General features: G+C 42.4%; 2 protein-coding genes and 1 non-coding gene across 3 annotated transcripts; 1 reads left to right on the top strand and 2 right to left on the bottom strand.

Annotated features, from left to right (window-relative positions):
- Positions 1-24628: 24628 nt before the first annotated feature.
- On the bottom strand, positions 24629-106198 carry LOC132533385 (uncharacterized). Its single transcript, XM_060174193.1, has 4 exons — positions 106111-106198; positions 43489-43551; positions 27128-28707; positions 24629-27085 (listed from the first exon to the last, which is right to left on the bottom strand). The coding sequence occupies exons 1-4, from the start codon at positions 106196-106198 to the stop codon at positions 24629-24631; spliced, it is 4188 nt and encodes a 1395-aa protein (XP_060030176.1).
- On the top strand, positions 89515-89577 carry LOC132533613 (U7 small nuclear RNA). Its single transcript, XR_009545474.1, has one exon. It is a non-coding gene; the product is annotated as a U7 small nuclear RNA (small nuclear RNA).
- Positions 106199-121775: 15577 nt separating the features above from the next.
- On the bottom strand, positions 121776-141566 carry STXBP6 (syntaxin binding protein 6). Its single transcript, XM_060174192.1, has 3 exons — positions 141495-141566; positions 133155-133319; positions 121776-124947 (listed from the first exon to the last, which is right to left on the bottom strand). Exons 1-3 carry the CDS (start codon positions 141564-141566, stop codon positions 124924-124926), a joined length of 261 nt encoding a protein of 86 aa, XP_060030175.1. The 3' UTR covers positions 121776-124923.
- Positions 141567-144179: the final 2613 nt, after the last annotated feature.

Raw genomic sequence — 144179 nt, 5'->3', positions numbered from 1 at the left:
AGGTGTCTATCTTTCTCTCCCCCTATGTCTCCCCTCCTCTCTCTATTTCTCTCTGTCCTTTCTAACAACAACGACATCAGTAACTACAACAGTAATAACTGCAACAGCAATAAAAAACAAGGGCAACAAAAGGGAAAATAAAATAAATATTACAAAAAGCACATTTGCTTTTTGGCATGTATTCCTTGTATCTCAAGATGGAAGTAAAAACTAAAGGGATCTTCTCATTAATTAATTAATTAATTACCCTGGACTTCCTTCCAGTACAATTGTTTCTCTTATGGAATTCTTCCTGGTAGCCTGTGGACATTTTTCTTCTCTATTTAGCCAAGGTTTGTGATGGAAATTCATTTTCACTTTGTGATGAATTGCTGGAGACAGACAAGAAATGACAGTTGGGAAGGTCTAAGTGCTTTCTGTAGGGTACAATAAAGCCCGCGCTGCTGCAGACTTCTAGAGACTCTTAGCTCCTCTGAGGGAAGCGCATATCTTGCGCCATCTAGAGGGAGAATAAGGGGATCGTATAGGGAAAGTGAAATGGCTACATTGGTAATAATTATTAGTGATCTAATATTGATTTATAGAATTATGGGACAACAGGGTTATAATTCTACACCTTTCCCACCACCAGAGTTCTCTTTCCCCATTATCTCCATTGGAAGTTGGGAATTCTACTTTCTCCATTGGGAGAACCTCAGTAGTTCTCCCAAGGCCACAGATATGGGTTGATTAATGTTTCTATAACTATTTACATTTACATATATGTGCCCATTTTTTCCCTATGGACCTGCCTCCCCTTCCTTTCTAAGTCACACCTACACTTATTGCTACTTCTGAATGCCCTTCCTTCTCCCCTGTCCTCTCTGCAGGTCTTGGGGTCTTGATGGACTTGGATTTCAGAGCCCTCTGGTCATCTTCCCTTAGCACTGCACCCTTCTGGGAGTAGTATTTTGACAACAAAGCAATGTTTGGAGTCTAGTTCTTCAGAGTCACTGAAATTCAAAACAAAAAGCACTCCCCATACCACTGGCTTCAAAAAAGACTGTATTTGCTTTCACTTTTCCATATTCCCCCATGCTTCCTATTCTTCAGGTGTGCAATTACCCTACCAGTGACAGAACCAGCATGGAACTGAGCATGTGCTGTTGTGTGCTGACTGACAGCTTTGGGGGGCAGGGGTGCATATAGAGCTTTTATTTCATGCTCACAGGGAATTTTGGGGAAAGAAAATAGAAAAGATGTAGGGTTTCTTCAAAGCATAGGATGACTAAAGAGTATTAGAGAGTGGGTGGTGTGGAGTGTTCTGATAGTCCATAAATTACTTATTTACTATGCAGAATGCTGGAGAGTCCAGTGCTTTTTAAAAAGTAAATGACTTTTTAAGAAATATTTGCTTATTTATTTCTTGGATAGGTATAGAAATTGATAGGGGAGGGGGATATAGAGAGGAAGAAAGAACAAGAGAAGCCTACAGCCCTGCTTCACTGCTCCTAAAGCTTTCTCCCTGCAGGTGGAGACCAGGGGCTTGGGCCCAGGTCTTTACACATTGTAACATGTGTGTTCTACCACCCGGGGTCCTACAGTGAGTGATTTCACAGGACCTTGTTGGGATCTTTAAGGAGTCTAGCTTGAAAAAAGAAACTTTTATTTATCGTTATTTTAAAACTATTTATTTATTGGGACACAGGGTGGTGCACCTGGTTGAGGGTACATGTGAAAATACACAGGGACCCAGGTTTGAGCCCCCAGTCTCCACCTGCAGGAGGAAAGCTTTGCTAGTGGTGATGCAATGTTGCAGGCGTCTCTCTATCTCTCCCTCTCTATCACCCCCTCCCTTAAGATTTCTGTCTTTATTCAGCAAATAAAATAAAGATAATAAAAATTTTTTTAAACTATTTATTTTAAATTTTATTTGTTTTTTAAAATTTTTATTTATTTTCTCTTTTGTTGCCCTTTTTATTGTTGCTGTAGTTATTGTTGTTGTTATCGGTGTCATCATTGTTAGAAAGGACAGAGAGAAATGGAGAGAGGAAGGAAAGACAGAAGGGGGAGAGAAAGACACCTGCAGACCTGCTTCACCGCCTGTGAAGCGACTTCCCTGCAGGTGGAGAGTGGGGGGCTTGAACCGGGATCCTTATGCCAGTCCTTGTGCTTTGTGCCATGTACGCTTAACCCACTGTGCTACTTGACTCCCACAATTTTGTTTTAATAAGAGCTGTGTGGAAGGGATACCAGCACACTTTTCAGCTCTTGTTCTTGGGGGATGAACCGGGGACTTCTGATCCTCAGGCACGGAAGCCTTTGTACCTCCAGACCCCCCCCCCCCCAGGAATCTTTTAGAACTGCTTTGTTGACTCTGAGTGTGATGCTGCATTTTTTCTCAATGCATGCATACCACAAAAACTTTGTTTTGCTTATTTCTGTGTCTCTGAATAGAATATTTAATTTCCAGCATTTGCTCTTATCCTTTGCCTTGTTCAGATTCCCCTGAAGTGGTGGGAGGCATAGTCCCCTTCCTGCACACTATCATCTGCCACCGTGAAGTTCTCTTCATGGGAGTCTGATGTTCTAAAACTAAAGATCAATTGTTCTGCTTTCTTAAATGAAGAATGCATTTTTATTTTTAGAAATTCCACCAGACTTCCTTAAATACCTTCTACCCTTGTTTTTCCTTCATTGAATAAAATAGCTGTATTATCTGCCCAATATTCCAACCCAAATTCTGACCTGACTGAGTATAGGAGAGTGAGCATGACATATTCAGGGAAACCTTCCCTGGACAGACCATGGGGGCATAAAGGGGATGGGGGGTGAGGGAGGGCATCCAAGTGTCACAACCCCATGCCAATGAAACCAGTTGGAAGGCAGACATTCAACACAGCCCAATCAGACACAGACCCTGTATTTGGCCAAGCTTTAGGATGGAATTATTTAATAAAAGTTTTAAAAAATCCCTTGAAAATGTACCATAGAAAAATGCAAATGCTTGGGGGATGAGTAGTCATTTTGATTAGTCAATACCCACACAATTACAATTAACTGCTGTAACCACGAATTACCTTTCTAGGGTTTATGTGTTGAAAGAGCCGTTGAGCCTTCACAGTTAACATAGCCACAGCAGCAACCCCATAAAGGGATGCTCACTGTGGGTTATAGATGAAAGATAGATGCTACATCCTGCAAACTGAGCCTTTCATTGCTTGAGCTTTTGTGGGGAAAACAAATCATAGGAGCACTGGTCAAACAGTCCTTTAGAGAAGAAGTAGTGAAGATGGAGAATGAACGTGATCCTGAAAAGATTTTAAAAATAAGGGGCCAGGTGGTGGCACACCTGGTTGCGCATACATGTGCAAGGACCTAGGTTCAAATCCCTGTTTCCCACCTGCAGGTAGTGGGAGCCTCCCAAGTGGTGAGGCAGTGCTGCAGGTATCTCTCTTTCTAAAAAGTTTTTTTAAATTATTTATTGAATTGAGTGAAAGAAATTGAGAGAGAAAGGGGAGATAAGGAGAGAGAAAGAGAGAGGCCCACGACATTGCTTCACTGCTTGTGAAGCTATCCCCTCACCAGGGCTTCAGGGTCCTTAAGGACTGTAGTATATGCATTTAACCAGATGTGCCACCACCCAGCCCCTTTCTTTCCCCCTCTTTATCTCCCTAATTTCTTTCAGTCTCTATGCAAAATAAATAAAGTAGTCTTAAAATAGTTTTAAAATATTTAAAATAAAGTTATTTTTTTCTATTATCTTTATTTATTTGTTGGATAAAAGTAGCCAGAAGTCAAGAGGGAATAGGTGATAGAGACGGAATGAGACAGAGAGAGACCTGTAACACTGCTTCATCACTCACAAAGCTTTCCCTCTGCCGGTGGGAAATGAGGGCTCATATCTGGGTCCTCGCACATTGTAACATGTGCTCAACCAGGTGTGCCACCACCTAGCCCCAAATCCTTTACTTTCTGTTTTTGTTATGTTTATCTCATATGAATTAAGTTCTGTTAACTTCTCTGCCTCATATGAATCTCCCCTCTTTCCTCTTCTTCAACCCATTTCTCCTTACATCTAAAGTGAAAGTTTGTGTGTGAAAGTGTGCAGAGTTGGGCCCATCACTTCTTTTAAATTTCTTAAAAGAATTTTTTATGCAACCAATGGCACAGCTATATACAAGATACTGGGTACTATACAACAAACTCTAACAAAAGGACTTTTCAAAGTTAACCCAATTACCAAATAATGTGATGATAACATTAACTATCCATTGTCTTTTTGAACCCTAAGACAGCAGGAACCTGACATCTCCACTATAGAGCCTATATTTCCCCCAGTCCTGGAACCTTAGGATAGGGCCCACTTTCCCACATGCCTCTCCCAATCCAAATCAAATAATATTGCATCTTCCAATCTCAACCTAATCAACGCAACGATTGCCACCTCAACATGCTTCAGCTCAGATTGTGTCCAGAGACTTCAGGTGTGGAATGACAACCCTTCAGCTTCATTACTCAGCCACCAGGTTCCAGATGCCATCAGGATGCCGGCCAGGCTTCCCTGGACTGAAGACCCCACCAATGTGCCCTGGAGCTCCGCTTCCCTAGAGACCCACCCTACTAGGGAAAGAGAGAGACAGACTGGGAATACGGACCGACCAGTCAACATCCATGTTCAGCGGAGAAGCAATTCCAGAAGCCAGACCTTCCACCTTCTGCAACCCACAACGACCCTGGGTCCATGCTCCCAGAGGGATAGAGAATGGGAAAGCTATCAGGGGAGGGGATGGGATATGGAGATTGGGTGGTGGGAATTGTGTAGAGTTGTACCCCTCCTACCCTATGGTTTTGTTAATTCATCCTTTCTTAAATAAAAAATAAATTAAAAAAAGAATTTTTTTATGAGAGAGTAGAGTAGAGGAAAGAGAGAGAGAGAGAGAGAGAGAAAACTAGAGTATCATTCTGGGACATGTGATGCCAGGGTTTGAACTTAGGGCTTTATGTGTAAGAGTCTAAAACTTTATACACTACACTACCTCCTGGGTTACATCATTTCTTGAAGAAGAGGAATGGGTTGTTTGACTGATAATATTATCTTCTGGAGTTTATAAGCTAACTCTCTCCTGTCTTGTGGTCCAGCCCTGCCCACCCCCCCACCACCACTTTGGACACCCTTAGGGGAATAAGCAACCCTGTGAACTACTGTGTATTCCTGCCATAGGAATCATACAATGGCCAATAGATAATATTGTTTGAACGCCTACTGTTGGGACTCTGTGTAAGCTTGATAGAGCTTAGGGAGAACTCCCCCCAACCTTGGATGGAGGTCTGAGAAGATACCCTCTTGTTAGTCTCTCTCAACCGAGGTGAGCAAAGGGGAGAAACCATCTCTCAGACTAAGTTCTTCCCTTCCTGACTCTCAAGCCCACAGAGACCTCACTGCCTCTCTCCATTAACTGCAGGCCACATGGCTGCCTGCCTTACGGTTCATTCAGAGTTCACATAGTCATCCAGAGTTCACACAACCACACCACTTCTGATCACTAGAGAAAGCATACTCCATCACACACCTCTCTGACAACAGTCAGTGAAGCACCAAACTTTATTTCCTTATAGCTTTGATACCTACCATGCTCTGTTTATCTTTACCCTATCTCACCCTGCTGACTTAACCTCTATGTTTCTCTCAAATACTTTTGGATAATTAAGTTGCTTGCATCATGGAGAATAATTGTCTTGACCTTTATGTATCTCATTAATTCCTGTCATGCCAGCCCCCTACCATAGGGGCAAGCTGACCTTTAAGAAACATGTAATTCCTGACATGTTTGAAATATGTTCTTTGTTTGGTTTTCTATTTAAACCCATGTCCACCTGCCAATAAACAAGATCTGAGCATGCTTCAGTCTCCCCGGTGTCTTTGTTTCATTTCGTCCCTTGAGCGAGCGAGAAAGATCCGGTAAGTTGCCTTCCTGTTGGAGATCACCCCGCCAGAACGTCGACAACCTACAATGTATTATGGACTGTTTTGAGTGTTTTATATGAATCTCTGTACCATTCCAAAATCCTATGATTTTGCTATCATCATCATCATTGCACAGCTGAGAAAACTGAGAATCAGCTGAGTTCAGCTTTCAAGGGTGTGTGTTTTAGCAGTAATGAAATGGGGATTCACATGTCTACAGTCTGTATACATTCTAATTGTGGAGTGTACATTCAGCTACTATACAAAGTATCTTCATCCATGCCTAAGTTCATTTTAGAAAAACTTGCTAAAATTCAAGTATCCTTGTGAATTCCAAGCCTTCTTTGCAACACCACATTATGACTGTGCCCTGGTCCTCTGGAGCTGCCCTGATGTCCAGGACAAGACAGGATTGCTTGTGCCTTCTAGAATGATGGTGAAGACAATGATCTACTGTGAATACCTTTGAGCAGCTTTTTGAGTTAAACTGTAAAAGGAAATCTCAGAAAGAAGGATTGATAGTTCACTGGGACCCAGTGACTAGCCAGGCAAAGCCAAAAAGGAGAGGCAACAGGTGAGAGAATGAAGGAGAAAGCACTAAAGCTGTGGGGCCTCAAGGCTCTGAAAACTTAACCCAGCTTGGACCTGCTTCCCCAGGCCCTGAGGGCAGTTCTCCTGTAGCAGTCTAGGTGGGATAGCTGCCTCTGCCAGGCAAGTGGTTTAAAGATATCTAAGGGGGGCTGGGTGGTGGTGCACCTGGTTGAGTGCACATGTTACAGTCCATAAGGAGCCTGGTTTGAGTCCCTGGTCCCCATCTGCAGGGGTAAAGCTTCACAAGCGGTGAAGCCAGGCTGCAGGTGTCTCTCTCTCTTTCCCTCTCTATCTCCCACTTCCCTCTCAATTTCTGACTGTCTCTATCCAATAATTAAATAAATATAATGATAAAAAAGAAGTTAAAAATATTGGGTTTCAAGTGCTGACTATACCCTTAAAAAAAAAAGATATCTGTGACACACACACACACACACACACACACACACACACACACACACACACACACCCCTGCCAGAAGTCCCAAATCAGGTTTCCTATCATTGCTAGGGAGACACCACAGACAACAGATGTTTAGATTACAAAGGTGAAGCAGCAAAACCTCAGACTTGTGGCTTTATTTATTTATTTTTTTTGTCAACACTTTAGCTGCTAACTTCCAAGGACTTGTAGGGTGGGTTGGGCATATTTCTTCCTGTGCATGGCCTGATATCTAGTTTCATGAGTTCTCCTTAGGACAAGGCAGCCACATCTTGATGTCTCGAGCAGGGTCAACCACTTTCGTGCTTAGTGTTTTTTTTGTAACCTAGGTCTTAGGGTGTTTCATTTTACCAGCTCTGGCTTACAATGCTTCCAGGGACTGAATGTTATAGTGGTTCCAGGGACCTTGGACCCTCATGCATGAAAATTTGCTGTATAAGTGCTTTGTATTTCCCTAGCGTTTTAGGGTGTTTATCTGGAACAAACAGAAAATGCTACCAATCTGTCCATGATGCAGGCATGTGTGAAACTACCCAGCTTGGTGCCTGAAATGAAACTTAAGCTTAGTAAACTTGCATGAAATCGAAATCGCTATGACGTGAAAGATTGTGTTCAAAATAAATGTTTTCAATATGTGAAACACAGTGATCCTCTATGATGAATAACCTCACACCCCTTGTCCACACTCAAGGTTTCATTTACCATACTTCCCTTTTAAATTGCCCCATTACATGCTATTTGGACCTTGAAACTTGTCCAAATTAAAAGCATAAGAAAAGATGTGGAAAAATGTCTTTGTCAGCCTCAGTGTCACATCTCTTCAGATGACACATCAGTGGGCTCTCACAGAAGCCCACCACAAACACCTGGGATCAAGTACCGGGAAAGGGCAGAAGAAACCCCCCCACACTTGAAGGGGGACCCGATAAAGGCTGGGAGGGAGGTGTCTGTGGTTGGTGGTTCTGGTAATAAGAAAAACATAGGTCATATTTTCACTACCATGGTACGTTAGAGAGTGCCACCCATTCCAGAACAAAGGTTTTCCTGCAGGGTGGGGACATTTACATACCACACTCCACCTCCATAAAGCAGTGAGTGAAGATCAAAGGCCATACCCGTGGAGAAACCTTTCAAGTCCAGGGCAAGTGATGGCATTTCTGCTCCATTTGTGTAAGGGGTTCTATGCATTACAGACACAGCTTCTAACGTGTTTCTCTCCCAGCTTCAGACTTCTCTCCCAGCTTGGGACTGGTGATCCCAGTTCTAACTTTTTAATTTTTTTAACTTTCTTTAAGGGTTATTGCTGGGGCTTCGTGCCTGCATTATGAATCCACTGCTCCTGGAAGTCATTTTTTTTTTTATTGGATAGAACAGAGAAATTGAGAGGAGAGTGGGAGATCAAGAGGGAGAGAGACACAGAGACACTTGCCAACCTGCTTCACCACTCCTGAAGCTTTCCTCCTGCAGGTGGGGACCAGGGGCTTGAACCCAGGTCTCTGAGCACTATAATACGTATGCTTAACCATATATACCACTTTCCAGCCCCTGAGTAGGGTTATCTCCAGGACTCAATGCCTGAACAATGAATTCACTATTGCTGGTGGTCATATTTTTTCCTGTTATGCTTTGCTTTTTTTTTTTTTGCTCCCAGGGTTATTGCTGGGGCTCAGTGCCTGCACCATGAATCCACTGCTCCTGGAGGCCATCTTCTCCCCCCCCCCACCCCGTTGCCCTTGTTGTTGTAGCCTTGTTGTAGTTATTATTACTATCGTTGATGCCGCTCACTGTTGGGACAGAACAGAGAGAAATGGAGAGAAGAGGGGAAGACAGAGGGGGAGAGAGAGACAGACATCTGCAGACCGGCTTCACTGCTTGTGAAGCGACTCCCACCTACGTGGGGAGCCAGGGCTTAAACCGGGATCCCTACATCAGTCCTTGCACTTTGTGCCACATGTGCTTAACCCGCTGTGCTACTGCCAGACCCCCATGCTTTTTTTTTTGATACAGACAGAAAAACTGAGAGGGAAGAGAGGGAGAGAGAGAGAATATATATATATATATATATATATATATATATATATATATATATATATATATCTTTTTTCTTTTTGGTGTAGAAATAGGAGTGAAATTGCTGGACCATATGTTTAACTTGGTAAGCAACCTCAAACTATTTTCAGCAGTAGATATTCTATTTTATATTACATTTACATTTTACACACCCACTGCAAGGGACTAGGGTGCTAATTTATTTTCATCCAACACCTACTTTCTTTTAAAAAGTTTCTAGCCATACTAGTGGGTGTGAGGTGGTATCTCACTGTGGTTTGGGTTTGCATTTCCCTAATGATTTCTGGCTTCCACCCATGATGAGTGCTTCTCAACTGTACCCACACTGGTGGTGTGTGATGGTGAGGGTACCTGACTCATGCTTCCTAATTGTTGAATGGCGGACTAGCCAGTCCCTCTCAGGACATCTTATCGGGACCTGAAAGAGCTGACTGAGAGGAACCGGGTCTCACAGGAGAAATGAAAGTAGAAGCTGATGTGTGGGGGGTCTTGATGCAAACTCAACACCTGGGACTGATCAACAAGGTGTCTCATTTCTCTAGAAACTTGGAGAGACAAAAGCCCCACCTCCCTTTTTTTTTATTTCCACCAGGGTTTATCACTAGAATTTGGTGCCTGCATGACAAATCCACCACTCTTAGCTTTCACCTCCCTCCCTTCTCCCCTCTTTCCCTCTCTCTCTTCCTTCTTTCTTTTTTATTTGATGGGACAGAGATAAATTTAGAAGGGAAAGGAGGGTAGATAGCTTAATGAGCATAATGGTTATGCAAAGAGACTCTCCTGCCTGAGGCTCCAAAGTCCGAGGTAAAAAAAAAAAAAAAATTAGAGGGAGAGGGATACAGAGAGGAAGAGAGACACTTGCATACCAGCTTCACGGGTTCTGAATGTCCCCCTGCAGGTGGGAAGTGGGGCTTGAACCTAGGTCATTGAGCATGGTAATATGTGAATTCAACCGGGTGCACCATAGCCTGAGATCCTCTTACTGCAAGTGGGATAGAGAGGATGAGAGACAGAGAGACACCTGTAGCACTGCTTCAACACTTTCAGGTGAAAATTGGGGGCTTGAACTCAGGTCTTTGCCCAAGGTAATCTGTACACTCAATTGGGAGCCCAGTCCCTCATTAGCCTTTGGTCAGAGAACCTAGGACAATGCAAGGAGAGAAAAGAACGCAACATGGCGTCTCTGCCTGGCTCTGTTTGTGAAGGAGTGAGCAATCACAGCTCATTTCTCCTGAAGCTTGAGATACCTGGAGGCACAAGCAGAATCACTTTGCTGCTGGAATACCAGGCTGTTACCAAAACAAAATTCCGTGCAGGGGAGAGAAAGATATTAAGACATTGAAGTGGGGGGTGAAGTGAGGGTTGGGAACTTTTAGAGCTTCCAAAAAAAGCACAACATTCTTTTGTTTGCTCTCCATGGCCAGCCAAAGTGAATTCATGTGACATCAGAGAAGACCCTGGCTTAGTGATGACACAGTTCAGGCTAAGCAGGAAGGAGGCCAGTAACCAGGAAGAAGGTAATTAAGACAGGCAAGGAGCTGGATCAGGAGCAGAAAGGCTGCTTTGCATTAGAATGGGGGGGGGTTGGTGGTGGCTTACCTTGTAGAGCACAGATTGTCATGTACAAGAACCCTCCTTCAAGTTCCTAGAGTCTATCTGCGCGTGCGTGCGTGTGCGTGTGCGTGTGCGTGTGTGTGTGTGTGTGTGCTCGCGTGCGTGTGTGTAGGGGGAGGTTTAAGGGTGGTAGAGTGGTGTCTCTCCTCTCTCTGACTTTCCCTTTGTCTTACTCTCTATCCAAAAAAAATAAAAAGGCTGCTTTAAGTGGTGGAACCATGCAGATGTTAAGCCCCAGGGGTAACACTGGTGACAAAAAAGAAAGAAAGAAAGAGAGGGAATAGCATTGGAAATAATTAGAAGTGACTAGATTGTTGAGAGGTTTAAGGAATGGAGTCATAAGAACTTGGTGATTGCCTACATTTGTGGGGGGGGAGGAGAGGGAGGAAAGGAAAAAGTCAATCGATTTTTACTGATTTTTCTGATTTATTTTGTGTTACAGGGAACTCCTGGAAAATTATTCCTATCTATGGTATGATTCTTATTTTTAATTTAGAATCAACATAAAAGCAGGCCTTTTTTTTTTTTTTTGCCACCAAAGATTATCACTGGTGCTCAGCGTCTGCATGACAAATGGTTCTGTCAGCCATTTTTTTCTTGTTCTTTCATTTGATTTGATAGGACAGAGAGAAATTGAGAGGGGAGGGGTAGGTAGAGAGGGAGACAGAGAGGAAGAGAGACAACTAAAGCAGTGCTTTACCACTTGTGAAGCTTCTCTCCTGATGGTAGAGACTGTGGGCTTGAACCTGGGTCCTTGAAAATGGTAACATATGCAGTTGTTCAGCTTAACTTGGTGAGCCACCACCCACTCCCTCTAAAACTTAATTCTTCACAGGTATAAAATGTCTACCTGTGGAAGGAGGAGGGGATGAAGATGCCAGCAAGGCTCCTAGAGTCAGAAGTCCTTTATTAGGAATAAAGACAGAAGCCAGCAAGACACAGATAACTCAGAAGGGCAGGGCTTACCATCAGGGAGCATCAGAAATGCACTCCTCTCTCCCTGTGGTCACAAGAGTGGGCAGGAGAGAGCACAGTTACTGGACCATTTATCAGAATCCCCCATGAGTGACCAGAACCTGGAGACAATTTCTAAGAAAACTCAGCCCCCTTTCTCATTTTGAAGTGGAAGAAGGGGAACCAAGTCATCCCCACCCACTGCCCCACTCAGGGTGCATTTTTCCCCCTGCCTATGGACTGACCCTGACAAAGTCCACTAAGCATCCTGCTTCTGGTCACATCAAAGTGTGAATGTGGGATGGAGAAGAGGAGAAGGTGGGAGTCCTGAGCTGCTGCTGCTGCTGATAAACATGCCAAGGGGGCTTATGAAGTGACCCGGAGGAAAGAGGTGGATGGACCAGTATGTGACTAAAGCAAATAGCCTGTGGGTGTCTAGGCTGGTCACAGAAACATATAAACAACAAACCCTAAGAGTGGTCAGCACCGGATATGATAGCTTCCTGCCCGCCATTTCACACAGCTCCACTAAAGGAAGTAATGCTCATCTGTTAGAGAAAGACCACCAGAAGACCACAAGCGTATATTTGAATTCATGACTTACTCTGAGGAGAACTGACCTTCTTTGCAACATTGGGTGTTCTGTGGTCTTACCTTGAATAGTTCTTCATTTTCATTGTAACAAGGGTTTAAATTTGCCATGCAACACTCAGGGCTGCTATAGTAACTTCACAGTGACCTCAGAGGAGGTATTTTTTTTTTCCCTCTCCTTTTATTCATCTACTGTTGTTTCTTTATCACGAGATGGCTGCAGCCACTCCAGACATCACATCTGATATCTGTCAAGTTGTAAGAAGAAGAAAGAACTAAGATATTTTCCAGGAAATTAAAAGAAAAGATCCTGTAAATCTTTTTACTTTTTAATATAAAATTTACCAAAACTTATGTCTGTCTCATGGTGGGTGTGGCATAGGACTGTGTCCTTATTGTCTTATAATCTGTTACCACTAATAAAAATTAAAACAGAAAATTAACTATCTGTACAAAAATCTGCATGCATATTTTTCCTCCTTGCTCCCCAAATTCTAGGCTATGTTAGCAAAATAAAAGTGACAAATAAATTTCCTGTAGATAGCTTGCAACTTTGCTACTACCTTTTTGCTTTTTTTTTTTTAAATTAATTTATTTTTTTACCACCAGGCCTGTCACTGGGGAACTCTACTGGGTGTGTCAGGACCTGGTCTCCAGGTCTGCTACTTCTCCATAAGCGTGGAATGTCTTTTTCAACTTATTCAGTCTTTTTCTGCATCCTCCATTAACCTTTATTATTTTAACTTGTCCACACATTACATATCTCTGTTAAAATAGTTCCTCAGAGCCTTGTAATTTGATTGCTCTTTCTTGTGTTATTTTTAAAAATACTCATTTACTGGTGATGTTTATGTAGGAATTGAGTTTTGTGTATTGATCCTACTGAGCTTAATTAGTTGGATTAGTTTGTAATCTTCTTGGCTCTTCTCCATAAACATAATCATAGCATCTATGAAAGCTAGCCAGTTCAGTTCCCTTTCCTAATCCTTATAACCTAGATTCCTTATAACCTAGATTGATATGTTGGAACCTGAGGTACAAGGTTAAGCAAAAGAAACACAAGACACATAGAGTTTCTAAGTTTTTTTAAATATTTATTTATTTTCTTTTTTGTTGCCCATGTATTTTGATTGTTGTTGTAGTTGTTATCGTTGTTTGTCTAACTTTGTTTTCTCTTGTTTTATTTATTTACTCCAGGTGGTTGCAAACTTTTTGTATTTTTTTATAGAAGTCCCTTTAGTATCTCTTATGGGTATAGTGGTAATGAATTAATTCCATTAAATGTTTAGAAAAGAGCCAGTTTGGGTGCTGGGCAGTAGCACAGTGAGTTGAGCGCACATGGTGCCAAGCACAAGGATCCGCATAAGGATTGCAGTTAGATCCCCAGTTCCCCACTTGCAGCTTGGATCTCTTAACAAGTGGTGAAGCAGGTCTGCAGGTGTCTTTCTCTCCCCCTCTCTGTCTTCCTCTCCTCTCTTGATTTTTCTCTGTCCTATCAAACAACAATGACAACAATAACAACAACAAACAACAAGGGCAACAAAAGAAAGAAAAAAGCCTCCAAGAGCAGTGTATTTGGGCAGGCACCAAGTCCCAGCAATACCTTGGAGGCAAAAAAAGAAAGAAAGAAAGAAAGAAAGAAAGAAAGAAAGAAAGAAAGGAGCCAATTTAAAAATAGAAATATTTTATTTTAACTTAAATTTAGGATTACTGAGATGTTGCAAGAATGACACACACACACACACACACACACACACACACACACACACACACCTAAATACTCTTCTCTAAGATTCCAACATTTCACTACACTTACTTCTCTCAAAATAATGAAATAATTTGCAAGTATATTGCCTTTTTACACCTAAATTTCTTTAGTTTGTTTTCCTCAAAGCAAGGGTTCTCTTTTTAAAAACACAGTAACATTATTAAAATAAGAACCAAATGCTACTATCATTTTATTATGCAATCTAAATAACTGACTCATACTTTTTGAACAGTTTCAATAATGTCTTTTATAGGAAAAACAAAACAAAGAAGCCAAGATCATACACACTGCCACTCTGCCTCTCTTCTCTTCAGTTGCCTTTTCTGGAACTGTTGCTGACTCTTTTTTTGAAAATTTATTTTCCCTTTTTGTTGCCCTTGTTTTTTATTGTTGTCATAGTTATCATTGTTGTTGTTATTTGATCCTCTAGCTCCCCTGCAGATGGGAAAGATAGAGACAGGCTGGGAGTATGGATTGAGCTATCAATGACCACTGGAGAAGTAATTACAGAAGCTAGACCTTTCACTCTCTGCGCCCCATAATGATTCTGGGTACATCCTCCCAGAGGGATAAAGAATAGAAAAGCTTCCAGTAGAGGGGATGGGATACAGAACAGTGATGGTGAGGATTGTACCTCTCTTATCTTATGGTCTTGTCAATCATTATTAAATCAACAATAATAAAAAAAGACTGTCATACTTGAGGCTCTAAGGTCACAGGTTGAATCCACAGCACCACCATAAGACAGAGTTGAGCAGTGCTCTGTTCCTTCTCTCTCTCCTCTCCCTCTTAACTAAATGGCAGTCTGTGTTCTCATTCTTTTTTCCTCTCTCTCTCTCATTAAATTTATATATATTAGGAGTCTGGTGGTAGTGTAGTGGGTTAAGCTTGTGTGGCGCAAAGCACAAGGACCGGCCTAAGGATCCCGGTTCGAGGCCCTGGCTCCCACCTGCAGGGGAGTCACTTCACAGGCAGTGAAGCAGGTCTGCAGGTGTCTATCTTTCTCTCCCCCTCTCTGTCTTCCCCTTCTGTCTCCATTTCTCTCTGTCCTATCTAACAATGTCCACATCAATAACAAAACAATAAAAAACAAGGGCAACAAAAGGGAAAATAAATAAATAGAAAAAAATTATATATATGAAATGATAAAGATTACACCTATTAAGATGATCTAAGGAAATAATAAATGTAGATTAAAAATTTTATTAGTGACTTAATAATGATTAACAAAATCGTAAGGTAACAGGGGTACAACTCCATACAGTTCCCACCACCTGAGTTCCCTGTCCCATCCCCCCATTTGGAAGCTTCCCTATTCATAAAGGTAGAATTTTGCTCTTTGCATTTAATTAGTATCTCATGGGGAGATACAACACTCTCTTGTTCCTCAAATGCACATTAGTTGTTAGTTGTGATGATGCTCCTTGACTAAAATAGTTATTGTCACGGGCAGGGAAGATGGTTATGCAAACCGACTCTCATGCCTGATGCTCTGCAGTCTCAGATTCAGTTCCCAGCACCACCATAAGCTAGAGCTGAACAGTGTTCTGGTAAAATGAATGAATGAATGAATGAATGAATGAATGAGTGAATAAAAGATAATTACTATCAGGATGACTTCCAGATGTCTACTTTCTAACTCTGCTTGTCTCCATTTATTAGCTGACTTGCTTCTGTAGCAAACAAGCTTCTTTCTCTTGTATTTATATGCTCATTTAGTTATGTCACTGTGGACTTACAAATTCTCAGTTTATTCACGAGAGACTGTAATCTTCTCTGCCATTTGTTTTCGTACTCGAATTTTCTTGTATTTGTGAAAGAAGGGCATTTTAATGTCTAGGTATTTACTTTAGACATCTGCTAGGTGAGGCTGCACTGAACTGAAATGGAAGAGTGAGAATAGAAGAAGGAGAAGGAGAATTAGGTAGAGGAGGAGGAAGGAGAAGAGGAGGAAGGAAATGTTTCCCATAGTTGCTTTAGTTTGAAGTCTCTGACAACTCCTGAGTTTTAGATCATTTACAAATTTATCTCCTTTGTGAATTGTCTGTTCATACCTTATATTCATCTTATTTATAATTTATACAAATTCCTTGTTATTTATGGATATATCAACCTTTGGCTGACAAGCAGTTTACTGGATAGATATAGTGAGCTAGAAACTTTACTAACAATATCACATTTTGCCCCAGCCTGTGGGGTTATCAATGGAAACCTAGGGTAGGGGGCGAGAGAATAGAGGGGACAAGAGACACGAAGAACGAGAGCAAGACAGGTTTCTGATCAAGCTCTGAAAATTTTATTTTGCAGCCACATTTTAAGCACACACCATGAGGAAGTTCTGCTAAGGTAGTGGGGGGAGGGAGGTGGGTGAGCAACTTTCCAAACAGTTAGATGGTAATCGCAGTTACAATGATCAGAATGTCCGTTCACCGGTTATGTGAGAGACTTAGCTAAGGTTTTGGCTCCCGGCAACGTTTAACTAATGGTAAACTGTTGGTATGTTTCTAAGACCCCTTCTGTTTCATTGGTTTGGTCCCCCCTGACTCCAGGACACTGGTTTAATCCTCACTGGTTCCCGTTTTTTCCTTACCCCCCCCGCCCCCTATTCTACATACATCCTTTTAGGACCTGACTCTTCTGCCTCAGGATAGAGAAAGACAGGACTGTGATTAGAGAGAGCTTAGATTGTGCTGCGTTCCACATGAATAAAGACTGAACTGCGTACCACTCAGCCACGAGTCCCTGGTTGTCAATCTCTCCTGCCCGCAAAGCTCAGACCGGCAAAAGAGGCAGAAGAGTCAGGTCCGAAAAGGATGTACGTAGAATAGGGGGTGGGGAGAAGGAAAAACGGGAACCAGTGAGGATTAATTAAACCAATGTCCTGGAGGCAGGGGGGACCAAACCAATGAAACAGAAGGGGTCTTAGAAGCATACCCACAGTAAAGCATTATTATTATTTTCATTTAATAGATGACAAAGCAGGAAGGTAAAAAATATGTATATATATTGCTCCATGGGTCCAAAAACCAAGGGAAGCCAGGATTTAAATCCCAGTCTGGGACTGGGAAGTTCACAGTGGTAGTGCACCAGACTGTCATGTCTGAAGTTTCAGATTCAGTCCCTAGCATTGCCACAAGCCAGAGCTGAGCAATGCTCTGGCTCTTTTCCTGCCCTGTGACTCACTCATGAAATTAGCTATTGAAAAATATTTTTTTCAAAACAAATAAGTCCAAGTCTGTATCATAGCAATACTTCCACCCTTCCTAATTTACCACTAGGTGTGTTGGGACAACTTTTTAATTTCTTAAGACTCCTAGGAAATCTACTATCATGAATGTCCAGAGTTCTAACATTTAAGCCACAAGACCAATTTTTCTAACTACATGTTTTTAATTCGGTTTGACTGTGCCGAGAGCACATTATCTTGTGATGCATCATCACACTTCTGACATGGTAGCAGCATCTTATATTTGTACTGCACAGTGTGCTGGAGACGCTGCAAAGTAAATATGTAGAGTAGGTGTGTGCTCAGATGCTTTGTTGCGGATGGAACAACCTTAGGGGAGCGTCGGATGAAGTCGGTACATTTGATGAAGAAACCTGCTGGAGTGAGTGAAATATGCAGCAGCCTGAGGTGGATGAGAGCTCTAAATTCAGGAAGCCACCCAGAGCCTTAATCTGCAACAAAGAAGGTTCAATAGTCTCTGAAGTCATCTTCTTTACTTTCACTTCTTTATTTGTCCCCCTCTTTTTTTTTCTCCTTTCTCTGTTCACTCTCCTTATCTTCCTTTGTTTCATTTACTGTGCACTAGGCAAGCCAGGGGTTCCCTCTTGGCTAACCTCTGTTGGGGCCCTGGTGCCCTGACTCAGACAACCTGTGCTGTGTGCGCTTCATTGATTCCTGGCACCTGGAAGCGTGGTTTGTCCGTCAGGGGAGGGCTGTATAGACAAAGATCTGAGAACTGTCAATTTCAGCTTCTTTATCCCTTTCCTTTCCTTTCCTTTCCTTTCCTTTCCTTTCCTTTCCTTTCCTTTCCTTTCCTTTCCTTTCCTTTCCTTTCCTTTCCTTTCCTTTCCTTTCCTTTCCTTTCCTTTCCTTTCCTTTCCTTCCCTTCCCTTCCCGTTCCTTTCCTTTCCTTTCCCTTCCCTTCCCTTCCCTTCCCTTCCCTTCCCTTTCCTTTTTCCTTTTTCCTTTTCCCTTTTTCCTTTCCTTTCCCCTTTCCTTTTTCCTTCCCTTCCCTTCCCTTCCCTTCCCTTCCCTTCCCTCCCCTCCCCTCCCCTCCCCTCCCCTCCCCTTCCCTTCCCTTTCCTTTCCTTTTTCCTTTCCTTTCCTTCCCCCTTTTCTTTCTTTCCCCTTTCCTTTCCTTTTCCCTTCCCCTCCCCTCCCCTCCCCTCCTCTCCCCTCCTCTCCTCACCTCTCCAGGTTTGGGTGTGGTGGTGGTGGTGGTGGTGTGGTGTGTGTGTGTGTGTGTGTGTGTGTGTGTGTGTGTGTGTCTCCCTCTTGTGTCCAAACTCAAGTATTTATACTGCTTAGCCTAAATCTTGAATAGTTATTTCCCTCCACATAGGAAAACAACTCAGGGAAAGTAGAAGGAAGAGTAGGCAGATATCTATTATTTTTAAAATAATACTAGTACTACTGAGTTAAAGAGAAATGTACTTGGGGGGGTCAGGTTGTGGTGCACTGGGTTAAGCGCACATAGTATCATGCTAAAGAACCCACGCAAGGAGCATGGTTCAAGCTCCGGCTTCCCACCTGCAGAGGGTACGCTTCACAAATGGTGAAGCAGGTCTGCAGGTATTTGTCTCTCTCCCTATCTATTCTATTCCCCCTCCCCTTTCAGTTTCTCTCTGTCTTATCCAATAAAATGGAAAAAAAAAAAGGATAAAGTGGCCACCAGGAGCAGTGGATTCATAGTGCAGGCACCAAGCCCCAGCGATAACCTTGGAGGCAAAAAAAAAAAAAAGTAAAACGAAAATTATCCAATTTACGGAATGAAGATTAGAAAACAGTAGTCATGTGTCCACTTGATATAGTGCCCAAGAAGAGATTAGCATTCTTTCTGCTCACACAGCACTCAGAGAGGGTTTATCTCGCTTTTCCCTGCAGTAGATAACTTGCTCAGACTCTCCTGTATCATATGCACAGTATGTTGACATGTGTTCCTAATACATGGACGTAACAGCACTTTCAACTCACCCTTGCCCTTCAAGTCTACTTTTCTAAAGTACCCTTGTTTACTTAGCTGCACTGGTCCAAACCTGTGGGCTATTCTTATTTAAAATTTATTTTATTGATTCATTTTTAATGGGAGAGAGGGGGGAGATTGACCAGAGTACTGCTCAACTCTGGTTTATGGAGATGCTGGGGATTGCACCTGGGACCTCAGAGCCTCAGGCATGAAAGTCTTTAAAGTCATTTGCATAACCATTATGCTGTCTCCTTAGGCCCCTTGGAACAATTCTTGACCCCATCAACCTTGTCACTTTAAATTCCAGAAGGGCTTTTACAAATCCTGGCTATGCCATGTCACAGCTCTGTTCAAAGTTCTGCAACAATTTCCCATCTCACTCAGCAGCTAACTCAAGTGTCTTCCTTAGAGCTTATATCCTTCCCTGGCTCTTCTCTTCATTTGGCCTTCTTGGTGAGTCTTACGACTTTGTTCCTGCATGCTTCTCTTTCTGGAAAATTCTTTCTTTGTTTTTAAAATTTATTTATTTTCCTTTTTGTTGCCCCTGTTTATTATTGTTGTTGTAGTTATTATTGTTGTTGTTATTGATGTCATCATTGTTAGATAGGACAGAGAAATGAAGAGAGGAGGAGAAGACGGGGCGGGGGGGGGGAGGGAGAGAAAGATAGACACCTGCAGACCTGCTTCACCACTGGTGAAGTGACTCCCCTGCAGGGGGGGAGCCAGGACCTCAAACCAGGATCTCTACTCATGTCCTTGAGCTTGGCGCCACATGTGCTTAAACCACCACTCTACCACCTGACTCCCTCTTTCTGGAAAATTCTATCTCCAGATCTTTTTTTCTTCTTTACTCCCTTCAGGTCATCATATACCAAACCAGTCAAAGTTCTGCTTTGTGTTTTTCCTTTCTGTTCTTATTTCTCAATTTCCGTCTATAAGTGAGATCATCCTATATTAATCCATCTCCTCCTGGCTTATCTAATTTAATATGATTCCTTCAAGCTCCATCCAAGATGAGGTGAAGAAGATGAATTCATTCCTCTCCTCCTCTTCCTCCTTCTTCTTCTTCTTTTTGCCTCCAGAGGTATCGCTTGGGTTTGGTACCCACACTACGACTCCACTGCTCCTGAGGCCATTTTGTTGCCCTTGCTGTTATTATTGTTATTGCTGTCATTGTTGTTGGATAAGATAGAGAAATTGAGAGAGGAGGGGAAGGCAGAGAGGGAGAGAGAAAGATAGACCCCTGCACTGCCAGCGAAGTGACTCTCCCCTGCAAGTGGGGAGCCGGGGGCTCGAACCTGGATCCTTACACCCATCCTTGTGCTTCATGGCACGTGCGCTTAACCAGATGTGCTATGGCCTGCCCACCCCACCTTTTTTTTTTTTTTTTTTGGGCCTCCATGAAACTATAAATCTACTGCTCCTGGCAGCCATTATTTTATTTTATTTTATTTTATTTTATTTTATTTTATTTTATTTTATTGGACAGAGAAATTGAGAGAGGAGGGGAAGAGGCTGGGGAGACGAGAGAAAGACACCTGCAGACCTGCTTCACTGCTTGTGAAGCGCCCCACCTGCAGATGGGGAGCCTGTGGCTTGAACTGGGATCCTTGCATGGGTCCTTATGCTTTTAACTATGTGCATTTAACCAGGTGTGGCACCAACTGACTCCCTGAATTCATTATTCTTAATATATATATCACAACTTTCTCAGCCACTTGTTAAAGAGCGAAATCAAACCACCATCCACTGCAAGGAAGCAAAAGATGTTTATTCACGAATTGCAATCCGGGCCGAGATGGTGACTGGTGTCAGTCTACCAAGCTCGACCCTGAACAAAGCTCAAACCATACAATTTATAGGAATTCAGACTACACTCAGGGAGGGGGAACACATCACCTTATCTGCCTATATCCAATCATTTCAAACTTAGCAAAAACCTGATCCATTCAGAGCAAAGCGTGGGCTAGTTTTAAACATCACACCAGACCAATAGGTCATTGCCAAAGTGGGGGTCACCACATTTTTTTGTTCTTTATTGGGACCACTGACCATCTGTTTGCAATCTATCAGGTCATCATTTGTCAGGCCATTTTTAACTGTCTGGTAACAGTATTCTGTTGCAGAGGTCATGATGAGTCCTGCTCGCTGCAGGGTCTGTCAAAATAATTGATGGCCTCTCAGGTTCTGTCAAGGGGAAAAGGGCAAGGAATTTTCCACCTCACTGGTCAGGAAGGCAAAAAGCAACTATATTTAAACTATTCTTAAAACTCAAACTTAAAAAGCAACTATAACTATTTTAGAGTTACTGCCTCTAACATTCCCCACTAGTCTTAGCTGGGAATCAAATCCTTGATTCATCATCTTCTTCTTCTTCTTCTTCTTCTTCTTCTTCTTCTTCTTCTTCTTCTTCTTCTTCTTCTTCTTCTTCTGAGCTATATTGCTCCTCGACATACTGAGACTCCAGGAGCATAACCTTCTCAGTTCTCCTTTTAATCAAGGAGATCAAAGACCTCCATAGACAAGGCCCCAGGGTAAGAAGTAGAAGTAGGGTGATCAGAGGCCCTGCCAGGGAACTAATTAGTGTTTTTAACCAAGAGGGCCAAGAAAATAGATTTGCGAACCAGCTGTCCTCGCTCAGGTCCCTTAGACGGTTATCTCTATCTTCTATTCTTTTCTTGACCTCACTTAAAGTTTTCTTCACCATTCCGGAGTGGTTGGCATAAAAGCAACAGGCCTCATTCAGGGCCACACATAACCCACCCTGTTTCATGAATAACAAATCAAGTCCCCTACGATTTTGCAGGACCACCTCGGCCAACGAAGATAGGGACCCTTCGAGAGATTCAATAGTGCCCTCTAGTGTGGCCATATCTTGATTGATCTGCTGATCTAACTGTACTAGAGTAGTCTCCTTAGCTAGGGCTGCAGCTCCCATTGCCGCTGTCCCTGCTATGGCTGTCCCCACGAGTATAGGAACTACTATCGGGACACGTTTCCGTCTTATTGGTCCGAGGTAGTCTGTTCCTTGCCGTTCAAGGTGAGCCCACCCTTCTTCGCCATGGGAATAGTATACATGGGGCAGGATATGGGCCAAAACACAGAGGTCCTCTTTGGTCTTTCCGTAGGGGGTGATGCAGGGGGTCATGCCCGAAGTACAGGCCCACCAAGTCCCCTCAGGGGCTTTGAGGAGGGTCGCCCACTCTTGAGTCTTACTAACTTTAATGGTTAGGTTGCAATTTCCCCTGTACGGGGAGGATTCCAATTTATAGTTGGCTGTGATAATACAAGTTCCTGTTCCCTGGATATCTCCCAGTGTCATGTGGGGCTGTACTCCCCACTTACATTCTGGGCCCTTAGAGTTGCTAGAGGATAGAGCCAGCTTCCTTATGTCTCCCTTCTGGCTACCTATTCCTGCAGAGGCAGCCACACCTATGTAATAAGGAGGCTCAGGGTGTAAACACAGTCAGCAGTTTCTGGTTATGTTAGGGTCAGACTCATTCAAAAGGTAATACATTAATTCTACAGTTTTCACTAGTGGCTTCACCCTGGGATGCAAAGGTTCTGCGTCAGTCAGTTTAGTGCCACTTGGTGCAATGTCAGTCTGATCCCCATTAGTCTCATTCTCTCCCCCCATCCGTAGAGAGGGGGAGAGAGTAGGTCGGGGGTCTTCTCCTAAAATGATGGGTCTCAAGGGCCCAATAGGATTCTGAGTCCATGGCAGCATCCGCAGTTGAATAGTGAATAATGTCCCAACGTCCTTTTCAGAAAAAGGAATCTTAATGCCCCACATTCTCCCTCTCATCCATGAATCAGTCTCATTCCAAGTTTTGACCGTCACCTCCACAGGGTTACAGTCTCCAATATAGCAAGTACCTGGTTCGGTCGGGCCACCTGGTCGAATCACTCTTGTGACTTTCAGGTGCTTATCACCATCCCTCCCTGGAGATGCTGTCAGACATTCCCCCCACAACCCACAGAAAAAATATGGTTCTCCTCTGCAGTTGGTGGGGCTGTCTTCTTTGGGACATACATAATAGGGTCTGTCCCAAAGGCGAGCCTCCAGGTCAATGGAGCCACACCCCCCATCTATAGTAGTCCCTCCAGTTGCAGTCTGGCCGGCATATATTACCCTGGTCCAGTTGGCATCAAATAGATCACACAGATCAAGAGTGAATATAGGCTGCCCGGCAGTTAGTTGGTTGGCGACCATCTTTCCCTCTTTGTTTTTCAGCTCCCATACATACAGAGAGGACACTCGGGGGTGGGAGGCATGTGAGCTTGGGCAGTGGCAGAGGTAAAACAGAAGTGCACCAGGCAAAACACACACACAAGTTAGCAGGAGACCAAGCGGACCTTCATTGGGTCTGGGGTGGCTACGGCACACCATTTCCTCAGATTCTCTATTTCCGGGGGGTCCGCCACAAATTTCTTCAGGCGAGTATGATGAATCCAGTGTCATTTCCTGGCAACCTTAGCAGCAGTTGGCGTACTCAGGATCACGGTGTATGGTCCTTCCCACCGGGCTTCGAGATGGTCAGGATGCAGCTTCTTCACCAGTATGGAATCACCAGGCTCGAACAAGGGGACTTGGCCTCGGCTTTCCTCCCTCCGGGTCCCAGGCTTTTCGTCCCGGACGGCGGCTCTGGCTTTTCCTCGCACCACCTGCAAGGCCTGTAGGGACTTGAGGAGTCTGCCCTGTGACACTTCGGCCAATTTTTCAGTCTCAACCCGGGGCACCAAGGTTGGCAGTTTACCATACACAATCTCAAATGGAGTAAATCCAGACACGTATGGGGTATTCCTGCTTTTAAGCAAAGCAAAGGGTAAAAGAGAAATCCAGTGCCCGCCAGTCTCTATTTTTAACTTGGTTAAGCTTTCCTTAATAGTCCTATTCATTCTTTCTACTTGCCCCGAACTCTGGGGGCGGTAAATGCAATGTAATTTCCATTTAATTTTTAAAATTTCTGCCAATTGTTGGGTGACCTTGGCAATGAATGCCGGGCCATTATCCGACCCCAGTGAATAAGGGAGCCCAAACCTGGGGATAATTTCAAAGACCAGTTGTTTCACTACTACCTGGGAAGTCTCTTTCTTAGTGGGGAAGGCTTCGGTTCACCCTGAAAAGGTATCTACCATGACTAAGAGATACTTATATCCTCCTTGAGCCACAGGCATCTCAGTGAAGTCCAATTCCCAGTGTTCTCCAGGTTCCCCCTCCCCCCCCCGCCACCTGGTTCCTGGTCCTTTCACTTGTACTGGGTTAGCGTTGACTCTGGCACACGTTGCACAGCGACCTGCCACACTCTGGGAGATCCTGTGCAAACCAATTATCAAATAAAATTTACTGATCAGTTCAGCTAATTTGTTTCCCCCAAAATGGGTACCTTGGTGCGTTTGAGAGACCACCTGTCTTCCCAGTGGCTGGGGTAATATAATCCTATCATCCGGGAGGACGATTCATCCTTCCTCATTTAATCTCCCCCCCAGTCTCCGGCTCATCTCCTCTTCCTGTTTCGAGTACACTGGTTTCTGTCCTTTTGTCACTTCTCCTGGTATAGGGGTAGCCACCACCAGTTGGGCCGTGGTCCCCACTAGTCTTTGGGCTGCTTCCCTAGCTGTCTGGTCTGCCAACCGATTGCCTCGCGAGACTTCTGAGTCATCCTTCTGGTGTCCCTTACAGTGGATGACAGCAACCCTCTCTGGCCCCCAAACAGCTGCTAGCAGGGCCAGTATCTCCTGAGCATGCTTGATAGCTTTTCCCCCAGTCGTCAGCAGTCCTCTCTCTTGATATAGTGCCCCATGGACATGGACGGTGGCAAAAGCATACCTGCTGTCGGTGTACACATTTATCTTTTTCCCTGCTCCCCACTTGAGTGCTTGAATGAGTGCTATCAGCTCCGCCTTTTGGTCTGATGACCCTTGTGGCAAGGATGCAGCCCACAAGACCTCCCAGCTGGTGACCACCACGGCACCTGCATACCGTACGCCGTCTTCCACAAAGCTGCTCCCATCCGTGTAGAGGGTTTCCTGTGCGTCTGGTAGCGGGACGTCCGTCAGGTCAGCTCTCAATGAGGTCAGGGCTTCCAAGATTTCTCCACAGTCATGGGTGGCGTCTTCCTCTGGGTTGGGGAGCAAGGTAGCTGGATTTAAGGCTGCAGTCTGTTTGAAAGTAATGCGGGGTGGGTCCAACAACAGTACCTGATAATGGGTGACCCGAGAATTGGTCATCCATCGGTCCGGAGGGGAGCGAAGTAAGCTGGCAAGATTGTGGGCTGTGGTGATTTCTAGGGTCTGCCCAAAAGTTAGTTTGGTAGTCTCTTTCACCAGTAGGGCGGCTGCTGCCACTGTCCTCAGACATCCAGGCCATCCGGCCGCTACTGGGTCCAGTTGTTTAGACAGGTAGGCGACAGGCTTCTTCCAGGGCCCCAGGGTTTGAGTGAGTACTCCCTTAGCCACACCAGCACTTTCTGCTACAAACAGCTGGAACGGTTTGTTCAGGTCTGGGAGACCTAGAGCTGGGGCACTTACCAGGGACTCCTTCAGTGCCTGGAAAGCCCTTTCCTCCATCTCAGTCCATTTCAAAGGAGTGTCGCCCCCTCCAGTGGCGGTGTAGAGGGGCTTTGCTAGTTCAGCGAACCCTGGGATCCATAGCCTACAGTAGCCTACCGCTCCCAGGAATTCCCGGACCTGTCTCTTGGTAGTGGGGGTCAGGATCTTTAGGATAGCCTGGACTCTTCCCTCAGACAGGGCCCTTCGTCCTTCTTTAATTTGGTAGCCCAGGTAGGTTACTTCTTGGGTACACAGCTGAACCTTTTTGGCCGATACCCGGTACCCCAAGTTCCCCAGTACCTCGAGTAGGTCTCTGGTTGCCATTTCGCAATCCTCTCGAGATAAGGCAGCGATCAGCAGATCGTCCACATATTGTAGGAGGCTGCACTCAGGGTGCTCACTTCGGAAGGTCAGTAGGTCCTTGCTTAGGGCTTCATCAAACAAGGTCGGAGAGTTTTTAAAACCTTGGGGAAGTCGGGTCCAAGTTAGTTGTCCTGACTCACCTTCCTCGGGGTCTGTCCATTCAAAGGCAAAGATAGGTTGGCTCTGTGGGGCCAAGGGGAGGCTGAAAAAGGCATCTTTCAAATCTAGGACGCTATACCAGGTTCGATCAGGCGACAGTAGACTGAGGAGAGTATAAGGGTTGGGAACTGTGGGATGAATGGTCTCTACCCTCTTATTTACCTCTCGCAGATCTTGCACTGGTCTGAAGTCGTTCGTTCCAGGCTTTCGGACCGGGAGAAGGGGTGTATTCCAGGCTGACTTGCAGGGCACCAAGATACCAGCCTCTTTTAGGCGTCTAATATGGTTCCTGATACCATGCTGGGCTTCCCGACTCATGGGATACTGCCGGACTCGGACTGGGGTGGCAGAGCTGACCAATTGGACTATTATGGGGGTCACATGTTTAGCCAACCCTGGGGGGTTGGTCTCGGCCCAAACTCTTGGAATCTCCCGCTTCCACCTTGTTAATAAGTCCGGGTTGCCTACATTCTGTGGTGCTTCATAGAGACGATATTCCTCCCTTACCGGCATGGTGAGCAAAATTCGGCCACCTGCTTGTACTATTGGTCCTTCATTTGTCTCAAAGGAAATGGTGGCCTGTAGCTTATGAAGGAGATCCCTACCTAACAGTGGCTCAGGGCACTCGGGTATCACCAGGAAAGAGTGAGTAATAGTCTTCAGGCCAGGGCCAGCGACTCTTCCTATGGACTTTGGATAACTCCTTGCTTCCCCAGTGGCTCCTATAATCTTAACCTTATCTCTTCCGGTGGGTCCAATTGGTTGTTGAAGTACTGAGTGGGTGGCCCCGGTATCCACCAAAAAATTAATTACTTTCCCCCCTACCGCGAGTTTTACCCTAGGCTCCCAGGGGCTGGAGGAGCCCTGACTTCCTCAATCTAAAACTAAGAGGGGGGCTTCCTTCCCCATTCTCTTTCCTTCCTCTTCTTTTCTTTTTGGACATTCTTTCCTCCAGTGCCCTTCTTCCTTGCATAGGGCACACTGAGTCTTTCTCAGTCCTCTCAGGGGTTTATCTTTTCCCTTCATCTGCCCTTTTTCTCTCACATACCTCCCTCTTTCCTCTCTATTTCCTATTTCCCTAGCCAAAAGGACCTGTGCCATCTTCTTATTCAGTTCCAGAGTGGCTTTCGCGGGGTCCTCTCTATTATCAAAAACCTTCTGTGCTACAGCCAACAGCTCCGAGAGAGATTTCCCCTCAAAACCCTCTAACTTCTGCAACTTCTTCCTAATATCTGGGGCGGATTGGGCCACAAACTGGAGGGTGGCTGCCTGCACATTCTCAGGGGCTTTGGGATCTATGGGCGTCCAGGTTCGATATACCTGGTACAACCTCTCCAAGAAGGCAGTCGGACTCTCGTCTGCACCCTGCTTACACTCGGTCACCTTAGACAGATTGGTGGGTTTCCGACCCGCAGCCCGGATACCCCTTAATAGAGTCTGGCGGTACCTGGTGAGGGCCTCATACCCGGTGCTTGTGTTGGGGTCCCACTTAGGTCGGGATTGGGGGAACACCTCCTCCACCACGTCCTGGTCAGTGGGAGGCTCTCCCTTTTTATCCCGGACCTGCTTCTTTCCCTCGATTTTAATTCTCTCCCTTTCTTCTAGAGTGAATAGGGTACTCAGCAGCTGCTGACAATCATCCCAAGTAGGTTGATGAGTGTAAAAAACTGACTCAAGTAGAGTTGCCACCCCTTCTGGGTCTACAGAGAAAGGAGGGTTTTGATTCTTCCAATTATACAAGTCAGAAGTGCTAAACAGGACATAAGTTCGGAGGGGCCGTCCTGACGTATCTAATTCCCCCACCTCCCGTAAAGGAAAAGTCCCGACTGGTGTAGACTCTGACCCAAACATAGTTCCTGCTCTGGTATTAGGTGGGCTCAGGACTCCTGATGGCAACCCAGAAGTGGAATCGGGTTCAGGAGCGGTGGTAGCCCCTGAAGTGCCAGCATATGGTGGAGGGTTCTCATCCCTCCTCTTTTTCAGTCGTATGGGGGATTTGGGCTTAGTGGGGAGGACAGGAGGAGCTGTAGGCCTCCTAGGGAATCTATCCCCCTTCGTGCCCTTGATCACCAACACTCTCGACCTGCTTTTGACCTTCTTTTTTCCTTTGGAGTCGCCCTGACACTCCCGCAGATACCTTGGTTTATCATTAGCAATACTCATCCAGATCTCAATATATGGCATTTGGTCAGGGTGCCTGGGATTCCCAAAGATCACATCGTGCACTGCCGTGCACTTTCCCAGGTCGAGACTTCCCGTCTCAGGCCAGCCAACCTCAAAGGCTGGCCATTCCCTTTCACAGAACTTCCTCAGTGTGAAGGCGTCCACCTGGGCTCCAAACCCAGCAGCTCTCCTGGAAAAATCTGAAAAATTTTTAGTCAAGCATTCAAGGGGGGTTAGCGAGCTGGTTTTGGACTGACTCTGTCCCATCTCCTCGTCAAAGTGGAAAAGAAGGGAGACAAACACTGCAACAAGAATCACAGCAATTAGACCAAAGATTCCTCTCACTCTTCCTTGTACTTGCTGGCCAGCACACCATACACTCTCACACGTTCTCTCACTCTCAACCGTTTTTCCTGCTAACCCAAAGGGTGTCCACCTGGGACTTTCTCCCTTAACTAGACTGCGTGGAGCTTCTATAAATGAGGACTCCAGTTTTCCTACCCAAGAGTTCCTTATTATTATTATTTTTTTTTTGAAGCCTATTGGTGTCTGGACACAGAAAGACAGCTGACACAGAAAGAGACAAACAGTGGGTGTTGGAAAAAGAACTGACATCCGATGGATGCCAGACAATCAACTATGCTCGCCTGGCCGGGCCCCTCGCGGGACCTTAAGGAGTCTTAGCTTAGGAGTAGCCGTATAAACCCCGGCCTCGGTCTCAGCAGGCTGAGAATCTCCACTTAGCTGAAACGACTCCACGGACACGCAGGTTGGAGCCCAATCAAGCCCCGTAGTCTTTCGACCGTGAGGCATGCAACAGGCACACTAGCATTCACATCAAACCATTCATTCAGTCAAGGGAGGGCGATTACCTTTCCGGCCATCACTACTAAGGCATCACAGGTTAGGCCTTCAGGAGTCACCGGAGAGTAGCTCCGGCCAGACCCGTCAGTTGCACTAACAAGGTCAACCTTTTCGCGAATCGCCAAAGAGGAGAGAAGACAGACACAACAAATGGCCACAAAAGACAGAACTAATATCCTGGGCTGTCGGACCCTATTTCAGATCCTTAGGGTGTGGACCCTGTTTCAGATCCAGTTATCACCCAACCCTGGGCTGTCGGACCCTGTTTCAGATCCTTAGGGTGCGGACCCTGTTTCAGATCCAGTTATCACCCAACCCAAGCAGCCTGGAAGTCGTCACTTCCCAGCGCTGCAGTCTGGGATTTCAATGCGGCGTCCCGCAATCCACAGACCCAGGCCCCGTGGGGACACACAAGCACACAAATGAAACGGTACCGTGCACAAAAATCAGGCCTGACTTACCGGTGCCGGGCAAAAGCTTCCAAGGTTTTTCCTAGGATCCGGACCCAGGATGGGGTGTCCTCAGGAGCCTCCGTCTGAGGATATCTCGCTGGGGCCTCCAAATGTTAAAGAGCGAAATCAAACCACCATCCACTGCAAGGAAGCAAAAGATGTTTATTCACGAATTGCAATCCGGGCCGAGATGGTGACTGGTGTCAGTCTACCAAGCTCGACCCTGAACAAAGCTCAAACCATACAATTTATAGGAATTCAGACTACGCTCAGGGAGGGGGAACACATCACCTTATCTGCCTATATCCAATCATTTCAAACTTAGCAAAAACCTGATCCATTCAGAGCAAAGCGTGGGCTAGTTTTAAACATCACACCAGATCAATAGGTCATTGCCAAAGTGGGGGTCACCACATTTTTTTGTTCTTTATTGGGACCACCGACCATCTGTTTGCAATCTATCAGGTCATCATTTGTCAGGCCATTTTTAACTGTCTGGTAACAGTATTCTGTTGCAGAGGTCATGATGAGTCCTGCTCGCTGCAGGGTCTGTCAAAATAATTGATGGCCTCTCAGGTTCTGTCGAGGGGAAAAGGGCAAGGAATTTTCCACCTCACTGGTCAGGAAGGCAAAAAGCAACTATATTTAAACTATTCTTAAAACTCAAACTTAAAAAGCAACTATAACTATTTTAGAGTTACTGCCTCTAACACCACTCATCTGTTTTTGGACACCTTGGTTGCTTACAGGTTTTGTTGTTACAAACTGTGCTGCTACGGACGTAAGTACACACAGATCTTTTTGGATGGGTGTGTTGGGTTCCTTAGGCTATATCCACAGAAGAGGAATTGCAAGATCATAGGGTAGGTCCATTTCTAGCCTTCTGAGAGTTCTCCAGACTGCTCTCCACAGGGGTTGGACCAATTTACATTTGTTTTTGTTTTTTTTTTCACCACCAGGGTTATTGCTGGAATTCAGTGCCAGCACTACAAATCCACTACTCCAAGCAGCCATTTTCCCTCCATTCTCCTCCCTTTCTTTACTTTTTTTTTTTTAATTAGGGCAGATCAAAATTGAGAGGGGAGGGGTAAATAGAAAGGGAGAGGTAGGGGATCTGAGTGGTGATGCACCTGGTTAAGCACACATAGTACTAAGCACAAGGGCCCGGGTTCGAGCCCCTGGCTCCTCATCAGCGGAGGGGACCCTGTGGTCTGCGGGTGTCTATTTTTCTCACTCCCTTTCTATCTCCCCTTCCTCTATCAATTTCTCTCTGTCCTATCCAATAAAGTGTTTTAAAAAAAATGTCTGCCAGGAGCAGTGGATTCATAGTGCTGGCACCAAGCCCTAGTGATGACCCTGGGGGGGCGGTGAGATACTTGCAGACTGGTTTCACTGCTCTGGAAGCTTCCCCCAGAAGGTGCAGAATGGGAGCTTGAACCTGGGTCCTTATATATAGTAACATGTGCTCTCAATGGGTGTGCCACCACTCAGCCCAAAAAATTATATAATATTGCAAGCCAATGTTTAATCATCAAAATAAAGCATAAATAAAATAAAGTAAAATAGTCCTATGGATGATTAAGGCAAAACAAAGAAGGGAATTCCAGACAGATGGAAAAATTGAACAGCAAAAAGAAGAGGAGTGCTCAGGTCCTGGAACAAGATGGCAGAAGAGGTGTCGGAAGGGGTTGAACTGTTAGGTGGAAAACTGAGAAATGTTATATGTGTACAAACTACTGTATTCTACTTTTGACTGTTAAACCATTAATCCCCCCAGTAGAGCAAAAAAAAAAGCAAAAAGAAATAGAGGCAGACTTGGAATGCTTCTTTCTTTCAGTGAAACACATACAAAGCTAATCTGGAGCTCTGGATACCCTGCCAGGTCTTGGAGGCTCTTTAGGAGAAAGTAGTGCCTTACCTCTCACCTCCATATCTCTGTCTTTGTGGTTGCAGGCTCTCCTGTCTGTCCCAGCTGGCAGGAATGAACTGAATTATGTGTCTGCCCTACAGCTCTGCAGAAGAATTAGTGTTGAGGATGCAGTGGGGACTGTCCCTCACTACCTCTGGGATTCCTGGCACCCAGGGGCCCTGCCTACAGTGGGCTTTGAGCCCCTTCCCTCTTAGTATAGAAGTGTGGAGCTGCCCTCCCATGATGTTGGCTTATTATCTCTCCACAGTCTCCTCCTCTACTCTGTGAAGCTGGAAAAACCTACACAAGAGAGGAATGATGGGGAACCATTCTGGTCCCTGTCCTGCTATGCTCACTACTCTCTGCATGAGCTAGGAGGTCATCCGGTAGTGGGGAAGGTGGCAGGCAGACATGCGTTGTCTTATTTATTTAGTTTTTCCTTTACCTCCAGGGTTATAGCTGGTGCTCGGTGCCTGCACTAGGAATCCACTGCTGCTGGAGACCATTTTTCCCCCATTTTTCCTGTTGTTATTATTATTGTTGTTGTTGGATAGAACAGAGACAAGTCGAGAAAGGAGAGGAAGATAGAGAGGGGCAGAGAAAATCAGACACCTGTAGACCTGCTTCATCACCTATGAAGTGACCCCCCTGCAGGTGGGGAGCTGGGAGTTCGAACTGGGATCCTTATGCAATGTACCATGTGTGCTTAACCCAGTGAATTACCGACCAGCCCCACTACATTGTCTTAACAACAAAGAATGGAGAGAGTCAGAGATCATGTCCAGTGTCCAGTGCTAATTCATTGCATCTAATAATTGAACCTTTTATTTTCCGTTACCAGAGCACTGCTCAGCTTGGGCTTATGCTGGTGCAGGGAGATTGAACCTGGCACTTTGGGGCTTCAGGCATGAAAGCCTTTTTGCATAACCATTATGTTACTACCTCACCCTTCATCATTTTTAATAATTTTCTCCCCAAACCATATCTCTCTGAGTCCCTATGGGGTAAAAGGGGAAAATGGGGACTAAGAAAAAAAAAAAAGACACCATCACCTCTTCCTCTTGGTCCTTCCCTAAATCCTTCTTCTTCAGCATTTGGCTGCTCTCCATAGTCATTTTCCCTGCCCAATGTTCTGTTTCGAATTAGCGGGAAAAGTTTTTTTTTTTTTGACACCTGCAGACCTGCTTCACTACCTGTGAAGTGACTCCCCTGCAGGTGGAGAGCTAGAGGCTCGAACTGGGATCCTTACACCAGTCCTTGCGCTTTGCGCCACATGCACTTAACTCACTGCACTACTGCCTGACTCCCTTATTCTTCTCTTTAACTTGCATCTTCTGTATTCTATAGTTTATTGAGCTCTAGGCAACTTATGCTCCACAAATAAATTAAAGGGTGGTTGTTTTGTAGCTGTATTTAGAGCATTAGTTGAAATGGAGAAGTGACAGTTTTCTTTATTTGCCTAGAAATGTGTGGAAGCCACAACAGTTTGCCTCTGATTTAGATTAATGACATAATTATTCACACTGGGCAATGGAGACGGAATGAGTTTGAACTTGGCATGAACTAATACCCTAAAATGTGCCTCCTATTCTCTCTCTTCGCCTAATTAATTTTGAATTATGAAATTACCTTTGAGTTACCTATGAAGCATGGCCACTGGATTCTACTGCCATCCTTCTTGCTTTGCAATAAAAGCCGAGTGACTTGATTATTATAGGCAGTTTGAAAAGAGAATGTTCATTTAACTTTCTTAGGAAGGACAGTACCAAGACCATAATGGAATGTACTAGAAGTTTACAAGAATTGAATGAACCACAGAAGTTTGCATGAACCAGGAAAACTGAGAACTTAGCACATTTACCTCAAATAGTTCTCTTAGTCCCCTATATTAAAAAAAATCTTTATTCATTTATTGGATGGAGATAGCCAGAAATCTAGAGGGAAGGGGGAGATAGAGACAGAGAGATATGTGTAGCATTGCTTCAGCACTTCCAAAGCTTTCCCCCTTCAGGTGGGGACCAAAGACTTGAATTTTGGTCCTTGCACAGTGTAGCATGTGTGCTCAACCAGGTGTGCCACCACCTGGCGCCTAGTCTATCTTGATGGTGAAATATTCATTTTGTGAAGTCTGTGTTTCTGGATTAGCACAGCTTCTCTTATTTTTGGTACTCTCTGGGGTTTCACTGCTCTAGTTTGACTTTTACAGAGGCAGAGAAAAAGAAAGGTGTGTGTGTGTGTGTGTGTGTGTGTGTGTGTGTGTGTGAGAGAGAGAGAGAGAGAGAGAGAGATCACAGCATCTAAACTTCCTTCAATGTAATAGGGGCTGGACTCGAACCTGGCTTGCATACATGGCAAAACAGTGCACTATCAAAGTGAGCTATTTTTCCAGTCTTAGGACAGCATCTTCAGAAGTTCCCAGTTAAATATAAATTAATTATCTCTTCAGTATAACATATACCCTGGAGTATAACATCCAGCAATAAAGGATGAAAACTTGCTTTTCCACAGCTAACTGACTACACCCTTGCTGTTTCTTCAAAGGAGGGATAGTCACTCATGTAAATGACTGGAACTCAAGACATTGGCTGAGCCTCACTAGGTAACAGATGGAGATCATTGTATAGGAATACGGACAGCCCCTGTTCTGCTATTCTAGCTTCCACTCTACTGGACTGTGTAATAGTATCTCACACATGACCTCTCTCTTCAATTAACTTTATGCTGTGGTTCTCTATAATTGTATCCAGACTACAGTTTGAGGGAGAAGCCAGAGCTGTGGGGTCTTAATCCATCAGCATTAGGGCTTTGAGCTGTAGTGTTCGGTATTTGAAACACCGTTGCTAAACTGGCTTTTAACTTCTTGTTAGCTATTCCTTTGTTGTGGCTCCTTAACGGGGAGAGAGAGAGAGAAAGGGAGAGAAAGGAGATTAATTGGCATGGCAGGGTTTTAATGTTCTCCTTTGGATTCCTGGTGGCATCATCACTAAACAGTAGCAGCATAAACACTCACTACCAAATCTGGCATTATTCCTCACTCCTCTGAGCAGCAATGAGTTTATTATATGATCTTGAAGTGATAGCCTTTTGATGGATTTCCCACCCACTTAGAAACATTTTGTATTATTCCTCACTTGGAAAACAGATGAGAATTCCCTACACCTCTCAAATCCCTCCAGTTTTGTTTTTATGCCTTTGTATTATTTTTTTTCTTTTTACCTTGTTGCCCTTGTTGTTTATTGTTGTTATTATTATTGTTATCATTGTTGTTATTGGATAGGACAGAGAGAAATCAAGAGGGGGGGAGACAGAGCGGAGGGAGAGAAAGACACCTGCAGACCTGCTTCACCACTTGTGAAGCGAACCCCATTCAGGGGGGGAGCGGTTGGGGAGGTGTGCTCAAACTGGGATCCTTACTCCAGTCCTTGTGCTTTGCACCACCATGCGCTTAACCCACGGCACCACCACTTGGCCCCACCTTTGCACTCTTTTGTAAGAATCTGTACAGTGGCACTTGAGGACCCTGTGGTGGTGCACTGGGTTAAGCTCACATAGTGCAAGCACTCGTGGATCCCAGTTCAAGCCCCAGGCTCCCCACCTGCTGAGGGGGGGGTTTCTCACAGTGGTGGAGCAGGTCTGTAGGTGTCTTTCTCTCCCCCTCTTCGTCTTCCCCTCCTCTCTCAATTTCTTTTTGTCCTATCCAAGAACAACAACAAAAATGGAAAAAAAATGGCCTCCAGGAGCAGTGGATTCATAGTGCAGGCAGCAAGCCCCAGCAATAATCCTGGAGGCAAAAAAAAAAACAAAACTGTACCTTTTGTCTCATACTTTCTGCTTCATACATTCTCACCTCATGTGTAATACACACATATATGTACATGCATACATACTATCCAGCAAGATAGCTCACCTGTATAGTGTGTCTACTTTATCATGAACATGACCCAGGCTCGAGCCTGGCCCCCACCACATTGGGAGAATCTTTAGTGCTGTGATGCTGCCTTTCCTCCTTCTCTCTCTCTCTCTCTCTCTCTCTCTCTCTCTCTCTCTCCCAGCAGAGCTGTTTGGGGATAGTGAAGCCCTGGTGATGACCATATGTACAGATGACGTAACTGTAAGCTAATTCTCACTAATTCACTGAGCTCATCTTTTTTAGTCGTCAGTCTTCTCCTTCTTGCTGAATGTGATGTTATTTCTGTGTTTTTGTTTTCTCTCTATTCAGCTGCATTTGACTTTGTAGACTGTACCCTTTTTCATAAGAAAGGCCCTTGGATAGTTCTTTTCTAATTTTTCCTCTGATATCTTTGTATATGTTTATCAATCTATTTTTTTTTCTAACTCTCCTAAGGACTCCGTCTTTTAAACAAAATCTACACTTATTCCTTTAGTGCTCTCATTGAGTACTGTGGCCTTAAGTGCACTAACAATACAACAGTGAGTCCTTTTGCTGCTGTAGCGAACAACTCAGATATCTCAGTGCCTGACAATACACATGGGTATTTCTGGTTAATGTTACATGACAGCTATGGCTCAGTTATGACTTTGCTTGACTTGATTAGGCTCAGTGTGCCATCTCCATTTGGACAGCTGCAGACATTTGTGGAGTGCGTTGTTCTAACGGTGGAGGGCAGGGCAAGAGGATGTACCACCGGAAACCCCATTTAGAGCTTTTGCCCAGACATGTGCATCCTCTCCTATCTCACCGACTCAGTCACATCTATACCCAGATCTCTCAGGTGGAGACCCATCTCCCCCATATTGGTGCACAAATAATTCACTTGCGAGACAATGAGTGAGGCTATAGGGAGGTGGAAGAAAATGATTGAGAAGATCATTGACCATGACTCATCTTTTATCCCAGAGATTTATTTCCAATCCATTGTCCCCCACAGAGAAAAACAGCCCACAGGCTGTTTGCATTTTAAATAGCCATGGTCTGGCGGTACTTCTGACAACATTAACTCTCTCAGAACACTTTTGTTGTCTTGTTATTTCAATTTGTTTGACTCTGGTTGGATCCCCCATGGAACACAGTATGGAGATTTCTAAAAAAAAAAAAAAAATTAAAAATAGGTCTACCATCTGATCCATCATTTCCATTCCTAGGACTCTCTCTTCTAAGGATGCATCTGGTTGAAAAGAGATAAAAAAAAAAAAAAACACCTATATTGTCCATTAGAACTATTCAGATAACCCAGATGAAAAAATGATCCCAGGTCAGCTATGGGTGCGTGAAGACATGGCCCAGTGGGCTACCACTGAGATCTTACCATCTACAACAGCACAGAGGGCATGGGAGGGAGTAAATCAGAAGGAGAAAGGCAAATACAAGGTTATTTTACTCTTGTTGGAAGTCTATAGAAATGGAAGAGAGAACAGACATAGCCAGAAGAAGACACACCCTTGTGCTGTGGCCACAAAACTGCAGTCACCAGAGGTGGGCACTGTGGAAAGTGGGTCTCTCAGGGTGGAAAGGGCTGGTGGGCTGTGGTGGATGGGCCATTGGTGCTGGGTGTAGTGTGGTGACATATGTTTGAGGAAGTGTGAAACTGCACTTCTAAAATGTATACAGTGTGCTAGACCATCATTCTCATTAAAATAAAAGCAAAAGGACAAAAGATTAAAAGGGAAGTAAGAAATTACCCAGTTGAGTTTTCTCATTCTCTGCATTAAGGAACAACGACTCAGATGTGAGGCACAGCTAGTTGGTGGCAGAACCAGGACTATGTTCAGCTATTGACTACCACACCCCAGGCTTGTCCCACCCTTGCATAGAATGCAATTATCTTCACTTATGTCTTTTTTTTAATGTAGTGTGGTGTCTTGCACTTGTGGGGTGTTAGCACTCAATGAATTTCCCTGGACCGATTTCGAGCCCTCCATCCCCAGCCTGTGTGTGTGCACGAGATGTAAGAGTCAGTTCACTTAGTGGTGTGCCTGCTAAGATAGCCCCTCAGCCACTGCCCTAGCAAAGAGGGACTCGATTAGTTTCAAAACAGTATCAGACATGTAACCAGTGGGGTTAAAGCCTTTAAGGAAGGCCTTCTCCAGCTGAGAGGACTAGCCTAGCAACCGCTTTTCATGCCTCCTCCTTACTCTTCTGCACATGCCTGGAGAAAGAGAGGGGGCTGGGGAAGAGTCACTTTTAAAAATTTATTTTATTAGTGATTTAATAATGATTAACAAGATTGTGGGAAATAGGGGTATAATTCCACACATTTCCCACCACCAGAGTTTCACATCCCATCCCCTCCAATAGGGGTCCATAATCCAATTGGGAGTATGGACCAAAGAACTTTATGGGGTACAGAAGGTGAAAGGTCTGCCTTCTGTAATTGCTTCTCTGTTGGATATGGGCATTGACAAGTCAATCCATACCCCCAACCTGTTTCTTTCTTTCTTTTTAAAATTTCTTTATTGGGGAATTAATGTTTTACATTTGACAGTAAATACAATAGTTTGTACATGCATAACATTTCTCAGTTTTCCATATAACAATACAACCCCCGCTAAGTCCTCTGTCATCCTTTTTGGACCTGTATTCTCCCCCCTCCCCCATCCACCCCAGAGTCTTTTACTTTGGTGCAATACACCAATTCCAGTTAAGGTTCTACTTGTGATTTCTCTTCTGATCTTGTTTTTCAACTTCTGCCTGAGAGTGAGATCATCCCATATTCATCCTTATGTTTCTGACTTATTTCACTTAACATGATTTCTTCAAGCTCCATCCAGGATGGGCTGAAAACTGTGAAGTCACCGTTTTTAATAGCTGAGTAATATATATATATATACCACAACTTGCTCAGCCACTCATCTGTTGTTAGACACCTGAGTCACTTCCAGGTTTTGGCTATTGCAAATTGTGCTGATAAGAACATATTTGTACACAGATCTTTTTGGATGGGTGTATTAGGTTCCTTAGGACATATGCCCAGTAGAGGAATTGCAGGATCATAGGGTAGGTCTATTTCTAGCCTTCTGAGAGTTCTCCAGACTGTTCTCCATAGAGCCCCCAACCTGTTCCTATCTTTCCCTATAGTGGGGTAGGACTCTGGGGAGGTAAGCTTCCAGGAATTGTTGGGTAGTATGCCAGCTCCCCCTGGCTTCTGCTTAACCAAGCACCGGTATGCCTATATAGGGATTGGTTTGATCCCATTCAAAGCAGTCTATTTACATAAATCACTTTTACATTTACATAAAGTACCACACTCCCTCCAGGGCATTGATGGTTTAGTGGTAGAACTCTCACCTGCTCCGCCCCCTCTCCTTGTCACACCCTGATCCTCTCCTTGTCACACCCTGATCTTCCACCAGTCACTTTTCACTCCACCCTCTCTATGTCACATCCTGTTTCCACCCTACTTGGAGAGTATAAAAACAGCTGCTCTTCTGATTAAAGACACTTGGAAATTGCTTTCCGGCTCCGAGGGTTCCAGAGTGTATCTCCTGAGAAGTTAGTGCAGCATGAGTTCCTGATCCCTCTCCCACGCAGCAGCCTAGATCGGCTCCAGTTGAGTTCTCTCCAACCCAGAGAGCTCTAGCTCGGGAAGAAGCACCCTCAGGCTATCCCAGCAAGGAATCATGGGTGAGGTTGTTTGCCCAGGGAAGTAAGGTTGACATCTGCGACTTGGTGGCCAAGAAGCATTAAGAGACACTTTTAATAGCTTCCTATCAGCAGTGAGGATGATCTGTCTTCAAATGGGGAATGTGAGAGATTAAAAGGGAAGTAAGAAATTACCCAGTTGAGTTTCCTCATTCTCTACATTAGGCAATGGCGACTCAGATGTGAGGCACAGCAAGTTAGTTGGTGGCAGAACCAGGACTATGTTCCACTGTTCTCCTGACTCCCACACCCCAGGCTTGTCCCACCCTTGCACAGAATGCTATTATCCTCATTTATGTCTTCTTTAAAATGTAGTGTGGTGCCTTGCACTTGTGGGGTGTTAGCACTCAACTAATTTCTTTGGACCAATTTCTCGTTCTTCTGTTTTTAGGGAGAGAAGAGAGATAACACAGAAAGAGAAGCAGGGACACCACAGCATGCCTCCACCATCCATGGACATTCCAGGTGGTGCTGTTTTGTGAACCTAGAGCCTTGTGCATAGTAAGGCTTGCACCCTGCAAGCTGGGCTAGTTCTTTCTACCACTTATGCCTACTCAGAAAACTGACCAAATTATTGTGGTACCAAATCTTTGAAATACATGAACCCCTAGGACCTCGATAAGCAGGACTCTTACACGTGTTCTGCCCACCTCCCCTTTGTTTTATTGTGATGTGATCTTCAGCGAGTAGATCAGTGAAATACATCCACTAAGTGCTGAATAGCCTGTCCTCTATATTTTCAGATTTTCCCAATCAGCACTTCAGCCCTGTCCTCTGCTGCCTTACCATGCAGGAGCCCAGTAAATGCTTGAACTTAATTGATCTGGATGTTTGAAATAAAATTTCATTAGCTCATATTACTTCAGTTTGCCTAATTTGTTTCTCTTCGTGAGCTCTGATAAGCTTGGTTTAGCATCTTCTAAACTGGAGTGTTTATTATCATCAATGCCAACTCAAATTACCCCTGCAGCGCAATGGACAGGAGAAAAATTGTATAACAGGTATGGTGATTTTGTGTGACTATTTCTAAACTTGAGAGGGAGAGAAAGAGAGAGAGAGAGATGATAAAACACTGCAGAATCTAAGTCACTACAGAAGCATCTATTTCCACAGGACAATTCTAGTTTATAAAAATTAAGCACAGCCAAGGGTGGGGGTAGACAGCATAATGGTTATGCAAAGAGCCTCAGACAAGCTAATCCCATGTTCTACCAGTTGAGATGTTTCCCTGACTCAGTCTCTGTTTTTTGAGGAGCAAAACCTCTTGTTATAGATCTCCTGGTACAAGAAAAAAAAAGTAAGTGTGCTAGACCAAAATAAGGAGGGCTACATTCTGTTCATCTCAGGACACTGAATGTATAGCTTCTTACTTGAACACTTAGGATGGAGAGTAGGAGAAAGAAAGCTGGAAGGCTTAGCACAGCCCAGTGTTGTCCTGACTTGTCCATCAGCTGTGGCTTGGAAGAAACCCTTTGCACAGTCAGGGCCAGGCCTGGGTGAGATACATTGAGATTACATTTTCTCTTTGTGTGTGCTCAGAGACAAAGCCCAGGACTTCTGATGGACGTTTCAGTATGACACACACCGCAGGGGTTTCAAGGAATGGCAACAAGAAGGACAGATTGCAATAAAACATCATGCATAGTGTTCTGTTGCCAATCACTCCTGTCCTAGGGACATGCATTTTTCATATCATAAGAATGATATGAAATTATGGCAGAAATGAAAGGTGGGTGGGATGAAAGTATCACATACATAGATCCTCCCTTCTGGCCCATTGTTTCTTCCAGAGGAAGAAAGCATATTTCTCTTTGCTTGCAGAATCCTTAGAAATATTCTTTCTGAGGAGTCAAGAAATCCAGTAGGTGCCTAAAAGACTCAGCAAATAGGGAAGAAGCTTTATAACTCTCTCTCTCTCTCTCTGTGTGTGTGTGTGTGTGTGTGTGTGTGTATGTGTGTGTGTGTGTGTCAGGAGGGCAGTTTTAAAATTCAGCTCATGGATCTCCTGGAAGAAGTCCAGGCTAGTGTTTCTGGGATGCGGTATCAACTCAGAGGAAAGGAAAACACTGTTTATTTGAATTAAAAAGTCAAGTGTGCTTTACGGGGTTTGGCAGTGGCTCCTCTGGTAGAGCACACACTACACATTAACATACTCAAGGACATAAATCCAGGTCTCCAGTCCCCACCTGCTGGGGGAAACTTCACAAGCTGTAAAGCAGTGCTGCACATCTTTCTCTTACTCGCTCTCTTTCTCCCCCTTCTCTCTCAATTCCTCTCTGTCCTATATTCTAAAAAGAAAAGAATGAAAGAAAAACTGTCAGAAGCAGTAGTTTTATCATGTAGGTGCCAAATCTCAGCAATAATGCTGCTGCCATAAGAGAAGAAAGGGGGGTGTGTGGGTGATAGTGGGTTAAGTGCACATGGTGTGAAGTTCAAGGACCAGCGTAAGGATCCCGGGCTCCCCACCTTCGGGGAGGGTCTCTTCACAGGCTGTGAAGAAGGTCTGCAGGTGTCCTTTCTCTCCCCTTCTCTGTCTTCCCCTCCTCTCTAGATTTCTCTCTGTCCTACCCAGCAGCAACAACAACAATGATAAACAACAAGGGCAACAAAAGGGGGAAAAAAAAGCCTCCAGGAGCGGTGGATTTGTAAAACTACTAAAACTTGCCAGATATTTTGCCATCAAGTAGCTATAGCCTGGCTTGATTTATGCTTTAATCTGGCATCCACGGAATGATCTGACCTTCAGCTATTATTCTATCCTGGTGAGTGGTAAACTGGATCCCTATTTTTTTCATTTTACAGTAGCCTCATGTCTGAGGACATTTTTGACAATTTCCAGGTGGTGAAAGTTCCTCGGCTGGCGGTCCTAGACCATCCCTCCTGGCTGGTGGTAACCTTCAGAGCCTTAGGTTACAGGTGAGCCAGTACTTCCAGCCAGGGCCACCATCATGTTCAAATTAAACCCACCTGATTTTTAAGCTTGCTTGTCTGCAGAGGAACTATTTGATAAACCAGAAATGGAGGCAAGCCATTTGACTCAACACAATGTATAGCTGACTGTAGAGTTCTTCCTCTCCAAGTATTGTCCCTGTGCTGACCCGTGAGACAGTTGGAGGCTGCCTGGGCCCTGTCTACACTGAGCCTTTAGAAACTCAAGAGGCACGGTCCAAGAGGTGGTGCAGTGGATTAAGCATTAGACTCTCAAGCATGAGGTCTTGAGTTCCACCTTGGCAGCATACGTGCCAGAGTGATGGCTGGTTCTCTCTCTCTCTCTCTCCCCCTATCTTTCTCATTAGTAAATAAATAAAAGCATAAGAAAAAGAAACTCAAGAGGCCTGATGATCATAAAACACAATGCCCCAGGGGCCAGGTGGTGGCACACCTGGTTGAGCGTACATATTATAATGTGCAAGGACCCGGGTTTGAGCCCCCGGTCGCCACCTGCAGGGGGAAAGCTTCATGAGTGGTTAAGTCGGGCTGCAGGTGTATCTCTGTCTCTCTCCCTCTCTATCATGCCTTTCCCTCTTGATTTCTGGCTGTCTCTATCCAATAAATAAAGATAATAAAAAATTATAAAAATAATAAAATAGAACAAATAAAATACATTAAAACACACACACACACAATGCCCTGCAGCCCAAAGAAGTGTCCCCAAAACACTATTGAAACAGTGTGGGGGCTGGGTGGTAGCATATGCAGTGAAGTGAACATGTTACCCAGGTTCAAGCCCCCCATCTCCATTTGCAGGGGGAAGCTTCATGAGTGGTGAAGCAGGGCCTCAGGTGTCTCTTTTTGTTTTACCTTTTGATCTCCCCTCGCCCTCTCAATTTCCCTCTGTCTTTATCAAAAAAAAAGGGGAAAAAAAAGAAAAAAAATGGCCACTGGGAGTAGTGGATTTGTTGTGCAAGCACTGAGCCCCAGAAATTACCCTGGTGGTAGCAAGGAAAAAAAATCCATGGTGTGATTTCTCAAAAAAATCCAGTCTACATAGTTTCCTAATCATTCAGCCTGGACCTTCCCAGAGGACAGGGTGGATGCTGATTACTTGATTTGAATAAATGAGCAGCAGCCTGTTCACAGAAGCACCTCTTTAGAGAGTGTCAGTTGATGAATGACTGGGGCAAGAGTCACTTTATAACTCTTTGCTGCATTATTAGTCACTGCATAATAATGACTATTGCTACTTTCAAGTGTAATTCCCTCTGTGGAAACTCAGTTATGGTCATATTTGTCTAGAAAGCTTGGTAACTATACTCACCCTGTGACTCTTCAGTGACTTGGACTTGGGATGACTTGACAGTGTACCCTGGAAGAGCAGTTCCTGAAATTATAGAATCAGAATGGGATGGGTAGACCCTTAGAGTTTTTACACCCAAGCGAGGTGATTCTGTAGAGGAGGAAACTGAATTTCCAAGGGAACAGACAGACATCAAGGCTGGTTGCCTTAAATCAGCAAAGCTTGTATTGTGCTAGATCTTGGAGGAAGCCCCGGACTCTGGTCTCAAGTTTGCCTTCAAGTTGAGGAGATTATAGTAATTGAAAAAATAAAAGACTTTAACTGGATTTATCTGGGGGTTTAACAAATGGGGGGGCCTTATTACACTGTGGGCTATTTAGGTATAGCAAAATAGGCAAAGGGGCAAAGACTGGCTAGTTGTGATGGCAGAGAACCATGAGTCTTTTAAGCTAGTTACTAGCACTCGGCTACATGTGTTCAGGTCCTGGGGGAAGTGGCATGGCGGGTCCTGGGGAGGAGAGCAGAGCAAGAGCAGCAGGAACACAGAGTGATTTCTGACAGACACTCTCTTAAATAAACTTCTTTTATACCCACAATCCCTTGTGGGTTTGCATAAGTCTAGCGTATGCTCATCAGGCTGACAACAGTTGTATGCTAGTTACATTTCATGTTCCAACAGGAGATAAAGTTGACACATGGACATTGAAAGGTAGCACATAGCAGTGTATCAGTTAAAGGCAAGTGTGCCTATTCTAAAGAAATGGCATGTTTTTTCACTTTCTCTCTCTTCCCTTCCTTCCTTTTTTCCTTCCTTCCTCCCTCCCTCCCTTCCTTCATTTCTTCCTTCCTTTTTCTTATTTTCCTTTTTATTGGGAGGGGGGTACTGGTTTACAGTAGGCAGTAAAACACAATAGTTGGTACATGTGTAACACTTACCATTTTTTCACACAACACTCTAACCTCCCACCTAGGTCCTCCTCTGCTATCATGTTCCAGGACCTGAACCCCCTACCCCCACCCCAGAGTCCTTTGCTTTGGTACAATACACCAAATCCAGTCCAAGTTCTGCTTTGTGTTTTCTCTTCTGTTCTTAGTTTTCAGTGTCTATCTATGAGTGGGATCATCCCATAGTCATCTATCTATTTCTGGCTTATTTCATTTAACATGGTTCCTTCAAGCTCCATCCAAGATGAGGGGAAAAAGGTGAATTAACCATTTTTTAATAGCTGGATAGTATTCCACTGTGTGTATATGTACCCACAACTTACTCAGCCACTCATCTTCTCTTGTTGGACACTTGGGTTACTTCTTTTTTTAAAAAGAATTTTTTAAAAACTATTTATTTATTTTCCCTTTTGTTGCCCTTGTTGTTTTATTGTTGTAGTTATTATTATTATTGTTACTGATGTCGTTGTAGTTGGATAGGACAGAGGAGGGGAAGACAGACAGGGGGAGAGAAAGATACCTGCAGACCTGCTTCACCGCTTGTGGAGCAACTCCCCTGCAGGTGGGGAGCCGGGGGCTCAAACCAGGACACTGAGGCTGGTCCTTATGCTTTGTGCCACATGCGATTAACCCGCTGTGCTACCACCCGACTCCCACTTGGGTTACTTCTATCTATCTGTCTATCTATCTATCTATCTATCTATCTATCTATCTATCTATCTATCTATCTTCCTTCATTCCTTTTTGTCACTGGAGCTTCTCTGGCATTATGCTATTCCACTGCAGAATACTGTGCCCCAGTATGGTTCCGTAGCCCCCATGTCCACTTGGTCGATTCCAAATTATATTCCTCCATGAGGATCATTTCTGGAACCATCCGTTCCACCCCGGTTCCATGGCTGCCAGTTCTTAGCAACATCGCCCCGCCAGATAATCGTCGGGATGCGGCATCATCTAAGTTCATTTCCCACGTCTACACTCGACCAGACCTGCCAATATCGAGGATATCTTCGCCCACCCTGTCCAACGCTTGACGTCTCGTCACCCAATCTGGTCCCCTACGCCTACACTGAACTTCTCTGTTCCAGTCTCTTGGAAACAGAGTTGGCAGTCAGCTGAGGTAAAGAACAAACACCTCATCACAGACCCCTGCAAGCGTCAACCCGGCTTTGACCTAGCACGTTATGATTGGGCCCTCCTCAATCGCTATCGAACAGGCCATGGCCGGTGCACCGCTATGTTCCATCGCTGGGGAGCCAGAGACGACCCGAACTGCCCCTGCGGCTCCAGACAGACTATGACCCACATAGTCAACGACTGCCACCTCTCCAGATTCAAAGGAGGTCTCAAAACTTTACATCAGGCTCAACCTGACGCTGTTGACTGGCTACAGAAGAAGGGCAAATGCTAGAAGAAGAACTGGAGCTTCACCACTCTAGATCAAGATTTTCAGACAGAAAAACAAATACGGGGCAGGACGGTGGCACACCTGGCTGGACATATCCATTACAGTGTGCAGGGACTCAGGTGCAAGACCTCAGGTCCCCACCTCAGGGGGAAACTTCATGAGTCTTAAAACAGTGCTACTGTATTTCCCTCCTCTGTATCTTCCACTTTCTTCTCAATTTATGCCTCTATCAAAAATAAATAAAAATCAAATTTAAAAAGAGAGACGCACAGAGAGGGAAAGACACCACATAGTGAAGTTCCCCCAGTGTGGTAGGAGCTGGGCTGTGTACATGGAAGTCCAGAAACTTTTCCCAGCTGAGCTATATTGCCTGCCCACCAGGCTGCATTCTACAGCCATGCTTCACATACATGCAGCTCCCTTCATATGACTGGTTGGAAAATGAGTGGGCTCTGAGGTGGAGCAGAGGCATAGGGACCCGCAACCTCAACCTGGGTGACGTGGGGGAAAAGCTGTCAGGAGGATCTGAGCAGAGAGATGTCCAGTGTTCAGGCGCTGTGATAACAAGTTCAAAAAAGTCTTAAGTTCCTCCAGTGTGGGCTTTTCTTCCTCCCCTCCCTGGCAACAACCTTCCAGACAGGGGGCTAAGAGAGCATGGAGTTAGAAACACAGATTCATGGGGGGGGGGGCAGACAGTAGTGCAGCAGGTTAAGTGCACATGGCACACAGCGCAAGGACCAGCACAAGGATCCTGGTTCGAGCCCCTAGCTCCCCACCAGCAGGGGGGTCTCTTCACAGGTGGTGAAGCAGGTCTGCAGGTGTCTGTCTATCTTTCCCCCTCTTTGTCTTTCCCTCCTCTCTCAATTTCTCTCTGTCCTATCCAACAAGGATGACATCAATAACAACAATAATAACTACAATAATAAAACAAGGGCAACAAAAGGAAAAAACATAGCCTCTAGGAGCAGTGGATTTGTAGTACAGGCTTTGAGCCCTAGCAATAACCCTAGAAGCAAAAAAAAAAAAAAAAAAAAAAACCAAAACACCACAGATTCAGGAGCCAAATGGGCCCTGAGGAGTCCCAGCCCCTCCAATTTATCACTGTATGAGCAAATTATTTCACTCAAGTTTCATTCCTCATCTGTAAAATGAGATAAAGTAATGAGCACTCATATAATTTTGTGCAGATCAGTTGAGATAGTGCATGAAAGTGAAAGCCCTGTGTCTGACAGAGATATGCTTATTATGAGGATCCACTATTAATGTGCCCAAATCAACTATGTTATTAGAACAGCTGCTGTTGCCAATAAGGGGAGAGAGAGTGAGAGCAGACAGGTTGGTATTTCGACTACTTCTGTCATCAAGGACAGAACAGGATTGCAGATTCTAAGGTACTGCACAATGTTGTTGATCATGCTGTGATGAAACATAAGGAATCTCTCAATTACAAATGACCCTGCCAGTTGCTAAGTGTTTTCCTGTTTCTTTATTCCAGGTACAAAAAAAAAAAGAGTATGTTTCCCAAACTCCCTCACAATTAGATTCACATCATGTAACAGCATTCTGGCCCCAAAATTCTGGAGAGAAGTGATGTAACCTACAAACAATTTCAGTATGTAAGATTCCTCCACTATCTCTACTCTTTTTTCCTTCTGTGGTTGCATATTTCAGATGGTAGAACTATTCGATGGAAAAAAAAAACCCATAAATATCTGGACCATAACTTATAGTAGAGCCAAGGAGGGGAGTGGTCCAAACTTTAGTAAGTACTATGTGAGCAAGAAATAAATTCTTATTCTGCTAAAACCTCTAAGCAGAAAAGTTGTAGAAACTAGCACTTACTGCTTTTGCTTGCAAACTGGCCAGCTAAGACTACCCAAGTGCAAAGAATGTGAAGATTAAAATATCCATACCTAAATCATTCAAAAGCCATGTTCAATAACAAGTAACATTATTATTATTATTATTATCATCATCATCATTTTAATTCCAATGTCACTTTATTGAGGAGATGTAGTGTAGCATTTCTGTTGTCACAAGATAACATTTCCATATTTTCCCAAGGTACATTTTCCCTCAACCAAGTCATCATCTTATTCTACCATAGGGACTTCGGTTGCCAACATTCCCTTAGTGCCCCATCCCCACTTTTGAATCTTCAAATTGACTGTGCTAAGCTAGAGTCCACTGAGGATTCAACCAGTATTATCCTTTGTTTTGTTAATTAGAGACCATCTGTGAGTGAGATAATCTGGTTTCTGTCCTGATTTGTCTTGCTCAATGTATCTCTTCCAACTTCCATTCATGTTGTAGCAAAGGAAAATACGTCATTATTTCTTCCAGGGGTGTAATTAGTATATATCTTTACCCATTCATTTGTTGTTGACATTTGGGTTGTTTCTAAATGTTGGCTATTACAAATAGCATTGCTGCTAACACAGGTGTGCATGAATCTAGGTGTTATTGCGTTCTTTGCATAGAAGGCTAGGGAAGGAATTGCTGGGCCATATGGCAGGTTGATTTTTATTTATTTTTTTTTACAGAATTCTCAAAATGTTTTCCACACTAATTTATAAAAACCTTATTAATAAAATAAGCATACTTAAAAAAATTTTATTATCATTATTTATTTATTGGATAGAGACAGCTAGATGTCAAGAGGAAGGGGAGGCAGAGAGAGAAGGAGACAGAGAGAGACACCTGCAAACCTGCTTCACCACTTGCAAAGTTTTCCCCCTGCAGGTGGAGATTGGGGGCTTGAACCTGGGTCCTTGAGCATTGTAACATGTGCTCTCAACCAGGTGTGCCACCACCAGGCCCCTTGCATACTGTTTTTCTTTGCTTTTCCTTTTTTTTTTTTTTTTGTGGCCTTGGGATCGCGTGCATTTACAATTTCACCACTCAAGGATGACTGCTTTAGATAAGAGAGACAGACAGTGACACACAGAGAGGGGAGACATTACAGCACCAAAATTCCCCCCAGGCCATATACTCCCATTTGGTGCTGGAGGCTCAAACATGGGCAAGGCAGTTGCCCTGCTAAGTGAGCTATCTTGCTGGCTGTAAACACGCCATTTTAATTTAACAAAAGCCTGTCACATTGTTGGATTGCTTTCTTCTGAATTCATTATTATCTTTTTTTTTTAAAATAAAACAGTGGCGCCAGGGCATCAGTCTTACTTCTGACTGAGTGTAAACCATATGTTTAGCTGTTGCCAAAAGAGGTTCCTCATTGTACGCTGCTGAATAAAAATAAGAATACACTTTTTAAAAACTGCCCTTCTTAGAGCATAGATTGACCTCATTGCTAAATCTATAATGTCAGCCTTGATGTCTCCCATGGTGGTGTGTTAGGACAGTCAAGAAATCCTTTCATACGTTTTATTAACTTTTATAAATCTACTGTAGGTATGTGAAACTTGTACAGAAAGATAATAAAAAGCCATTCTTTAAAAATTTATTTTATTTTTATATCCGTTACAGATATCAGTAATGACAAATTATTATAGAAAAGGAGGGAGAAAAACCTAAAACATTATTTATAGGTAAATTTCCACAAAAAAAAATTGAAACACAGAGTTGGATTTACTTTCTTTACAAATTGAACTATGTGGTCAATTGCAGATATGGGGGAGGGAGACCCCAAATGAGTTTGTGGTGTGGAGGAGATTTTCTTTATGGGAATGGAACTTAATTTGAAATAACAGAAAGGTGAGTACCCTTGTCTGTGTTTCTGATGTCCCAAAGAGAAAAAGTTCCTATCCAATTACTCTCTGTTAAACTCCCCTTACTTTATGTATCTGCTAGTCTCGCCTCCTCAACTTTTTTTTTTGAGAAATCCATTCTATTTATTCATATTTTTATTATTTTACTGGGGGACTAATGATTTACAGTACAGTAGTTCATACATGGGGGAAATTTCTCATTTTACCATGATAGGTGTCTCAAAACGTTCCCACCCCTAGCCTAGGTCCTCTTCTACCATCATATACCAAAGTCCCTGCCCCACCTACTTTCCCTGCCCTCCCTCCTGGGAGGCCTTTGCTATGGTGCCACACACCAAACCCAGTCCAGTTTCTACTTGGTACTTCCCCTTTCTGTTCTTGTTTCTCAAGTTTTTCCCGTAAGTGAGATCATCTCATATTCAACCTTCTCTTTCTGACTTAATCTCACATAACATGATTCCTTCAAGCTTCATCCAAGAGGAGGTGAACAGGGTGACTTTATTATGGACCTACGATATGACCCAGCAAGCCTTCTCCTGTGGATATATCCTAAGGAACCAAACACACTCATCCAAAGAGATCTAGGTATACCTATGTTAACAGCAGCATAATTTGTAATAGTCTAAATGGGAAGAAACCTAGGTGTCCAACAACAGATGAGTGGCTAAAAAAGCTGTGGTAGAAGCTGGGTGGTGGTGCACCTGGTTGTGTGAACATGTTACAGTGCACAAGGACCCGGGCTCAAACTCCCAGCATCCACCTGCAGAAGGAAAGCGTTGTGAGTGGTGAAGTAGTGTTGCAGGTATCTCTGTGTCTCACTTCCTCTCTATCTTTCCCTTCCCTCTTGATTTCTGATTGTTAGTATCCAGTACATAAGTAAAGATAATAACAAAAACATTGAAAAAATAGAAAGTTGTGGTATGTATACATAATGGAATATTACTCACCTGATCTTTGTAAACTATATACCTGCTCCCATGTTCTGGGTTTTAACAACAAGGTGGTTGGTCCTGCTTAGTTTTTAGTAAAATTCATATGAAATATTTTATACAATATTCTTCAATATTTTGCCCTTTCTATTTCATTTCTATGAGCCCTTGCAATATTCCCAAGTTTAAAGACAGATATCAGAAAAATAGGGTAAGAGAGTACACTGAACTTATCTCAGGAGACCTGGATTCTCTTCACTGCTTTGTTGTGATTTAGCCAAGTTATTTAGCTTATTTTAAAATAAGGCTTAATTTAATTTATGAAACACATTTTCCAACCAGATACTTGTGCATAAAAAGTATGTAAGTCTTTGGCAGGCAAGATAGTGGATAATATATCTGCTATATTATGAACATGACCCCAGTTCAACTCCAGGCCCCAATACTTAGGGACAACCTCCAATCCTGTGGCATCTTTCTGTTTCTCCCTCTGTCTGAAACTATTAGCCTAGAGCTATGAAGCTCCAACAGCAACAATAAAACATTGAAAGAAAGAAAGTTGTAAGTTATTTATTTATTTATTTATTTACATTTGCCACAAAGGTTGTCGCTGGGCTCTGTGCCTGCACTACAAATCCACTGCACTTGGCAGCCATTTTTTTCCTCTTTTTTTTTTCCTTTCTATTTTCATCTGACAGGACAGAGAGAAATTGAGGGGGGAGGAGAGTTACAGAAAGAGACCTTTTTCCTATTTGTATTCCAATGAGCTTTCAAAGTTCTCCTTCTGCAACGACCCAGAATTACTGAAAGTCGATGAGTACTCTTAGTGGAGTTTGATGGTGAGTTTTGACTGTTATCCATTTACTGATTAAGTCAGATTAGGTTTAGGAATGATTAGAATCAAAGCTGATGACTATGTTACCTTTTAAACCCACTTCCCTGCATTGTATAAATAAGAAAATTGCAATGGTTATCAGATGCCTAGCTATCCGAGCTCATTAATGGGAGCATTGGGATGTAACTTCCCAGTTTGATGCTTTTTTCACTCTAGGCACTTAATGGGGTCAGGAGGAAATGGAACATAAAATAGGTAAATTCTATCTGAAAATATCGAGAAAGCAAAGTCAAATTGGGGGCATATCAAATTTGAGGGCAAAGAGAAGAAAAAAGAAGCAAAACAGGGCCAGATATGCAAGAATATGAGGGTAAGGGTAAGTCTTTTGTGTGAATTTCTTTTTAAAATTTTTTATTAGTGATTTAATAATGATTAATAAGACAGTAAAATAACAGGGAAATAATTCCATATAGTTCTCACCACCGGAGTTCCCTAGCCCATCTCCTCCATTGGAAGCTTCCTTATTCTTTATACCTCTGGGAATATGGACCAAATCTGTTGCCCACAAGCTAGCTAGATCGCTTTGTCTCCTGGTAGTAATTTTGCTCTATCAAGGACTGACCCAGTATTATTGACAGAATATTTCATGAAAAGGTGCAATAATATCTCTTACCCAACAAGTCCTCCTAAAGCATGACTTTACACCCTGTCCCCCATCAAGAGATAGTGTTTAATTCCTTTTCTTTGAACCTGGACTTGGTTCGCGAGCTTCTAGTAATGAATTGAATAGTGACTTTAGTGACACTTACTGGTGGAGTATTAAGCTCAACTTCACAGAGACCACTGTGCTGGAGAAACCTCATGTACAATCCCAGGAGACAACCCCAAGTGAGTCCAGCCTCTCAGCCGTCACTGCCAAGGTGTCAGACATGTGAGTGACACCGTCTTGGAGCCCCCACCTGCCATCTGAATACTATGGAGTAACCTTGGCGAGTGCCAAAGAGAGGAAAAGAACTGCCCACTGAAACCTGACTGAATTCTTGATCTGCATAAGCCTATAAAATATTGTAAGATGTGCAGTCCAACAAGTGCTGCAGTGGGTAAAGCACTGGGCCCTCACACATGAGGTCCTAAGTTTGATCTCCAGCATTGCATGTGCCAGAGTGATAATTCTGACTCGCTCTCTCACCTCCTCTTTTATATCATTAATAAACAAATACTGTAAGATGATAAGATGGTTGTACTTTTAAAAAATATTTATTTATTTCCTTTTATTGCCCTTGTTTTATTGTTGTAGTTATTATTATTGTTGTCATCATTGTTGGGTAGGACAGAGAGAAATGGAGAGAGGAGGGGAAGACAGAGAGAAGAAGAGAAAGAGAGACACCTGCAGGCCTGCTTCACCGCCTGTGAAGTGACTCCCCTGCAGGTGGGGAGCCGGGAGCTCGAACCTGGATCCTTATGTTGGTCCTTGCGCTTTGCACCACCTGCACTTAACCCGCTGCACTACCTCCCGACTCCCAGATGATTGTACTTTTAAGCCATAAAGTCTGGGGGCCATTTAGCATACGATAGCAGTAAGTGGAATCTCAAATTCTTCTACATTTATAAAAACATCACTTAGGAAACTTTCAAGGGGAGCTCTCAATTCTTATACCTGACACAGAGTGCAATCTGCACACCGAAGTCTTAACAAGCACAGACTCTGGAGGTCTTGCGATTGTCAGTCAGCTCCTAGAAGACCTGGAGGAAACCGTGAGCTCCTGCTGATGGATGCTGAGTAGGGATGTAACATGAGCCATGACACAGTTCAGTGGAAAAGCCATTTTCAGTTCAGTTGAAAAGGGAAATTACAACACCCCACACATTGCCCCAGCACAGGGAAGGCAGCTTATTGTGGGAGACAGAATATAAATGAGCCCAGACCTAGAAGGCTCAACTAAGACTTGCACTAACTCACAGCTGGTAATTACTCAGCATGCTTCGTGAAGTCTACTGAAACTGTTTATCCATCCAAAAATCCCTTCTGGGTGTCAAAAGATCCATGACTTTCATTTGTTTGTGTTGAGATTCTGAGCTTGAAGGTTGAGGTAGGGATGGCATGGGTATATGTGGGCTCTGTATTTTTGCACATAGCTGCAGCAAGATGCCTTATCTCCACGAGTCACTCTTCTATCATGAGGGGGAGTGGGGAAGTCAGTTTCCTCTCCTTTTGAATCTATGCTGACATTGATACCTGCAGTAAAATAGGTGTGTTGAGACTTCTAAAACCAGAGACTAAGCAGTTGAGGCAACTTCTGATCTTGCTCTCTGGATGAAATTGTCTTCTCTGGAAGAAGCCTAATTTTCCTGTGATGACCATACCATGAAGCCTTGGAGGAGAATAAAAACTGAGCCTCAGCTGCTATGAGCACCAACTTGCCACTACATGAGTGAGGTCAGCAGGAAATGGATGCTCACATTTCAGTCAAGCCACCCCAGTTGACAGCACCTGGAACAGAGTGGAGCAATGCCCAGGAGACCTGTGCAAAGCGGTTCATGATATTATTGTAGGCTGGTGAGGTGTTTTGTTATAGGGAGGGAGAATGAGCTGGGTGGTGGCACAACTGGTTAAGCTCACATGTTACAATGTGCAAGGACCTAGGTTCAAATCCCTGGCCCCCACCTGCAGGGAGGAAAGCTTCACAAGTGGTGAAGCAGTGTTGCAGCTTCCTCTCTCTCTCTCTCTCTCTTACACGCACACATGCACGCCTTCTCCTCTATTCCCCCCTTCCTCTCAATTCTGGCTATCTCTATCCAATATGTAAATAAAGGTTAAAAATTAAAGAGAGAGGGAGAAAGTAACACGGTAAGTTACAGGAACAATGCTGGCCAATGGCCTGCAGATGGAGAGCCGTGGGGGTCTAGAAGTGAGTTCTGTGACACAGGCTTAGGAACCAAGGGGCAGGCCAGAGCACTAGAATCAAGAGAGGTCCAGAGTCATAAAACAGATCTCACATGTACAGTCCACATAAGAAACCAGACAAAGTGAGAGTCAGGCAGTGGCACACCTGGTTAAGAGCACACATTACAGTGCACAGGACTCAAGTTCAAGCCCCTGGTTCCCACCTGCAGGGGGAAAGCTTCACTAGCAGTGAAGTGGTACTGCAGGTGTTTCTCTTTCTCTCTCCCTCTCTACCTCCCCACCTCCCCCTCTCAGTTTCTGTCTTTATGCAGTAATAAATAAATAAAATATTCAAAAAGAAAAGACAAAGTGGAAGAATGGGGAGGAGAGTATATAGTGCATGGTAAAGGAAATACACTATTATTGTTATTATTACTTTAGTTTCAAACCAATAAGGAGTATTATGGATTGTTTCTTACCCCTTTATAGCAGTTGTTTGAAGAATACAAGTAAAGCAAGAATGAAAATGCATGTCTCTGAAATATCCGTGATTTTTAACAAGGCTCCTAATCAAGTCTTCATACCCAGCCACAGTTGGGGAGGCGGTAAGAACAGTAGGAGAGGGGGTTGGGCTGTGGTGCAGTGGGTTAAGTGCACATGGCACAAAGCAGAAGGACAGGCATAAGGATCCTGGTTTGAGCCCCCAGCTCCCCACCTGCAGGGAGGTCACTTCACAAGTGGTGAAGCAGGTCTGCAGGTGTCTATCTTCTCTCCCCTTCTCTGTCTTCTTTTCATTTCTCTCTGTCCTATCTAACAACAATGACAGCAACAACAATAACAACAATGATAAACAACAAGGACAACAAAAGGGGAAAAATAGCCTCCAGGAGCAGTGGATTCATAGTGCAGGCACCAAGTCCCAGTGACAACCCTGGAGGCAAAAAAAAAAAAAAATAAAAAGAAAGAACAGTAGAAGATACAGTAAAGAAAGCTTAATCATTGCCGGTGTTCCTACTCATCCTGAGCAGGGCTTCCATGAAGTCTTAAGCAAAGAGGTAGAATAGATTATCAGAACATGGTGTAATGCTCTTGTTTATATAGCAAATTTTATATGGTCTAATTCTTGCAAAGGCCCAAATATTTCTACTCAATTTCTTTTTTTAAATTTTTCATAGATCTTTAAGGGGAGAAACCCTATAGATACTATTCTATAAATATATACCCAGAAGGGCCCCTACTAATGTGAATTCTCTAACACTTAGAATCAGTAAAAAAAAAAAAAAACCTGCTATGTATCACCTGTTCAGGAATTATATCTTAATTGTGTTTTTTTTCCAGCTGTGTTCAGTGTGTGGTTCATTGGAAGAGAAAATAACTGATACAAGATTATGTTAAATCAGTGGGATTTATTCTTCTACCAATCTCTTCCTCTTCTTGCTGCAATCACAAAATACTGATGCTTATTTGTCATTTATTTGCATTGAAATAGTCCTTAAGAATGCTCTCCATTTGAGTGAAAATTGACGGATGATAATGCTTGCCTCATTTCTTAACAGAGCAGAGCCTAAGCTAAATCATAGTACATTCCAAAGGTGTTCCTTATTTGTACTGCCCTCTGGATGGCTACTGCATTCTCCCTTCCCATAGGAGAGACAAGATCTGCATATCCTCCAGTAGCTGACCCCAGTCCTTCTGTGCCCATGGAGGCCTAGCCTTCCTTGTGCTCCTGTCCCCACCCTTCTCCCACGATCACTGACTCATCCAGTGGGTGAAATATTATCACACACACACACACACACACACACACACACACACACACACACACACACAATTTATATCTGCATAGTGAAATGTCCACCATATTTTAACTTTAAAAAAAAAATTTACTGGAGTGGGGCTTAACTGTCCTGCCCCTACTCTTCATCCAAAGAGACAGAGCACGGGAGAATCACCATAGCACCAAACTTCCTTCTGTTACTGTAGCATCACCAAGCAATGCTGGGACTCAAGCTTGCATTTCTCACACACATCAAGAATTGGACTCCTGGAACCTCCACCCCAACCCCAAATATTAGATGGATCATTTATTTGGACCAGAGCTTGCATTTCAGCTTTAGTCTGAAGTACATCAGGACTTCAGTCCACACTTTTCCCTAAGAAGCTGCTCCCATCCCACAACACAAGAGGGCAGTGGTTCAACAGGCCTGAGATTTCAACTCAACCTCCAGTATGCTTCTTTTATCTTCAGCAAAAAGCCTGTTGGACTGATTATTTCAGCTCAGGAATTTTAGAGTCCAGAGGAGGGTGCATTTTAATGACTCCAGGGGATGGATCAAATTAAACACATTATCCCGGATTTTCTACCCTCCCTCCTCTCGCCCGCCTTTTCAGTGATGTCTATCTGCACAGCGTGGGTTTCCACCCTAAGTCCTGAATCATCCCCTCTGCAGAGCCGCTTTGGGGGAAGAACGATGGGCCAGAAGGAGCCTCCATAGCTTGTGTTGGCGCAGAGTCTCCAAGGTCACCTTCCAACCGGATCAACATAAAAAGGGCTGAAAGTTGCCTGCCTGGCCAACCTGAGTCTGGACAGAGGAAAAACCCAGACCACAGCTGACATATCCTACCGTCGACTCCCCACCATTCGGGGAAATTTGCATATATGATTGCCAACAACCTTGTAAGAAAGATTTGGAAGATGAGGACACAAGTACAGAGAAGTTTAAAAAAACTGCATCAGGATCATAAAGCTTGCAAGTACCAACTGAGATTCCCACCACAGTCTCTGCCCCCCATGCCTGCAATATATGTTCAATTTCCCTAAATCCAAGCCTTACTTTTTACTTTCTTATTAGTTATTGAATAATGATTAACAAGATTGTAAGATAACAGGCGCACAATTCCATACGGTTCCCAATGCCACAGTTCCCTGTCCCATCCCCTTCATTGGAAGCTTCCTTATTCTTTATCTTTCTCTGGGAGCATGGACCAACATTCTTTGTGGGGCACAGAAGGTGGGAGGTCTGGCTTCTGTAATTGCTTCTCCACTGGACATGGGCATTGGCAAGCTGATCCATACCTCCCATACTTTTGCTCTCTTTCCCTAGTCAAGTAGGACTCTGGACAGGTGAGGTTCCAGGACACATTGGTAAGGTCATCTGCTCAGGGAAGTCAGGGATGGCATCATGGTAGCATCAGCAGCTAGGTGCCAGCCCTTCCTTACTCCATCCCTATAAATAACCCAGGACTCTTGGCCAGAATGTGAAGTGATTACATTAAATGATTGTCCTAGTCAGGGGTAGAGGGACAGATTTTGACTGTGAGTGACCAGCACATGAACTTCAAATTCACAGATTTTGACTGTGAGTGACCAGCACATGAACTTCAAATTCAATCCATCCTCTCTTCTCTACAGCTCCTGGAATAACCTGGCATTTAGTGGGTACTCAGTGCCACATGATGGACTTTGATGTATTTAAAACAGATGTACTCATGATTTTTAAAACAGCGTTTTTCCAGGTTGGGAGGATAGCTCCTCTGTTTAGAATACCTACTCTGCCATGCACAAAACCCAGGTTTAAGCCTGGTTCACACCACATTAGAGGAAGTTTTGGTGTTGTGAACTCTCTCTTTCTCTCTCTCTCTTTTTTTTTCTCTTTCCTTTTTTGCCTCCAGAGTAATTGCTGGGGCTCAGTGCCTGCACTATGAATCTGCTGCTCCTGGAAGCTACTTTGTTCCCATTGTTGTTGTTGTTGTTGTTATTGTTGTTGTTGTTGGATAGGACAGGGAGAAATTGAAAGAGGAGGGGAAGACAGAGAGTGGAGAGAAAGACAGACACCTGCAGACCTGCTTCACCTCTTGTGAAGCCACCCCCCCTGCAGGCGGGGAGTGGGAAGCTTGAATCAGATCTTTGTGCTGGTCCTTGCACTTTGCCTGACCCCACCCCCTTTCTATGTGAAAAGTAAGTTGGCTCAGAACAGCGAAGCCCCACAGTGTGTGTGTGTGTGTGGGGGGGGGGGGGGATGTTTGATTCCATTTCACTTTTTTTTTTTAACCAAAGCAATGTTACTTTGTAACATAGATTTCAGACATATAATTTTGTAAATCTACATCTCTAAATGTTCCAGTAAGCTCAGCCCCAGAATGATAGCTTTCATGATTCACTGGACAGTTGACCCTTTTACCTGATTCATCCAACCCTCTCCCCCTGTCCCTTCTGGTAACCTCCACTTGGGTCTTCTCACTTGAAAGCTTGCTTTTGTTTTGCTTTGCTCAGTCATCTGCTTTGACTCTTTATCTGCCACATGAGTGAAATCATATGGTGCCCATCTTTCTTCATCTGATGTATCCCACTGTTATTCACTCTTGATAGCACTGGTTTCTGCACATCTTCTTATTAAAACATTCTGGGAAACCCACAAGTGAGTGTGGTTATTGCTTTCCTAACTTTACTTTATTCTTACAGATAGATATAGAAGTCCTTTAGAAATAAAATACAGCACCAATAGATGAAAACAAACAGCTGCAATCTGATTTTTGAGCAATCTGCATGATGAGAGTTGGCCAAGGAGAAATAATTTCCTAGCACAGTGTGATAACATGCAAATGAAATTTAAACACCAGGCTCCCTTCCCTCACAGGAAGTCAGAGAAGTGCCAAGCAGAATGCGCTTATGAATGGGAAAGCCATTGGTGTGTTTTCTCTCAGGTTATTCTGTCTTGTTTTCCTAAGGGACAAAACAGCTCTAAACATTTTAAAATATTTCTATATGGCCTAAATCCCAAACTTAAAAGTATCTTCCAACTGCCCACAGAGAACAGTTTTTAAAAGAAAAACTAAAGAATCAGTTTTATTGGAAACTTTCAGAAAAGCATCCCCAGAAGTAAAACATGGATCTACAGCCCTGCCATGAGTCTGTTCACATGAAGACCAGAGAATTAATTTTAGTCCTGTCATGGACTGTGTCATACTTGGTCAAAAGATGGACCGGAAGATCCTTGGGAAAGGATCTACTCACTCTGAAGTTTTTGGCAAATGAAGCCCATAATTGTCTTATGTGAAAAGCCTGGGTTTGTGACATCAGCCTCTGTGCTGTGTTAGAGGACTTTTTCAACTTCTTCAGAATTAGCTCTCAACTCTTGCAAAATAAGACAGCAAATAATATTTTAAACAAAAGAAACCATGGTATGTGAGACTGGGTCACTACTGAGAGAACTGGGGTTAAGAGTCAGAGACTGAGCCTAAAATAAGAAAGCACTACAGTTCTCCTCATTATCTGAAGAACCCAGCCCTGTAAGTCTTTCAATTCTGTGCCTCCTGAGCACTGTCCCTCTAGCATGGAAACGGGCTGGCTCCTTGGAGGTCTGCAAGTGCTAGAGGAGGTGGTCTCATCTGAAGGAGGGCCCTGACTGACTCTCACAGTGGGTGGTACTGGACCTATTTAGAAAGTAACTCTTAAATGTCTGCATACTGCTAAAAGCTTGGTAGGTGGGTGGGGGAGATAGCATAATGACTATGCAGAAAGACTCTCTCATGTCTGAGGCTCCAAAGTCTCAGGTTCAATCCCCTGCACAAGCAAGAACTCAGAAATGCTCTAGTTTTTTTTTAAAGCCTGGTAGGTGCTTAGAATATAGTGGTGGAAAAGGAAGACAAGATTCCTGCTCTCATGGAGCTTGCTTTCTAGAGCAAATGAAAGAGAATGAAATGGTGAGTGGATACAATGATAATAACTCTTACTGTGAAGGAAATAAAACACAAAGCTGGAGGAGGTCCCAGGTAAGCTCTTTGGAATGGCTGAGGGCGGGGTCTTTATGAGGAGTGACTGATGAGGGGAGAAAGTCAGTCATGCACTATCCGGGCAAGAATAGGCCAGGCGTAGGGGATGTCAGATTCAAAGGTCATAGGTGGAAACCTCTGTGTTCTTGAAAAAACATCAAGAAGGCTAGGGACTTGCTGTGTGATGAATGAAGAAGGCTGTGATAGGCCTGGATGGTGGAACACCCAGTAGAGTGCACAGGCTGCCAGGCTTGAGATCCCACATTCAAGGTCCCAAGCCTCACCCGAGGGCAGGAAATTTCACCAGGAGAGGAGCAAAATTGTAAGCATTTCTTTTTCATCTGTCTGTCTATCTATCTATCTATCTATCTATCTATCTATCTATCTATCTATCTATTTCTAACCCTCAATCAAAAACAAAGACAGAGGGAAAAAACAAACATGGTCACCAAGAATGATGGAGCCATACATACATCTAGCAGTGTGATATCCCAATAGGAAAAACAAAAACGAAGTTTGTCATTTGAGACAGGGCAAAGGGAGAGGTAGTTACCAGCACTGTGGAGACCCAACCTTCATCTTTTGGGTAAGAGGCATCCTAAGGCTCCCACAGTTGCTAAAACTATTGCTTACTTTGAACCTTATTTAGGCTGTCCTTTAGGGTCCAGCTACACTTGTAGCTGAAATCATAAGAATGGCCCAAACTTCCTCTCAGTAGCACTCCTCACAAAGTAATACAGATTGGAAGGGAAGAAGTCAAGCTCTCACTATTTGCAGATGACATGATAATATACATAGAAAAACCTAAAGAAGTTATTAGGCAATATAGCAAGGTGTCAGGCTACAAAAACAATGTACAAAATCGGTGGCATTTCTTTATTCTCACACTAAATACGAAGAAGAAGATATCAAGAAATCACTCCTATTCACTGCTGCAGAAAAAAAAATCACTAAAATAACTAGGGATAAACCTGACCAAAAAAAGTGAAAGACTTGTATAATGAAAACTATGAGTATAATACCAAGAATTGGAAAAACATCCCATGCTCATGGATTAGAAGAATTAATACCATCAGAATGAATATTCTCCCCAGAGCAATATACCAATTTAACATGATACCCATCAAAGTTCCACCAAGCTCCTTTAAGAAAATAGAACAAAAACTACATTCAGAAAAGACCTAGAATCACCAAAACAATCTTGAGGAAAAGAAACAGAAATGGAGGCATCACACTCCCAGATCTCACTTTATCTTATAACAATCAATAGATACATCATTTTTAGAAAAGAGTAGGACATTTTGCTTAAATGAGACAGATGTGTGACTTAGAAAGGAAGAGAAGGCAGGACCATAGGAAAAATGCGCAAACATATAAATATAGTTACAGAAATAATAGTCAAGCCATATCTGTGACCTTGAGAGGACTACTGCAGTTTCCAATAGAGGAAATGAGAACACAGAATTCTGGTGATGAGAATGTTGTGAATTATACACCATTATCTCATAATTTTGTAGACCAATATTAAATCTAATAAACAATTAAATAAAATTGTAAACTGTATTTTTCAGTAGCCCAACTGAGGCAAGGATTTAGGAAACTTCTTTTTTAAGTGCCATTATTGTAGATTCTAGAGTGTTCTGATATATGGCATATTATATTTACGGTGGTCTGACTGTTTATAGGAGACCTTTCAGAACTTCTTTCAGGGCAGGCTTAGTGATAGTTGATTCTTTAACTGTTGCTTGTCTGAGATGGTTTTTATGCTTCCATCTAGTTTAAATAACAGCATAGCAGGATATAGTAGTCTTGGTTGAAAGCCTTTCTCATTGAGCACTCAATAGACATCTTGCCATTCTCTTTTGGCCTGTAGTGTTTGTGTGGAGAAGTCTGCTGCTAATCTTATGGGTTTTCCTCTGTAGGTGACTCTTTGTTTTTCTCTTGCAGCTGTCAGGATCCTTTCTTTATCCTTATTCCTTTGCATTCTAAATATGATGTGTCTTGGTGTCTTTAGGTCTGGGTTAATTCTGTTTGGGACCCTCTGGGCTTCTTGAACATTTATGCTCAAACAGCCACTGTACTCCAACTCAGGGATTGAAATAATATTGAAACAGCTGTTAATTTCCACAACTGTGAGTTATTTAAGTACCTTACTTAGGCACAAGTCAATCCAGGCAAGAGTGATCAGTAAAGAGACCCCTCACAGAATGGGAGAAGACCTTCACATGTCATACATACATCACACAAAAGTCTAATAACCAAAATATATAAAGAGCATGCCAAACTCAACAAGAAAACAAATAACCCCATCCAAAAATGGGGGGAGGACATGGACGGAATGTTCACCACAGAAGAGATCCAAAAGGCCAAAAAACATATGAAAAAAACGCTCCAAGTCTTTGATTGTCAGAGAAATGCAAATAAAGACAACAGTGAGATACCACTTCACTCCTGTGAGAATGTCACACATCAGAAAAGGTAACAGCAGCAAATGCTAGAAAAGCTGTGGGGACAAAGGAACCCTCCTGCCCTGCTGGTGGGAACGTAAATTTGTCTAACTTCTGTGGAGAGTAGTCTGGAGAACTCTCTGAATGCTAGAAGTAGATCTACCCTATGATCCTGCAATTCCTCTCCTGGGGATATATCCTAAAGAACCCAAAACACCTATCCAAAAAGATCTGTGTATACCTATGTTCATAGCAGCACAATTTGTAATAGCTAAAACATGGAAGTATCCCAGGTGTCCAACAACAGATGTGTAGCTGAGCAAATTGTGGTATATATACACAATGGAATACTACTCAGCTATTAAAAATGGTGATTTCACCATTTTCAGCCCATCCTGGATGGAGCTTGAAGAAATCATGTTGAGTGAAATAAGTCAGAAACAGAAGGATGAATATGGGATGACCTCACTCTCAGGCAGAAGTTGAAAAACAAGATCAGAAGAGAAAACACAAGTAGAACCTGAACTGGAGTTGATGAATTGCACCAAAGTAAAAGACTCTGGGGTGAGTTTTGGGGAAAGTACAGGTCATGGAAAAGGATGACAGAGGACCTAGTGGGGGTTGTATTGTTATGTGGAAAACTGTGGATTGTTATGCATGTACAAACTATGGTATTCACTGTCGACTGTAAAACATTAATCCCCCAATAAAGAATTTTTTAAAAAAGAAATGTTTGTGGTTACAATTAAATTTAAATTTAATTTAATTTAAATTGTTGTGGACTTTTGCACCTACTTGGGGGCAAGCACTATGCTTAACCTGTCATTTTTTCTCTTGTGTAATACTTGTTAGTCCAGCACCCGTTCACCATTATTTAATGTCTATTGATCAGACTTGATAATTTAAATTATGGCAGAAAATAGTCTAGTTCTCATTTTCAGGCTCTAGTCTTTTGAAACTACACACACACACAAATACACACACAAAACCTCAGGTGAGAAGAAATATATATCTATATTCATATTTAAGAATTTATTGTTTTTATTTTCCCCAGAAATAAAAGAAATTCTTTCTCTTCAAAAAAGAAAGAAAAAGACCCACCTGCAGGAGGGTTGCTTTACAAGAGGTGAAGAAGGTCTGCAGGTGTCTGTCTTTCTCTCCTTCTCTCTGTCTTCCTCTCCTCTCTCCATTTCTCTCTGTCCTATGCAACAACACCCATAATAACTATAACAACAATAAAACAAAAAGGGCAACAACAACAAATAGAAAGAATGAAAAAGAAAGAGGAGGAGGAAAAAGGAGAAGAAGAAGAAGCAGAAGAAGAAGGAGAAGGAGAAGGAGGAGAAGAAGAATAAGAGGAGGAGGAAGAGGAAGAGGAGGAAGAGGAAGAAGATTCGTGTCACTTCTTGATTTAGGAGGACGACTCCCGTGGTTTCCAGGTGGCCAGGTAGCAGACACTACGCAACTGTGCATTTGTGCATATGGTTGCAAAATGGGGGCATTCATAAACATGAGGGTTTGAGCGAATCTATTTGTATATCAGTTAGAGTAGCTAGGGTTTGGTTATATCAATTCCTTCTACCCTTGAGTGTTGTTCAGAGACCAGTCAGAAGCTTCTAGATCCTTGTGGAGGATTGGTGTGACTGAATTCTTGATTAAACTCTTGATCTGGATTGATTTCCTCCTCTTTGTGTGGACTTAGGCAATATCTGCTCAGTGGGGAAGTTAAAGCAGTGAGGGAAAGAACTCCTGCCTTTTTTTCCCCCACAAATTGCTCATGAATTTTCAAGTGCGCCTGTTGGCTGCTGATAGTGGCAGCTTCCTTAGACCTCCTACTGGATAATGCTCTTGGACACAGTTGCTAGAGAGGCAGCAAATGAACTGCACTCCTTGTCCAGCACGTCAGATCAAAAGCAAACAGGCTGGACAGTGCCAAGTTTAATTCACAAAAAGGACCCTAAGGAAACGAAAGCCAGTGTAAACCTGGCAGCTCTCCGAGCAGAGAGGTGGTCCCTATGTGTTTTCTGATGACACCTGCTGCAAAGCAAATAGTCTTGGAGCTGAAAACCAATTTGAGGAAAGGCAGAGAGGATATGATACACCAAGGACAGCAGTCATTGTTGTCAGTGTGTCAGAGGGGATCTTAGCAGACAGAAACCACTGTGGGGTTGGACTGATTTCCAAATTGCAGGGAGATAGTTATGAAATGCATGTGTTTTGTAAGGATTCGTAACTAGTTATCAGATTCTTTTTTTTTTTTTTTTTTTTTTTTTTTGTGAACAGACATTGCTTTCCTCTTTGCAGGGCTTTCAATGCCTTTGGATAACCAAGTCTCCCAGAATGGGTTTGTTCTGAATCACTTTTGCACAGGAGTTTCCTAAGATTTACAAAGGAAAGCCCTCAATTCTGGCTTCAGAGGGACAAGCACATTTCATAGAAAAATCTGGTGTGGGGGGCAATAACACAGCGGGTTAAGTGCACATGGTGCAAAGTGCAAGGACCAACATAAGGATCCAGGTTCGAGCCCCCGGCTCCCCACCTGTAGAGGGGTGCTTTGCAAGTGGTGAATCAGGTCTCCAAGTGTCTTTCTTTCTTTCTTTCTTTCCCCCTCTCTATCTACCCCATCTCTCTCCATTTCTCTCTGTCCTATCTAATAACAAAATCCATAAAAACAATAATAACCACAACAAAGAAAAAACAACAAGGGTAACAAAAGGGGAAAAAATAGACTCCAGGAACAGTAGATTCATGGTGCAGGCACCAAGCCCCAGCAATAACCCTGGAGGCAAGGAAAAAATATCTGCTCCTCCTATCTGATGGCATCTGCCATCTCCACTTCAGCTAGCTTGCTTTTAGACTAGCTTTTCTACAAAAATTATGGGAATCTCAATGATACATTTTTTGTATTGCCTCCAAATTATCACTGGGGCTCAGTGCCTGAACTATGAATCCAGTGTCCCCAATGGCCACTTTTCCTTTTACCTGTTTTATTTGAAAGAACAGAGAATGAAGATAAAGGTGGAGAGAGAAAGACATACACCTGCAGACCTATTTCACTGCTCATGAACCTTTCCCCCAGCAGGTTGGGAGTGGGAGCTCAAACCTAGGTCCTTGCACATAATAATATGTGTACTCAACCAGATGTGCCACCACCCAGTTCTCTCAATAGTAATTTAAAAAATTATTATCTTTATTTATTTATTGGATAGAGACAGTCATATACCAAAACGGAAGGGGGAGATAGAGAGGAAGAGAGACACCTGCAACCCTGCTTCACCACTCAAAAAGCTTTCCCCCTGCAGTAGGGACCAGGGGCTTGAACCTGAGTCCTTGTACATTGTAACATGTACACTCAACCAGGTGCAACCACCACCTGGCCCTTCAGTGATAATTTTTTTGTATTTATTTTCTTTTGTTTCCTTTTTTTATTATTGTTGTTATTGATGTTGTCATTGTTGTTGGATAGGACAGAGAGAAATGGAGAGAGGAGGGGAAGACAGAGAGGGGGAGAGAAAGATAGACACCTGCAGACCTACTTCACCGCTTGAAGCGACTCTCCTGCAGGTGGGGAACCGGGGGCTCAAACCGGGATCCTTACTCCTGTCCTTGCGCTTTGCGCCACGTGTGCTTAACCTGCTGCACTACCCCCCTGACTCCCTCTGTGATAATTTTTAATAATTTCTTCATGAATATGAGGGAGTTTCACACAACACACACACACACACACACACACACACACACACGCCAGAGCACCACTCCAGTACATACAGTACCAAAGACTAAATCAGGAGCCTCTGGCACACAAATCTAATGCTCTACTAGTTAAGCTATTTCTCCAACCTCTCTATGATAAGTTTTTGTCCTTTCTCTGTGAATATCATAGTTATAAAAGGCCTTCTCAAGTTAATAAAGAGGAGCTATGTTTAATAATAAACTTAAGTACTTATAAAACTCAAACAAGTTCAGAAAATTTGATGACACACAAATACAACAATATGATCATGTTCTTATTTTTTAAATTTCTTTATTGGGGGTTAATGGTTTACAGTCGACAGTAAAAATGCAATAGTTTATTCATGCATAACATTTCCCAGATTTCCACATAACAATTCAATCCCCACTGGGTCCTGATCACATTTTTCTTAATTTTTTTTTTTTTTAGTTGCCACCAGGCTTATGATTAGGGCTCAGTGCCTACATGATGAATCCATCACTCCCAGTGCTCATTTTCCCCCTCCCGTTTTTTTCTTCTTTATTGGAGAGAAATTAATAGGGGGTGGGGGATAAAGAGAGAGGGAGAGACAGCAAGACACCTGTAGCACTTGCTTCACTGCTCGAGAAGCTTCCTCTTGCAAATAGAGTGCTGGGCTCAAACCCAGGTCCTTGAGCATGATGACATATGAGCTTAACTGACCATACCACTGCCAGGGCCCTGGAATTTTCATTCTAACATGCCCTATTGGAACAGGGTAGTGGGGCATTATAATTTCTGTGAAAGTTAAAGTTCTTAGTGTCTTGGCATTTTTGGGATAACATGCATTCAGAACCTCTATCCTGCTTTCTTCATCACCTTTTCTATTTTATCATTCTGCCTCCCCTTCTCATCTCCAGAAAACAGGCTTACACACACTCCAGTGATGTGCTGATGATTGATGAGATCTCTTCCTTTGAGGATTATTTTTGCTTTCTCTCTATAAACTCCTTTTAGATGCTAAGTCATATTTTCAGGGATCATTTCCCCACTCCTCATCTTTCACTCCTCCTGAATACTGCTGGCATCTAACTTTGTACAAATGCAAACACACAAAGTTGGCACACTTCGTGAAAGAGAAAGTATGTAAAGTTTAATCATATATACACATCCTATACCAGCCAGTGCATATCCCTCAAGAAGACATACAACACAGAGAAGAAATGTGCATCAGTGCTCACGCCAACACCAGAGTGATATCAAGACATAGCCAACATTTTATATTGATTAAAAACTGCTATATTATGAAGATATGAAAGAGAGATACATACAAACCAATAATTAAAACATATTGTTTGTCCATCAATGAGTGAATATGTTGTAAATATATACACAGTGGAATTTGAGATACCACTGTGTACTCTCATATAGATAATACTCAGAAATATTTTAGAAAAATAAAATCCTCATATTTTCAACAGCTTAAATTGACCTGGGAGTTATTAAGCTAAGTGAAATAAATCAAATGAGAAAGATAAACACTGTGTGATTTCATTCATTTGTAGAAGATAATGAAGCAAGACAACTGAATGAACTAAGAATAAAAGAGCAATAATCTTTTGGTAATTAGATCAAACTAGTGATTATCAGAATGGAAGTGGAAGGGGATAGATTAGGTTAAAAAAGGGGGAAGGGGGGACAAAGGGGGTAGTGCACTGGGTTAAGCTCATGTGGCGCAAAGCACAAGGACTGGTGTAACAATCTGGGTTTGAGCCCCTATCTCCCCACCTACAGGGGGGTCACTTCACAAGCAGTGAAGCAGGTCTGCTCTCTCTCCCCCCCTCTCCCCCCTCTGTCTTCCCCTCCTCTCTCTATTTCTCTCTGTCTAATAACAACAACCGCAATAACAAGGGCAGCAAAATGGGAAAAATGGCGACCAGGAGCAGTGGATTCATAGTACAGGCACCTAGTCCCAGCGATAACCCTGGAGGAAAACAAACGAACAAACCACCTCCCTAGAGCCCTAGCCCACTAGGGAAAGATAGAGACATGCAGGAGGTATGGATCCACCTATCAAGGCCCATGTCCTGCAGAGAAGCAATTACAGAAGCCAGGCATCTCACCTTCTGCACCCCAGAAAGTTCTTGGTCCATACTCCCAGAGGGATAAAGAATAAGGAAGCTTCCAATAGGGGAGGTGGGATATGGAACTCTGTCAGGAATTGTACCCTCTTAGCTCACGATCTTGTCAATAATTATGAAATCACTAAAAAAAGAAGGAGGGGGAGTCAGTTGTAGGGTGAAGGAGGGAAATCGGCTTCAAGCCTGCCCCTCACCTCAGTGAAGGAAGATTCTATGTTGTGGTTTTCACTCTTTCTCTACCTTTCTTCCTCTGTGTCTATCCAAAGAAGCCACATAGAAATCACACAATTATTCACAAGGACGTTAACAGGCTAGCTAAACAATGAATTACTATCAGAGACTATAAATAAATAATATTTGAGTAATAAATTGGATTTTTGCAGTGTAGACCACATGTTCTGATTGACAATGTTCTATTATTTGGATAAATGCAAACTGGTGATTGAATGGATATTTTATTTAGATGAAAGGTGCTATGCATTTTATTATTTATCAACAACAAAATAGCTTGTGATATAGGTATATAGGTAAGTGGCTGAGGATTGGCCTTCATCTCATGTTTCTCACATTCCTTGAAGGGTTGCTTGGTAAAGTTCTTTTTTTCTTTTTAAATGATTTAATAATGATCAACAAGACCTGAGGATAAGAGGGGAACAATTCCACACAATTCCCACCACTAGAGTTCCGTATCCCATCCCCTCCATTGAAACCTACCCTATTCTTTATGAATGGACAATTTCCTAACACACGGGGTTTTCTTGAAAGATCCCTTCCTGGATTCAGCTTAATGTCGTCTCCTTCTAGAAGACCAGCAGAGGGCGCTAGAGTGAAGTGATTTCTCAGTCATTTCTCGTTTCAAGGGCACAAGGTGACAAAGGAGAGAAAAATGAGAATCTTAAAAGCCACTGCAGATTGGAAGAGTGACCACACTGGGAAGGCAAGTCCATTTCATATAAGAGTTTGTAAGGATTAGAGACTGTAACGTGCTGCAATAGAGGAACAGGTTTTTGTTTGTTTGTTTGGCAGCACTGTCCTTATTTTGGTCTGTATGGCACACAACTATTCAGAATTAGGCCCTCCTTGTGCCTGCCCTTTACAGCCTGAGTCTACATCTGACCTCCTGAGATGTAATTTTCATCAAAAGAGCGAGTCTGAATATGTTAAAAGAGTGAACCTGGACTTCTGGGCTTGGTTCATTCCCTTCTCTTCTCCACCTCCTCCTCCAGTGATGACTGAGGCAGTTATTTCAGGCATTAGTAAGTAGGAAAAAGGGCTATCTGCTGCCACTGGCCAGAGATCTCCCATTTCTTCCTTCCCACAATGTACAAGGAAAGTGCAGCCCAGTTCGTCTCACTGAAGGAGAAGGATTGAGGGGACAGGTCAGGTCAGGATGCTCTGGGACCATTGTGTTGCTCTCTCCACCTGCCTCTCTCTGGAGAAACTCAACCTGGGTCATCTTGTCTCATCACTGCTCACAACACATTCCACTGATTACTTAATTATAAGGCTTCTGGTACTCACCGTTTCTCTCCATCTTAAATATCATTACAATATGAAGGTTTGTTTGACTCAAACTAGATGCTTGACTCCCACCGTAATTTTATATACTTTAACTTTTAAGAAAAATGTTGTATTTTTTAACTTTCCTTTTCTTAAGGAGAAAAGAGGCTGAGAATTCTCTCCTCCATGGTGCCTGGTTCTTTAATGCTGACTTGACAAAGAATTAGGGAGGAGAACACAATTTCAGGCATTTTAAGTTTTTACTTAGGAAGAATGAAAATATGAACAGAAAGAGAGGTGTGGGCAAAAGCAGAATGGCTGCAGGTTGGTCTCCTTTCTGTATTCCAAAGGCCCAACCTCCATTTCCTGTATGCTGCACCTACACCCAGTACAACTTTCTTCTGTGTGTTCTCCATTCTTCCCCTTCTCTTAGATGAGAGAAGCAAAAGGCCTAGCTTCTTCAGACATTCTCCAAATCCTCTTCCCTCTCAGTGACAGGGACAAAAAAAAAAAAAGTTCTCAGTCACAAAAGTTCCAGGTCCTAGTGGAATAGGAATTCAGGATCATTTCTGGTCCTAACTCCCCCCTAACATTTCTATTTTGAATAAACTCTGTGTGACTAGAATGGATACCCTCCTGTTCGCCAAAACCCTTGGGGGTTATCTACAGACCCTGAACTCCATTCAGTTCCACTGAGACCTGGAACTTTCCAGAGAAACCTGAGCTCTGAAAATGTTAGCCCAGGTCTCACCTCTGTAATAAATGCCAACAACTGCTGGTATGAAACTGTGACCTAAATTTATGTACTCATATTGAAAAAAAAATAAACCTTGCTCAACACAGAAAGACATTATGCTGGAAGTGGTGTATTGAGAACCCTATTTATTACTGTAGTGTTGTCAATTTATTTATTGAAGGTTATTAATAGTTGTTTTGTATACTTGGGTACACTTATATTGGGCACTCATATATTGTTCATTATACAATTTCTACTTTGGTTCCTTATAACCCTTTCTGACAGAAATTTATTTACCAGATACTCAGATAATAGCAGTTCCCACCCTTTCCTTTGGAACACCTTGTTTCAGTTTTGTGTTTAGAATCTGTGCTTGTTTATATCTAAGGTGTGAGTTTCCTGTATGCATATTATACAAGGGCCTTCCATTTTAATTTAATTTACTTATTTATTTATTTTGCTACAGGGGTTACTGCTAGGGCTGTGTGCCTGCACTGCAAATCCACCCACTCCCAGCTGCCACATTTTCCTTTTTTTTTTTAATCTTTCTATTTTTATTTGACAGGACAGAGAGAAATTGAGAGGGGAGAGGAGATAGGAAGAGAGAAAGACACCTGCAGACCTGCTTCACCACTCATGCAATGTTCTCCTTGCAGGTGAGGAGCGGGGGCTCAAACCTGAGTCTTTATTCATGGTGAAATGTGCATTGATCTGAGTGTACCACTGCTCTCTCCCTTTTATTTTGTTTTATTTTTTTAATACATCTACCCACTCTATCTTTGGATTGATGAACCCAGACTGTGCAAGTTTAGGATCCTCATTAATATATGGATCTTACTTAACTGGTATTCTAATTTTTGTTTGTTTATTTAGCTTTATAGATTTTTATTGCTGTGTTTCACTTTTCCAAAGTGCTTTGAGTTGTCTTTTTTCTGTGGGTGGCTCTGCATGGTGAGTCTTTCCATTTGTTCATTTTTTTATTTTAAATATCTCTGCTCTCTGTTTTTGTTCTGTGGTAACTATGAGTATGCTGTCAAACATGTTGTATTTACAGTGGTCTTTTTTGACTGGGTGGTGGTGCACCTGGTTAAGTGCACAGGTTACCATGTGCAAAGATTTGTATTCACATTCCCTATCTGCACTCTGCAAGGGGGGGTTGCTTCACAAGCAGTGAAGCAGGGCTGCAGGTGTCTCTGTCTCTCTCCCTCTCTATCACCTTCTCCTCTTTTAATGTCTCTCTTTCCTGTCAATATGAAGGAGCCAAAAATTATAGGGAGGCCAAATTTAGTTACATGAAATAATTTCTGTTTCTACAACCAGCTCCCTTCAAGTTAAATCAGCTGTTTATGAGATGAAGAGTTTCCTGTTAAGGGCGACAAACAAGAGTTGCCTCTGTGGGTTTTTATTGGAAAGAGTTCGGTGTCATTTGGGGAATGGACTCTGCAGTTGCCCTTTGACTGGTCACTAATAATGTCTTGCTTTCCCATCATACCACAACCTGCCTGACCACTGATGTTTGTGCACACCTTCTGTAAACCGGGCAGAAGTGAAGAGTGTCAGTCCCAGGTAGATTTCATTGACTTCATTGACTAGCCATGCTGAACTGAACTTATGCCTCTGTTAGATTAAAGTCCTAAGTGACCCCAGAGGCCAGAGACCACTCTGGGATAGTGTAATCACATAGGAGCAATGAGCAGTCAACTCTGTTGTTCGAGTCACTAAGATTTCACATTTGTTTCTTTCTAAACTATTCTCTCATGATTGGTGCTACTCTAAGGGTTCAAACCTTCGATTTGGGCCAGACAGTGATTTACAAAAAGACTTTTATGCCTGAAGAACTAGAAGTTCCGGATATAATCCCCCAGAAACACCAAAAGCTAGAGCTGAGCAGGGTTCTGGTCCAAAGAACAAAAACACTAGGAAAATCAAATTGATGATTCTGTGCCTCTTGAAGGGAGACAGAGGAACTGAGGGGAATGCTCTGTTTAGGAAAGATAGGCAGGTCCTTAGAGCAGATTCCCCGGAAGGTGACCGCATGTGCAAATCTATGGACACCACTGTGGAGAAGAAGACAGAGGCAGCCTGTTGGTTCTCATAACCCCATGAACAGATAAGGACACTTTGCTGTTTAAAGAAAGTTATGATACAGAAATATCTTTGAGGCACCTAGGTGCATCTAGCTGAGCACACATGTTATCAGCCACAAAGACCTGGATTGAAGCCCCCTACAAGGACCTAGGTACAAGGGGGGAAGCTTAATGAGCCTTGACATAGGAGTGCAGGCATCTCTTCTTTCTCCCTCTGTCTCTCACTCTCCCTAAAAATGGCCACAGGGAACAGCAGAGTCAACAAAGCACTGTACCCCTGTGATAATATTAGCAGCAAAATATAAGTAAACCTTTGTGAACTTGAGACCATATTCGGCAAGGCACCATGTGTCACACAAGGGCCACTGATCAGAGACCAGGGAAGGTGTGGCTTCACCTTAACGCCTTGACTGGTGTCCCCTGCTGACTGCAGGGCCCGTGAGAAGGGACACTTCACATGGACTGACTCCCATGTGTGACTTGACAACTATTATCAGAAATCTGGAGGTTGGAGAACTTTAGACCTGCCTCAGACTGGCAGAGGCTTGGCTTCAGATTCAATAAATCAAGAGCATTAGAAAAACATTCCCTCCTGCCTCCCAGGGAATTTATGGCAGTCAGGAAACATGGCACCTGGAATTGTTGTGTAAATCGAAAATCACTAATCAGACGTCAGGCACTACTGCTTTTGATCTTCCATTAATATTCTCGGTCTCTGCTCACCTTGCATGATTTTTCTGTTTTTCCGTGCCTTAGGTGATGTTCTGAAGATATAGGTTTGAGACTGAAGTGATAAGCACTTTCACTTGACAAGGTCTCAATGAAAATAAGCTTATCCTGCATACCTCACTACCAGTCTCCCAGTAGAAATTTATGTTTTGGCTTTAATAACTTAAATGTTACAAAACACCCCCCTAAATCAGTACAACGTGCATAGCCAGATTATACAAAGCAGAGGCTGCTGGTGGGAACGCAAGCTGCTGCAGCCCCTTTGAAAGTCTGTATGGAGAGTCCTTAAACTAGTACAAATGGAATTTCCTTGTGACCCAGCAATACCACTCTTAGGTATTTATCTAATGGAACTCAAACACTAATTCAAAGGGACATATACACCCTTATGTTCTTATTCACAAAAACCAAAGAGTGGAAGCAGACTAAATGCCCATCGGTAGATGACTGGCTGAAAAAGCTATGGTGTATATATTCTTTTTTAAAAAATATTTATTTATTTATTCCCTTTTGTTGCCCCTTGTTTTATTGTTATAGTTATTACTGTTGTCGTCGCTGTTGGATAGGACAGAGAGAAATGGAGAGAGGAGGGGAGGATAGAGAAAGTAGATACCTGCAGACCTGCTTCATCGCCTGTGAAGCGACTCTCCTGCAAGTGGGGAGCAGAGGGCTTGAACCGGGATCCCTACGCTGGTCCTTGTGCTTTGTGCCATGTGTGCTTAACCCACTGCGCTAGCCCCCCCGACTCCCTGGTGTATATATTCTATGGAATACTACTCTGCAGCCAAAATAAATGATGATATTGTGTCCTTTCGGACAAAATGGATAAAACTGGATGTGGTTATGCTTAGCAAAATCAGAGATGGTCTCACTCATATGTGGAACTTGGAACAACAACAACAAAACAAACAGAAGCAAGCAATCTGTCTGTAAGACTTGTGAGAACTATGGTGGTTGTCTTCAGTAGGTCGGAGGGTAGGGATACACAACTTTGGTGGTGGGTGTGGGGTGGAGCTGTGCACTGTAACATACAGTTAATAACAAAGAAATAACTTGATAGGAAGCAGAAATCTCTTTTCAATTTCTTTAACTGAGGGTTAATGGTTTACAGTCAACAGTAAAATACAATAGTTTGTACATGTGTAACATTTCTCAGTTTTCTACATAACAATTCAATCCTTATTAGATCCTCCTCTGCCATCAAGTTCTAGGTCCTGAAATCTCCCCCAGAGTCTTTTACTTTGGTGCAATACACCAGATCCAGTCCAAGTTTAAAGCAGAAATCATGAAATAACACCCCAAATATAACTGGTAGAACACCTAAATTCTATGTGTATCTGTTTTGGAAAATGTGATCACTGGGAATAAATCCTGCTTGCTCTAGAGATGACTACACTGCTTATACAAATATCACCAGCAACCATATTCTTTGGTGATGGGGGAGTAATGATTTAAGCTGTTTTCACTCTACCATGAGGATTTGTTAATTGGAATAGAAATGTTTCAGCTGCACATCATGAAAGTGGGTAGCCATTGTGCTGCTTTTTCATTTGAAATAATAAGGAACTAGAGTTTGCAGTGAGTACCTCCCTAACACTTCCTCTTCACTATTCCAAGCTTTGGGTCCATGATTGCTCAACAATTTGTTTGGCTTTGTATGTTAACTCTCTTTTCAGCCACCAGGTTCCAGATGCCATCAGGATGCCGGCCAGGCTTCCCTGGATTGAAGACCCCACCAGTGTGTCCTGGAGCTCAGCTTCCCCAGAGCCCCACCCTACTAGGGAAAGAGAGAGGCAGACTGGGAGTATGGACTGACCAGTCAACGCCCATGTTCAGCGAGGAAGCAATTACAGAAGCCAGACCTTCTACCTTCTGCAACCCTCAATGACCCTGGGTCCATGCTCCCAGAGGGATAGAGAATGGGAAAGCTATCAGGGGAGGGGATGGGATATGGAGATTGGGCGGTGGGAATTGTGTGGAGTTGTACCCCTCCTACCCTATGGTTTTGTTAATTAATCCTTTCTTAAATAAAAAAAAATTAAAAAAAAGAAATAATAAGGAACTCAGCATTAGTGTTTTCTCACAGAGAAGTCTTAACTGGGCACTATTAATTTAATTTCTTCCATCCCATTTGTAAAACTCAAAGACAAATTTGAGGGGCCAATTAAATATCTCATTCGGCCAATGTACGCTTGCCATGTGTGTGATCTCACTCGGCCAATGCGTGGTTGCTATGTGTATGACCCAGGCTTGAGTCTGGCCCCATCATATCAAAGAAGTTCTGTGGTCTCTCATTCTTCCCTTGTTTCCCTGTCTTCTCTGACTCTATACTAGAGAGAGAGGGAGAGAGAGGAGGAGAAGAAGAAGGAGGAGGAGGAGGAGGAGGAGGAGGGGAAGGGGAAGGGGAAGGGGAAGGGGAAGGGGAAGGGGAAGGGGAAGGGGAAGGGGAAGAGGAAGAAGAAAGTGAATAGTTTAGAATCTTTCTGAGTCCCACAGCTTCTGGTAAGGAATGAATCCTACCTAAAGTGTCTGGTCTGTCCTGGGCTAAACAAGTCTTCTCCTGCAAGCTCAGATGGGAGCTGTCTCTTTGCAGTGATAACTGTAGAGTTCTCTCTCTCTCTCTCTCTCTCTCTCTCTCTCTCTCCCTTTCTCCCTTTCCCCCTTTCCCCCTTTCCCTTTCTCTTCCAGAGTCCAGGTGCCTAGCAAGTGACCTTTAAATAAAAATGGACAGGACACCCTGTGTCTTAGCCTGGACTGCTCCAACAATTCTCCCATTTACCAATTACAAAATTGAGTGAAACACTTCTCACAGTCCAACTGGCTGGACACTGGAGATCATGGTGACAGCTTGGTCAGTTTTTGTTGGTGTCAGCCTGGGCAGGTGAAATAACAGATGACCAACTTCTTGCTGTGTCTTTGAATGAGGAGAAAGAACTCAAGTTTCTTGTCTTTCTTATAAGGATACTAGTTCCACCATGGGGCTCCACCCTCTTTGTTGTTGTGTGTTTGTTCTGATTTTTGCCACATTAGGGTCACACACATGTGCAATTCCATTGCTATAAGGCCACAGGGAGGTGGAAGACAGCACAGCGTAGAACCCACCATCTGTGGAGCTTCCTCCAGTGCTGTGATTATCCCTTGTGGTGGTGTCATGTGGTGAGGGGGTCTTGCACACACGTAAAGCAAGTGCTGTCCTGGGTGAGCTATCTTTGGGTGGGAGACTCCACCCTCATGACCTTATTTAAAGCTAACTACCTTCCAGGAGTACTGGAGATTGGGCCAGCTTTGCCATGTGTGCAGCCCAGTTTTGAGCCCAGACCTCACTGCACTGAAAGAAGTTAGGGCTTTAACAAAATGGATGCTAGCAGATACGAACAATAACATCTCTTAACATTCTACAGCAGATGCTGATATCCAGATAATAATTAAATTAAATTTTCCTTGATCTCATTTTCCCTGACCTTAATCTCAAATTTAGGTTTATGTTTTTAAGTTGATTTCCCTTGAGTGTAAAAATTATTAGAAAATTACATGGACAATAAAATATCATATCTTAATGAATGTTTAACTGTGAGAAAAGAAATCTAATTTATTAATTTCAACAAACAAACAAAAACCAGGAAACTGTCAGAAAGAGAGCACCACAAAGCCCAGAGTTGGAAGCATAGCCATGACACTCTTCAAGTGTCCACAGCTGGGCCTGTTGGCCAAACAATGGCTTCCAACTCCACTGCTCTGTTGCCACATAGTGTCTCTCCTTGCCTGCCTCTGAGCAGGCCCTTCTTATACCCCCTCTGCTATATGTAATATGTGTCTTGCTTCCCTTTGAACTCTGGATAAGCCTGAGTCCTCTAGCCCTAGGTCTAAAACTTTTCATCAGAAAGTAGTAATGGCCTTGGCGTACCAATTCCAAATTCTTGGGAGGCAAAAGCTAATTGAGTTGGATACTCACCCATCATTGTATAACAAGTGTGGATATGTAGCCCTGGTTTGGTAAGAACAGATACACAGGCAGGGAAGATTTGACTGAATTAAACAATCCTGCAAGCCAAAAGACAATTAAAAACATGTTTCAGAGTGGGGAAATATAAAAAGAAAAAAAGAGGAAAAAGTATAAATATGGCCTTTAATTTGATTGTGTGTGTGTAAACATGTGTGTTTCTACACACATACACACACCTCTCTAGACCACATGGATTATGTTTTTTTTCGGGGTTACCATTGGGGTTCAGGGCTGGCACTACAAATCCAAGGCTCCTGGCATCCATTTTCTCCATTTTTTAGCAGAGAGAAATTGAGAGGGGAGGGGGGAAATAGGTAGAGAGAGAGATAGCACCCGCAGACCTGCTTCTCCACTTCTGAAGCTTCCCCTGCTGCAGGTTAGGAGTGGGGGCTTGAACTCGGATCCTTGTGTGGGTCCTTGCATTTAGTACTATGTGCACTTACCCAGGTCATTTTTTCCACCACTGTTTGCTGCCTCAAGGGAATAAGTCGGCTATGGGCTTCAGGTGACCCCAATGAGTGGAGTATCAGAATCAGGCTAAGATAAGATACAGGTGAGGTCTGGTCTTATTCGCTCTCCCCACTACAAGAACTGACCCGGCAGAGTGGACACTCAGTGATTCTTAATGAATAAATGGTTGGAACCTCAACAATTTATCACAAGGACAAGGGTCAGAAATGGATACCTGGAGCTAAAATTGTACCAGGAGGCAAGACTGATAGGAAAGTGACCAGAGGAAATTTGCTGTCCTAGTCATCATCCACAGCTGCCTACCTGCTTTCTATATACATATCTGAGGGTAGAGTGGGAGGGAGCCAGAGCACACTATGTGAAGAGTCAGAGGCAGGGCAGGTATGATGACAGTGACACTAAGGTTATTTTCATGCTTGTTATCTCCTTTATCACTTGAAAGAATTTTGAGGACAAAAACAGTGCCTGAATGGGAGTTGGGCGGTAGCGCAGTGGGTTAAGTGCACGCAAGGACCGGCATAAGGATCCCGGTTTGAGACCCCGGCTCCCCACCTGCAGGGAAGTCACCTCACAGATGGTGAAGCAGGTCTGCAGGTGTCTATCCTTCTCTCCCCCTCTCTGTCCTATCCAACAAGGATGACAACAATGGTAACTACAACAAGAAGACAACTAAGGCAACAAAAGGGAATAAATACTTTTTTTAAAAAAAAAAAAGCAGTGTCTGATTTATTTATCCATTCTCCGAGTTGGTAGTAACAGTACATTCTTCTATGTAGCTGGAATCCCACAAGTACTGAATAAGTTAATACATTAAAATAAAAGAATGGAAAATCTCGATGAATTTAATAACAATTGGGTGGTGTTGCTGAGACAGCACCACTCTGAGTTAATCTTTTCTTTTAGATATAAAGAGAGAGACAGAGAGAGTTAGGGACAACAAAAGCATTGAAACTTCCGCAAGTGGCATAATACACTCATGTGATGTGCTGGGAACTTTCACGCTGGTTGCGAGCCAAGCTGACACCCTCCCCAGTGAGCTGTCTCTCCAGCTCTATATTTCTAGTATAGAAAGTGACCCCCAGCAAGTGTTTCTGTCCTTGAGAACTCAAATGCTTTTGAATAATGTAAGAATGTTGGGGGATAATTGTTTAATTTTTATTCTCTTTCCTTTTAAAATCATTATTTCCACAGATAACTTTTTTGAAGATGATTTTAAAACAATTTTCAAGTTTTTATATCACTGCATTGGAGGAGGCTTCAGTACTATATTATTTTTCCTTCTTTGCATCTGTCTCTGTCTCTGTATCCAAAAAAGAAACAGGTCCAGAAATAATAGAGGTGACTAACAAAACAGATAAGAACTTTAAAATAGATATTTTATAGCCTTAAGGACTTTAAGGAAATCCTGTATATGATCAGAAAAAAAAATATGAAAAATATTGTAAAAGGAACCAAATGGAACTTCTAGAGGTAAAAATGTGATATCTTCAATTAATTTTATTTTTTTAGGCTGTTAACATTTTTAAGATTCATTTTATTTTATAATTAATATAAATTTTATAAAAATATAAATATATGTTATATATAGTAAAGAATAGAGAGAGAGTGTGTGTGTATGTGTGTCTGTGTGTGTGAGATAGAGAGAGAGAGAGGCACTCCAGGAAGTCTAGCATCAAACTTGGACCCTCAGAAAAACAAGTCCTTTATTCCACTAGCTGGAGATGATGTTGAAAATTCAAGAAAAAATATTCTATGGGTTTCGGGAGAGGGTTCATATCCTGGAACATGATGGCAGAGGAGAACCTAGTAGGGGTTGAATTGTTATATGAAACACTGGGAAATGTTACAATGTACAAGCTATTGTATTTTACTATCTACTGTAAACCATTCATCCCCTAATAAAGAAATTTTAAAAAATTGAAGAAAAGAATTCTGGATGAAATTAGATTAACAAAGATATTCTGCTGGTTCCTGTCTCCCCCACAAACTCAGTGAAATACTCTTCTCACTTGAATTCTCTTTACCTCCTCTGAACAAAAGCCAGCTCATGCTTGACTCTTCTCTACCTGCAATGTAAAAGCAAGGACAGAGGGAAGTCAGGGGACTTCTAACCTAACATCTGTGGTGCTCACTGATCATTTGGGGCCACTCCCCATTCTGTAGTTGGGAGAAGGGAGGTCATGTTACTTAGGTGAATATTTTCAAAACTTGCTTTGACTTGAAGTTATTTCTTGACATGGTTTATGTATAGCAGTTTCCAGTGTTGTGAAGCAGTTATTTCATAATCCCTGGTCATTTCCCCTTAGAATTTAGCTGGTAAATTCTAAGAAAAGTGCCCAGGAAGGACTCCTGGTCTCTAATTAGGGATCAGTCTTTTCCCACAGATTGTCATGTTGATATATAGCCACTTGGCTTCTGCCCTTAGGCTGAGCATAAAAATTTTGATGATAGACAATGACTCTCAAAAATGACCTTGGAATATCCCATTCCACTTTGATAGACATATACAGGAAGGGTGAAAATTAACCCATAAAATCTATTTCCCACTTTTCAAAAAGGTTCTTCCACCATCTCTGTTAAGAGCTTGTGTGACTAATAGGCTATAAATAAATGGAACTTTGATGTATTCTACAGTGTGTTGTCTGACTGGAATGGAGATAAGCAAGGCAAATAGACGCCCCTTTCAGAATCATCAGAATCTCTGGTGCTAAAGTTCAGCTAAAGCATATGTGATTTTCCCCAAACCTGTACACATGCAAAGGAAGTCCTTTCAGCTAACCCTTCTGTGTTGACATTAAAGTTTATCTATTTCTATGTCTTCCTTTTATAAGTTATGAGAAAAGTTGAAAACTTATAAAAGCTTGAAAAAAATTAGTGAAGCATCCTCCAAAATGCCATCTGTCTCCATTTCTGACTTTCATGATTATTTACATCAGTAACATACTCACCCATCTCAACTCTCATACAGTGTATAAATGTGTATGTGTGTGTGATCATATATGTGTGTAACAGTAAAATGTTCCTCTCTAGATCTGACTCCCTTCTGCTTATATTCATGTCACCAGGGCCACTGTGTACTGCCATTAGCTGCTATGCTTATTATTATTTATTATTAAAACATCTATCTTCAGATTCAAATTGATGCCAATGTATTGGGTTTTCAGAAAAATCATGACTCATTTTTGCATAGCAAAACACAGACTAATATGCCATGATTTTTCCGACCACTGAATATACTCTTATTTCCCTACTTTACCTTTCTACTCACTCAAATGGTGACATGCACTGCTGTGTCCCAGTGACATGTCAAGGCAGGGTGTCCCACTCAGGCTTACCAGGAACGATGGAAGTTGCTTAGAATTTTTAAAACTAATAAACGGGGTTTGAAGGAAGGAATGTTCACTCACATTGTTTAGAATTACTAACACAGGTTAATTTCTTTTTTAGCAGGCTGATTTTGAGTCTGTTTTGAAAACTACTTTAGAATTTCTGCACACAATGGATCCCTGATTACTTGCTCTAGTGTCTTGTTGCCCCTTAGAATATCATTTTCCCCCTCATTATTGCACAGATATTGCCATAGTGCATGATGTTGGCTAGTGCTTCTCTAGATCTATCTGCCAATTTCTAGCAAGTGCATAATGGACAGAGTAGAAGCTAAATAAATGATGTCATGTGGAATCATCTAGTCACACCCAAGAATCAAAGTCTCACTTCGATTGGTTCATCAAAAAAGTCAGTGATATAAAAGCAAAACAAAAACAAAAAGGAAGTGATTCCAGATTAAAAGGGTTCAAAGAAATAGCAAACATACATAAGATAGCAAATTAATTTTTTTGTATTTATTTTATTTTAGTGAGTGAGAAAGATACAGAGAGAAAAACACAAAAAAGAAAGACCAAATCACTGCTCTGCTCTGGTTTATGGTGGTGTCCAGAATTGAAAACTGTGACCTCAGTGCCTCAGGCATGAAAGTCTTTTGCATAACCATTATGCTGTTTCCCCAGCCCAAAATAGCAATTTTAAATGGATGTTAGAAAACAGAACAATAATAGTTATTTAAAAAATGGAAAGAAAATCAGAAATGTCAGTAAAATTATGCACCTTTATCACCTGAAAATTTCTCAGTAATAATAATGATATTATTGTCTATAAGGATAATAATGATATTACTGTCTATAAGGATAATGCTTTTAGCACGTGCAAGATGAAACAGTGGAAAGACTTCAGCTTACCTTTTAAAAGGGTTCAGCACAAAGAAAAATCAAAAGTAGAAAAAATGGTAGCGGTTGTTGATGGTATTTGAGAGTTCATGTTATTATTTTGTAAACTTTCCCATATTTTAAAAATCTTTCATAATAAATAGTGAAGGATAAAACACACGGAAATCAATTTGACATCCAAACTTGTCTATGCTGACATAATTTGAATATAAGATAATGAGTACAACTGACTGGAAAAAATTTCAAATATATAAAACTCATGAGTTCATAAGAGCCCAAAATGGATGACTAAATCAACACTTCCCTGTTTATCATTGAATTTTGCTGTAATACAAACTTGTCTTCTGGAAGCTAATAGGTTAAAGAAAAGAATCAAGTATTTGTTCTATCCAAACTTCATTTCAGGGCGCCAGATACTGTACATGTGGAAAAACTTCTGTATAAAAGAAGTATGGCAATAAACACAGAAGGAATAATATCATTAGGACAGGAAATTACAAATCTGCAACCTATGTTGTAATAAATGATGTAAGTGATGGCCATCATCATTTAATAAAATCCTAACATATTATGTGAGGAGATTTTACTATTAATTAATGTTATATGCGAGGTGCTGAAACCATGACATTAAAGCTTTAACGCGAAACTTCACATGTGTCTCAAAACTTAATCATTTAAACACTACTTTAGCCCAGGTGATATTATGATACCTTCTTGATACCTTATGATAGCACCATTGACATCTTCTCGCCAAACGTATTTCTCTTGAATCATATCACCTCTCTAGCTCTAACGACTATCTTTTAGGGATAAAGGAACAACTTAAACAATGAGCAAGTGGAAGTAATCAGTGAAATCCAGAAAAAAAAAAAGGAAAGAAAGATTAAAAGAGACTAAGTGCAGGGGCCAGTTGAGCACACATGCTGCAATGCACAGTGACCTTGGTTCAAGCCTATGGTCCCCCCACCTGCAGTGGGGAAGCTTCATGAGTGGTGAAATAGGGCTGTGGGTGCATCTCTTTATTTCTCCCTCATTATCTCTCCCTCCCCTCTCAATTTCTCTCTGCCTCTACTCAATAATAAATATTTTAAAATAGAGGGAGAAACTAATTACAATGTATGACCTTGTTTGGATACTAATTTGAATGAACCTAAGGCAAAAAGACCCTTTTCAGACTGTCAGAGACACTGTTACTGACTCCCAGAAATAACCATGTTGACCCCAAAATATTATGGGAGTTTCCCATGAAATCCACTTTTTAGTGCTATGGAAAAGTTCCCAATAGTCTGAATTTTGAGACAATGAACTCATCTTGAATTCATTCATTCATCCATTCACTCACTTATTCAGTCAGTCTGTTCTGAGGTCATACTATGTACTACATCTTGTGGAGAAAGAAAACGGAGAAGACATGAAGGGTGTCTTGTAAGATGCTGGTGAGAGGCAACACATGCGTCCATCCCTTCACACTAGGCTTCTGGGGAAAAGTTTTGTGGAAAGAATAAGCCTACCAAAGCTCAAAGTAGGAGGGGCTAGGTGAGGCTTTTTAAGAGGATTATGAGCTAAGTCTTACATTTGGGTAGGCCTATTGGATAGAAATTGGGGAAGTAAATTTTTCTGTTATCAAAAGCATCCTGCTATAGCAATGAGATCATAAATTTTATCCTATTTTTCCCTTTTTTCCCCTTTTCAAAAGACACAAACATTAACATCCTTCCTTTCTTTGTTTCCTGTTCTTCCTCTGGCAATGATATTATTTTCTAAAGTGCCTGGAAAAATAAGTCCTTACCTTGATTTATTTGTCCTTTCTATGAACATCTACTACTCATTCACTAGGCCTGCCTAAATAAATACACTAGCTCTTCTCCCAGTGCAGGCCTCAGAGGCCAGATCTTAAACTAACTGCCATCCTGTAAAGATTAGATTAGCCAATTGTTGGACTTTCAGAACATTTTATTTCCTGCTGGCTAATAACAACTACAGGCCCTGTTAGTGGTGTGGGAAAAGCAGTCTCCATTCTCTGGGACTCATGGGAAAACATTGTCTAATGGAATTGCATGAGCCCTACAAGCCCGTGTCTTTTTTTCAAACCCTTTCCCTCTGTGCCCATAAAGTCTACAGAGTAAATCCTTATTAAACTGATAGCAATTACTATTCCCCAGCCAACTAAATGTCCAATTAGTCTTTAATAAAAACAGCACCTAGTACAGTGCCCAACAGAGAAAGGTATTTAACAAACCCTTTATTGCCCAATTCATTTAACTTGGGTGACCTAGATAATATTTATACAATTTGCTTCTAAAATAAACATTACCCATGAGTTGAATATAAAAGGATTGTCTTTATGAAGTCCCTTATTATAAGAAACACTCATCTAAAGTTGGAAAGCGAAGATAACAATCTTTCTGTTCTTAAATTGTCTCTGCCAAGAGCAGGAAATGGCCACCCTTCTTCTTTCTTCTTCTTCTTCTCCTCCTCCTTCTCCTCCCTTTTCTCCTTCTCCTCCTCCTCCTACTTCTCTCTCTCTCTCTTTTTTTTTCCAATTGACCAACAGTTGTTATTGTTGTCATTGCTGCTATTGTTGCTGTTTAGGACAGAGAGAAATTGAGATGGGAAGACAGAGGGGGAGAGAAAGATAGGCACCTGCAGACCTGCTTCACCACTTGTGAAGCGAACCCCCCCTGCAGGTGGGGAGCGGGGGGTTGGTAAGTCAATGTTTATTCCTTTATTGTTGAGGAAACATTGACTTCCAAGGCTATTGTTGTCAAAGGGGTACAGTTTCACATCTCTCCAAGATACACTTTGCTCTCTGCCAAATTATTTTTATATTCTAAATGTAGACTCTGTTTAGGGTGAATCTCATGTGAGTTTACTTCCTCAGTGCAATTCCTGACCACCTTATTTCTGGGTGTGCAGGAGGATAGACAGACAGACAGACCAAGACATTTGGGGCACAGGAATAACCTCTGAGCCTGTGTAACCACTGTGTCTCTCTCTGTCAGTTTGAGCTCACGGTCCATGGTGACAGCTGGGAACATTCTAGGCTGCCCTCATTTTAGGACCAGTCTTCCTTGAGTGGTAGAGTAGGACAACCCAGCTTCCCTTACTGTTGCTGCCTTATAGTGAAGTTAAGGTCCTTGAGAAGTATTGGCCTTTCCCCTCACCCCATTTTGCAAAGGACTCAAAAGATTCTCTCCTTGAAGTAGTCAAGGTAATCAATGTACATCTCTTTAGTTAATAAAGATTTGCTATGCCTAGTACAATATGCTTTTTTCTTATTCTAGTATTACTGAGCTGAAAAAATTTTGTTTATAGGAATATTGGTTTTTTTGTGGTTTTATTGTTTGTTTTTTTGTTTATTGATCTTACCAAAGCACTGCCCAGCTCTGGTGCAAGAGACTAAGCCTAGGATCTCAGAGCCTCAAGCATGAGAGTCTTTCTGCCTCATCATTATGCTATCCCCCCACCCTAGGGTGTTTGTTATCCCAAGGGGACATTTTCACATTTCCCCAAGATCAGTATCAGTACACTTCACCATCAATCAAACCATCATCTTATTCTACCATTGGGAAGTAGATCTGTAACCTCTCTTTAATAACCTTCCCTTCATCCTTCTGAAGCTTCAGAATCTTCGGTAAAGACTGTTGTCACCCTGCATCGTCCTTTTCTTAGAGCCAAACAGTGAATAAGATCATCCAGTACTCATTCTCCTTCTGGCATATATCATTTACCATGATACCCTCCAGTTCCACCCATGTTGTAGCCAAGGAGAATATGTCATCATTTCTTACAGTTGTGTCATATTCAGTTGTGTATATCTGCCACAATAATCTTGCTGGACATTCATTGTTGGACAGTTGGGTTGTTTCTAAATGTTTCCTATTACAAATCCCACCACCATAAACATAGGTGTGCATAGATATATTTTTAAAGATTTTATTTATTTATTAGTGAGGAAGATAGGAGGAGAGAGAAAGAACCAGACATCACTCTGGCACATGTGCTGCTGGGGATCGAACTCAGGACCTCATGCTTGAGAGTCCAAAGCTTTATCACTGCGCCACCTCCTGAACCACAACATAGATATTTTTGAATGTGGTTTTTGTGTTGTAGATAGATACCTAGAAAAGGAATTGTTAGGTTAAATGTACTACAAATTATTTTAAGGTTTTCCCCCACCCCTGCACATGGTAATAAGCACACTGCCTTCCTTCTACTACTACTACTGTCTGCCTTGAATGTGTATGTTAAGTGGTGCTATTCTTCTGGAGTGGTACATTTGTGCACATTTACAGCAGAACAGTATCTGCAATCCCCTAGTTCTTTAGGAGTTGACTCTCTGCGTGGTGACAAAAGTAAGTCATTTTTTATTATTGCTGATTTAATAATGATCGACAAGATTATGGGATAAGAGGGGTACAATTCCACACAATTCCAGCCACCAGAGTTCTGTATCCCACCCCCTCTATTGGACCAAAATTATTTATGGGGTGTAAAATGTAAGAGGTTTGTCTTCTGTAATTGCTTCTCTACTGAACATGAGCATTGACAGGTCAATCCATATCCCCAGCCTGTTTCTGTCTTTCCCTAGTGGGGTAGGCCTCTGGGGAGGTGTGGTTCCAGGACACATTGGTAAGGTCATCTGCCCAGGGAAGTTAGCTTGATGTCATGGTAGCATCTTCAATTTGGTGACTGAAAAACATTAAGATATAAAGCAGAACAAATTTTTTAATAATCAGGAACCTAAAAGTAAGAATATATCAGATAAGATTTGGAGGTCTTCATATTGGAAAAAGCTAGGAAGCCTATTTTAGGCATATTCCAAGGAGCCCACGACTTTACTAATTTGTGCCTGAGCCTAAGAGCTAACATGCAGGTAGGCTAAGAGTATAGTTTGGGAAGATGGTGTCAGAGTTCGGAATTGACCTAGAAATCTGGATCAGGGTAGAGAATAGCTCCCACATATGGAAAAGTGTATAAATACCATCAACTGTAAGCCCCATTGATCTAACTTAGTGCCCATGTCTATTCATATTTAGCCCAGGACCTTGTGTAACCTCTGTATCCATTTAAGTCTGAGCTTGCATTCCCTCATCACAGCTAGGGAAATTCTAGGCTGTATTCAGGATCAGTCTTCCTAGAGTGGCAGAATGTTGATCTAGCTTCCCTTCGAAGACTAGGCAGTTTCTACCATTGTTGTTTTACATTGAAGGCAAGATCCTGTAGAGGCCCACCATTTGAGAAGCAGCATTCTATGTGTAAAAGAACATGGAATTTGGAATTAAGAGTTCAGAGTTTAAATCTCAGCTATGTTACTCTGAACAATTCCATTAAGGATTATGTGCCTCACTTTCCAAAGCCCTTAAACTGGAATGTCCCCCATCTTTTAGTAAATGTTTGTAATGATGAAATAGGCTACTCTGCCTAATACTGTATTTCACTGCTTATAAAACACAGCATAATGGATAGAGGATTTAACATCAGAACAATATGGCCTATCTACATAATCCTTGTTTTGCCTGAAAGATCCCCACCCATTCCATTCCTTTGATCTATCTTCTTTCTGCCCTCAGAACCCTCTCTGCCTCCAGGGTATTAATTAATCCCACAAGTTAAAACCCTCACAACAGTTGCTAAGGAAGTTTCTACCTTCCCAGCCCCCTTTTGCCTTTCTCCACCCCCTTCCTAGCCATTTCTGTTTCCGACTTGCCACTTTCGGGTCTATCTTATAAAAGCGTTTTCTCTCTGATCATTGCATTGCTACTGTACTACGAGTTCGAGTCATCTCTCCTGCATTGCTGAGTGAGTAGCAGCCCAGGCTGGCTCCGGTTGAGTTCTCTCCAACCCAGAGAGTACACGCCCAGGAAGAGGCACCCCCACACTAGCCCAACAATAATATATATGGAGCAGGCAGTGGTGCACCTGGTTAAGTGCTCACATTACAGTGCACAAAGATCCAGGTTCAAGCCCCTGCTTTCCACCTGCAGGGGTAAAGCCTCATGGTGGTGAAGTAAAACTGCAGGTGAGCTTCTCTGTCTCTCTTCCTCTCTATCTCTTCCTCCCCTCTCAATTTCTCTCTGTCTCTATCAGATAAAAAAATTAAAAATATATAGGTATATGCATATCTCTATCTACATTTAAAATATACATAGCAGTTTTCAAAGAATTAGAAGTTTCCTGCCTCATGAGAAGAACTCTGCATTATCTGTTGGCATTGAATTCTGGAGAGTTGAAGGCAGGTAAGCTCAGCAAAAAAAAAAAGAGTCTGGATATAGTACATGGGTTTGTGCCTGGGCAAGGAGTTTCACATCTTTTTTTTTTTAATATTTATTTATTCCCTTTTCTTGCCCTTGTTTTTATTGTTGTAGTTATTACTGTTGTTGTTATTGATGTCATTGTTGTTGGATAGAACAGAGAGAAATGGAGAGAGGAGGGGAAGACAGAGAGGGGGAGAGAAAGATAGACACCGGCAGACCTGCTTCACTGGCTGTGAAGCGACTCCCCTGCAGATGGGGAGCCGGGGACGCGAACTGGGATCCTTATGCCGGTCCTTACACTTTGCACCAACTGCGCTTAACCTTCTGCGCTACTGCCCAACTCCCGAGTTTCACATCTTTAAGTAGAGAGTAACACCAGACTAAGACCTTTATCAGACCAGGCTTGCTAACTATATCCTGCATCTAGGGGAGTCCCAGCAGGCATGAGATTTATTTGGTTAGAAATAAAATGATTTCTGTCCATTTTGCTCTAAGTGCTAGTAGCTCCCAGCATGCTCACCAAATGGCTGTATTTTGTGTGTGCTGACACAGAAGAATAGCACTTCCCCATAGCATACCACCAGATGGTAATTGGATTCTAATAATAGAACAAAATACTGAGAATTCCCACTGCTTGGCTAGGTTTTAACTGACGTGACAGTGGAGAGCAACCCTCTACTGTGTGCCCACTTGGGGAGGGAGCTGTGAAGAGCTGGGCCTGCTGAGTGCTTCCCAGAACACTGCAGGATGAAAAGCCACTGGCCAGTCAGTCCCCAGACTTCCTGGTTTCTCTGTCTGCATTGACTCCAGATAACAGTTAACCCTTCTTCTGTGGCCCTGTTGAAAACAGTCCTCTGTAACCAGCAATTTCCCAGTAGGAAGGAGGCAATTCCCTTCCCTACCACCACACTCACAATACAGCCCGAGCACTAGGAAGGTCACTGAAATAACACAAATAGTACCAGGATGGAATTTAAAAAATTTTATTCTTAATTTATATTTCCAAAAAAGTATGATTTAGTTGCATGGACATAATGCAAGCTGCAACACCTCTCAATGTATCTGCAGTTTTCTGGGGGCTTTTCTCAGGGAAGTCACTCAGTACAAGTGAGTCCTAGGAAACATAGATTTTCCTGGGGGAAATAAAATCAGCTGATCACTATAACCTCTGTTCTTCAGAGATCATTTCTAAAAATAGGCCTAAAAGGAGAAGATAGATCACTAGACACTAGATTAGGGGCCACTTCCTAAAGAATCATCAAGACAGTGTTACAGCTCTTTTAGAATTTGTCTAGCAGGTCTTCTGGTCTCTACCAGAAGGACTCACCCCAAAGAAAAAAAAAGAATTATCACAACAAAGGTACCCATGATAGTCACCTTATTGTCCTATGGAACAATGCTATACACCAATATTTACTCACAATAAGGTAAGAGACAAAAAACAACAGGTCATCAACTCAAGACCTGAGGCCTCTAATATACCTAGTTTATATTATTATTACTGTTATTTTGTTGTTATTAGCCAGAACACTACTTTGCCCGGCCCTATGGTAATGAGATTGAACCTGAGGCTTCCTCTTTTGCATAACAACTATTCCTCTGACCATTCTAGTTTTCGGTAAGATTCAGAAGGTTGCAGCAAAAAAAAAAAATTCTTTGATTGCTTTGTTTCCTCTACATTTCCTTCTCTTCCTAGATCCCTATTTTAGTTATATTTGGAGATGAATGGAGACAATTTGACTGGATTTTGGAAACAGTGATAATTACAAAACATCTGTGACCACAGCTAAACCTCCTAATCACATAAACAATCGGCCCTGCTCAGCTGAGAACATGAGGCCCAAGAAGTGTGTCTCTTTGGAATAAAGAGATCTTTCTTTTTTTAAAAAATGTATATTTATTTATTGATTGATTCCCTTTTGTTGCCCTTGTTGTTTTATTGTTGTAGTTATTGTTATTGATGTCGTTGTTGTTGGATATGACAGAGAGAAATGGAGAGAGGAGGGGAAGACAGAGAGGGGAGAGAAAGTTAGACATCTGCGGACCTGCTTCACTGCTTGTGAAGCAACTCCCTGCAGGTGGGTTGCTGGGAGCTCAAACTGGGATCCTTAGGCTGGTCCTTGCACTTTGTGCAATATGCGAAGAGATGTTTCTAACTTGGGTGTCAGAGATGAGGGCATTTTAGATTTTAATTCAGTAGGAAAATTAAAGTGCTCAAGCTCAAGACCCTCATAAAGGTTCTTGAAAAGATGAACGTTGCCAGCAACATGGACAGCTTCTGTCTCAAAAGCCACTGCTGATTTGTACCAAACAGTTCTCTCCTGTGTTCCTAATTCCACCAGTAGCTTGAGGTCTCTGACCACTCTGAGCCACTGATGGTTTTAGAAACCTAATACTGTCAGTATGGTCATGTTATTTGCAAGATGCTGATTCAGTCCAGTCTTCCACCAGGCTTTCAAAATATGGGGAAAAAAAGAAGGGATTAGGTGATGGCACATAAAGGAGGGCTCATACATGACCAATCTTGAGGGTCTGGGGAAAACTTCAAGATCAGCAGGGCTGTTCTGCCTGTCTCTCCCCTGTCCCAACTCTCTTTGTGTCTATCAGAAAAAAAAATAGGTAAAAAAAAAAAACAAAACCCAGAAACATTGACTATAAGGAACATTGGAGTCACTGTGCAGGCAGTGAACCCAGTGATAAACTTAGTGACAAAATTAATTAATTAATTGATTGATTAATTAAATAGAGTTAAGGAGCCTATTAATTAATTAGTTAATTAATTGATTACTTAAACAGAGTTAAAGAGCCTATTGAGAGCAGTGGGGTCATGCAGACAAATCATCCTAGCAAAAATCCTGATGGAAAAAGGGGGAAGAATTATATATCATTTATAATTACATGAAAAATTGGGGCCTACCTGCCCTACTAGAGAAAGGTAGAAATAGGCTGGGGGTATGAATCCACTTGCCAATGCCCATGTCCAGTGAAGAAGCAATTACAGAAGCCAGTGGCCTTCCACCTTCAGCATCCCATAAAGAATTTTGGCTCATATTCTCAGCAGGGGAGAAATAAAAGGGGGGAAGATAACCAGAGGCTCTGAACTCCATCAGGACCCAGAGAAAGAAAAGGGGAAAAGGAGGACCATTCAGAAGTAGAAGTAGGTGTAGGTGTGACTTGGGAAGGAAAAGAAGATGGGATAAAAAAAAAAAAAACGGGGTGGATATACACAAATATAGACAGGTAGTTGTAGACTTAATAGTTGACCCATATCTGCAACCATGGGAGAACTTATGTAGCCTCCAGTGTAGGGAAAAGGGATCCAGAACTCTAGTGGTTGAAACAGTGTTGAAACAGTACCCTGTTATCTTATAATTTTGTAAATCATCATTAAATCAATAATAAAATTTTAAAAAATAATAAAAGAAAAATTGGAGCCCGAATTACTACTGAAATTTCTCAGATGGGAGGTGGGGTCTAATAATGTGGGGTCCCATCTTCCAAGTAGGTGCTTCTCAGAGCTCACCAGAAGTCACTGACGTTCTCAACAGTTTCTGGAACTTACCAGTGCTCTGGGTAGCGGAGTGAATAGTTTCTGAAGGGGCTGAACTTTTGCTATAATCTGCCTAGATTTTTTTTTTCATAAAAAACTCTTTTCATACCTGTGGATATATTTCTTATACAAGCAATGACGATTTACATTTATACAGCAGTCTTTAGGCTTGTGAAAATCTTCCAACATTCTTCTCTTCCTTTAAAAAAATTTTTTTAATAATTTTAACTGTTTTATTTATTTATTTTAAACATTGTATTTTAATGAAGAGGGATCTAGAAAGAAAGACACATAGAAAACAAAAACAGAAACAGAGCACTGCTCATCTCTGGCTTGTGGTGCTGGGGATTGAATCTAGAACCTCAGAGCCTCAAGCATGAAAGTCTTTTGGAGAACAATTACACTATCTCTCCAGGATCCTCATTTTCATTTATATTTACAACAACTCAGGGTCAGGAAAGCCAAGAGTCTTCTAGGCAAGACTTCTCCTTCTCCTCCTTTTTCTTTCTTTTTTTCTCTTCAGAACCCACCCTGTCTTCCTTAGTCTGACAAGATGACAGTCCTTTGAAATGCTGGTTTATACTAAAGGTAAAAATGGTCCCAACATGTGGATGGGGCAGTAATGGGTTAAGTGCACATGGCGCCAAACCCAAGGACCAGCATAAGGATCCCCTGGCTCCCCCTTTGCAGGGGGATCAACTCACAAGTAGTGAAGCAGGTCTGCCGGTATATATATCTTTCTCTCCCCCATCTGTCTTACCCTCCTCTCTTGATTTCTTTCTGTCCTATCCAACAACAATGACATTAAATAACAACAATAATAATAACCCCAGCAACGATCAAAAAACAACAGCAACAAAAAGGAAAAAAATGATCCCAACACATTTAAAAATATGTATTCTACATGATAAAAGCATTACAAATATACAGGCCAAATATACATGCCAGAAGGGTGTTATCAAACTCTGATCAGAAGAAGAGACTATCAGTTGCAAACTGGATGTCACATAGCCCACCTCCTCAGTCTAGGAATGTTGAATTTCTTGTCTCAGACATGTGATTTTAAAATAATGGTTCTAATGGTTCTAGAACTTTAATATAAGTTCCTGGATGCCAAGACCACTGATGACAACATGAACTAGGTACTTCTTCACAAGCAGTGAAGCAGTGCTCCAGGAATCTATCTTTCCCTTTTTTTTTTTCTAGCTCTAATAGAATTTTATTTTCTTTGCTTATTTAAATTGATTTAATAATGATTGACAATATTGTAGGATAAGAGGGGTACAATTCCATGCAGTCCCCAGCACCAGAGTTCTGTATCCCATCCCCATCCATTAGAAAATTTACTTTCTTTATCCCACTGGGAGTATGAACCCAGGATCATTATGAGGTTCAGAAGGTGGGAGGTCAGGCTTCTGCAATTACATCTCTGTTGGACATGGGTGTTAGCAGGTTGATCCATACCCCCAGCCTGTTTCTATCTTGCATTGTCTGCACCCCAAAAGGAACTTTGGTCCAGTGGGGAAGGGGGAGAAATGATATGCAGAAGATGACCACAGGGCTCTGAACTCCAACTCCATCAGAACCTAGAGAGAGGAGAGGAAGAAGGGAGGGACATTTGAATGTAGTAATAGGTATTGGTGTGACATGGAAAGGAAGAGAATACGGGACCTTAAAAATGGACAGATATATACAAAGATATACAGATAGTTGTAGAAAGAATAGTTAACCCTTATTTGCAACCTTGGTAGAACTGCTACAGCTTCCAATGGAAGGAATGGGGATCCAGAACTCTGGTGGTGGGAATAGTGCAGAGTTATACCACTGTTATCTTGTAATTTTGTAAATCAATATTAAATCACTAATATTTTTTTTTAAAAAATAGTTTACACACTGAATTTCTGTGCTGAAGGTAAGTGACTGTCAAGGGACAGTCTTTGCTCATTTGAAAGCTCTGAGCACCTAGCTGGAACTCCACTTGAGAGGGACCACAGACTCATAGAACACTAGCTGTGTCTGCATTTCTCTTTCTTGTTTAAGATATGTTGTCAACCTCCCCACCTTGAGATCCTAATTCAGTCATAATTTGACTAGGTGAAATGAATCGGTCACTATAATTTTCTAATGTAGCACAGTGTAAAACAACTGACAAGCGAGAGTATATACTTTGATTTTGGGGCAAGCCCAAAATAGTTTTGGGGGGCAGAGGTTTGGAAAAAAGTTACTTGGAAAAAGAGGGTGGGAGAGCAAAAGGGAGTTTAATAGAGCAGGAGCTAGGAAACCCAGCTCTGAATAAAACTTGCCCAGTCATAAAATCTTTGAAGCTGGATGCTTTGAAATATCCCCATTAGCCAAGATAAAGGACCCACAGATGTTCAACCAGTGTAAGCAGTTCATTAGCAGAACATCTAACTATCTCCATTATGGAAAGAGACAGTCTTTCATTCAGAGGTAATGATGAGCAATTTCCCATTGGTGTCACTACAGGGGTTGGTGGTGAGGAGAATAAGGGGCCTCACTTTTCTTTTTCTTTCTTTCTTTCTTCCTTTCTTTCTTTCTTTCTTTCTTTCTCCCTTCCTTTCTCTCTCTCTCTCTCTCTCTCTCTTTCTCTCTCTCTCTCTCTCTCTCTCTCTCTCTCTATTTCTTTTGCCTCCTAGATATCATTTAAGTGGTTGCTTTAAAAGTTGAACAGTAATGCTAAAAGTTTAACATAGGCCCACCCTCCCCATGCCATAATAAAATCAGATTGGCATTGATCTCTTATAAATTCTCACTCCCAGGTGGGCTGGGCAGTAGAGCAATGGGTTAAGTACACATAGTGAAAAGCACAAGGATCCCAGTTCAAGCCCTGGCTCCCCACCTACAGTGAAGCAGGTCTGAAAATTTTCTCTCCTCCTCTCTGTCTTCCCTTCTCTCAATTTCTCTCTTTCCTATCCAACAACAACAATGGAAAAATATGGCCACTAGGAACGGTGGATTCATAGGCATGGAAGCCCCAGCAATAACCCTGGAGGCAAAATAAATAAATAAATTCTCACTGCCACAAATTCCTTACTGTACGACAATTTGCCTTAATCTTTTTCAGTTCCATCACCAAACAATGTTAAGATACACCAAATGGTTTGAAGACCCTTGTGGCTCAAAATTTTACCAAACACAAAAGCTCACAACCAGTAAACATCTATATGAAACTGGTTCTGTCTCAGGCTTCCCATGGAACACTTTCCTTGGCAAACACTGACACCCTCCCATGGCAACCATGTGCAACTCTGTTCCTTGTTCCACTGCCTTCTGCTGTGTAGGAAACCCTTTCTTTCTTATCATGGGTGCTGTGATCTATAGCCCAGGTCCTTTCCTGGAAAGGAAGACAGGCTTCCCCAGAACCTGGGACCACTGCTGAGAATACAGGCCTTTTTTTTGAAGAAAATTGCTTCTCCTAAGTGACACCTTGAAAGAGTAGCCTACATCCAATGCAAATGAGCCGCAGGATGGTATAGTATTGGGTTCCTGTCAGGAAATTGTGAGGAGCCTCACAAAGCACCCTGCATTCCTGATACTATGGCCTATATATATAATCACTGTTGTGCCTGAAAGATCCCTACCCATTCCATTCCTTTGATCTATCTTCTTTCTACCCTGAAGACCCTCCCTGCCTGCAGGGTCTTATTAATACTACCACTTAAAACCCTAGTAACAGTTGCTAAGGAAGTTTCTATCTTCCCAGCCCCTTTTGCCTTTCTCCACCCCTTTCCTATCCATTTCCATTTCCAACTTGCCACTTCCAGGTCTGCCCTTTAAAAGCCTTGGCTCTCTGATCAATAAAGAATCATACTGCCTCGCCACCACCATGTGTTTGGTTCCTGAGTCATCTCCCTCACGTCGCTGAGTGAGTAGCAGCCCAGGCTGGCTCCAGTCAAGTTCTCTCCAACCCAGAGAGTACGCGCCTGGGAATAAGCACCACCACACTAGCCTGGCAGGTTCCTTCACTCACATTGGGAAAAATTCCAACAGCTCTTCTCGGGCTGATGAAGGTCTTTGGTTTACATCCCAGCTCATATTTGTTCTCCCCCCAGTGCTGTGTCCTTCCTCTTGTGAAGGCACTCTCTAATAAACATCTTATAAGCCAAGTCCTACCAAAGAATCTGCTTTTGGGTGAACCCAGCCAGCAGATTTCTTCTTTTACTGCAAGAAGTCTTTTGTTTTTTTTAATGTTTTATTTATTTATTTATGTCCCCTTTTGTAGTTCTTGTTTTATTGTTGTAGTTATTTTTGTTGTAACTGATGTTGCCATTGTTGGATAGGACAGAGAGAAATGGAGAGAGGAGGGGAAGACAGAGAGGGGGAGAGAAAAATAGACACCTGAAGACCCACTTCACTGCCTGTGAGGCAACCCCCTTGCAGGTGGGGAGCTGGGGGCTTGAACCAGGATCCTTACTCCACTCTTTGTGCTTCAAGTCATGTGCACTTTGCGCCACTGCCTGCCCCCCCCCAAGAAGTCTTATACCTTTTTAAAAATCAACTCAAAGGAGCCAGAATGTGGTGCACTTGGTTGAGCACACATATTACCATGTGTAAGGGCCCTGGGTTTAGCCCCTGCTCCCGACCTGCTGGGGAGATGCTTCATTTGTGATGAAGCGGGTCTGCATGTGTTTGTCTTTCTCTTCTCCCTCTTTATATGTCCCTTCCCACACAATTCATCTCTGTCCTATCAAATAAAAAAAATAGAAAGAAAGAAGAAGAAGAAAAAGAAGGAAGAAGAAATAGGAGGAGGGTGAGGCGAAGGCAGAGGAGGAGAAGGAGGGAGAAGAGGAAGAAAAAATGGCCACTGGGAACTGTGGATTCGTAGTGCCAGCGCCAAGCTCTACTGATAACTCTGGTGGAAATTTAAAAAAATGATCAACTCAGAGGGTTTCACATATAATAAGTTTCAGCTACCCTAGTAATTGTTCATGTGCCCTTACTGTCCAGTCTGTAGAACAGTAAAATAGGAACAGTAACCTCCATCCTTTCTCCTTCCTCACTGAGTAAGTGTGACTGGAGCTCACTAGACTGGACTTTCTCAGATTGGCTAAATATACTCTGCATCTAGCAAGTTTACACAGGATTGACTTAAGAGCTGCCTGCCTATAAGGAAATCAGTGCAGAACAAAAGTTTTGGGTCCAGGCCAGTACTATATACCAATTCCAACAAAGGCCAGGTGATTAATTAAGCATATCTAAATATAATTAGTAGTTATGCTGTTGTAGCATTTCACACATTAACAATCCCAAACCAAAGGGAAATCCATTATGAGACCACGAGACCCAATTTGGGCTTGGGAAAATTACAATTCTGTATACACACTAAATCAAAGTGGTAAATTGGCATTATGATTTATATAACTGCCCTTTGTACACTTGATTAGTGGGAACCCACTCCCCAGATACCTGCATAATGAAATTTAATTGCTACATTTTCAAGGGTTTCAAGGTTTTGAAAGCCAGCTTGACATGTTAATATGTAGTGACAATTCTCCAAGCTACTAGTGAGGGTCAGACTCTGCTGTAGGTGGCCATGTTGAGGCTTTAGTCTCTGTAACAACAATGCACAATACCTGATCCCTTTGGTGCAGATGATGAAACTAGTGCCTGCAACCGTTCCAAATCACGTTCAGTTCATGCACAACACTGACCTAGCTAAAGCCAGTGGCATGTCAGGGCAGCTAAGCAACAATGAGAACCAACAGTGCATGACTTTCCAACTTCCCATCCAGTGACATCATACTGGTAGCTTACAATTGACCATGATAGGAGAACACCACTAAACAGGCACATGCTACAGACTTGGGTTTTATTTATTTATCTTAAAGGTCTGTTGCTAAATGTTTGCCAAGCACACTGTAGTTACAGCAAAAAAAAAAAAAAAAAAAAAAAAAAAAAAAGCAGTTGAACCAAAATTTAAACTCAGAACTTTTTGACCACAAACTCTTGCTCTATGCTAGAAGGCACAGGCTGAAACCAGTACCAGGACTTTCCTAAAGCATCAGGACTCTATTTTGAAGACCACCTTTTCCAGCTAAATTGTGCTAACTCGAAATAGGAAGCTAAGTTCAGCCAGGGGGCTGTCCAGAATTCCTTTTCTTCTGTTTTAACGCTTGCCAAAAAGGAAAATCAAGTGGTAAGACTGTTAGAGAAAAACTAAAGAGACAAAAACAATTTGGCTCCTGTTGGTTCAGGATCCATGAGAGAACACAAAGGGAGAACTGAATAAGCCATTAGTTTCCAGATGCTTTAAGGAGCCCCACTGGAGAACTCTTTAACTTGGCAGTCAAAAGAAGGACGCAATGGAAGCCTTAATCAACACTATCTAATTAAGGAGATGGAGTTTAATCTCTAGGCCAAGTGTCCATCTGCTTCCCATTTCCAGTCATTTAGCACACATTAAGAGTGAACACAACATCAACTCAGAACAACCTCAGCCATGCATAACATTTCCAAGACAAGAGAAGAAGTGAACTTCAAAGAAGGTAACAATGAAATGCGCCAAATGCTCTGCTAAGATCTGGCATAATCTAGAGTCAGATATTGAAGAACTGACCTTTAATACATGACACTGGACTCTCTCCACTGTCTAAGAGATTGGTCAATTCCATTAAACTAATAACCTTGCATATTCATTATGCATGTATCTTATTGCCCTTTTTTGGATGTTAGTTAGTATTTGGTTTTAATTTATTAATAATTTGAAGACAGAGACCATATACTTTAAACCTTTACAATAATAAGATGGGTGCTTTCTGCATAAGGAATATGTTTGAAGTTACTGGCAATTGTCCCAAATGTGTAGAATGGCACTCTTCAGGGTCACCTCTCTATTTTTACACGATGACAGTGTTTTCCATAGTTTTTGTCTTTTGCTCTTGATTTCTTCACTTCAAAGTAAGGGGGTGGAAATGGTAAGGGCAGAGATTGACACTAGCACCAAATAATGTTCTTTGCATGCTCATCACAGAGACCACCATCTGCAACCTCAGCAAAAGTCCACTGCCAACATGGTGGGTGAAAGATGTGTACAGCTGTATACTCAGGAGACATCCGGATCAAATGTCTTGAAAGAAATCAGGGACAAGTACTTTTTCCAGTAAACCTAGGGAGATATTATCAGGGAGGGGGGATCATTTGCCATTTTAAAACTAGCAGTGGGTACAATAGCATGATTAATATGTGCCCTAGTGATAGTGAAGAATAGAACCTAGCTTCTGTTCTGTTGTCCCCATGCTCAGTGGCAAACATGCCACCTGATTTGGAGACTTCTCAGCAAACAAACATCAGAAGACTATTGTGGACAAGCTTGTTTCTCGCACGCTGGGTTCCTTGGCATGTCAGTATGTCTGGAATTAAGTGAAAATTTTACAGCCACAGGCAGTCTTTTAAAAATTTCCAATTTCATGATAGTCAGGTCCATGAATCTACTCTCAGTTACATAGAGAAGCATATGCCTTGGATGCAGATGTGCACAGATGTTTGCTATTTTGAAGGAAATACATCTCAAAAGAGTTCTATTGACAGGAACTAGCTACTCCTCACCTTAAACACATTCTGACAATCACTCCCATACCGGATCCTTGTTTAGAGTTTTGGTGCCCATCAGTGATCATTTGTAAGAAAGCGGTTATGTCGACTTCCAAGAGCTGACTCTGTTTGTGGAAAAGACACTGGGGAAAAGATAAAATTTTCATTTGAATCCTATCTTCAAATAAGGTCAAAATTTTTATTTGAATCCTGTTTTCAAATAAGGTCACATTCCCAGGTGTCTGGGGTTTGGAGAGAAATGGAGAGAGGAGGGAAAGACAGAGAGGGGAAGAGAAAGATAGACAACTGCAGACCTGCTTTACCACCTGTGAAGCGACTCCCCTGCAGGTGGGGAGCCAAGGGCTCAAACCAGGATCCTTAGTCAGTCCTTGGCTTTGCAACACATGTGCTTAACCCGCTGTGCTACTGCCGGACCCCTCAATATACATTTTAATGGGGCAGGGTCACCACTCAATCCACAAGTAACAGTTGCTCTCAGGGAAGGTTACTGGTTCATACTGTGACTTCCAGTTTCAGATCATATACCTTACTTTGTTGGCAAAAGGGACAGAAAGACAACATGGGTCAGGCCACTGAATTCTACACATAGCTCTTCCCAATATTCCCATAAAACACTGGGGCAAGTGCTTTCAGCTTCTGCCATATTGTATGGAAGATGAAGGGATTGGACTAGGTCCCAGAAGCTAAAATTCTATGGATCCAGGCTGGTGAGAGCTGTGGCCTCTCTGAGGAGCAGAGAATTACTCACACTGAGCTGAACAGGGCTAGTGTTTTCTGAGTATGAAGTCAATTTACTCATGGTGCAGCTCTCTCAGAATTACAAATTATTTTTCTTGGATGCATTTCTTTCTTCTGTAAGCTGATGAGAGGATTAATGGTGAGAAGCTTTTCTTCTCAGCTTCGGGAGGGAAAGGAAAAGTCAAATTAAAAAAAAAACAACCTGAGTAATGCAGTGTTATTTCCATTCACAAGGACTGACAGTCACAGGGCACAGATAGCTCAGCTGGGATCGCAACCACCCTGCCTCAGGTGCCACCCAGTTGAAGCTGCTTACACACCACATGGGAGAGCTAGAGTGAGCACAGGAGGAAGCTTTGGCGGCATAGGGTCTCCCCCTCTCCTTATCACTTTCCTATCTGAAAAAGTCATCCTTGAGCAGTGAAGCCCTAGGGATGACAATAAGAAAAAAAGAAGAAAAAAAAAGGACATTAAAGCTGGGACCTTCCATGACTCCTGGAACAAGTACCTTATTCTTATTTATTTATTTATTTATTGGATAGAGATAGAGAAGTTGAGAGGGGTGGAGGAGATAGAGAGGAAGAGAGACATTTGCAGCCCAGCTTCACCACTTGTGAAGCTTCCCCCCTGCAGGTGGGGACCAAGGGCTTGAACCTGGGTCCTTGCACACTGTAAATGTGAGCGCTTAACCAGGTACACCACCTTCTGGCCCCATAAGTACCTATTATTTAACCAAGTATTCTGAGACCTGGAGGCATTGAATCAGCCTGTCACTATGACATCACTATTTAGAGAGAACATCAGGATTAGAATCCAACTTCTCTGGGCATAATCACAGATCTGTGTCAGTGAACATTAAGATCTAAGAAAGAAATTATTTAATCAATGCGAGGGGAAAAATAGATTGACTGTCTCAAGCTTTTCAATGTATAGACTTCAGTGCTGAGCATATATTCCTTCAATCTAGGAACTTAATGCTTCCAATTAGTGAACTGAATTGAATCTTAACACAGGGCTTAAACTGTTAATGCATTTCTAATAATGACTTTTTAAAAAATATTAAATCATTTATAACTTTAGACTAGGGAGAACAGAAGCAACCAGTCTTGTCAATATATAAGATATATTTATTTGTAAATAGCATTAAATGACATAAATCATGGAAATGTCTTGTATGGTATGGCAAATCCTAGCCCTGAGATTTACAAAGTAAATGGAGTTTCCAAATAACTTGATTATAATAATGATTACCCATTGCTTTCTTAAACTCTAAGACAGCAAGGAACCTTCCTCATTCTCTGTCAGATTTGTGTTTCTCCCAGTCCTGGAACCTCTGAGGCTTTGCTCATTTTCTTTCATGCTTTTCTTGATCCCTACCATTTGATACTGGGCTGTCCTTCTATTGCTTCATAACAGACTACCATAAAAGTAGCAGCCTAAAATAGCATTCATTTTCCATCTCTTGGCTCTTTACGTGAGAAATCTGACTGACTGGGCTGAGTTTTGTTTCTGGTCTTACCTGGAGGTGCTGGGGAAGCATCTCAGCTGTTGTGGTTGGCAGGATTCAGTATCTTGCAGCTGTGGACTGGAGGTCTCCATTTCCTTCCTGGCTGTCCATGGGGGTTTTAATCTGCTCCATAAAATCAGCAATCCTTTCCTAATGGTTCCTCAATTTTCAAAGAAGCATCACTGCATGGAGACCACATGTTTCAGTCTCTGATATGTCTGTTGCCACCATCTGCTTTTCTTTTCTCTTTTTTCTTCTCTTTTTTATTTATAAGAAGGAAACATTGACAAAACCATAGTATAAGAAGGGTACAACTCCACACAATTCCCATCATCAGAACTTTGTATCTCATCCCATCCCCTGATAGCTTTCCTATTCTTTATCCCTCTGGGAGTATGGACCCAAGGTCATTGTAGGGTGCAGAAGGTGGAAGGTCTGGCTTCTGTAACTGCTTCCCCACTAAACATGGGTGTTGACAGGTAGATCCATATACCCAGACAATCTCTCTCTTTCCCTAGTGGAGCAGGGCTCTGGGGAAGTGGGGCTCCAGGAAACATTGCTAGGGTTGTCTCTCCAGGGAAGTCTGGCTGGCATCATGGTAGCATCTGGAACCTGGTGGCTGAAAATAGAGTTAACATATAAAGCCAAACAAGTTGTTGACTAATCATGAACCTAAAAGCTGGAATAGTGCAGATGAAGAGTTGGGGGTGAGTGTCTCTGTTTTGTACATAGCTAGTAGTCCTATTTTAGTTATATTCCAAAGGGCCCATGACTATCCGAGTTTTTTTTTTTTTTCCCCTGAGCCTGACATCTGATATGAAGGTGGATCCAAGTTATTGTCTGGGGAGATGATGTCTTGGCTGGAAAAAGGAGCAGAAAGCTGGATCAGGGAAGAGAGTAGCTCCCAAATATGGAAAAGGTGTATAAATGTTGACTGTAAACCCCATCGATTTGATGTGATCTGCAGCCCATAATCAGCTTAGGAGCCTGTGTGACCTCTGCATCCCTGTAGATCTGAGCTCACATTCTGTGGTCATGAGTAGGAACCTCTAGGGTGGGGCTTACTTTCCTACATGCTTCTCTCAATTCATACCAAATGATATTGCATCTGCCAATCCCAGCCTAATCAATGAAATAAGTACCACCTCAGCATGCTTCACTTCAGACTGTGTCCAGAGACATCAGGCGTGGAATGTCAGTCCTTCAGCCTCATTACTCGGGTGAGACCTTTCCTTTCATAGGATTCTCTAATTCCACTCCAGGTGGTTCACTTCCTAACCAAGTCCCAAAACCTAGATATAGACCAGGTCCCATAAGATTGAGCATACGTTCACGTGTATGCATAATTTAAGGCAGAATATATACCTGAAAGCAAAAGTACACAATAGTCTGCAGTGAGTCAGGATAAAGTTCATAATGAAATAGTGTCTACTTAGACTTAGATACCCTCCTCACCTACTTCCTATTACACTATTACACTTCCCTCACTCACTCCAGAGCTAACCTTATCAAAGCAAGGACTGCAAAAGCTTAATAAGGGCAAGAGACTGGCATACTTTAATGATGACTCTTTAGTGAATATCAGGCCACCCCATCAGCTGGGGCCCTAATCAGGGAGTCCTGAGATTCCCAAACATACATGATGGGCCTAGACCTAGAATAAATCCCTCTCCCCAATGTTACTGGTCATCTCTATCAGGAACAATACAATAAACCCTCTGTGGACCCCCATAGGACCTTGCCCTCAAAGTGGATCAACAATGGTAGACAATGTCCCATCCTCTGAAGGGAGGATGGACAACGTACTCTGTGCTCCACCTGAGAAAAATGGGTCCTGAAATTGGGGCAACTTGGAAGGTTCCTACTCATGACCACTATCTGCTTTCAAAGGGCTCCTGGATTGGTTTAGCACCCCCTTCCGGTTAGTGGTTTTATTTTATTTATTTTACTTTATTTTATTTTTCTCTTTATTGTGGGATTAATAGTTTACAGTCAACAGTACAATACAGTAGTGTGTACACGTGTAACATTTCTCAGTTTTCCATATAACAATTCAATCCCCCTAGGTCCTCCTCTGTCATCGTGTTCCAGGACCTGAACTCTCCCCATCACCCCAGAGTTTTTTTACTTTGGTGCAATACACCAAACCCAGTACAAGTTTTGCTTTCTTATTTTTCAACTCTATTATTGTAATTATTATTATTATTATTGATTTAATAATGATTAACAAGATTGAGGGGTAAGAGGGGAACGATTCATGCAATTCTCACCACCAGAGTGCTATATCCCATTCCTTCCATTGCAAGCTTCCTTATTCTTTATCCCTCTGGGAGTATGGACCAAAGAACTTTTGGGGGTACAGAAGATGGGAGGTCTGGCTTCTGTAGTTGCTTCTCCACTGGACATGGGAGTTGACAGGTTGTTCCATACCCTCAACCTGTCTCTACCTTTCCCTAGGGGGGTGGGATTTTAATTACATTTGTATTATCCCTTTTGCTGTCTAAGGGAACAATTATGGGAGTGCTTCTCATTACTCATGGGAGGGGTAGGGGAGAGATTCGACAAGGCTGAGTAGTACTCTGGTCATTCTTAGAATCCACTTGCTGCTAACAGGATCATTAGTAGGGTTTCTTACAAGAGCCATTTGGGAGAGGTTGGTGTTGTTAAAATTCGGTGCCTCCAGCTGGCCGGGCTAGCTTCACGGGCGGGTAACAGAGATGACCAGAGACATACGGCTGGGCAGGGAAGCTGTATTTCTTTATTCAGGAACAACGATTCATAAACTAAACCAAACTAATCACCAAACAGAACTCTGCTGCCTCTTTCCTGCGGTGCAAGCACTCTCTCTAACTCTCCAACTCTGGAACTCTGTCGGGGTTCCTTCAAGGCGGGGCCAAGCAGGCCCATGAAACTAACAGGACTGATCCAATTCTCTTGGCGGGGGAGATCTAGAACAACCCAATGTAAAGCATACAACAGTTGGAAGGGTGATTTTAGGAATTCCCTGAGTCAAAGATTGCAGTGTAGTTGATGAATGATGAATGGAGTCTAGGGAAGGTCAGGGAAGTAGCAGGGGAAAGACTGGTGACAAAGCCAGAATTTCTTGCTGTGTACTTGTGGGTAGGAGAGGTGGTGTGAGAAAGAAGACTAGTGTGAGAAGATGTGTCACAAGGGGAGGGTGGTCAAGAGTTATTTGTTGCATATGGACAAAAGGCCCTGTGGGACTAGAAAAAAATACATTTGTTCTTGGCCAGCCAGAACCCCAAAAGTTCAGGAGTTTCCCTGTGCACCTGATATTTTTTTTTCCGTTTTATTAGTGATGTGATAATGATTGACAAGACTGTAAGATGACAGGGGTACAATTCCATATAATTCCCATCACCAGAGTTCTGTGTCCCATCCCCTCCACTGGAAGCTTCCCTATTCTTTATTCCCTCTGGGAATATGGACCAAAATTCTGTATGGGGTGCAGAAGGTAGAAGGTCTGGCTTCTGTAGTTGCTTCTCCACTGGATATGGACATTGTCAGGTCAAGCCATCCCCTAGACTGGTTCTATCTTTCCCTAGTGGGGTAGGGCTCTAGAGAGCTGAGGTTATAGGACAGATTGGTGAGGTTGCAAAGCCTTCCTTTTATAGGTTCCCACTACATGAGCTTTCTTTCCCGCAATTTCTCCCAATGTTTGTGGCATGGTGAACACATCGATGTACTGATTTTTCCTGAGAGGACTCACAGGTGGTGCTGTGGTGAATTCACAGTGACCTTGAGACCTTTATCCCAAGCTTGATTTCATCAGCCTGTCAGAAGTAGAGCCTGGCAAAGTCAGTGCTCCAAATGGTTGAGTTATCTCCCTGGCTCCAAAAATAGTACTTGAAGTAGAAAATGGCAACTCAGTATAGAAAAATAACCCAGGCTCTAGAATATGGCTTAATGATGGGTCAGAATCATGGAAGCCAGAAAGAGCAGAGAAGGGATGGGACCTGTTTGGGAGTTTTGATATATATTTGGAGAAAATAACAGAACCCCCTCCCCCCATAGCAAACATGAGGATTTTTAGGAATTGGAGAACTGATTTTTCCTACTGGCTCCAATGGCATTCTCCTTAGTACCCTGGAGTAGGGCTGCCACCCAGGGCTGGGATGGGAGAGCAGGTCAGGGGTGGGACACAGGTACTGTCTTTAGAACAAGAGCTACCCAATGAGCTTGGGAAATGCACAAAGATGCATTTGGCTTCCCCATCCAGGGTCTGACAGGCAGGGAGAATTATGAAATGGCTACTGGCAGATGAATAGGGCTTGCCTCTGCCATCTGTCTTCTAAATGATCCTGTAGGTACAGCTATTTTTCTAGCCAGACACTGGCAGGCGAGCAATTGTTCACAGCCTCTGTGAAGAATAGTGGCTGTCAGGGGTTTAAAGAGTGTTCTGACTTCCCACAGACCGGTTTTCAGCTCATCAGAGGCATTCAGCCACAGGAGGGACACAGGCCTTCACTGACCAGGACTTCTCCGCAATCCTTTCCCCTGTTGGGAAATTGTGCAGATGTAGTCCAGCTTGGCAGGGTCCACAAACCACCCTATTTCCATGCTAGTATTATTATCTACATACCAATCTTCTGCTTTGTCTTATAAATGATTAAAGGTCTCCCTCCTAGTCCCCACAGTATATTGCTAATTCCTGCCAACTGATTCCCTGGCAACGGTTGCTAGAGAAGCCCCTGCCATTTCCAGCCCCTCCCACTTATGGTATTATAAAAGCCACTTCCGTTTCTGGTTTCTTTATCTTCCGTGTCAGGACCTAGAGGAGGTCAGTCGTGCAGGGGGAGGCGGACGCTGGCCATTGCTGTTGGCTCCACGTGGCTTAACCCGCTGCACTCATGCCGGACTCTGGAGCTCCCGCATGAATAAAGATTTGTATTGTTACCATCACGAGCTTGGTTCCTGGATCATCTCTCTCACCCGCGATGCAAGCCCGGCACCCCTCTGCTGGTCACTCTGCTCTGCTCTGCTCCCCCAGCTCTTCTCTCTTCTCCTTTCTACTCCTTACCTCTACCCTTTTCTTCTCCTTTCTCTTTTCCTCTTAGAAAAGTAAGTACTCATTTTGTGGAGAAAAGTTGCTGTTGTTTCCAGGAGGGGTGAAGAGAAGAGGGGTGCTGAGTAGGACTGTGCTAGGAAACTAGACTAAACCCAGCTGCAAACTCACTCAGAGATCAGCATTGGGTCTTCCCTGGTGGCATCTCCCTATGGAAGGACAGAGAGAAGTGGAAGGAAAAAAACACAGAGAAGAGATGGAAAAGAAAATACTGCATTCGATATTGTGCTAATCCAGATGACTAAATTAGTTGACTTTATGTTTAAAAATAAAACACACACACACACACACACACACACAAAAGACATGGGAATCACATCAGAACACTACCCTCCCCCACTAAAGGTAGGTGTGAATTTGAGCACATGGAATAGCTTCTTAATAACTTGCTCACCTACCAGCATTTTAATTTTCACTCCTCTACAAACTAATTTGAGTGACATGATCAGCCCACACTTGGTTTGGTGTAACAGATGGGTTCTGAGCTCACCCACCCATTTTCCACGGGTCTCACTTCCACACTCTCAGACTCCGCTGAGGAGGGTCTCACTATCTCACCTCTCCCATTTGGGGCAGGAATTACCTTTGAATAGCTAGTGCCTTGAAAACCAAGTTCATGGGTAGACTCAAATGATTGCTCTGTAAGCCTAGAAACCTCACTATCATTTCGTTTCAACCTTGGTTATGTGATTTTATTATTTTTTAAATTATCTTTATTTACTAGAAATCTAGAGGGGAGAGGGAGATAGACAGGGAGAGAGACAGGAAAACCTGCAGCCCTGCTTCACTACTCAAAAAGCTTTTCCCCTGAAGGTGGGGACCATGGGCTTGAACACGGATCCTTGCACATTGTAACATGTACATTCAACCAGGTGTGCCACTGCCAGACCCCACCTTAGTTACGCTATTACATCTTCCCTCCTAATGCCCTTTATATCCCTTCTTTCTTTTTAACCCTCCACCTATGACTCTCATCCAGCTTATAAACAATACTTAACAAGGGAAATAAAAACAAAACACAACTACCTTCTCCCTCACTGGGTCAGTCACAGAAGGTAGCAGACATTAAAATCATTGTATCTCAGGTCCATGAAGGATGATAGAGGACCTAGTGGGGGTTGTATTGTTATATGGGAAACTGGGGAATGTTATGCATGTGCAAACTATTGTATTTACTGTTGAATGTAAAACATTAATTCCCCAATAAAGAAATTTAAAAAAATCATTGTATCTCACTAGACAATATAATGCATGTCTCTGTCTCTTCACTTCAGTGGTGCCAAGAATCTGTAAGTCAAGTATTATTAAAATACCTATTTTTTCTTCAGTTGAGCAATTGAAAGTGTTCTCTGTTAAGGCTTCAGTGACATGAAAACGTGGGGACCTGTTCTTGCTCTGCCTTGAGACTCAAGCTCAGAGCTAAACAGCAGGCTTTGAAGTGTCTGTCTCACATCCTATCATTCAAGGGACTATGAAGCTTATCAAGAAGCTGGGCACTTCTGAGAATGAAAGGAGCTGTTGCCAGATGGTGGTGCACTTGGTTGAGAGCACATGTTATCATGCGCAAGGTCCCAGGTTCAAGCCTTCAGTCTTCACCTACAAATAGAAAATACATTTTAAAAAAGGACTATAGAGGAAAGTGTATTAATGCTGCTAACTTTAAACTCCATCGATCTGATCTAGGGCTCACATGTATTCACGTTTAGCACAGGAGCCTGTGTAAGTAATCTCTGCAGCCCTGTCAGTCTGAGCTCACAGTCCATGGTCACAGCTACTCTCTGCCCTTTTCCAGCTTTTTAGTTCTGTTGTCAACTCTGACACGATCTTCCTAGTCAATACGTTTAGCCCACCTGCATGTTAGCTATTGGGCTCAGGCAAAAAGTCATGAGCCCTTTGGAATATACTAAAGTAGACTTCCTAGCTTCTTTCTGTACAAAGATTCTTAGTCCCATATACTCTATTCTTACTTTTAGGTTCCTGTTTATTAAATAATTTGTCCTGCTTTATATCTTACTGCTTTTCAGCCACCAAGCTGAAACATTACCATGACACCATCCTGACTTCCCTGGGCAGAAGACCTCACCAATGTATCCTGGAATCTCACCTCCCCAGAGCTCTATCCCATCAGGGAAAGATTGAGAAAGACTGAGGAAATGGATCGACTGGCCAGCGTCGATTGAGCATAGAGGAAAAGCAATTATAGAAGACAGACCTCCCACCTTCTGCATCCCATGAAGAATTTTGGTCCACACTTCCCAAAGGATAAAGAATAATGGAGCTTTTTCTTTTTTCTTCTGAGTCTGACATCTGATATGCAGGTGGACCCAAGTCATTGTATGGTATAGTCATGGGCCCTTTAGAATATAACTAAAACCTCATCAAAGCAAGGACTGCAAAAGCTTAATAAGGACAAGAGACTGGCATACTTTATCGATGACTCTTTAGTCACTCTCAGGCCACCCCATCAGCTGGGGCCCTAATTGGGGAGTCCTGAGATTCCCAAACAGACATGATGGGCCTAGACCTTAAATAAATCCCTCTCTCCATTGTTACTGGTCATTTCTATCAGAAACAACAGAATAGACACCTTTGTGGGCCCTCCATAGGACCTTGCCCTCAACTTGGATCAACAATAGTAGAGAATGTTCCATCCTCTGAAGGGAGGATGGACAACATACTCTATGCTACACCTGAGGAAGATGGGTCAATATTGGGGCAGCATGGAATGTTCCTACTCATGACCACAGAATGTGAGCTCAGATCTACAGGGATGTAGAGGTCACATAGACTCCTAAGCTGAATATGGGCTCCAGATCACATCAAATCGATGGAGTTAAGAGTCAATAATATTTATACACCTTTCCCATATTTGGGAGCTCCTCTCTTCCCTGATCCAACATTCTGGTCCTTTTTCTAGCCATGACATCACCTCCCCAGATAATAATTAGGATCTGCCTGCATATCAGATTTCAGGCTCAGGCAAAAACAAACAAACAAACAAAACTAGTATATCCACAGGCCCTTTGGAATATAACTAAAATATGCCTACTAGCTATCTACAAAATGGAGGACCCCCCAACTCTCCACCTGCATTATTCCAGCCTTTAGGTCCATGACTGGTCAACAATTTGTTTGACTTTGTATGTTAACTCTATTTTCAACCACCAGGTTCCAGATGCTAGCATGATGCCAACCAGACTTCCCTGGACAGACAACCCCACCAATGTGTCCTAGAGCTCCACTTCACTACAGCACTTCCCCACTAGGGAAAGAGAAAGACAGACTGGGAGTATGGATCAACCTATCAATGCCCATGTTCAGCGGGGAAGCAATTACAGAAGCCAGACCTTTGACCTTCTACAACCCACAATGACCTTGGGTCCATACTCCCAGAGGGTTAAAGAATAGGAAAGCTATCAGGGGAAAGGATGGGATACAGAGTTCTGGTGATAGGAATTGTGTGAAGTTGTACTTCTCTTAGCCTATGGTTTAGTCAATGTTTCCTTTATATAAATAAAAAAATTTTTTAAAAAGAATATAACTAAAATAGGCCTACTAGCTATCTACAAAACGGAGCTCCTCCCCCAACTCTTCATCAGCAATCTTCCAGCTTTTAGGTTCATGATTAGTCAACAATTTGTTTGGCTTTATATTTTAACTCGTCTTTCAGCCACCAGGTTCCAGATGCTACCATGATGCCAACCAGACTTCCCTGGGCAGATGACCCCATCAATGTTCTGGAGCCCTGCCTCCCCAGATCCCTGCCTCACTAGGGAAAAATAGAGACAGGCTGGGTGTATGGATCAACCTGCCAAAGCCCATGTTCAGTGGGGAAGCAATTACAGAAGCCAGACCTTTCACCTTTGCACCCCATAATGACCCTGGGCCCATACTCCCAGAGGGATAGAGAATAGGAAAGCTATCAGGGGAGGGGATGGGATACAGAGTTCTGATGGTGGGAATTGTGTGGAGCTGTACCCCATTATCCTATGGTTTTGTCAATGTTCCCTTTTTGTAAATAAAAATTAAAAAGAATAAGGGAGCTTCCAATGGAGGGGATGGGATACATAACTCTGGTGGTGGGAATTATATGGAATTGTACCCCTTTTATCCTACAGTCTTGTTAATAATTATTAAATCACTAATAATAAAAAAGATTATAGAAAGAAGTTGCTACTCACAGAAGAGATCCAAAAGGCCGAGAAACATGAAAAAAGTCTCTAAGTCTCTAATTGTCAGAGAAATGCAAATAAAGACAACAATGAGATACCACTTCACTCCTGTGAGAATGTCATACAACAGAAAAGGTAACAGCAGCAAATTCTGGAGAGATTATGGGGTCAATGGAACCCTCCTGCACTGCTGGTGGGAATGTCAGTTGGTCCAACCTCTGTGGAGAACAGTCTGGAGAACTCTCAGAAGGCTAGAAATGGACCTACCCTATGATCCTACAATTACTCTCCTGGGGATATATCCTAAGGAAGCCAACACACCCATCCAAAAAGATCTGTGTACACATATGTTCTTGGCAGCACAATTTGCAATAGCCAAAAAACCTGGAAGCAACCCAGGTGACTACAACAGATGAGTGGCTGAACAAGTTGTGGTATATATGTATACAATGGAATACTATTCAGCTATAAAAAATGGTGACTTCACTGTTTCAGCCTATCTTGGCTGGACCTTGAAGAATTCATGTTAAGTGAAATAAGTCAGAAACAGAAGGATGAATATGGGATGATCTCACTCTCAGGCAGAAGTTGAAAAGCAAGTTCAGAGAAGAAAACACAAATAGAACCTGAACTGGAATTGGCGTATTGCACCAAACTAAAAGACTCTGGAGTGGGTGGGTGGGGAGAATACAGGTCCAAGAAGGATGACAGAGGACCTAGTGGGGGTTGTATTGTTATATGGAAAACTGAGAAATGGTATGCATGTATAAACTATTGTATACTGTCGAATGTAAAACATTAATTCCCCAATATAGAAATTAAAAAATAAAATAAAAAAGAAGTTGCTACTCATAATTATATGGGGACAGCAGCACTAAACATGTTCTGTGCTTGACAAATCAAGGTGCACAACCTGCTGTCTATCTTACAAAGACTAAATAGGCACATGGCACGAAGTGGAAGGACCGGTGTAAGCATCCTGGTTCAAGCGCCTGGCTCCCCACCTGCAGGGGAGTCACATCACAGGTAGTGAAGCAGGTCTGGAGGTGTCTATATTTCTCTCCCCCTCTCTGTCTTCCCTTCCTCTCTCAATTTCTCTCTGTGCTATTCAAGGACAACAACAACAACAACAATAATAATAACCACAAAAATGATAAAACAACAAGGGCAACAAAAGGGGGAAAAAAGGTCTCCAGGAGCAGTGGATTCGTGCTGTAGGTACTGAGCCCTGGCAATAATCCTGGAGGCAAAAAAAAAAAAAAAGAAAGGAAGAAAAGAAAGGAAAGACAGAAAGGAAGAAAGAAAGAAAGAAAGAAAGAAAGAAAGAAAGAAAGAAAGAAAGAAAGAAAGAAAGAAAGGCTAAATAGAATAAGTACCTGGTGGCAAACAAGCATAGTGACTGTCACTGAATGCCTGCAGTCCCAGCTGAACTCATCATCCAGTAGACAGCACACCCTACCTGGAGATTTTATTCCTCGCTGTATACGGATCCACTCTTGAGGTTAGGACCTTTGACCACAACCCAGTTGGTCTGACAGCAGTTATTGGCTCTCCCAGGTTACACAGGGACTCACCCACGCCCCACCTGGAGGGAGATGCCTCTTGAGAGCTTATCCACTTGCCCTTCAGGGCTAAGGATGGTATTATTTTTCTGTTTCTTCTGTAACTTATAATAAAGATGATGTTTGTGGCTTAAGCCTAAAGATGTTTACTCAGTTTCTGGAGGCCCAGCCAAAGAAGGCACTGGCAGCTGTGCTTTTTTGAAGTTCTAGGGCAGAATGTGGTTTCCTTGCTTTTTCTGGTTTCTAGAAGCCTTTTGTAGTCAGTCCTTGGTTGGTGCTTTCTTTCTCCATCTTCAAAACTGGTAGTCTTCTACTCTCTTTCAATATTTCTCTGCTTTCATCATCACATTTCTGTTTATCTGACTGACTTGCTTCTTTCTAACAAGCCCCCTTATGACTACTTTGGGTTTACTTCCACCAGAGGAGAACTAGATCTAGTTGACATTAGGTGTGAACTGATCTCATTATTCTTTCCACCTGGGAACATACCTGTAGAGTGTATAAAACACACTGGAAATATTGAACTGTTGGGGCCAGATGGTGGTACACCTGGTTGAGTGCACATGTCACAATGCACAAGGAGCCAGGTTTGAGACCTTGGTTCCCACCTGCAGGGGAAAGTTTTGCAAATGGTGAAGCAGTGCTGCAGGGTTCTCTCTCTGTCTCTTTTCCTCCCTATCTCCCTATCTCGCCCCTTTCCTCTTGGTTTCTGACTGTCTCTTCAAATAAATAAAGATAATAAAAATGTTGAAAAATAAATATTGAACCATTGACAAATGTAGACTAGTTTGAGTAGCTCAGATTAACACTGGAGATGGTAAGAACTAGGTCAATGGCAGTAGTGGAAAACATGTGCAGGAAGGACTGTGTATGAGAAATATAGTTGACAAACTTCCAATACTCAAAAAATATTATTCAACCATACTACAACAAAATGCAGTCTCACGAGGCTTGAACTACTATTGCTACTCGTTTGTAACTGGGAAAATGGAAATTCAATGAGAACTAGGTCTTAATCCTGTCTAGCATATGAAGGAAAAGAAAATAGACTTGTGAGGAGAGAAGACAAATTCAAGTTTGGACCTACTGAACTGTGAAATTTCCAGCAAGAGATCAGCAATTTTAGTTTTGGAGTTCAGATGGAAGGTCAGGACTAGAGCATTCTTAATGCATAAAACTTAAAAAAAAAGTCAGTTGGTGTTATAAATCTGCAACTTGGAAAAAAGATATATAAGAAGAGAAGAGAGGCTGAATAGAATTTTTGGAAACAAGTATGCTCCTGAGAGCTGGAAAGAAGGTAAGTCAGAAAGTTGAAGTGTAGAACTACTGCAAAGAACTGGCCATTAGAGGTCTGATCAGGACATCTCTGTGAAAAGTCAGAGCCTGTGACTGATGGGGACAGAAACCACACTTACAAGGATCAGAGAATCCTCAAGATGTTTATTGCTGTAGGGAAGGGAGAAGATGATATCTTTTTTGTGTGTTTGTTTTGTAAATTATTATTGTTTATTTTTTATTGATTCAATAATGATTGACAAGACCATAGGATAAGAAGGGTAAAATTCCACACAGTTTCCACCACCAGAGTTCCTCATCCCATCCCTATCCATTGGAAGCTTCCCTATTCTTTACCTCTCAGCGAGCATGGACCCAGGATCATTATGGGATGCAAAAGGTGGGAGGTCTGACTTCTGTAATTGCCTCTCCACTGGACATGGGCATTGGCAGGTTGATCAATACTCCCAGCTGTTTCTAGAAGATGATATCCTAAAGGACAGTAAGGGTAGGGAAACATTTTATTTATTTATTTATTTACCACCAGGTTTGTCACTGCCTGCATGATGATCCACTGCTTCTTGTAAACATTTTTTAAAATTTCTTTTATTTAGTGGGCTAGAGAGAAATTGCAAGGGGAGAAATGGGAAAGAGGGTGGGGTTATGCAATAAGGTTTTGAATAATGGTTATTCAAAGAGATCCTCATGCCTGAGGCTCCAAAGTCCCAGGTTCAATCCCCTGTACCATCATAAGGCAGAGTTTAGTAGTGCTTTAGTTAAAAAGAAGGAAAGAAAGAAAGAAAGAGAGAAAGAAAGAAAGAAAGAAAGAAAGAAAGAAAGAAAGAAAGAGGAGAAAGAGACACACCCAAAGCACTGCTTCACTGCTCACGAAACTTCCTCCCCTACAGGTAGGGAGGGGTCAAGGACTTGAACCCACGTCCTTGTGCATGGTAATGTATACACTTTACTGGCTGTACCATTGCAGGACCTTGGCAACACATTCAATCATGAACTCTTCTAAAGAACATAAACATTCATCCTCGGAGAGAAGGAAAAGTGGGGCTGTTACAGACAAGAATCGAGCTGGTTGTTAGAGTAAGGCCCTTGAAAAAGAAGAAAGAGGTAAACTAAAGCTGGGAGCACGATAACAGCAAAAGAATTTAGGGAGGAGTGGGGGAAAGTGGGGGAAGTGAAATTTAAGTAGGATGTTCCTGATGTTTGTGTTAGTATTAAAATCAATTACTATCCAGAGGCAAGGTGTTTAACAGAAGAGGCTTGGGAGAATGGTTAACAGTTTAGAGCTGATTCATTCTCTCTCTCTCTCTTCCTCTCCCTCTCCCTCTCCCTCTCCCTCTCCCTCTCCCTCTCCCTCTCCCTCTCCCTCTCCCTCTCCCTCTCTCTCTCTCTCAAACTTTAAAACATCTTTATGTATTTATTGGAGACAGAGAGAAACTGAGAAGGGGGAGGGAAATAGGGAAAGAGACAGAGACACCTGAAGCCCCGCTTCAACAGTCACGAAGCTTTCTCCCTACAGGTGGGGACCAGGTCCTTGAACCTGGGTCCTTGTGCACTATGTGTGCACTTAAACCAGGTAGACCACTGCCTGGCTCTTCTAAAGAGCTGATTCTCTACCAAATTGCCTGAGATGATGTATAGGGCAGAGTCTAGGCACCAGAAAATATCCCAGTAATTTGAATGGGAAGAACTAATAAAATAATGAGTAAAGGAGTTATCTGCTAAGCAGCCTGGGAGTAGCAAGTATATTGTTCAAAGAACCTAGCTCTAGTATCACAAATCAGGGCATAAAAGGGTGGATTTGGAACTGAGAGACCATAAGCGGATAACTTAAGCGGACAAAGATGTATTAAAGGGTTGCCCGATATAATAAAGAGCTTTACAGCTTAGAGAACCATGATTCCTTCTTTCTTTTCTATAGTCAAAATCCCCAAGGAAAGTAAAGCGCTGGAGAGATATGGAAAATAACCCAGAGCATACACATTGCTGCAGGAGTTGGATGGAACAGTGGGAATACCAGTCAGTAGTGACCATAAAACAGGAGACTATGAGGCGGGTTGTATTTACTGTATCTGCTTGTTTGTTTGAAGGGATGAAGTGATAACTTCTGCTAGCTGCTTTCTTTCAGAGGCTAGAGAAACTTATTGCAGCTTGGCTACTCTAAGCTGGGGAGCTAGGAAGCCATGATCTGAGTGGTCTCTACCACCTGGCATGGTCTTGGGAGTTGATGACTGGAGACAGGGTGAGATGGACTGAGTTTCTAGGGGGCAGGTGATCTGAATCTTGGTAAATTTTAACTGTTTGCCTTCGAAAATGTGATTTCAATGTGTACTCTCAATCAGGAGAATCTGATTATCAATGCCATTAAGACTTGAAATGCTCTCTTAAAACTTGGCATTTCTGTAACTATGAGCGAAACTCTTTTCTATGTATAAATGCTCAGATTTTTTTTTCCCCCCTGTTGTAAACAGACTTCCATTTGTGTTTCTAGGGAGCAGGCTCATTCATGTAAGAAGAGTGGGCTAAGTGCCTGGTGACAGCTTCTTACCTTTCAAGGCTGAGTGTGCTGTGGAGGAGACAGCAAAGAAGAAAATGTGACTCAACCTTTGAATACATCCTATAAGAGCAAAGAAAGGTTGATTGCTGTGAGAGAGGGAAGCCTTGAACAGTCTTTTTTTAGATGCCAGAGTCAGTGGAGGAGGCATTTAAGTGAATATGTGATACAGGTAAAGTGATTTGAAACTATTTTCAGGTGCATGTTTAGAGAATTGAAGCTAGTGAGGCTGATTAAAATGCAACGACGGGCCAGGGTGTGGCACCTCAGGTTAGGCGCACACATGACAGTTTGCAAGGACTCAGGTTCAGGCTCCTGGTCCTGAGTGGTGAAGTACATCTGCAAGTGTTTCTCTGTCTCTCTCTCTCTCTACCCCCCTCATATTCTCTGTCTCTATCCAATAATAAGTAAATAAAAATATTAAAAAAAACATACATACACAATGAGTAATGAGATGGGTTTAGCCACAGTCCTAACTGACTTCAGGAAATAGATTTCTACAGACATGAGCAGTCTAGGGAGTTTTTTTTTTTTTTTTTTAAGTCTTTCCTTGGATAACCACCTCCCAAAATTTATAATAAGGCTGGCTGGATAGCTCATATGGAAAGGAACCTGCTTTGTCATGCATACCACCCACGTTCTCTCCATATGAATCTTATCTTAGGACAACCAGACACAGTAAAGTTCTAAATGCATTTCTGTCCAACTCTTGTACACGGGGGCAATAGATCCCACCTTTGGGACTAGTTTATGAAAATTGCCTTTGTTTTCAATAAGACTCTAAGTGAGTGAAGACCCGTTTGTCCATGCGCATGTCAGAAATCTCAAGACTTTCTTGGTCATGGGTGAGCAGACAGACCCAACACAGAGCTCTCTAGGTATCTAAAGTTTGTTACTTCTTTTCCACTTCAAATTCTAACAACTGAGGTCAAACTATGGGGGTTATTCTCTGTCTACTGCTATGGGGAGGTGGTGGTAAAGGAATCCCTTAGACATTACGTGGGAATAGTTGACCACAGTTTTAGTGATAAGCTTAGACCTCTTCAGCCCTTTGCCCTTCCCAGAATTCTTCCACAGTTTGTATCTCTTTTCACTCACCAAGTCTCCGAAGAAGGCTGGGTGTGGATTATTTTCTTTTGAACCACATATAGGAAAATTATGTAACCTGTCTAAGAACTAGAAGCAGTAAGAAAGCCAGGAGGCTCTCTCCTAGGAAGGACTCGTACAACTTTTTTATTTTTTCCAAAAAGAAATTTGTATCACTTGCAATTCTTTAACAAAAATTAAGCGGCCACGTGGTGGTATATGCGGTGAAAACAGTACTACAGATATCTCTCTCCCTCTTTCTCCCTCTTCCCTCTCAATTTATTTTTGTTTATACCCAAAAGAAGTAAACAAAGTAAAATATTTAAAAAAGGAATGGTGCATTTTTTTAGAACATTAGAATTTGAGATTTTCAACGCAACAAGTGCCACCCCAGCATGCTTCACTTCAGACTGTGACCAGAGACTTCAGGTGTGGAATGACAACCCTTCAGCTTCATCACTCGGGTGAGACCTTTCCTTTCATAGTATTCTCTAATTCCATTCCAGGTGGTCCACTCCCCAATAAAGTCCCCAAACCTATATATAGTCCAGGTCCCCTGAGATAGAGCATATGTTCACACATGCCCATAAACCAGGGAAAAATATATAACTGAAAGCAGAACACAAGAATCTGCAGGGAGTACACCCCCAACACTTCATTTGCACTATTCCAGCCTTTAGGTCCATAATTGTTCAACAATTTGTTTGGCTTTGTATGTTAACTCTCTTTTCAGCCACCAGCATGATGCTGACCAAACTTGCCTGGACTGACGACCCCACCAATGTGTCCTGGAGCTCCATTTCCCCAGAGACCCACCCTACTAGGGAAAGAGAGAGACAGACTGGGAGTATGGATCAACCTGTCAGTGCCCATGTTCAGCAGGGAAGCAATTCCAGAAGCCAGACCTTCCACCTTCTGCAACCCACAACGACCCTGGGTCCATGCTCCCAGAGGGATAGAGAATGGGAAAGCTATGGGGGGGGGGGATATGGAGATCGAGTGGTGGGAACTGTGTGGACCTGTACCCCTCTTTTCCTACAGTTTTGTTAATGTCTCCTTTCCTAAATTAAAAAAAAAGAATTTGAGATTTTGATTGGGATAGGTCTACTATGACAACTATTGGAATAATTTTCCTTGGACATGTATTACAACTGACCCACTTTCCAGTTAGTGTTGAATTAACATGGACACCACAAATAGCAGCATCATGACACCTTCATTTTTTTTTCTGGTACCCTCTTTCCTTCTTTTAGCTGATTGTCTATAGACACTTCTAGAAGAGGTGTGCTATTACTTATGTTTTTGTGAGCTATTACTTACCTCTATTTTCTTTCATGATTATTTTCACTCTACACCCAGGTTTAATTTGTGAAACAAATGGTTCTATTGAGCTTACTCTCACTTTAGTTAATTTAGGAATAGTTTTATGATTGCTATTATTATTATTTGAGTAGCAACGTCCTTGGAGTCACAGTGATACATCAGCCAACTTAAACCTTTTGTGCTTTTTTTAAAGAGTATGAATTAGTTTCCCAAATAGTGTCCCAGACAATAAACTTATCCATCCTATTGCCATAGTTGATACATGCACGTAGACCAATTTCTTTCTGGAGTCTCTATGAATTAAAATGTGTTTGAAATTTTTTATTTAGATCAGGAGCCTCTTCTTTATCCAAGAATTATATTCTACATACATGTCAAGTCATGTATGTCCCCCATGCCATTAAAATGGCTTGAGAGACCAGGATAATGTCTGGTATGCTCCCTGAGCAACACACACACACACACACACACACACACACACATCCATTCTTCCAGTCCTCAGCAGTCTGGCAAGCACTGCAAGTGTGTGAGATTTCTTTCTTGACTTTGGATTCATTACTGACAAGTAGCCCTTGGCTGAGCTGACGTTTATGGAGTTTGTGGATTCCAGACACCAGCCTAACAAATTTACACCCAGTATTTCACTTAATCTTACAGTAACCTGGGAAGTGGACAATCATTTTTAAAGTATGAAAACAGTCATAGAGAGTTGATACCATGTCCAAGGCCACCCACCTACTAAGATTGGAGTTTGACTTCAAAGCAAGACAAGCCAGCTTTTTTTTTCTGTGCCAATTTCTTTATTCCTTATGAAGAAAAGGAGCATTACATTTTTTATCTTTATTTATTAATTGGGTAATTAATAAGTAAAGCCAGAAATTGAGGGGGAAGGGGGAGAAAGAGAGGGAGAAAGACAAGAGAGACACCTGCAGCACTGGTTCACCACTTGTGAAGCTATTCCCCTGCAGGTGGGTAACAGGGGCTTGAGCCAGGTCCTTGTATACTGCAACATGTGCACTCAATCAGGTGTGCCACCACTTGGCACCAAAAAGGAACATTTATTTATCAGATTACAGGTTTTACTGTTCATTTTAATCAACTTTATCATAGAAGTCATGTAAAATCCAGTGATTAAAATATTCTTTTGACTGAGGTTTTATACAGTAATCATGATATTCTACTTACATTTCTCTCAAAATAATCCATTAATTTCATTTTGTAGGCTCTTGGTCCTTGGGAGTCATTTGTTCCAAGCCCAGTACCCAGTCCTCCTGAGCAAAACCAAATCCTCACACACACGTGAGGCAGATTCTGGACCACTGAGACCTCCCCTTGGCCCCCTAACTCAGACTCTACTGTCATAATCTGTCCTCATTCATAAACTTATCAAATGTATGATTATTAAGAAATTTATTTTGCTAACAATGGAATGAGATATTTGTGGCAAGTGAGACATGTTTACCATTCTGGCAGTTTGTGAGTTGAGTCAGATATTTTAATTACCCTACGAACTTAGAAGGGACTCCATTCTTAACTATAAGGCAGCACTACTTTGAGTAAACTACCAGAAGGGGGCGCCCTATTCCTGCCCATTACAGTCATAAGGCATTTGTTTTATTTTTCTTAGGGGTGGAGCCAAATTTATACCTTTCCCTTCCTCCTCTATTCCTCACAGTTTCTTTCTGTTCAATTATTGAGACAATTTAAATATTGGAAGCTTTCAGACTGATTATCAAGTTACAATATACCATGTAAATGTATATCTGTCAACATCAGTGCCTGCAATTCCAGGGCTCAAAATGCAAAGCTCCCTGAGAAAGACATTATATCATTAAAAAAATAAAGGCAAACAACAGCCCCTCTCATATTTAATGGTGGGAACCAGTGTTTCATTTTTGAGCTTAGTAAAAGGAAGAATTTAACACACAGCACCAGCTTCTATCACCAAGGAACATTGGTTGTGCATGGTCAGAGCGTGTAATAGGAATTTTCTTCAGAAACTGTGAATCACCGGAGCCATGTTTTATTGAGCAGTAAAGCTGAGAATCACGGCCTCATTTTTCTCCTTCCCATTTCATCCGAGTGGCAAAGCAACTGGGATACACTGTCATAGGACAAAGGCTCATATCTAATGTTGGCAAGTGGAACCTGGGACTTATAGGACTGGTGATTTCTGCTCAGCCTTGCACACATCTGATTACAGCTGTGTGGATGAGCAGTGAAGACAGGACAAACATACATTCTATAAAGGATACCCACATCATCTGAAAGAATCAACAGCATTTAAAAGTGCCCAACAGACTAAATGTGGGAGTAATGACAGCATAGCTCAGGGGCTGACTCAGAAACTCTTTCTTCTGTCCCCTGGTCCTGGTGGGGCTGAGGGAGGGAAGATGGATTTCTCTCAGCAACTGAGGTCAACTTCGGCGACCAAGACCCAGATGGGTGGGTCCCAGCTGAGCAGCAGAAAGAAAGCAATGTGGCAGAAAAACATCAGGGGTGAGAGCTGAGTGGGAAGTAGAAAGACAACTCAGGAAATTCTGAGACTCAAGGGAGAAAAAAATAATGAGAGTCAAGGCTAAAGGTTACATTTGGCACTAGCTGAGTTGAAATGCACATAATATTTCATTTCCTTGACAGTTTTAATTTGCTGCTTTAAATTTTGTAAGCATCTGAGCTAGAAGATGATTCAAAACCCAAAACTTGCTAAAATAATGTTCTTCTTACTTTTTTATCTTTATTTATTTATTTATTTAATTTGATAGGGCAGAGAGAAATTGAGAGGGAAGGGGGATAGAGGGGGAGACAGAGTGACACCTTTAGCACTGCTTCACTGCTTATGAAGCTTCTCTTCTGCAAATGGGAACCAATGGCTTGAACCTGGGTCCTTGCACATTATAACATGTGCGCTCAACCAGGTGTGCCACCAGCTGGCCCCCGTTAGGTACACTTTATCATAATGCTAATCCTAATTCTTAGGTCTCCAGTAGACTCAGCAGAGCTTCCAACAACCCTTCCAAGTGTGACGATCCTTACCTACTGGGTACTGTTTTGTATACTTCACAAATAACTGACAGAAGCAAGATTTCAACACAGAATTAAAATGTTTAATGACAAAAATCAGAAATAGTCAATCATAGAGCAGGTGTTACTTGTCTCTGAAAGAAACAAAAATTGTACTTGACATTTTAGAGAATTTCTGAAGAATTAAGAGCTGCACGACAGACATCAGCACTGTTACAATTCTAAGAATTAAAAGCGAAACCTATCTTTAATATCCCTATTTAGGGCAATCTGTAAATAGTTTTTTTTTTTTTTTTTTACATAAATACACAACCTTTGCTAGCCACAAAAGTAATGTTAAGACAGATTTCACTGCAATTTTAAGTCTAACACATAATCTTTTTTTTTTCTTCTGAGCTTAAAAAAGGTTAACTACTGATCTCGTTACACTTGACAAATACATTCTTTGCTATGAAACATTAACCTGAATAACTGTACACTTCGTGTACACAGATACCTAATACTAGTGAATAATACTATGACTACTTTCCAAGAAGAAGTAGTAACACAGGGAAATTTCTTCTCTTTTGTGTTGTCAATACAATTTAAGAAATCCTTCACAGAAATATAGTATCCCCAAAGCTCATTGTGAAGTGTAGACATGAAATAAAGGGAAATGAAGTGTCTTTCAGTGAACTCACCTGAATGGATTGGTCCCAAATGATCTGAATCATGTTGGCTATTTTCTCTAGGTTAGATGGTGTTAGTATTTTACATGACAGCACCTTCTACAAAAGGATAGCAAAGAATTTCACGTGTGTCACCACAGGCCTCCTCTGTAAGAGGTAAGGAGGTAGAGGAGGGAAAAGGGGTACTGTCCTGGCCTCTCTGTGGGGACAAAGAGGTAGGCAGGGTTTTGTCGGGAGCTGGGAGTGGGGGGTTGGTGAGGGCACACAAGCTCACAACCTGGAAGCAGACCAATAGAGCCAATAAGAAGAAGTCAAAATTCTTTCCCCCCCCTAATTCTACCTTGTGCCAATAAATGCCAGTCTAGAAGGATAAACAGTGAGGAAAGAAGGCAGAATGTAGAGTATTTATACTTGAGAAGGATAACTATCACAACTTCACCAGGGATGAAGCATGTCAAATCTCATAGTATGCTTATGACTTCATCTTCTGCTACTTGAGAAGTATCTTTGTAAACATGTTGTTAGATAGTTGGCATAAAATCTGCTTCTGAGTTTGGCTGATTGTCAGTGGGTTTTAGATCTATCTTTCAATTATTTATATCGACTATCTCTGAGGCTAGAATTCAGTTTGGGAAGATGAATATGCGTGTGTGTGTGTGTGTGTGTGTGTGTGTGTACTTTCTAAACTGAAGTAAGCAAAATTATGCAAATGAAACCTACTGGGAGAGATATTTTGGACTTCTTAGAAATTATGTCTCTAATGGTACTTACAGGTAACAAGTCCCTTGCTTCTTTGAACTTCTAAGACACCAAAAGTACAAAATACTATAGTAAACTTATTTGCTTACCATATATATATTTATATATATTTACAGAGAGTCTTTTTGAACTGGATAATTTCACGAAGAGAATTCAGAAATGCATCTCCAGCTCATCTTTTTTTTTTTTCCCCTTTTTTTGGCATGGGTTGCCTCAGGTATTTCCCTCCATGACACAACTTTCTGTCTCCCCAGATGTCTTTATTAGGAGAACTTAAGCTACTTATAGCAGCATAAAAATCCAGAAGTCATTCTATACTGCTATGTAAGGGACTACAATACATGTGCATTCAATTGGCTCAATCTCAGGAAGGAGCAGAAAAGTATCCTGAAGATTCAAGCAGCTTTGAACCGATGTCCTGCAGTGGGCTACTAGCCTGCAGCTGGGAGGTGCAACTTGCCTTCTTGTTACAGGAAAATGAAAAACAGCTTTCACAATGACAATCCTAACCCTCTAACTCTCATATAAAGTCACGAGGCATGTGAGTCAACTTTATTCAGTCCGACCGCAACAGAAAGGCTTTGACTGTCCTATCTTATGCCAGATCAGGCAAGTTACAGTTGCCATGAAATGCAATTTCTTCAGAAACGCACATACGTTAAACTACATTAAACAACAGACAGCAAATAACAAACAGGAAACCTTTCAAAAAATCAAATGCCAAGAAACTGAAAGCTATTTCTCAAGGACACTGTGTCTCTGAAATAAGTAAGACTTTGTAAAAAAAAATAATAATAGTTAAAAAATAGACATAAGATTTTAAATGTATCTTTTCACAGTATCATTGATACAGACCTTTATCTTGACAAGCTTTTTTCAATAGCAGCTACCCTAATTTGGAATAATGACAAAAGAAAGAAACATTCATGAATGTACTGGGGGCTTTTAAGTTGGCTTTTCTATAGATCTTTAATCTTAAATCTTTATCCTTCATATGAAATCAGTCTTTTTTTAAAAGATTTTATTTATTTATGAGAAAGATAGGAGGACAGAGAAAGAAGAACCAGACATCACACTGGCATGAAATCAGTCTTTAAACAAATCACTGAAGCATTTCAACTATAGCTCAAAAAAGTAGATTTCTATCTGTGATTCTGGCTCGTTTATTGAATGCTAGTGATGGCTCATGCAAAATATTACTACATTAAAAGCAAAATCTAAGACTGCTGTTTCTCCTGCTATATCCAATTGTTTTCCATAATATAGACATATGTCGCAGGGTACAGAAAACCTTCAAATTAAGAGCAGCTAGGAGACTGCGAGAAACCAATCACTGCTTGACTTTTATTTCCATATAGGAGCCAAAAACCTCTGATGTCACCACATTTACATGTCTTCCTGGTTATTATCAAAACAAAAGTTTTGTTGCCACTTTAGTTCTTGCTTGGTATACCATTTGGCCCAAATCTCATATTCAAACTAGTAAACAAACAAACAAATAAACATATCTTAGAAAAGAGAAAAACATGTAAATGCAGTAGAAAATAAGACAAAACAAAACAAAGCTGGTGCGTTTGCAGCATTTCTTAGCAAGATCATGAGGGTGATACATCAACACAACAGTTTCTTTTCCTGTTCACATCTGAAAAGGAGAAACCAAAAAACCTAAATGTCCATCCATATACTGGAAAACAAAAGCAAATGGAGGCCCCGACTTCCTGTAAGAACCGCAGAACAAACTCTTCCACTTCTCTTGAGAGGGTCACCGAGATAAGCAGTTTCTCAACATTTGTGTTTCATGGCAAGCTATGAAGAGAGGGGTGGGGTGAGAAGAGAAAGATAGATATTATGAACAGCAGAGTGAATTCATTGTGCTGCTCCCTTCCCACACCCAGGGTGAGCAGCAGTGGCAAGATTCTCCTTTCTACTGGCTGCTTGGGATCACCTTGCTATTGACAGTGGCATGGGCCACATGTGCACCATTCTCCCAAATAGTCCAGCAAGCACTGCATGTTCACATTTCCTTATAGGACTGCACTAGTGTGTGTGTGTGTGTGTGTGTGTGTGTGTGTGTGTGTGTGTGTGTGTGTGTGTGTGTTCCCCATCCAGGTGGGGGTGAAGGTCATGACATGTGCCTTCATTCCACTGGAGGAACAAATATAAAAGTCAAGGTGCCAGCTGGATGAGTGACCCACTTTGCAAAAACCAGTAAAGTCATGGGCCTTCTGGAGTATACCTAAAACAGACCTACTAGCATTTTCCAAGATGGAGACCCCCAAATCTTCATCTGCAATATTCTTGCCTTTAGGTTCATGATTAGTCAACAATTTGTTCTGCATTATATCTTAACTCTTTTTCAGCCATCAGGTTCCAGATGTTACCATGATGCCAACCTGAGTTCCTTGGGCAGAGGACCCCACCATGTGTCTTGGAGCCCTGCCTCCACAGATCCCTACCCCACTAGGGAAAGAGAGAGACAGGCTGGGAGTATGGATTAACCTGTCAATGCCCATGGTCAGCAGAGTAGCAATTATAGAAGCCAGACCCCCCACCTTCTGCATGCTACAATGATCCTGGACCCATGCTCACAGAAGGATAAAGAATAGGGAGGATATCAAGGGAGGGGTTGGCTATGGAGCAATGGGGGTGGGCATTATGTGGAAATGTACCCCTCTTATCCTGTAGACTTGTGAATATTTTCATTTTGTAAATGAATAAGAAGAAAGAGAGAAAGGAAGAAAGAAAGAAAGAAAGAAAGAAAGGAAGAAAGAAAGAAAGAAAGAAAGAGAAAGAAAAAATAAAGCAGGAGGGAGGAGAGTCAAGGCCTCTGAACTCCCAGGTTACTAGTTACTCAGAAATGCTGACACTCACCTGATGTCAGCACTTACTGACATCTCATAGAGTATTACAAATCAATAGCTGCAGAGAAACTGCCTGCAATAACTTCTCACTCAGTCATCAACCTAGATATTGAATCAGGTCCAAAGCATTGACAAATAAACTGTCTTACTGACTGAGGCTGAGTACACAACCAAATCCAGAACCTAGTTTACTATTCCTGCCACTGGTTTTTGAGAAGTGTGGGTTATTGCAATGTGAGATCTTTTAAACATTGGAATACCAAATACCACTTTATCATTCAGTAGAATTCAAAGGCCCACTGGACTCCATGCTGACATACTGAAGGGCACATAGGCAGGTACACAACCCAAAACTAATTCTGACTTGGCTTTTCTTAGCCAAATACTTTCTGATAAGCCCATACACTAACATGAACCAGAGGGCAGAGGTGCTGCTGAACTGTAACCTCTTATTAATCCCTGAGCATGGGGGCTGGCAGGGATCTAGGATCAGGGGCAGGGTTCTGAGACTCAGAATATCTTTGGGCAATGAGTTGTTATCCTTCACAGGCAAGCCCTTTGTAGAAAAACCCTGTCCTCTGTAGTAGAACCAGGTTCTTAGCTCTTGAAGAGTTAGCATATGATATCTTCCTCCCTGCCCCTCATACTTCTCCCTAGCTAAGATCTTCTTTTGGAAGAGATCAAGAATCCATTTCTGAAGCACAATTCTTGATATATTCAACAATGAAGTGATACTCTATGGCCCCAACTAGGTCATCTGTAAGAGCAGAACTAAGATTTCTCTCCTAGCTGACATACCTGGGCCAAACCATATACAACAGAGAGGGGGCCTCTAAATTATCCTCTGCTTGGGAGATCTCAGTTGAAACCACAGCTTATAGTGCCTTTGCCTAGCATAGAAGCTGCAGTGTTGATATGAATAGTTAGTCAACAGTCAAGACAATATTTCTAAAGTCCTGAATGTGCTCAGCACCCGCCCCCCAACTCAGCCCCAAGTTACCCTTTCCTAGAAGGGTGGACATGACTAATAACTCCTGATCTGAACTTTACAGTTTAGGAAGCATTCTGGTGAGCCAGGGCTCTATCTTTTTAAATTTATTTTAATTTTATTAGTGACTTAATATTGATTAACACAATTATAAGATAATGGGTATAATTCCACACCATTCTCATGACCAGAGTTCTGTATCCCCACTTCCTCTATTGGAAGCTACAGCAGTTCTCCTGAGGTTGCAGATAGGAGTTAACTATTATTTCTACAACTATCTGTCTACATTTGTATATATCTGACCATTTTTTCCATGATCCTGGTCTTCTCTTCCTTTCCAAGTTGCACCTATACCTATTACTACTTCTAAATATCTTTCCATTTTTCCTCTTCTCTCTCCGGGTTCTGATGGAGTTGGAGTTCAGAGCCCACTGGTCATCTCCCCCTTATCATTTCTCCCCTGCTGGGAGTATGGACCAAAATTCTTTTTGAGGTGCAATTGGACGTGGGCATTGGCAGGTTGATCCATCCCCCTGCCTGTTTCTAACTTTCCCTAGTGGAGTAGGAGCCAGGGTTCTCTCTGAGATACTTGGTCACACCCTGTAATCCTCCACAGCCTAGTTTGCACTTCTCCTTCAGTCTCTAGTTTTGATACATTATTTAATAATGAGAACCATTCATATCAACACAGGGCTGCTAAGTGTTGTGCATAATGAATACTGACCATAAATATCTGATCAGTGCTGCTGTCCTGTTACTCAGTGAGTTGTTAACCTTCAACTGTTGGGCTTGTGCCAATCTACCCACACTTATTAATCTTCAGCAGTGATTGCACTGCTGCTCCAACCAGGCCCTGGTTACTACTACAGCGTATCTGGAATGGCACCACAAAGTGCCAGGAAGCCTAGGTGTGGGCAACCCTCTTGGGCTGTGGCTGGTACATTTTCACAGATGTACAACTGGACTGGCTATTTAGCTATCTGAGCTAGTTCTGCAAAGATCAGCATCATTTTCATACTGTTTTTTTTTTAATTCCTTGTGAGGGGGGAGCTATATAGCATGTGGAAGAGAAGATGACATAACAGTGAACAATGAATTAAATGAGATCAAGGTACCTGTGTGTAACTGCTTTTCCGTCATGAACCTGCTGTATGAACTCTATAGTCATAGATGTCACAGAGGCTCTGTGCCTCACTTTTTCCTTTTTTTTTACACTTTTTTTCTTTTTTTTAAAAAAGATTTTATTTATTTATTGATGAGAAATATAGGAGGAGAGAGAGAAAGAACCAGACATCACTCTGGTACATGTGCTGCCGGGGCTTGAACTCAGGACCTCATACTTGAGAATCCAATGTTTTATCCATTGTGTCACCTCCCAGACCACTTTCCTTTTTTTTTTTTTTTTTAATCTTTCTTTCTTTCTTTTTTAATCTTCATTTATTTGTTGGATAGAAGCAGCAAGAAATTGAAAGGGAAGGGGGAGGTAGAGAGGGAGAGCTACAGAGAGTCACTTGCAGATCTACTTCACCACTTGCAAAACTTTTCTGCAGCAGATGGGGACCAGGGCCTCAAACCTGGGTCCTTGCGCTTTGTAACATGTGCGCTCAACCAGGTGCTCTACCACCCAGCCCCTTGCCTCAGCTTCTTCCTGTCTATAAATGCCACCTTTAACTCAAATGCTTCGGCCTTAATTTAGATGGCAGAGTCCCAATGGGAGAGTTCAAATCTCCCATTTGTTTTGTTTTCTTGCTCTCTCATGAAAAACTTTCTATCTCAAGGCTGTGTGACTACATCTAAATAAGAACAGACCAGTAGTCATAACAAATCAGTATTCAAACTGGGGCTACTTTCTAAGTGACTTGGCATTTGAAGTCCTTTGGTTCAGGGACCGAAACGAAAACGGTGGCTGTATTGGGGACAGAGGCAGTCAACCATTCCCTTCTAGAACAATGCCACCTAGCCCTCCCTCTGCCATAAAGGTAGGCTTGTGCAAAACAGGGCAGATCACAGCTCTTTCCTGTAAGAAATGTCATCCGAGGATGCCTAGGTGTGGGCAATACTCATGTTGCTGACTCACGGCCCATGGCAGGCCAGCAAAGTGCTGTGCACACCGCAGCATTGCACTGCTTTGGGCAGGGGAAGGGAAGTGAGCAGCCCTCTCTGTGGCTGAGTTGGCTGAGACTGTGCCAAGCCCACAGCTGAGGAAGAAGCCAGGTCTCCTCAAGCCAGGCTGAGTTGGGGAGGTGGAGGGCGGGCAGGATTATCTTCCTTCCACAGATATTGAGGGCAGGATCATACAGATGCCATCCATTCACTGATGTGCCTGAGTCAGGGTAGGATTCTGGGAAAAGTCAGAAAATCCTTTTCTATTATAGTCTCAAAGGATGTGCCCTGCTCTGCAGCAGGGCTGCCTGCCCCTATTCAGCCAGGGAGGAGCTGTCAGCTGGAACTGCCATCCTCTGCTCGCCAACATGCGCACTGTGTAAACACAGCCCACTCTTGATGAGTCAACAAAGCCCTGCTAGTATGGGGGGGGGGAGTCATGGAAACCCTGCGACCCAGCTGTGCACTCTCTCCTGACCTCAGGCCTGGCCAAGGCCCCAGGCAGGAAGTGACACCTTCACGAATGCCTACACTGGTGGGCTCAGATCAGGGAGTCCTGGTCCCTGGAAAAATAGCCACACTTTATCTAAAGAGGTCAAGCTCCTCTAGGAATACTGCCAATGCCGGTGATTCATAAGCACACAGCCCAATTTAGAAAACTGTAAGTCTGGTGATGACAGTGCCTTTCTCACACTCCCTCAGACATACTAACAGAACACTAGCAGTCCCTCCCTCAGGACCTCCCCCCACCCACAATCCGTCTCTACAGAGAATAGCTAACTGACTGGCACTTATCTTCTTGGTGACCAAAGCCAAAGGCCCTTTTGCTTTTTGTAGCCTAATCAATTTCTTCTTCTCTTTTCTTTTAATATTTAATTTATTTTAATGGAAGCTATGCAGAAGAAGAGATATAGACAGACAGAGAGAGAGAGAGAGACCTGCTTAGCTCTGGCTTATGGTGGGGTTGGGGACTGAACCTGAGAACATGGAGCAAATTGTTATGCAAAATCTTTTTGCCTAACAATTATGCTGTCTTGCTAGTCCCTTAATCAGTTTCTATTCAGACAGATCCAATTTCAAGAGCTTCTCTGTGTTTAGAAACTGCACACATTTAGGGGCCAGGCAGTGGCGCAACTGGCACAAAGGCCCAGGTTCAAGCCCCTGGTCCCCTGCAGGGGAAAAGCTTCACAGGTGATGAGGTACGGCTGGAGGTGTCTCTATGTCTCTTTTCCTCTCTGTCTCCCCCTTCTTTCTCAATTCCTCTCTGTCCCTATCTAATAAATCTAAATAAATTAACTTAAAAGAAGAAACTCACATTTTAAAAAGAAACCTGCACATTTAAAAGTGAGCCCTTCCATCCTACCTGAGAAGGCACAGTTCCTCTCTGTCCTTGTGCTGGGATCCTCAACCACACTTCTCCAACCCTGACAGTGTTCAGTATGTGACTGAATTAGGACAGGTTGAGCAGTAACCATTTTTTAGAGAAATAATTATAATCAATATTAATTTAGATGCATATATGCCTGGGGCTGGGTTAATGGGTTTATAGATTTCAACTCACTTTAATTCTCTCAGCAACCTAGGACATAGGCACTATTGTTAATTAATCCTATTTTACTGATTAGTTAACTGGGGCCCAGAAAAAAGTCAGTATTTGCCCAAGGTCACTGAGATGGTACATCAAACACAAGGTGCTAATTACCATGCCACACTACAGCCCCAACTACCTTGCAAAGTTGGCCACAGTATCATGGAAACAGGGTGAATGGGGCCAAAAACGCTGGCCATCTGGTTAGGTGATCCAACCCAGTGTTTGTACAGTCTCCCATGAGGGGGAATGGTTACACGGATGACCTCCAGTTATTGTTGACCGCCCCTTAGGAAGAGCCACTTTTCAGATTTCCTTGGTAACCTGGTCCATGGTTTATTCATTAACCTAAATTTGTGTTGCAGCAGAATTTTATCGGTATACTATACAGATTGCTCTAATCTCTGTGGAAGGCATGGCAGAGAATTGCCTGCACTATCAGGCTTCCCAGACTTGAAGACAGTTCAAAGATCATTCCCTTCAGCAGTCTCTCCTCTGTGCAACTGTGAATGGTCCTCTAGACTTCCACTGCCCATCCTCCATGTCAATCCCATTGTTAACAGTGAATCCCAGCATTTCTGTAGTATCACTCTCTAGGATAAAAACTGGAGAAGGGAGGAGGGGAGGAAAGGAACCTTCAGTCTGAGCTCTCTCTGTGACAACCATAGTAAGTGAGGTTGAGACCTCATTTTCAGGCAGATCTGGTCAATTCTGTCTCAAGGGGTCCCAGGATAGCAGCACAGTAAGACCCGCCATGATAAGGGCCTAGTAATTCCATGAGTTGTCCATTTAGGAATTGAGGCATAGAAGGGGGAGGCAGGACATACCTGCTCAATCAAATCCTTAGCAGGGCCTGAGCCTATGGCTCTGAGAGAGGCCAGCTCAGCTCATCTGGGGAGATTTTCATCATTCTAGTTCAAGTTGTCCATTCCTGTTTCCTCAAGCAGAAGGGGGGTTTTCTGTTGAAGCAAGTTAATTTTTTCCCCCAAAGGTCACTAGACAAACATATCTGAAGAACCAGAGCTGAGTAAATGATGCCAACAGTTATTAGCAGAAGTTGTTTCTGGAAGTCTAAATTCAAGTCACTCACCAGAAAAAGAACTGCCCTTTGATCTGGAGCATAAGAACAGGAATAAATCCTCTTTATCACCTGACAGACAGGCCCTCTCTTTCCTTTGGTTTGTGACTGTCCCAGCTAGCTGGCTGCCAGTAAAAACACGCCTTTGCCCTCTGTGAAGAGGGCCTTCTGAGTGTGACTGAGAATGTGTGCATACTGCAACCATGTGGGACATGCCTGTCTGTGGCTTCAGGGGCAGCAGGGAGATTTACGACAACTCTGCACTGATCCGGTCAATGCACAGTCCAAAGCTAGGCTCAATGTAGGCTGTGTTCTGAGACCTACGCTTGTTTCCATGTTTTTTTTTTATTTTTGCCTCCAGGGTTATCACTGGGGCTTTGTGCCAGCATTATGGATCCACTGCTCCTGGAGGCTATTTTTTCCCATTTTGTTGCCCTTGTTGTGTTATTGTTATTACATAGGACAGAGAGAAATAGAGAGAGTAGGGGAAGACAGAGAGGAAGAGAGAAAGATAGATACCTGCAGACCTGCTTCACTACTTGTGAAGTGACTCCCCTGGTGGTGGGGAGCCAGGGGCTCGAACTGGGATCCTTATGCCCCAGATCTTGCGCATTGCACACTTAACCTGCTGTGATACTGCCCGGGCCCCTTTTCATGCTAAGAACACAGAAGGCTGTAATCAGGACTAGAGAAGGACAGTGAGATAAAATTAGCGTAAGTAGCTGCAAATTCTTTTTTTTTCCTTTTTTTTTTTTTGCTTCCAGTCACTTGGGCTCAGTGTTGGCACTATAAGTCCACTGCTCCTATTGGCCATTTTTTTCTTTCCTTTTTTTTTTTTTTTTTGATAAGACAGGGAGAAATTGAGAGGGGAGAAGGAGGGAGAAGGAAATAGAAAGATAGACATCTACAGATCTGCTTTACCACTTGTGAACAGTCCCCACTCCAGGTAGGGACCTGAGGGCTCTAACCTGGGTCCTTGCTCAGATCCTCGCACATGGTACTATGTGCTTTTAACCAGAGGTGCCACTGCCTGGCTCCTTGCAAGTTCTCCTTCAAGCACTAGCCAAGGGAGAAAGTATATTCTGGAATATGACACTCTCTTTTCTGCCCCAGCCCCCCATCATAATCCCTGAAATGTGGTCCCTGGATTCCTGGAGCTAAATACATCACCATTGCCCATAGCGTCAAGGTCAGGAGCAGGGATGAAACTCGAGAAATAGGTAAAAGAATATGTCTTTCACAACTCCGTACTTCTTAAATTGCAGATGGGAAAGGTATATTAGGTTTTAAGAAATTCTTTTTTGTATCTGCCTTCATGGGAAACATATGAAAATGGGATTTGAGTGAGGTGCCCAGACACCCAGAGCTGAGATCTACAACTTCTGCAGGACCCACCTTGTGTGCAGTTTCTGCAAACTGCTGGGCACTGTTCCTCATGTCCTCTGTCTTCTCCTCTGCTCGGCCTAACCGCTCCCCACGCTCATTCAAGGCCTGGCTTGCTTTCTGCACCGCACTGGTCACACTGTCGGCTGCGGAATGGAGGATGCTGTTTCCTGAGGAAAGACAGCAAATGAGTCAGAAGCTAGCTCTGCTGACATGTAAGAAAGGCAGGAGTGAGTGCCCTGGCCACACTGTAGAAAATTATGGAATTGTCTTTTTGCCACATCTTGGATGAAACTTAGAGGAATCATGTTGAGTAAGACAATTCCTTACAGGCTAAATACCCACTGTCCCCAGCACGTGGACAAATGCTGAAGGCTTCCCTAACACACCCACTGTCCACAAGCCTCTCACTGATATTCTGCCAATGTTCTCCTTTGGAAACTCTAAAGGATAGAGTGCACCTTGTATTTAGGACTTAGCTTGTAAAGGTAAACTGAAATCTTGACAAGTCCATGAAATTTGGCAAATTCAGTGAGAACTACCTAGGCCTTCTGTTCATTTCCTTTTGATCTGGTGTTCAGGTGAGAAATTCCCATCTGTGACTTTCTGTATTCCTCTCAGCTCCTCCGCTTCTGTTTTGTTTCTTTGCTTATGAATATATGGCTCTATGGAAGAAGCTCTGAATCAGTCTCCGAATTCAGAGTAAGTGTGTTGGCTTCCAAGCTTGACCTCTGCGACTGGCTTGTTTGGACTGGGTCTCCTGCTTCTGCTCTCTAGCACAGTGAGTACTCAAATAACATTTCATTCACTGTGGCTGACTCAGCTGATCAGAGAGAAAACAAATCCTGACTAATGTTGAATGTAACACTGACATTTGAGGACCTTCCTTTGTCATATGTCCTTGCATTTAAAATCTCAGTCTCTTTCTCTCTCTCTCTCTCTCTCTCTCTCTCTCACACACACACACACACACACACACTTAAAGAACCAAAGATGATCTGAAGTGAGTTCTCTTTTTTTTTTCTCCACCACTACTCTGAAGTGAGTTCTTATGGATATAAAATATAAAATATAGGGCATCAACATCACACTTATTAGAAATGGTGATAGTGGGGGCTGGCCTGTGGTACACTGGGTTAAGAGCCCATATTGCAGGGGGGTGGGTGGGTGGTAGTGCAGTGGGTTAAGCACACATGGTGTGAAGTGCATGGACTGGCATATGGATCCTAGTTCGAGCCTCTGGCTCCCCACCTACAGGGTGGTTGCTTCACAAGTGGTGAAGCAGGTCTGCAGGTGTCTATCTTTCTCTCCCCCGCTCTGTCTTTCCCTCCTCTCTTGATTTCTCTCTGTCCTATCCAACAACAATGACAGCAATAACCATAACAATAATAACCACAACAATGATAAAACAATAAGGGCAACAAAAGGGGAAAAAACAGCCTCTAGGAGCACTGGATTCCTAGTGCAGGCACCGAGCCCCAGGAATAACCCTGGAGTAAAAAAAACAACACATATTGCAAAGCTCCAGGACCAGTGCAAGGGTCCTGGTTTGAGTCCCCAGCTCATACCTGCGTGCGCGCGGGGGGGGGGGGGGGCCTTCACAAGCTGTGAAACAGGTCTGTAAGTATCTGTATTTCTCTTCCCCTCTCTACCCTCCCCCTCTCAATTTCTCTCAGTACTACCCAACAACAACAGTGGGAAAACATATGGCCTTCAGGAGCAGTGGACAATATATATATATGACAGAAACTAGCCCTTAGGGAAACTTGGCATGCCCAAGGTTCATGTATGATGTTACTTCTTCTTCTAGCGTTTGCCCTTCTTCCGTAGCCAGTCAACAGCGTCAGGTTGAGCCTGATGTAAAGTTTCGAGACCTCCTTTGAATCTGGAGAGGTGGCAGTCGTTGACTATGTGGGTCATAGTCTGTCTGGAGCCGCAGGGGCAGTTCGGGTCGTCTCTGGCTCCCCAGCGATGGAACATAGCGGCGCACCGGCCATGGCCTGTTCGATAGCGATTGAGGAGGGCCCAATCATAATGTGCTAGGTCAAAGCCGGGTTGACGCTTGCAGGGTCTGTGATGAGGTGTTTGTTCTTTACCTCAGCTGACTGCCAACTCTGTTTCCAAGAGACTGGAACAGAGAAGTTCAGTGTAGGCGTAGGGGACCAGATTGGATGACAAGACGTCAAGCATTGGACAGGGTGGGCGAAGATCTCCGCGTATATTGGCAGGTCCGGTCGAGCGTAGACGTGGGAAATGAACTTAGATGATGCCGCATCCCAACGAATATCTGGCGGGGCGATGTTGCTAAGAACTGGCAGCCATGGAACTGGGGTGGAACGGATGGGTCCAGAAATTATCTTCATGGAGGAATATAATTTGGAATCGACCAAGTGGACATGGGGGCTACGGAACCATACTGGGGCACAGTATTCTGCAGTGGAATAGCATAATGCCAGAGATGATGATCGTAGTGTGGAGGCACTCGCTTTCACACTACGATTATGATGCTGCTGAGAGAGTTGAAAACCATCACATTTCCAAGGGTTATGTATCCCTAACATTCCAGTTTCCAGAACCAGGAAGCAGAATTCAGTCATAAAGACCTGGCAGAGAGGCAGTACCCATCAATAATGAGAGATTGCAAACTGCCAGCCATTGGGAATTTATAGCTGCGTTTTGTTAGCATTGAGTGGAAGAAAGTTAATGATATTTTACATAATTACATTAGCCTTTGAATGAGTTTACTACATCGTTTAACCTTGCACCTGGGAATGGATATATCTAGCCACAGATTGCTTTTAATAGAATCATTAATACCATTGGTCTCAACTGCAAAAGTTTCCTGATTTTTCTTCTGTGTGAACAGTCTATGGGTTGTGGAAAAGTATCTCAGGCAAAGGAAGTGGATGGCCCACAGGAAGCACTTTGCAAAATTGTTTTCCATTTTTTCTTCTTTAGGGGTGGATTAGCAAGGGTTTTCACCATGCACCAAGGGACAGAGAATGGGGTTAGTTTAGTATTACTCAGTGGTACTCAGTGCTACATGAACCAAGATAAATCAGCACAGATTAAAAAGACAACAGAGGATATATGGCTCTGGGGAAATCTGGTTGAACTCAAGGACTAACATAGTAAATCTATAATTTCTGAACAAATTTGCAGAATGAAATCTCTATCCCCCCACCTTCAGATCATAGACATGACTTTGATAACAGCTTATAAACACATTTTGAAATCAGAAAGCACCCTCCCAAGCAGTATCTCATTTGCCACAGAAACTCTCCTGAGAAGACCGAGATTAATGGAAGTTCAGTGGCACAGGATCATGTCACTAGGGAAGTGGCACGAGTAGCACTGGAACCTGGCTTTCTGATAACTTATTTCTCATTCTGTGTCTTCCTCTAGGCAGGTATGGTGCCAGTCGTGGGAAGTCACCACTGTGACAGAATTGTGAACTTGCTGGTATAGATAGATTTTGACAGGTTATTTCCCAAGGTAATGCCTGTTTTCTGTCTGAAGGTATTTCTCCTGGCAAATGAAGAGTTACTGCCCATGCTGCATTGCAAGCCAAGACTAGTGGGATGGAATGGGCAGATGGATTAGGTACTGAAAGTAGAGTGGAGTAAGAAAAGGCAAGAAACTGCTCTCTCTTGAGGCTTCCTTCCTCATGCCTAGAGTTTAACCACCAGAGGCTAGGAAAAAGACAGGGCAGGAAACCTTTAAACTCACAGACAAGAAATAGGATGTGACAAACCAAAGGGATTTCAGAATTATCTACAATAAGTTTAGGAGGGAGGCTAGAGAAATAGCTCATCTGGCAAAGTATCAGCCTTGCCTGCCACTTCAATTCCTAGCACTGCATGTACCAGAGTGGTTCTCTGGGCTCGCTCTCTCTCTCTCTCTTTTCCTGTGTGTCTCATGTGAAACTCCTTTCTCATATATAACAAAGAAAACAAATCCTAAAACAAAAAAATTCATAAAAAAACATTAAGAGGGCATATGATCTCATTTCATAGGATCTCCTGAAAGTTAAGCCAAACTTTCTTTCTGAAATGAACCAGTTATGCATAAATCATACTTTATTACCATGAGCTCCTTAAAGCTAACATTGTATAATGTGTCAAGTAACCATGCACTCCATGGGTTGGTGAAGTAGCTCACTTGGATAGTGTGCTGCTTTGTCATGTGTGCAAACCAGGTTCCAGTTTGACCCTTACACCACATTGAAGGAAGCTTTGGTGCTATGAGGTTGGTGTCTCTCTATCTCTGCCTTATATATCTCTAAAACAAACAAACAAACAAACATATACACCCAGTGCATCCAACTTTATACAATGCTTTTTAGACAAGTATTCACAGCTGAGATCCAAAGGTTATAACACAAAGAAGGAATGAGATACGGTCTTTAAAACTGAATGATAACACTGCTAACAGCTACTGATAGAAAAATCTACTTTCAGCTAGTTTCAGGTTTGAGGACTGAACAGATGCCAAGACCTCAGTTTAAATACTCTCTCCAGGTTCCCATCCTACCTATACTGCAGGTCCAATAAAATTCTATTAGCTTTTTCAAGTTATAGGTCAAGTCCTGACACTGAAGGAGTGATCTGAATTGTGAACTTCAATGTCCTCTTCTGTAACATGAGAATTGTGCTACACCTTCTTCTCACCTAAAGTGGTTACTGTGGAAGTAAGAAGAAGATATATACACACTTGGCAGATACTTGTCCTGTCTTAGGACTTCATCTGCTCTCAAGGAACTTTGGGAAAATGATGCAATTTAAACAAATGACCCCATCCAAAAATAGGGAGAGGATATGAACAGAATAGTCACCAAAGAAGAGATCCAGAAAGCCAACAAACACATGAAAAAACGCTCCAAGTCATTGATGGTCAGAGAAATGCAAATACAGACAACAATGAGATGCCACTTCACTCCTGTGAGAATGTCATACACCAGAAAAGATAGTAGCAAAAAATGCTGGAGAGATTGTAGGGTCAAAGGAACCCTCCTGCACTGCTGGTAGGAATGTCAATTGGTCCAACCCCTGTGGAAAGCAGACTGGAGAACTCTCAGAAGGCTAGAAGTGGACCTACCCTATGACCCTACAATTCCTCTCCTGGAGAGATATCCTAAGGAACCAAACACACTCATCCAAAAACATCTGTATATACCTATGTTCACAGCAGCACATTTTGTCATAGCCAAAACCTGGAAGCAACCCAGGTGTCCAATAACAGATGAGTAGCTGAGCAAGTTGTGGTCTATAATATACACAATGGAAAACTAGTTAGCTATTAAAAATGGTGAATTCACCTCCTTCACTTCATCTTGGATGGAACTTGAAGGAATCATGTTAAGTGAAATCCATCCAGAAAGAGAAGAATGAATATGGGATGATCTCACTCATGGAAAAACAAAGCAGAACTCGGACTGGGTTTGGTGTATTGCACCAAAGGAAAAGACTCTGGGGTGGGAGATGGGGGTGTTCAGGTCTGGGAACATGATGGCAGAGGAGGACCTAGGGGGAATTAGTTTGTTATGTGGAAAACTGAGAAATGTTACACATATACAAACTTACATTTTACTGTCGACTGTACACCATTAACCCCCCAATAATGAAAAAGAAAAGATGCAATCTGAGCCAACTCTATATCAAGTCTCCTTCAACTCTCCTGTCCTGTGGGTGAACTGTCTTGAGACTCTGAAGACACTTTTTAGATCCTGTTGCATATCCTGATTTATGTGTAGTTCACCATAGTGTTTAGAGAGGGGATTGAACACATACTTACTAAATCATGGTATGCTTTGGAAACAGGATGCCTAACTTGAAAATTGGGCCCGTGATAATTGTGCTGAATTACAACTGGAAATAAAATAGACTGCCCAGGCAGACAGAACAGTAATTCTTTGTAAATAGACAGGAAGCATATTAATATCCAAATTTATTCAAGCAGTCTGGGAAGAGGCTGACAACCACAGCAAATAAAGTCAACTATTCTTTGAATGATAGTCTCTGGAGACTAGAGCAGAGAGCAACCCTACCTCCCTGATGTTACATTCACATCATTTACACTCAATATAGGCTTTCACATATATGATAGCATCTTTTATGTGAAGTGACTTGAGAGAGACTTGTGATCAAGCTCTATACAATGTTAATAGTATCCAATCACTGTTTGAAATGCAATGAAAAGGAAGTTAACTGTATAGGAAATAAGGAGGAAAGAATAAGGCATATTGGGAAGTGACTCTAGACAGGAAAAGAAGCAGACAAAGATTTTATTTTATTTTAAGTTTTTTAATTATCTTTGTTTATTGGATAAAGACAGTCAGAAATCGAGACGATAGGGGGAGATAGGGAGAGAGAAAGAGAGACATCTGCAGCCCTACTTCACCACTTGTAAAGCTTTCCCCCTGCAGGTGGGGACCAGGGGCTTGAACCAGGGTCTTTGCACATTGTAACACGTGTGCTCAACCAGGTATGCCACCACCTGGCCCCAAATTTTATTTTTTTAAAACAGGAAACATGTTAACAGTTCAAATAGCAACATCATTTTTTTTAGATTGTCCTAGACTTGAGGTGTTATCCTAATAATCAAAGGCCCTAATTCTAAAGCTAACAAAGAGACCGTGTAAATGAATTTCCAGCCGTTATTTCCTATATTAGAGATATATGCAGATGAATGAAACACAAAGATGCTCATTTTGTTTGGTAATATTATAGCAGAATCATCACCTAACAACAAATGATCAATAAATATGTATCAATCTAAATTCCACATGTTGAGTAAATATGCTCCTCTGGGCAGTCTTTTAAACTGAATCCCTGGGATGGCCAAATAGTATGCCTGCTTTGTCAAGTGTATGATTCACATTTGATCCTGCCCCCGCCTCACTGCATTAGAGAAAACTTCGGTTGCTGTAGTATCTCCTCTTCTCCTCTCTAATTGAAAGAAATCAATTTGGAATGATGAAACCCCAGCCACTAAAGTAAATAATGATGATGATAATAATAATAGGCAGAAGAAGGAGAATCTGTTAAAAGTTTTTTTTTGATATGGGATGATCCCGCTCATAGAAGTTGAAAACTAAGAACAGAAGAGAAAACACAATACATATCTTTGACTGGAGTTGGTATCTTGCACCAAAGTAAAGGAGTCTGGTGTGTGTGTGTGTGTGTGTGTGTGTGTGTGTGTGTGTGTGTGTGTGTGTGTGAGTGGGGGTGTTCAGGTCCTGGATCATGATGGCAAACGAGGACCCAGGTTAGAGTGTTATGGGGAAAATTGAGAAATGTTACACTTTTACAAACTATTATATTTTATAGTCAACTGTAAACCATTAATCCCCCCCAATAAAGAAAAAAAGTTTTTTAGGACTACTTCTATTCTGTAATCAATTTAGCCACTTAGGAGTAACTGTACACAATAAAATCTCATTTATCCACAGTAACTTAAAGGAAAGTCAATTATTGAAAAATATGTCATGGATTTGGCTTCAACACAATAAAATGAAAAAAAAAGGCAATGAGAAAGCTATTATAGTAAATTTGTTAAAAGGCTGGGAACATTAGTGATTCTCATTTCTTGAAAATATTCAAGAATAATTTATTCTTGGAGCAGATTAAGCAGTTCTTGTTATGGTCTTGTCTACAGTATTTTCTTAATAAAACCATCTTCACAGTGATATTTAAATTAGTTTTGGCTAAAAATCAATTGGATTCACCCCCCCCCCCAGTGATTTTCATCATCATCATGATCATCATCTATTTCTGATCTTCATTGTCCAGCATCTTTACCACTAAAGGACATAAGCAAATGCAAGGTTCTATGAAGACCTGACCCTGCCTCAGTCCTAAATCCACTGCGAAACAGGTACACAAATCTTTGGCTTTCTGGGGTAAGTGCTCAGCCTCACCCCCTACTGGTAGTAATTGACTTGCAGTAATTGTGATGCTTCCAAGGAGGTTCTGCTCATTACTGTGACTTGAGATAATGAATGATACAAGTGGATGATAATTTCAATGATGATAATGATAATAAGGAGGTCTACAAACAGTGATTAAATGCAAAGGTCTATTCAGTGAAACAAGTGGGTTCTTATTTCTCAGACTCCATTAATTTGCCAGTGAGCGTCGGTAAATTACCAGCTCTTTCTACATTACATTCACTAATCAATAGGAACCACACTGCTGCATTTCAATGACAGATTACCTCTGGGAATTCCCCTTCAGGAGGAAGATTCTTTCAAAAGGTTACATTTCACTTGTACTTTTGTGTAATGACTAATCAGATAAATTCTGTTACAAATCCTGGATACATCAAGCCTTTCTGAAAGGAAAAGGTACTGACCCACACCGGCACAGACTGAGTGAACATCCACCAGTCACTCACAACCATGGCTACCAGGCACTGAATGTCCATCACGTACTGGCATTATGGTAAATTACTGAATTCCTCAAGGAAATATATTCTTACCCTTATTTTGCAATTGAGGAAACAAGTGTCCTGGAAAGTGAAGTAGGCCATCCAGAATCACCCTGCTCTTGACCCCAAGAGTTTCTTTTCTTTTCTTTCTTTCTTTATTTTTCAAAACCCTATGAAGGGCTGTCTGGAGAACTCTCAGAAGGCTAGATATGGACCTGCCCTATGACCCTGCAATTCCTCTCCTCGGGATATATATATTACTCAGCTATTGAAAATGGTGAATTCACCTCCTTCACCTCACCTTGGATGGAGCTTGGAGGAATCATGTTAAGTGAGATCTGCCAGAAAGAGAAGGAAGAATATGGGATAATCTCACTCATGAACAGAAGTTAAAAAATAAGAACAGAAAGGGAAAACACAAGCAGAACTTGGTATATTGTACCAAAGTTAAAAATCCCTGGGGGAGAGGGAGTGGGGGGACTTTTAAGTCCCAGTGTATTATGTCAGAGAAGGACCTAGGCTGGCGTTGAGAGTGTTTCACAGAAAATCGAGAAATTTTACATATGTATCAACAACTGTATTTATTGTCAACTATTAACCCCTCCAATAAAAATATTTAAAAAGTCCTATATAAATTATACATACTTTGTAAAAACATATTAAACTACTAATAAAAAAAGTACACGATGTATTATGCCTGTAAACAAAGAGGAAGTCCAGGGCCACGTGGGCGTGATTGGCAGCCATCATTACCCTACAACATAACCTCACGAGAACTTGTGATGTAAGCAGTCACTGGTTAGAAAAAAGGCTCTTGCTAGCTTGCTGTCCCAGTTTACCACTCTGCCACTTCCTCTCCTGTGACCTGATCATAACGGAAGCTGGTGATTAGATGACCAATGGCAGCAAAGAACGCATGTTGTGGGTTAGCCGCTAAGGTTGTTAGGTCAAACCTTTACCAAGGTTTCCATAACCTAATAAAATCACTGATTTTTAAATACCCCAAACACCCCATAGGAGCTTATTTATATTTTTTTTTACTATAATAAAATATATTAAAAATATGTAGGGGTGCAACCTGATAAATCAATATGTTCCTGCTATTATTTATTTTCTATTTTGTGGGGAGAGCGTTTGAAATATCCACTGTTAGTATATTTCCAACATTCAGTATAGATGTTACCTGTAGTCACCAGGCTGTACATATTGAATATCACCCTCATCTTGCAAAACCTAAGCATTATAATATGTAACTACCCTCTCTCTTTATTCCTCCTACTTCCCTCACCATGGTAACCACAAAAAGAAAGATAAGAATTTGTATAACCTCATTTACGTGTTAAATCTAAAAAAGCGTCAAATATATAAAAGCTGAAAGTTGACCCCAAAACTCTTCGTGACTAAGTAGGCATTTCCCAAAATGGCTTTGTGGTTAAAAAAAAAAAAAGCTACATAGGAAACCCAATTCTATGGCAAAATGACTCTGAGAAATGTGGATCTAGCAACTTTATTATCGTACAACTTTGGAAAATCTTTAATATGCTAATGTAATTTGTGAATCAAAAGGAGGTGGAGTGGGAGCAGGAGAAATTTGCTAGCAGAATTTCCCTAAAATATTTACTCACAGGTTCCTTTTGCACAGATTATCTCATATCTGTAGCTTATCTTATGTAGCTTATCTGTAGATTATCTTATTTCTGTAGCTTTTCCTCAGGAAATGGTACCATAAGCTATATTGACTCTTAAAAATTTTTTAAAATTTATTTTAATGAGAGGAAGATACTGAGAAAAAAGACCAAGCACTGCTTAGATCTGGCTTATGGCGGTACTGGGGATTGACCCTCGGACTTTAAAGCCTCAGGCATAAGAGTCTTTTACATAACCATTATGCTATTTTCCCAGCCCACTACATTGACTTTTAAGCAAAACTAAAAAAAAAATGAACAAATATAATCAAGTTGTCTTCATTCAATTGCTATCGATGGACAAGTCATGTAATCACATTAAAAAGGCTTGTTTTTTTATCAGAATACTAGAAATGAATATACTCTATGGTCCAGCAATTCCTCTGGTAGGGACATATCTAATGGACAGAGACAGTCATCTGAAGAGACCTGTACACACCTATGTTCATAGCATCACAATTTATAATAGCCCAAATTTGGAAACAACCCAGATGCTCAAAAACATATAAGTAGCTAAGAAAGTTATGGTATATATATACAACAGAATGTATAACAGCGGTTAAAATGATGAGGTCATCTCCTTTGCCTCATCTTGGATGGATCTCAAAAGTATCATTCCCACTGAGATAAGCCAGAAAGAGAAGAATGAATACCAGATAATCTTACTCATAGGTAGAAATTAAGGAACAAGGACAGTAAGAGAAAATATAGTGTATTGCATCAAAACAAAGGACTATGGGGAAGGAAGGAAAGGGACGGGGCATTGGGATCCTGTTGTATAATGTTGGAAAAGGACCTGGGCTAGGGAAGAGTGTCTTGAAGACATCTATCATGGGGAGATGAGAGGTTGTACCTATGTGTTTACAATTGTAGTGAATACCACTAACCCTACAGTAAAGTGGAAAAAAGAAGTGGCTATAAATTT

Source organism: Erinaceus europaeus, chromosome 16, assembly GCF_950295315.1.
Source record: "Erinaceus europaeus chromosome 16, mEriEur2.1, whole genome shotgun sequence".
In the NCBI taxonomy this organism is placed as follows: domain Eukaryota; kingdom Metazoa; phylum Chordata; class Mammalia; order Eulipotyphla; family Erinaceidae; genus Erinaceus; species Erinaceus europaeus.
The sequence above is the reverse complement of the archived record's forward strand: the minus strand, read 5'-3'. Positions and strand labels throughout refer to the sequence as shown.

Excerpts from the sequence above, each read along its gene's own strand:
- STXBP6 (XM_060174192.1), bottom strand. The coding sequence starts at position 141,566 with ATGGACATTCAGTGCCTGGTAGCCATGGTTGTGAGTGACTGGTGGATG. Across the intron at positions 133,320-141,494 it reads CTCAGTCTGTGCCGGTGTGG|TCCTCAGGAAACAGCATCCT; the intron begins GTCAGTACCTTT and ends ATTTGCTGTCTT. Across the intron at positions 124,948-133,154 it reads TTGCAGAAACTGCACACAAG|CTTGCCATGAAACACAAATG; the intron begins GTGGGTCCTGCA and ends CTCTCTTCATAG.
- LOC132533385 (XM_060174193.1), bottom strand. The coding sequence starts at position 106,198 with ATGGAAATAGGGTGGTTTGTGGACCCTGCCAAGCTGGACTACATCTGC. Across the intron at positions 28,708-43,488 it reads AGTCACTGAAGAGTCACAGG|TGTTTGTCTCCCTTCTTTTC; the intron begins GTGAGTATAGTT and ends TTCTTGTTGCAG. Across the intron at positions 27,086-27,127 it reads GGAAGGAAGCCCCCCTCTTA|CCTAGGGTAAAACTCGCGGT; the intron begins GTTTTAGATTGA and ends AGCCCCTGGGAG.